At 40.6% G+C, this 144,179-nt stretch overlaps 2 protein-coding genes across 7 annotated transcripts in view; one reads left to right on the forward strand and one right to left on the reverse strand.

Moving 5' to 3' along the window:
* Positions 1-6,905: 6,905 nt before the first annotated feature.
* Positions 6,906-76,451, forward strand: AGPAT4 (1-acylglycerol-3-phosphate O-acyltransferase 4). 2 transcript variants are annotated; one of them, XM_072141305.1, is made up of 9 exons: positions 6,906-7,062; positions 44,965-45,202; positions 61,824-61,993; positions 65,436-65,597; positions 67,001-67,154; positions 73,443-73,545; positions 74,722-74,797; positions 75,669-75,867; positions 76,083-76,451. In XM_072141305.1, the coding sequence occupies exons 2-9, from the start codon at positions 45,025-45,027 to the stop codon at positions 76,172-76,174; spliced, it is 1,134 nt and encodes a 377-aa protein (XP_071997406.1). In that variant the 5' UTR covers positions 6,906-7,062; positions 44,965-45,024; the 3' UTR covers positions 76,175-76,451. The 2 variants fall into 2 exon arrangements, with proteins under 2 accessions (XP_071997406.1, XP_071997407.1); XM_072141306.1 differs by lacking the exon at positions 6,906-7,062 and adding an exon at positions 25,594-25,785.
* A 10,488-nt stretch (positions 76,452-86,939) lies between these two features.
* The window catches only part of MAP3K4 (mitogen-activated protein kinase kinase kinase 4), a 67,709-nt gene continuing 10,469 nt past the window's right edge, over positions 86,940-144,179 (reverse strand). For 2 of the 5 annotated variants that reach the window (XM_072141307.1, XM_072141309.1), the window contains 26 exons: positions 129,818-130,008; positions 127,557-128,938; positions 125,702-125,959; positions 124,645-124,791; positions 119,895-120,052; positions 118,694-118,810; positions 117,581-117,680; positions 117,189-117,272; positions 116,254-116,520; positions 115,927-116,076; positions 114,862-115,023; positions 113,306-113,439; positions 110,934-111,012; positions 109,054-109,132; positions 104,646-104,742; positions 98,299-98,415; positions 96,027-96,127; positions 95,812-95,892; positions 95,360-95,551; positions 94,556-94,626; positions 92,290-92,406; positions 90,959-91,118; positions 89,972-90,094; positions 88,832-88,938; positions 88,008-88,187; positions 86,940-87,499 (listed from right to left, as the gene is read on the reverse strand). In XM_072141307.1, the coding sequence (XP_071997408.1) occupies positions 87,479-87,499; positions 88,008-88,187; positions 88,832-88,938; positions 89,972-90,094; positions 90,959-91,118; positions 92,290-92,406; positions 94,556-94,626; positions 95,360-95,551; positions 95,812-95,892; positions 96,027-96,127; positions 98,299-98,415; positions 104,646-104,742; positions 109,054-109,132; positions 110,934-111,012; positions 113,306-113,439; positions 114,862-115,023; positions 115,927-116,076; positions 116,254-116,520; positions 117,189-117,272; positions 117,581-117,680; positions 118,694-118,810; positions 119,895-120,052; positions 124,645-124,791; positions 125,702-125,959; positions 127,557-128,938; positions 129,818-130,008 (4,675 nt within the window). In that variant the 3' untranslated portion in view covers positions 86,940-87,478. Of the gene's footprint in view, positions 87,500-88,007; positions 88,188-88,831; positions 88,939-89,971; positions 90,095-90,958; positions 91,119-92,289; positions 92,407-94,555; positions 94,627-95,359; positions 95,552-95,811; positions 95,893-96,026; positions 96,128-98,298; positions 98,416-104,645; positions 104,743-109,053; positions 109,133-110,933; positions 111,013-113,305; positions 113,440-114,861; positions 115,024-115,926; positions 116,077-116,253; positions 116,521-117,188; positions 117,273-117,580; positions 117,681-118,693; positions 118,811-119,894; positions 120,053-124,644; positions 124,792-125,701; positions 125,960-127,556; positions 128,939-129,817; positions 130,009-141,816; positions 141,909-144,179 lie in introns of all 5 variants that reach the window. The other 3 variants (XM_072141310.1, XM_072141308.1, XM_072141311.1) reach the window with 3 other exon arrangements.

Genomic DNA, 144,179 nt, shown 5'->3' on the forward strand with positions numbered 1-144,179 from the left:
GCTACGCTGATACAGTAGGCAACTTACGGACTACCTTTCTACAGTGGACCCGAGGACTTTCTGTCAACAGCCGTGAGGACCTGGAGGATCTCATGATAAAAGATCAGTTTCTGCACATTTGTCCTGTGGATGTACGACAGTTTGTTTGTGACAGGGAGCCTAAAACTGCGGATGAAGCTGCGCAGATTGCAGACTCCTACACCGCCAACCGGATGCCTGAAGCAAAGAGGGAAACTTCCCCCCAAAGGTCCTCCAGCTGGAAGGAGAAACAAGCCAGGACAACATCACAGCCTTCTGTCTCCAAAGTGGGTGAGAACATTACACTGAGGGAGTCTATAAATCAGGGGGATATGCGCAAATGTTTTATTTGTAACAAAGTGGGTCATCTGAGGTCTGCGTGCCCAGAGAGAGGGGCAACTGTCTACGCTACAGTACCAGTAGTCATGCTGCTTTCTGGTGATATGGACAAGTTACAGCACCATATGCAGACTGTGATAGTGGGTGATAGAGTCACCCAGGGATTAAGAGACTCAGGGGCAAGTTATTCATTGGTTCGCCCTGAGGTTATAAACCCTAAGGACATCATTCCAGAAAAGACTTTGCCTGTGAAGGGGATAACCGGATGCCATCCAGGAGTGCCCGTTGCCAAGGTTTTTATGGACTGGGGTTCTGGTAGAGGTATCAGACAAGTGGGAGTGTCACAAGAATTGCCTGTGGATGTATTGTTGGGAAATGATTTGGGAAAAATGACAACTGTGTATGTGCCTGATGTACAACAATCTTATGAGAAAATGGGCAGAAGCCCAAGAGGATTGATCTGGGAAGGAGGACAGGATAGCAAGAGCAAGGCTATGCTTGCTCCAGAACCAGAGGTGTCCCAGTATGAGGAAGCTACGGGGGAGGGGGTGGTGAATGGGCCCCCAGAGATAACCCTGCAGTCAGCAGATATGGTGAAGGGTGTGAGAGGCTGCCAAGATGGAGTCTCTGAATCTGCACCTCAAAGCCCTAAGGTCCTGAGTGTGGATCTGGTGGAGGCCATTACTCAAGGAGAGGTCCTAGAGCAGACAAGAGGTGTCAAGATGAGTAAGGCTCAGAGCATGAGCCACAAAGATGCCTCTACTCAGACTGGGGAGATGCAGTGTGTCTATGAGCAAAAGACAGCGTGTACACTAGAACCAGTGCTGAGAGAGGAGATTGGGGTCCACAGTGAGGTCGGGTTCCCAGTGATGAGTGTTGCCAGTGCAGTTTTGGGGAGCGATCAGAACGGGGAGCAGGGGCATATGGACTCTCAGGAGAGCGTTCAGTCAGTGGTCCAACCTAAGCCCTGTAGTATAAATGATAAAGAGAGGGACTCTAATAGCTGTACAGCGGGAAAACCAAAACACAATGTAACTGGGAGGTTCTGAAATCTGAACCAAACTGAGAAGTTATAAAACAATATGAAATCCAAGAATGGGTGTTCACATTTTGGGGGCTGCTTGACAAGCTGAGTGTGTTCCTCATTTCTCCCACCTCCAGGGATCAGGATTTACTTTAAGTTTGTAAGTTTCTGTTATTTTTCTCCCTTTTTATTTTATAACTGTTTTGCCGTGTTGTGTGTCATTTTATTTTGTACTTCTTTTGTTTTTAATATCTTTTTTATGCACTGATCAACTTTTTGTAATTAAAGCTTTTCACTTTAATTTTGGTCCCTGTATGCTCTGCGAACTCATAGCCTTGTGAAGTGTGGTTAGCTGTGTGACTGCTAAAGTGCTGAGTGTGCATGTCTAGTGGTGTGACAAGGTGACTGCCTGAGAAGCAAGAGTTGTCGTAGAGTGGGATACTTATTGGTCCCAGTATAAATGCAATAAGTGGTGGCAGCGGGTCTGGGGGGTGCTGGAGCTGTATGAGGTGTGATTTATGCTCAATTTGTGTCCTAAGTGAAAGGTGAGCGCAAGTTTGAGTAGGCTAAATTAACCCGTACAGTTGCACCCCACGTCATGTGACTCCGTGACAAAGGGGTATGGAGGGTCTCAGTTATGCAACTAAACAACTAAATTTATTTAGACTAAGGGGGGGGGATGATTAATTTATATAAATATATGAATTATCCATACAAAAATATGGTGGAAAGTTGTTCCAGGTTAAACCAAATCAAAAGACAAGGGGGCACAGAGAGCTTCAAGAAGGGTCTAGATGCCTTTTTACATCTAAATAACATTGACAGTTATGTTTTATAGAATTGTTTCCCTTAAATCCCTTCCTCATCCAATCCCTTCCTCATCCAATCCCTTCCTTTCCTTGTTTGAACTTGATGGACATGTGTCTTTTTTCAACTGTATAACCTATGTAACTATGTAACTCCTGGACAGTCTGTGGTGTATATGGCGTTGGCGGATGGAACAAGACTAAAATACATTGGTTTTGTTGGGGGGATCTGATGCATAGGAGTTTGGGGACTGAATTTAGATTTTTTAGTTCTGCCATCTCATTCTTGAGTCTATTATTTTCTTGTTGCAGCTCTGTTAGTGTGTTTTGGATTTCCAGCAGAGCTGATCTATGTTCAGATCTCAGTTTGTTTATTTCTCTGCTCATTTGGTCATTTGCGTTTATCTCTCCATTTCTTTGAAGATCCTCCTTGAATTGAATAAAGTCCCTTTCTAATTGAGAAAGACAATCTTCAGCGAGAGGTGTGAAAGATGTCTTCAAATTCATATCCCGGGTCGCAGGCGCAACTGTATACCTCCGTGTGCCCCTGGAGCCTGTCCGAGGGAGAACTCACCTCTCCTGGCTCCAGCTGCGGTCACTGTGGCTCCCGTGGTTCAGCGTGCAGGTCCGGCTCCCAAACAGGGTGCATGCGCGCCGGCTCCCAAACATTTAAAGGGCCAGCGTGCCGGTGATTGACGTTGGCTGCCGCCTCCCCAGATAAATTCCCAGTCCCTTCCTGTATCCCCTGTCAGATCTTTGAGCCTATACCATTGAGAAAGCTCCCCTGCGACATTCCTGAGTATTCCTGCATTCCTGTTCCCGTGCTCCCGTGTGTTCCAGTTCCCATCTGCCTGGACCTCCCGATGCTGACCCCTGATTGGACTTGACCTTGCATCTTTGCCAGCAGCCCTGACCCTGTACCTGAACCTGACCACAAGACTGTCTCCTGCAAAGGTACCTTGACCTCAGCTGGCACCGCGGGATAGTCGCACCTGTGGAACGACCTGGTGGTACCCCGCCGCAGCAAGACCATTCCGCTTTGGGGCTCTGGTGAAGATCAGGTGCCACTTAGATTCCAGTCCCAGGTGTTGGCTAGTACCACCTCCCGCGGTAGTCCAGAGGATCCCCTTATCCTGAATCCTGACACTGCTATTGTACACATTGATGGTGAGTGGGATGATGTCCTCATTGTCTGGGTCCAGAACTCTGATCTGCCGGCCCTTGTTGATGGCACCCTTGTTTATATTCTCATAGTGTTTGCATATAGCTGTGTGCCAGGCCAGGGGATGATCACTAAATAATAACAAGTTAGTCTTTCTTTTAATCTTTGTTTTAGAGGTGAAGTCAGCAAAGAGGGTTTCTGGATTTTCTCTGATTGTTGTATGTTTTATGGCTTTTTCGTGTCTCAATGCTCCCCTGTTCTTTGGAGTATGTGAACTCCAGCGAGTGTGACACCCTGCTGGCTGAGGCTCCAGCTGAGGTTCTCCTGCTGTCTGGTCTACTGAGAATATTCTTATGGACTTTTCCATTGTCTTGCTTTGTGTTGCAATTCATTTTTGGAGCTTTTCTATGTTCTATGGGTTTGGTTTCCTAGTTGTTTTCTAGTGGGTCTAGTGTTGTAGTGTTGGTGCCAGATCTTCTTACCTTTAGATGCTGAGATCTCTTCAGGTCTCTGGGTTCTGGTCTTTGTGCTGCTTTGTTTGGGCTGAGGTCTATCTTTTTTCTCTTTGCTCTTTAAATCTTCATTTTTTCCCCTTTTTCATGGAAACCTTTTGTGCCCTGTTGCTTCTGTATTCCATGGAGTCTAGATTTTCCAGGTTTTGTCTTTAAGTTTGCTCATTACAAGGTATAAATTGGTGAGGAGCTCATGTTCAATGCTGCTTACTCCTTGAAGGTCCTACATCTCCATTTTCTCTGTCTAGATAGCTAGATAGGATATGAATAGATAGATATGAGATATGAGAGATGGGGCACATTTATCATGGCTTGTATGCCTAAAAACTGCCTTTGGCTTGTATGCCTAAAAACTGCCTTTGCCGCTTATTTGGGAGGAGGCGATGCTAGGACATGCAGTTGGCTGGTGTGGGGTGTTCCTGCCTATGCACACCAGTTGAACTGGCACAGACCTGGTGTAGAAGTGCTCCCCCAGTGCAGCGCTGCAGCCAGACAGATTTAGCAGGAGGCTGGAGCGATGAGTGGGGGCACCACTTTGGCCAGTGTATGATAAACGTGACCCACAGACTTATTTATTTTTTACAATTATTTTTACAATTTTTTGAGGACTCCTTAGGGATTGAGTCCTGGGGATCTGATTGCTGAAACAATATACTGTATTGCAGAATGCTGGTAATATATGGATCTGTATTAGAATCTGTCTTTCATAGGATCTAATATATCACATTTATGTTGCAGTCTTGGTTCCAGTGCTGTATAATGTAGCCGTGTTGTTCTGGTTACCTATCTATGTAGTTATCTTGGATTTTGTGACATATCTTTGTTGTAATATTGGCTCTGTTCTCTGAACCTATGTAGTAACTTTGGTTCCAGTTCTATTTCTGTGTAGTAATCTTGGTTCTGGTAAAGTATCTATATTGTTTTCTTAGTTGCATTTCTGTTTCCTATAGTAATGTTGGTTGTGGTACTATCTATGTAGTAAAATAGTTTTTAGTACTATCTGTGTAGTAATCTTGGTTTTGGAACCATCTATGTAGTAAAATTGGTTTTGGTACTATCTGTCTAGTAATCTTGCGCCTGGATCTGTGTGGTAGTACTGTATTACTTCCAGTCATGCAGTAAACTTGATATATGCTACCACTAAGGGCCATGTAAAGGCTAAAAACATGTCAGCCATACTTCGCTTACATGTATGAAAAAGGTTTTCATATTTGAAGACTAAAGCTTGAAAACTTTTAACACAGTACTGGATGACCTTCATTTATTTTTTGGATTATGGATGCAGTAAACTTGGCTCTGGTAATGAATCTCAGTAGAAGTCTTGGTTGTGGTAACATGCGGTAGCTTCGTAGTAATTTTGGTCCTTATACTCTATCAATGTATTAATATTATTTCTGATACCAAATTGGATTTGCACTGTCCCATGTAATATGTTTATCACATAGTAGTTTTGTTATTACAGCTTTTTATGCCCTAAATGTCAAATTACTTAAAAAATCCAGAGGCTTTGGGAGGCCACAATCTCTTTACAGCCCATGGTCCTAAAATTACCATAGGTACACAAAGTATTCAGACCCTTTTAAAATGTTCACTCTTTGCTTTATTGCAACCAATTGGTAAGATCAACAAAGTTATTTTTTCAGCACATTAATGTACACTCTCCAAAAAAACAGAAATGTATATATTTTTGATAATTTATTAAACAAGAAAAACTAAAATATCACATGGCCATATATATTCCGACCCTTTGCTCAGTATTACGCAGATTACGCAGCGCTGCACAAAGCATGTCAAATTGGTCCCTGTCCTCATGGGGCTCACAATCTAAACAACCTAACAGTATGTTTTGGAGTGTGGGAGGAAACCGGAGTACCCGGAGGAAACCAACGCAAACACGGAGAGAACATACAAACATACATCTTTGCAGATGTTGACCTGTGTGGGATTCGACCCCAGATCCCAGTGTTTGAATTCAGCTACGTTTATTCTCTTGCTATAAGTTTCTGTGCCTTGCCGCCATCTTGCTTTTGACCCGTTTTGTCTGACGTCACTGTTATCTGTTGTTTGTCCACAGGGACATCATAGGGCTAGTTCGCCACCTCTTTCCCAACCTTACAGTTTGTGCCTAGTCTAGTCGTGGTTGCGCTGTTGCTGGACATTTTTGCATATTTTCACAACATTTTGCACAAATCATAGTAAGGCTACTATTTGGTGATTGGCATTGGTGATGACCCCTCCCTTCTCCATAGCGATGCATGGCGCATGGTGCTGTAACACGGGCAAAGATAGGAAATGTCCTATCTTTTCCCTGTGTACAGAGCGGTATGGTGCCGCACGTGTGCCCCACTGTATCGCTCCATGTGCCCATTGCCGGCCTACGGGGAAAATATGTTCTGGCGCAGGCTTGCAGACGTATATATGTGTCCCTCTATGGTGGTGTGAATATAGCCTAAAAGGTACAAAATAGTGTAATGAGTGGAATGGTTTTGAGACAAAAATTTGTGTGCTTTTTCCAAGAGACCATCTCTTTGAGAAGACCACTTTATTATTCCTTTGACAATTTTTTGGGGCTCCTGCATACCTTTACGTGCTAGTTTTCTTTAGAAGCGTGCTTGTCTTACAATGGTTTAACTACAGAATATGTGTGTGTAAGATTAGCTGAAATAAAAGGGACTATTACAATCAGTAACTACAATTACAATTTATGTTGACATATTATAAATATATAATATACAAGTTTGTGTTCAACAAATGTATTATGACCTGGAATGAGCTTACAAAAAGCAAACAAAATGGCTTTTGCCTCCAGTGCATAAAAAATACTATGAGCTGCAAAGTCATAATACATTTCCTGTATGAACAATCACTCGGATAAGTAGCATAATAATATAGCAGATAAAGGAGAAACCAGATTGAGATTATGGGATAATACTTGAGCCTTCTCATATACTCGTAGAAAGTCATAGGATAAATAGTCAGGAATTGTAGCTTTAAAAGGAAGTGACATGAGGTGGAAAGACACGTCAGATGAGCACCATTCTTGCTTTTTTTTGTTAATACCACCCCATGGGCGGGCTCTGGCTTTCTTCCCTGGCTCGGCTTATATGAAAGAGACCATTGGAAAGTAGTTCTAGTAAGTGGGGTCATTTCGTGGCCCTTGTTCTCCCTTCAGTGCCCATGACCTGCTCTGGAATACACGAGGTACGTGCTCCATTGTGTTGATCCCCTCTGGATGTATCACTGCAGCTCACCTTCATGAAATTCCCATCTGTTGACTGATCAGTTGTTGTACTAGGGCTGCTTCCTGAGCTGGAGACACAGCAATCACACATCCCCCTGTCAGACATTGTGTGCTGTGAGGAGGCAGGGGTGAAGAAACACAAGAGGGGGCATTACTTGTGTGCACGCCCTTCCCTCGCCTTCTCCTCCGGATACTTTGAATGAATAGTAGGGAAGTTACTCGCAGACATGGAGCTTGGGTGTGTAGCTCAGACAGGCAAACCCTTGTCCAGGCTGCATGTGAGGGGAGGTGTGAGGGGGAAGCGCCGTGCATCTCAGCTCATTTCTCCAACAAGTTGCTTCATGTGTTTAGCAGCCCTTGTCCTAATGCTCTCCGGATAACCAGGAGCAGCAGCATCCTCTCTTCCCCATCATCTCCATGGTAACCAGGGTACATGTCATGGGAAGCTAGCCCTAGAATTACATGTAACAGGGAGGGACAACATGGTGGAGAGCGGTTTAAAAGGACACAGCATTCTGTTGCTTTTATGTACCTGTGTTATTCTGTAGGGACGTCTAATAGTTGCTATATTTACAATGCGTGCAGTGAGCCACATAATACATGGCAGGGAACCATTTGTCTGCTTTGTGGAAGAGGACTAAATTAGCATAGGGGTAATACTAAGATATGCTTGATGGTGAGCTGTATAACAGTTATTTGTGATGACAGGGATTTAAAACCTTCTACATAGGGAATTAGTAATGTGTTCCGCACCCTGATTGTTGACACTCTCAGTCTCCCTCTAGTGGTAGTCAGCCTCGTAGCTGAGATGGCAGAACCTTATACTACCTCGCCTCTCTATGGTTGGTTTGATATTGATCTTGTAATGCAGCTACTACACTGGCTGGTGCACTTATGAGCTTGTATGAGACTCTGACTAATTGACCAATATCCAAAAAAGTGAAGCAGCTCTCCCAAAAAGAGGTGTTTTTTATTGCACCAATGTTCACATTGTTCTCAGCCTGTATATGAACACTGTTTATGTACTTTTTGAATAATTTGCTATGTAGATATAACTCATCTGCTAAGGTGACCCCCATTTTTGTACCATTGTTGTGTTATGGCAATCTGCGCATAAACTGCACTTGGATGATGAATCTGGCATACTCCCCTACAGTTTGATCAATGGCTATCTCACTTCCTGACTTTTGAGGGCGCTAAGTTTTGGGCTGATTTGTGTCTTAATTTCCTTGGGCAGCTTCTTATTAATAATAATAATTTTTTTTATATAACGCCATCAAATTCTGCAGCACTTTACAGGTTTTGGGGAACATATAGAAATAAAATAAGACATTACAGAGTAATAATGTAGTCATATGAAACAATCGGAATGAGTGCCCTGCTTACGAGAGTTTACAGTCTATGAGAATGAGGGGGTGACAAAAGAGGAATAAGAGCTTGTATAATGGTCCAGACATTCTTTATTCCCTTAAAGGGGATGTCCGAGACTTATTAAAAAAATAAAACGTGGCTGGGAGGGGGCTGCTTAATAAAAATAAAGATGTACATACCTTCTGGCGCCCTCACGGTGTTCTGCACTGCTGTCGCTCCGGTCCGCATGCCATGTAAACAAACGCTGGCCAGCCACGCCCACCCGTCCCTATTCACAGGATTGTACATGCGGGATGGATGGCTGTCGGGTCCGGCCAGAAGCTGAGTACAGCACTCCCGCGTCCATGTTTGATTACATGGCGCGTGGATCAGAGCAACAGCAGCGCAGGACACCCGGAGGGCGGCGGAAGTTAAGTACATCTTTATTTTTTTAAGCACCCCCCTCGGCCAATCCCTTTAAGGATGCAGTGCTTTTTCAGAAATTTTTTGCTCTCCACCTTTAAAAATCTATAACTTCTTCATTTTTCCATATACAGAGCTGTGTGTGGGCTGATTTTCTGTGTAACAAATTTTACCTCTCAGTGACTATATTTATTATTCTATTTTATTCAATCGGCATAGAGATGATACTTTTGGATGAGAAGGATTTCAAAATTGTATTGCCCACAGCCTTCCTTTCATGTATGCAGTCGAAAGTGACTTTAAAGCACACTTTGATTCATTGTCCATTAAAGTTTCTATCTCCAAACTTGAGGTTCTGTTGGGGAACCCTGCTGTTCCTAAACCACTGACGCAGTCCTATGATCTAATCCTGTTTATTTTACACCTGTCCATTTCTGCCAGATGGGGGTCTCACCCTCAGACACTTTCTTTCATTGCATGGCTGGAGTTGGGACCTTTCTTCACCGTGTATGGTCATGCCCTAAGGTGCGACACCTTGGGTCCACTGTACTTGAATTTTTGGGGACTCACTTTAACTTCTGTAGGATTTTGATTCCACTGATATGTCAATGACATTATACCAGGTTATCATTACAAGGCCTTATACAGATTTTCACTTTTTTGTGCTCTAAAATTATCATCATGACTTGGAAGGATGTGAAGGTTCACACCTTATCTAGGTGGCTACATCTGATCAATATATATGTCCCCCTGTTTCATATCTTATACTTGCATCGCAAGTGCCCTTGATTTGGTCTCGCTGCGGCGACAGCTCATTAGGTATGTTGAAAGGGAGTTGGGGGTTGTGGTATTTGGAAGTGTGGTTTGGAATGTGTGTGTTTATGAATGGTAATGTGTACATACCCTCCTGAATGACATGACTGTATTATTCTTTTCCATATCTATGTCCCTTCAGTGACTTTAAGCTTGCCATTGTTACTTGTTGAGTCAGTATAGTTTTCTACTGCTTGCAGCTTTATGTATACAAATTGTTCTTTATTTTTCATTGTAATGTCTTTTTCTCCACTATACTATTTGAGTGCACTTACTTGGTGGCTTCATAACTCCTGAGCTAAGATTGGTGCAGGTGATATTGACTTCTTAATTAATTCTACAGTTCTGTTTGCCTGTGAAGTGTATGATAACAGAACTAATTATATAGAGTTTCACTTAGTCACCTCTTCTTCTTTTTTTTGCATTAAACAGACAACTCATTCACACTTTGTATCTCAAATATGCACATTGTAAGCATTTTAAAGGCAAGAATGTTAGGGTAAGTTATGAGACACTAAAGATAGCCTTGGAACCGATTTAGAAATGATTTGCGAGAGCTTGTGCTGCTAAACAGTGGTATAGACAAAAAGGTCATTTAAAAGAGACAGCAATAGGTCGTAGAACATACCACTTCCCTCCCTGCTCTTCCTTCTAGCTGTAAGCTGTCACCCTCCCCCAGCAGAGCTAGCCAGATACTTGGGGTCTTAGAGAGGTGATCATTCAGTTGTAGAGAAAAGATTCAGACAACTAAAGGCTAAAGGCAGACAAAGAAAAGGCAGTGCTGGCATGCCAGAAAACAACATCCAGGGCAGTTACTTCAGTGTGCAAAATTATTTTACATAAGGATCCACTTTAAATACAGGGTCCATATCTTGATTATCCATTAGTAATGTTATTTTTTTAACAAAAGCCAGAATGGTTTATTACCAGTTGCCCAAACCGAAAATGGATGGACAGGGAATAGGAAGTACAAAGAACCTTTTATTTCTTTCTTTACTACTAAAATTGCCTGGCTTTGTCTCAGGAAACTTAAGTGGTATTTTATGCCCCACACAGGAGCAGGTTCATCATACAGTGCCTCATGTAAATGGCACAATAACTGCAGCATACAGTCATGAACATAAGTTTTGAGAATGACACAAATATTATATTTTCACATGATCCGTTGCCCTCTTGTTTTTGTGTGTGTTTGTCAGATGTTTTTATCACATACAGAAATACAAGTGCAATCATATTATGAGTAACAAAAGTTTTTATTGACAGTTAGAAGGAGTTAATGCAGCAAGTCAATATTTGCAGTGCTGACCCTTCTTCTTCAGGACCTCTGCAATTCTCCCTGGCAGCTCTCAATCAACTTCTGGACCAAATCCTGACTGATAGCAGTCCATTCTTGCACAATCAATTCTTGCATTTTGTCGTAATTTGTTGGTTTTTGTTTGTCCACCAGTCTCTTGATGATTGACCACAAGTTCTCAATGGGATTAAGATCTGGGGAGTTTCCAGGCAATGGACACAAAGGGGCTGATTTATCAAGCAGTCTGAAAGTCAGAATATTTCCAGTTGCCCATGGCAACCAATCACAGCTCAGCTTTCATTTCACCAGTGTTCATGAATATTTTATGAAGCTGTGATTGGTTGCCATGGGCAACTGGAAATATTCTGACTTTCAGACTGCTTGATAAATCTGCCCCAATATCTCTATGTTTTGTTCCCAGAGCCATTTAGTTATCACCTTTGCTTTATGGCAAGGTGCTCCATCATGCTGGAAAAGGCATTGTTGATCACCAAACTGCTCTTGGATGGTTGGGAGAAGTTGCTCTCGGATGACATGCTGGTACCATTCTTTATTCATGAATGTGCTTTTAGGCAAGACTGTGAGAGAGCCGATTCCCTTGGCTGAGAAGCAACACCACACATGAATGGTTGCAGGATGCTTTACAGTTGGCATGAGACAAGACTGGTGGTATCGCTCACCTTGTCTTCTCCAAACAAGCTGTTTTCCAGATGTTCCAAACAATCGGAAAGGGGATTCATCAGCGAAAATGAGTTTACCCCCGTCCTCAGCAGTCCACTCACTGTACCTTTTGCAGAATATCAGTCTGTCCAGTGTCCAATGGTGTAATTCTTACTTAATCATGACAGATAAATCTCCCAACCTGTCCTCATCAACACCCACACCTGTGTTACTGGAGCTATCACTGAAACAATGTTAGCTGCTCCTTCTAAGGCAGGCCTGCAATGAAGTTGAAGTGTGTTTTGGGGGAAAAAGTTCAAATATGCAAATATTGACTTTGCAATTAATTGCTGTTAAGCTGATCACTCTTTATAACATTCTGGAGTATATGCAAATTGCCATTATAAAACCTGATGCAGTAGACTTTGTAAAGATTAACATTTGTATCATTCTCAGGATTTATGGCCATGACTGTATGAACAAGCATCACAGATTATTTAAAGAAAATCTAGCATCAAAATGAAGCATGGTACTCATGGTTTCTTCTAGCAATTAAATTCCCTCCAAAAACACTCCCTACTGAACGGCCTCAGAAGCAATTTCCTACAGTAGAGTGCAGATTGCAAAGCCCTTGGTCTCTTTGAGGTCTGTTACATGTTAGTATCCCAAGGAAATGCTTGTTGATATTACAGTGTGTCCCCACTCATAAACTGTGTCACTTCTAACACTATTAAAATAAGTTTATTGAAGTGTGTGACTTACCTAAGCAGCTAAACTGACACTTACCTATCATAAACAATCAAGGGACAATGGAAATTTAGGATTTTTAAGGATTTTAGAGATTTTTAAGTTATTGGAACAGTTTTGAAATAATGGAACAGCACATGACTTCTAAGTTTTGCCAAAACTGAGGACTCGTAAGTTTTTTTGTGTTCTTGGTTTTTCCAATGGAGTAAAATTCAACAGTTTTAAATAATGAACAGACAGTACAAGCTAAAAGGAAGCACAATGCATTTTTAGGGAAGTTAGATAAGAAAATGAGCTTGACCAGGAAGGACTATCCTTAACAGGAAGAGTTAACCTTCAGCCAAAGCAGTATTCTACATCATCCTTATTTTCTCCTAAATGTAGTGACGGAAGGATGGGCAGAGTTCAGTGTTTACACTGCAAGTAAATTATATCTTCATATGTCAATTTGGAAAAAAGAAGAGGTCATCTCATTCAAGCTGTTGGTCATAAAAATAATTTGCACAGATGTTTTTGGGGGGTGTCAGTGTCTTTCACAGTATAAAAATATCTTTCTTTCAATAGCCATTTTTGAAAATATCCTGGAACCCCTGACAGAAACTTAAAGAGTAATTAAACTTTTAACAAAATTGCGTAACTCAATTGCTGCAGACAAAAATAGTAAACCGCTTACTTTAGCAGCTGCCTGAACGCTACTATAGTAAAAAATATGTATATGTTTTTATTACCTGTAGTTTTTATTTGTAAAGCCTTGGGATTTCTAAAGTTTTTTGATTACTTTTAATATTTTTGTGTGTTTAAAGAATGTCAATTTGGGTATTGTTTTTACTTTGTTTCAAAGGTACAGAATGCCAGTGACTGCAAAGGGAGCCCCCTCCCTCTAAAGTCTCTTAGGCCCCTTCCATACTTGCGAGTGTGGTGCGCTGAACTTGCATCACACTCACAGCGAGTGGTGCCTGGATCACCGGAACAGAACTCAGCATGTCAGTTCAGTTTCGGTTTGCAGCGTTTGGGCCGGGTGATCCAGGGACCGTAGTGTGAAAAGGGCCTTAAACACCACAGTCCATGTCCCTGTGGTGTCTATGACCCAATGTCCTGAAATATTCTTCTGAAACACCAGCGCAGAAAGGCAGCGCAAAAGAAGCAGTAACTGCAACAGCCATCATAGAAACCTGAAACAGCAGTCATTAAAGTGAGAAAAGTAGCAGATAATGTTTCTAATGACAAAACGCTATAGAGCCACTTGACAGTCTAATCTCCTAAGAGAGCTGAATCAGTAGTTGCAATATTCTCTAGGTATGGGAGGAGTTAATCATTAGTTAGATCACAAAGGTGCAATTCTATGCTAGCCAGGGCCTGGCTTAGAAATGTCCAGCAATGCAGCCACAGTGCCACAGGGGTCTTGTTTTTTATTACCTATTTTTCAAACTATAAGGTGCACCAGATTATAAGGCGCGCCATCAATAAATGCCTGCTAAAATGTATAGGTTCATAAATAAGGCGGACCGGATCATAAGGCGCACCTGATTATAAGGATGAATGACCAACAGGTGGCAGACCTGTGAACAGTTCAAGGCAGCTGTTGTCTGTAAGTATGGTTCATATATAAGGCGCACTGGACTAAAAGGCGCACCTTTGATTTCTGAGAAAAATCAAAGGATTTTTTGTGCGCCTTATAGTCCAAAAAATACGGTATATAAAGCAAGCACATGGATTTCTGAAATTCACATTCAGATGCAGTGGGGATTTATCAAAAAGCTGGTGCATCATGCACCAGCGCTTGATGTCTCACCCCTCCAGCGTCTTGATATATCCGGTGCAGACTCAGGCTGCCGCATATAGCTAGTTTGACAGCCCACTACATACCCCTCCACATCCACTAGGCATGGAGGTGTCATAAGGGGGGAATTATTTGCAATTCCTGGCCAGGAAATGCAACTTTACCAAGGCCAGATGACAGCCCCTATAGATGTCTCCTGGTCACGATACACATTCAGTGTCCAGTGCAAACGTCATATTCTGTGCACTACACTCACCTGTCACTGGCAGCGGCCTGGATAAAGTAGCTGAGCTGCGGGGGAGCAAATAGATAATACATTTTCTTTGAAACTGTTAAATCTTGATATAATATCAGATGGGGGTAGTCCAACACTCCCAGCCCCATAAATAAGCTTCTCATATCGTCCATATTTGAAGGGGTTGACCACTTTTTTGTGTCTGTACCTCCTGTGAAAGCTGCAGCCTTTCCTTTTTGCCGTCCTCCCTCTGCTCAATTACTTAAAGGGGTATTCCCATTTTGACAAATTAATGTTATTGTTTGTATGATGAAAAATTATACAATTCTCCTATATACTTTCTGTATCAATTCATCATAGTTTTCTATATCTCTGCTTGCTGTAATTCTATAGAAAGCTTCATTGTTTATTTCCAGTGGACAGAAATCTGACCATGGTCACACAGCTGCACGGCTCGTTATATCACAGAGAGTAATCAAAGCTTTGTGTCACAACGAGCCGTCCTGTGTCAATGAAGATTTCTATTGCAGGGCAGCAAGCAGAGATCTAGAAATCTGTGAGGAATTGATACAGAAAATATATTGGAAAATTGTATACATTTTTATTATTCAAACAATAACATTTATTTGCTGAAACTATAATACTCCTTTAATGAACATTGAGGGATTATCTACAAGATAGTAACGGCACAGGGCCCCTCATGTAAAACAGAGGCCAACCCCTTTGACTCAGTTGATGGACCCATTTGGCAAGCTCTGTGCAGCGCTGCATAATCTGTGTGTGTTATATAAATAAAGGAATCATTATTATTATTATTATTATTATGGATCTGTAAGTACATTGCCATTTTGATTTTAGTAGTCAAAACAAGTCACTATAGCTCAACTGCCAATAATAATAATAATAATAATAATAAACAATTCCTTTATTTATCTAGTGCGCACAGATTACGCAGTGCTGCACACAGCTTGCCAAATCATTCCCTGTCCCCACGGGGCTCACAATCTAATCAACCTTCCAGTATGTTTTTTAGTGTGGGATGAAAGCAGAGGACCCGGAGGAAACTCACGCAAACACAAAGAGAACATACAAAATTTTTGCAGATGTTGACCTTGGGACTTGTACCCAGGTCCCCAGTGCTGCAAGGCTGTAATGCTAACCACTAAGCTACCATGTTCCAAACTGCCATTCTGTTAATGTAAACTAACCAACACATCCTCAGCACTAAACAAACAGGATCTACTATATAAATAGCATTTTACGAAAATGTGTGTTAATATATAATAAAGCTGGATTCACACACGCAGCCATTTTGTAGCTTAAGGCTCAGTCCCATTTTTTGGATTCTGACCTGCGTCTCTTTATATGGTTATAACTTTTGAACACTGTTACTTATCAAAGCGATTCTGAGATTGTTTTTTCCCCACATGTTGTACTTCATTTTAGTGGTAAATTTTGGCTGATAAGTTTTGCGTTTATTTACAAAAAAAAGAAAAAAATGATGAATTTTTAGAAAAATTTGCCATTTTCGTAATTCGAAATCACCGCGTTTTCAGGCAGATCGATTTACCACCTAAATAGCTTGCCGAATAACATTTCCCATGTGTCTACTTTACTTTTTCATAATTTTTGAAATGTCTGGATAATTTATTTTGACGTTACGCGGCTTACAAATTGAATAGCGATTTTCCGTATTTTCAGAATTGACTATTTTGGGGATAAATACTGTTTGAAATTAAATTTTACATATTTAGCATTAAACCCACCCTATATAACCAACCCATTTTCAAATCTGCACCCCTCAAGCTATCAGAAACAGCATTTACGAAGATTGTTAACCCCTTGAGATATTCATAGTAATTGAATCAAAATGGCGGTGAAATTTAGAATGGTCAAATTTTGTCGGTTATACGTTCATTTAGCCCTAAAATTTACACATTTCCAAAAGATAAAAAGAGAGAAACCCACCATAAAATTTGTCCTACAATTTCTACTGAGTACAGAGACTCCCCACATGTGACCGTTACTTGTTTTATGGGGGCACAGCAAGGCGCAGAAATGAAAGAAAGAGAGCCCTGCAGCTGCCAGGATTTTATTTTTCTCGTTGCCCCCTTTTAAAGGCTATAAAATTTTCGCTTTTCCGTTATTTGGGCCATGTGATGGCATTTTTTTTTTGCGGGATGAGATGCTTTTTCCAGTAGAAAAGCATCAATTCTGTATTGGATTTTTTACTTTTTTTTTTTTCGTGTTCACCGTATAGCCTAATAATCATGTTATCTTTATTCTATGGGTCGATACGATTACGGGGATACCAGACATCAATATTTTTTCTTATGTTTTACTAAATTTGCCAAATAAAACCCTGATGTGGGGAAAAATCTATCATTTTTGCATCGCCATCTTCCAAGTGGCATAACATTGTTACATTTTTGGCTACAGAGCTGGTAGTACAGAGACTCCCCACATGTGACCGTTACTTGTTTTATGGGGGCACAGCAAGGCGCAGAAATGAAAGAAAGAGAGCCCTGCAGCTGCCAGGATTTTATTTTTCTCGTTGCCCCCTTTTAAAGGCTATAAAATTTTCGCTTTTCCGTTATTTGGGCCATGTGATGGCATTTTTTTTTTGCGGGATGAGATGCTTTTTCCAGTAGAAAAGCATCAATTCTGTATTGGATTTTTTACTTTTTTTTTTTTTCGTGTTCACCGTATAGCCTAATAATCATGTTATCTTTATTCTATGGGTCGATACGATTACGGGGATACCAGACATCAATATTTTTTCTTATGTTTTACTAAATTTGCCAAATAAAACCCTGATGTGGGGAAAAATCTATCATTTTTGCATCGCCATCTTCCAAGTGGCATAACATTGTTACATTTTTGGCTACAGAGCTGGTTGATGGCTTGTTTTTTGCGGGACATATTGTACTTTGCAACAGTATCATTCTGGAGTACATAGGTTTTGTTGATCATTTTTTATTGCATTTTTAGTGGGATATAATAGGTAAAAATCATAATTTTTAGCAGATTTTTTAAAGTTTTTTTTTACGGCGTTCATCATATGGGTTCAATAGTTATTTAGTTTTATTCTATGGATTGTTACGGACGCGGTGATACTAAAAATGTGGGGTTTGTGTTATGATTTAGACTTTTTTGAGGGTTATATGTCTCTTTATATGTTTTGGGGCTTATGGGCATTTTTAGCGATTTATAAAGTTATTTTTTATTGAAAAACATTTTTTTTTAAAAATTTTTTACTTGATCCACCATGGGATATGAACTAGCATTGCTAGTCGCATTGACCGCGGCATTTAACGGGTTAAACACCCGCGATCGGAGCCCACTCCGACCGCGGGTGTTAGCCGGGGACATCAGCGGTAGATTACCGCTGAAATCCCGCGACCCCCGATGCCGGTTCGGCTGCTGTGAAGAGCTGAACCGGCATCGTCTCTGCGCAGTAGCTGTACTGCGCTGAGCGCTATTCGCGGGACTCAGCGCAGTACAGCTATGGCGCAGAGCGCTAAGGGGTTAATATCAATATATATAATATTATATATATTATAATATCTTATTATAGGAGTAGACAAAACAGTGATAAATTTCCATTATGCATAACAAAAGCATGCCAGATTGTACCTATCTGTGCATGAAAGTCAACAGTAACTGATCTGTTTGTAACACTATTAAATTTCTTTTTTCTTCTCCTATAACAATAATAAGTTAGTCTCAGAGTGCAGGTTGAAAGGCGGAACCTGCATTCTATTCAGAAACTTGTACTCTGTGCCACTCCTCTGCCACAGTGAAGTGACGGTTAAAAACTGTGTCAGAAACCAAACTTTATTTCTCATAGCACTGTTACAGTTGTTACAGTGTAAAGGGCTACTGTTTGGCTGGCAGACAAAAACTTGTATTTATGCATTATGCAAGGACTCCCGTCCAGTGCACGGTGCTCAGTCTGTAGGATTTAACCAGGATGGATCTGTTGTCGGTTTGTTTACAGGGAGAGTAGCCAGATATCGTCACATGTGTAAAATAGCTGTATTTTAAGCCTATTTCATTAAATGTATATAATCTAAATTATATAACAAAAATGTAAAGGGGATATAAAAACTGATACAATTTAGTGAACACTTTCAGATACCTGCAAGTTATTGGTGCTAATTTCCTTAATTATCTGACACACCCTTTAAAACTGGCAGCCTACCTTTTTCACTAACTTTGCAAAAAGTGAATGAAACCCTTCGAGAGCAGGTTGTCCAGATGAAGGCAAAGGGGTTACCCTATCAGCCATAGCAAGAGAATTCGGTAGTGCAAAGTGTATGAATTCTAGAATCTTTACAGCATCACAAACTCACTCAAGTCCCTCAAGAAGGCTGGTCGCCATTGAAAGATAAATCATAGTATCATAGTATATAAGGCTGGAAGGAGACGCTAGTCCATCAAGTCCAACCTTTAAGAATTAAATAAATGTTTTATCCCCATAACCCGTGATATTTTTTCTCTCCAGAAAGTCATCCAGGCCTCTCTTGAACATGTACATAGAGTCCGCCATAACAACCTCCCGCGGCAGAGAGTTCCACAGTCTCACTGCTCTTACAGTAAAGAACCTTTGTCTATGATGATGGTAAAATCGCCTCTCCTCTAGGCGTAGAGGATGCCCTCTTGTCCTGGTCACAGGCCTAGGTATAAAAAGATCTTTGGAGAGATCCTTGTACTGTCCGTTCAGGTATTTGTACATTGTAATGAGGTCTCCCCTCAGTCGTCTTTTTTCTAAACTGAATAATCCAAATTTTTTAATCTGTCAGTGTATTCTAGTTCCCCCATTCCCCTAATAATCCTGGTTGCTCTCCTCTGCACCCGTTCCAGCTCTACTATATCCTTTTTATACACTGGTGCCCAAAACTGTACACAATATTCCATGTGTGGTCTGACCAGGGATTTGTATAAGGGCAAAACTATGTCTTTATCATGAGAATCTATTCCTCTCTTGATACATCCCATTATTTTATTTGCTTTAGCAGCAGCTGCCTGGCTCTGGTCACTAAAATTAAGTTTACCATCCACCAATACCCCCAAGTCCTTTTCAGCTTCAGTTTTACTAAGTAATTGACCGTTTAGAACATAATTATACTTTTTGTTTCCATGGCCCAAGTGCATAACTTTACATTTATCTACATTAAACCTCATCAACCATTTCTCTGCCCATCCCTCAAGCTTCCACAAATCCCTCTGTAATGCTAAACTATCGACCTCAGTATTTATTACTTTACACAGCTTAGTATCATCTGCAAATATTGAAACTTGACTGTGTAAACCCACTACAAGGTCATTAATAAAAATATTAAAAAGAAGTGGCCCCAATACTGACCCCTGTGGCACTCCACTGGTAACATCAACCCAATCTGAGAATGTGCCATTAATGACCACCCTCTGTTTTCTATCACTAAGCCAATTACTTACCCAAATACACAGATTTTCTCCTATTCCCAGCAGTCTCATTTTATATACCAACCTTTTATGTGGCACGGTGTCAAATGCAAGAGAGGATAGGATAATGTGGATAATATCCATGGGTAATTGTTTCAACAGTACAGCTGGAGTTCAGCACTGAGCAGGGTAAGGATCTGTCTTGTCATACAGTGTCATGACGTCAGCAGAAATTGATCTAATAAACCACTTACAGTATGTTGTCAAGCAGCTGAACACCTTCCAGATTGTGTTTCTTTCATGACCCAGTGTGGTGACATTATCCAGAAAATGTACTTTGAAATGAGATGTATACTGGTGTCAGTACCTGTCCACCAACTGCACAACCACAACCAGGCGCTAGCTGACAGACTGGGTAAGTGGTGGCGAACTCACCCTACGATGTCCCTGCAGCTAAGGCCCTGCCTACAGGGGCAAACCTGCTATCAGGAACCTAACTGACAGTCCTTGAATGACCATACAAGATGAAAGGGAAAACTTACTTTGCCTGGCAGTTGCTGGATGATGGAGTGAACAGGTAACAGGAATACTGAGAAATCTAACACAAGTCTGAGACAGGGAAAGCGGGACAACACCGGGAGAGATGCAAGACTGAGGGACAAATAACAGATACAGCAAGCGGAGTCAGACGGAACCGGGTCAAAACCAAGATGGCAGCAAAGGTACAGAATCAGATAGCAAAAGAATGGCTAGTAGGCAAAGCAGAGGGTAAAATACAGAATAGTAAACAAAGATCGTAAAAGCACAGGATACACAAATTAGACTGAATAACCAGCACCCAATGAAGGGGCTGGGCCTTTAGCGCTGACTGGCTCAGCCATACGCAGCTGCAGTCCAAACGAGTTCAAAGACACACCCAGCTTACCCAAAGAAAGGGAGCTGTCAGAAAGGGATCTGTCAATCACAAGCAGCTCTGGGTGTGGTTTTCTGGGACAGAAGCCCGTAACCTGATCAGAACAATTTGCAAGTTCTGACACTGGTTGTATAAAATCAAGGAGATTTTAACACTGAAGTCAAGCTTTCTCTTCCTCAGAAATCCTCCTTCACTAATAATAATAATTGATGGCCCCATCAAGAGACATCACTAACCAGATCTCCTGAAGTCAGAAGCATGCAGGTGCTCCCCACCTTGGCTTCAGTGTTAAACTCTCCTCCTCCGCGACTTTGCACAACCAATTTACAGCTAACTTCAAAGTTGATTTTCTGGATGATGCCACCACACTGGGCCATGAAAGAGACAATAACTAGAAGGTGTTACACTACTTGACCATAGTGGTTTTGGTGTACAAGGTCAATTGCTGATGACAGGTTCCCTTTAAGAACATTTGGACTAAAAGCCCACTCTGCAGTGACCAAACCTCTCATTCTCAAAAACAATCAAAAAGCTACTCACCTTTGCTGAGGAGCATGTTGTGTGAAAGGAAGTTTAATTTACTTGGATATGATGGGAAACATTGGGGCACATTTACTAAGGGCTTTGCGACAGTTTTCTGTGCATGTTTTTTGTGCATGTTCTTTCTTGTGGAAACTGCTTGCACGAGAATTTTAGAAGTGTCTGCATCACAAATGTGTCGCACGCCACCCTTTTGTGGCGCAGCTGCACTAGGCACCATGCAATGCAAATTAGGGGGGCGTTCTGGTGCTCAGTTGGACCACGCGCCAGATTTAACATGCAAAGTCTGTTGCACGCCCTATGTTAAAGGTGCACCACAAAAGAGTTGGTGAACTCTGTTGGGTCAGTGCCAGATTCATGATTTCTGGCGCACATTCTTAATGATCACTTTTAGTGTAGTTTCCTACATTCTTAGTAAATGTGCCCCATTATGTTCATTAAGAAACTGGGGAAAGAATGAACCCAAAGTGTGTAAAGAAGTAATTGAAAGATAGTGAAAGAGACATGGTTTGGAGACTTTTTTCTGCAGCAGGAGTTTGACATCTCATACAACTACAGGGCAGACTGAATGTAAGTGTTTATCAGAACCTTCTCAGTGGCTTCACATGCTGTTACAATGAACAGAGCAGCTGCCCCTACTGCACTTCCTGCTGCAGCTAACTTACAGAGGCAGAGAACAAGGGGTTGAGTGAGACATTGTAACAGCCTGTGAATCTGTAGCACTGAGGAGCTCTGGTCCCCTGGAGGCATTCAGGCTCATTAGCATACTTCTAAAAGTTGATTTTACAAGACAGGTGGCCAAAGATAACAAACATAAGACCCATAAGTAAGTGCCCCTGGTTTATCATGCTTGATTTTGATTTTCTTTAAATGTGACAATTAAACATTTTAAATTCAAATAACAAAACCACTCCAGTGCTCCCTGGCATAGGAAATACATAGGAATCAGTTGCCCAAAATTTTCTGAAAATTCAGCATTCAGCAAATTCCACTATTAACCATTGCTGGAGCTGCGCCAAGCCCTGCAGCCCTTCTGATGACCCTACCTCCTCTCAGTAAACTACCTTTGACAGTACACCCTCTCTCGCCATCTATGTCTACCTGAAAGGATAAATGCTTTGTGGCCTGTGTGTCATGCACGTGACCTACTCTGAGTATTAAGGATCAGACATCTGGTTGACACACTGACCAGTAAAACCAATAGACTATGAGCCCATAGAAATACATAGGGATGTTCACTAGGCATTGAAACAATGGCTAGCACAAGTCCAAAAGTAGGTGCGGCAACAAACTGGCGATAAGCACACAAACATAGGGATGTCACTGGTAGCAGTGTCTGGGAATGTTGCCTCACATGCTCCTGCTCTAATGTATGGATAACCTTTCGACATCTAGAACTATGCACTCAGAATTCCTGGCGCACAGTATGTGATGGTTTTATAAAATCTGCAAATATAGTGGAAACCTGAAACTTTAAAAGAAAACAATGCTGACATTGTGTGATTGAGTTAAAAAAAAAACGTTATTTACACTCGGAGAAAACATAGATATTTGTGTGACTTTCTGATATTTAGAGGTTAAAGCTTAGTGGCAGGTTTTTCACTGATCCTTATGAACTATAGTTTGAGTGACACTTACCTGCACCCACTGGTTAAGGTGTCACCCTGTTTTTTGAGAGATATTAAGCATCTATTTCAGAAAATGGAGAAGTTTGAGTGGAGGGAGGGATAAAGCTGGGGAATATGCAATGTAGCAGTGTACCAAAAGCTCTGGGCATAGATATGTTTAAGGTTTTAAGTCATTTACAGTTATACAGTACTTACCGTTCAGCTATGAAAGAATACATTATTACTCTTGAAAGTTGTTTGCCATCCAGTCATTTTGTCACATTTGATGGCTGTTTCTATTTGTAGGTGTAGGGGGCCCCCCTATAGGAGCATAGTTTTCCCTCTCACTTGCTGTGTGTATTTTCCCCTTCAAAGCCATTCAGAGATCGCAAAGATGGGCATATTTACTGATGATCTGTTGTGGGTTTGGAGGGGAACTCGGGAGGCGTTCTCAGCAATGATGTCATATTATATTCAGAGCAACACAAATTCATGGTCCATCTTGGGGGTACCTCCCCTCTCCATAGAAATACATAGCGTACATGCCGTAACACGGGGAAAGATATGACACCGTGGGGCACCGTATCGCTCCGTGTGGCTATTGCCGTCTATGGGGGACGTATATATTTTGCTGGATTGGTGGTTGAACAGCCAATCCAGCTAATTGACGCCCCTTGCAATTAGCCAAGCTAATTTCTAGGTTGCAGAATGAATTAAAAAAAGTGAAGCTGTGGTGTACTATGCTGACTTCACTTTCTGCGTTGCACAGGCGCTGAAGGGAAGGAGCGATGAGGTAAGTATAGTTTTCTTTCTTTGTTTTTTGTTTTTTTTTTTCTGATCTCATCTTCACACTCTGCTCTGTACATGTATGGCGCAGAGGGGCTGAAGCTGTATGAAGAGGGCACACATGGGAGCCCTCTTCATACAGAGGTGGGGTTTGCTGCATATTGCAGCAAATGCCCACTGCTAATACACATGATAAGGGCTAGGACCTATCTTGGGTATTAACCCTACCACAGGCAGCATTTAAAAGAAAAAAAAAATAAAAGTTGAACAAATAAAAAAAAGGAAAAATTCAAATCACCCCCCTTTCCCTAGAAATGATATGAAACATAATAAACAGTAAAAATCATAAACATATTAGGTATCGCCGCAACCCAAAATGCCCGATCTATCAAAATATAAAAATGGAAAAAAAGAGTCCAAAACTCTGAAACACACATTTAACAGCAGCACACTTTTTGCAGCACCGTACCACTCTGTACCCCGGGAAAAGATAGGACATGTCCTATCTTTTACCGTATTACGGCGTCGTACACCATATGTTCCTATGGAGAGGGGCGGGGACGAGCAGCGCTCACCTCCTCCTCTCCCCGTTCACCTGTTGTGCTCGGCGGCCAATGGCAGTGTGCACGTAGCGCTTTGTCTGCGCTTGCAAACGCAAACAAAACCCCGCCCAATGGAAACGCCTGCCGCCCAATGGAAACGCCCAATGGAAACGCCTGCGATCGGGAACACGCCCACGGTGTTTTGCATTAATTTAATGCAAAACACCGGCGGCTCGCTTCCTCAGAAACGCCGATGCAATCGGGCCGGGGCTTTGTCTGCGTTTGCAAGCGCAGACAAAGCGCTACGTGTGGCCCCAGCCTAACTCAGCAAAATTCTACAACTTTTCACCCAAAACTCTGCAGACATTAACACTTTATGTACCACATTTATTCAGCAGTTTAAGGCTGGTGCCACACACACCGCTTTGTCTGCGTTTGAAAACGCAAACGCAGACAAAGCCGCGCCCTACGGGGCGAGCCGCGGCCCGATCACATCAGCGGTTCTATGGAAACGCCATAGAAACGCCAATGCAATCGAGCCCACCTGGTGGGCGCAGCTTTGTCGGCGTTTTCAAACGCAGACAAAGCGGTGCGTGTGGCATCAGCCTTAGGCTGGGTTTACATCTGGTTTTTTGCATACTGCTAACAGACACATTTTTTTCCGAAGGAAAAACATATCCTTAGGTGTTCTACAGTGCATCCATTCACGTCTAGGGACATGACAAATGTACGTTTTTTTTATCTTGTACATCCATCTTCTTTTTTAGTAGAAAAAATGGGCTGCTGCGTTTTGCATGTACACTTTTTAACATTGTTGTCTATGGATGACATATGCATAAAGTGTTACAGTGTATGCATCAATTTCTCACAACCATTTTCATGCCCAAATCTGTATCTTAAAATTCTCCATCTTGGCAAGGACACATGGGAATGGTTTGAGAAGGTGTAGGAAGCGGAAGTGGAAAAAATATATATATATACGTTTTTAAAGTGTAAAAATGGATGCGAACATGTGCGACGGATACAACCTATACATAAAAAAAGTAGACATTTGACAAAGAATGCAGTATATGTCTGGTGGATGCAAAAAGTTTGATGTGAACACAGCCCAAGGCATTCTGGTGAATTATGAAGTATGCCTTATGTGTGAGAGAAGCCATGAGGTTCTCCACAGCTAGTGTCAGGACTATTACTAAGGCTCTTGCTTATGTTTTCCCTCAGGCTCCATGTTGATTCACAGACTGCACAGTGCAGGCAGCCAAAAGGGAGGGGAGCACCAGGCACACGACTGAGGTGCAGGAGTAGTGACTCATCGCCTCCCCACGCGCTAAATTTAAAAGTTCCCTGGCAGCTGCGGCGCACAGGAGGCATGCCGGGAACTCTGCAGGCTACACACACGAGGCAGCGCCTCCAGGACTGCACTTGTGAAGAGGCAGAGCCATGGGGTGGGGAGAGGCTCGTATTCCTTTGTTAATAACACCCTATGGGCGGGCTGTGATTTTCATTCCTGGCTCATGTGTGGAAAGTAGTTGTAGTGTCAGACAGTGCAGCTCTGGAATACACGAGGTACGTGCTCCATTGTGTTGATCCCCTCTGGATGTATCACTGCAGCTCACCTTCATGAAATTCCCATCTGTTGACTGATCAGTTGTTGTACTAGGGCTGCTTCCTGAGCTGGAGGCACAGCAATCACACATCCCCCTGTCAGACATTGAATGCTGTGAGGAGGCAGGGGTGAAGAAACACAAGAGGGGGCATTACTTGTGTGCACGCCCTTCCCTCGGCTTCTCCTCCGGATACTTTGAATGAATAGTAGGGAAGTTACTCGCAGACATGGAGCTTGGGTGTGTAGCTCAGACAGGCAAACCCTTGTCCAGGCTGCATGTGAGGGGGAAGCGCCGTGCATCTCAGCTCATTTCTCCAACAAGTTGCTTCATGTGTTTAGCAGCCCTTGTCCTAATGCTCTCTGGATAACCAGGAGCAGCAGCATCCTCTCTTCCCCTTCATCTCCATGGTAACCAGGGAACATGTCATGGGAAGCTAGCCCTAGAATTACATGTAACGGGGAGGCTCAGGAGGACATGGCACACATGTGTCGTATAATACATACATGAGGGAGGGACAACATGGAGCACAGAGGCTCAGGAGGACATGGCATACGTGTGTCATATAATACATACATGAGGGAGGGACAACATGGAGTACAGGGGCTCAGGAGGACATGGCATACGTGTGTCATATAATACATACATGAGGGAGGGACAACATGGAGTACAGGGGCTCTGGAGGACATGGCATACGTGTGTCATATACATACATACAGGAGGGAGGACATGGCATACGTGTGTCATATACATGCATACATACATGAGGGAGGGACAACATGGAGCACAGAGGCTCAGGAGCACATGGCATACGTGTGTCATATAATACATACATGAGGCAGGGACAACATGGATTACAGAGGCTCTGGAGGACATGGCATACACATGTCATATATATACATGAGGGAGGGACAACATGGAGTACAGAGGCTCAGGAGGACATGGCATACACGTGTCATATACATGAGGGAGGGACAACATGGAGTACAGAGGCTCAGGAGGACATGGCATACACGTGTCATATATATACATGAGGGAGGGACAACATGGAGCACAGAGGCTCAGGAGGACATGGCATACATGTGTCATATACATACATGAGGGTGGGACAACATGGAGTATAAAGGCTCAGGAGGACATGGCATACGTGTGTCATATACATACAGGAGGGAGGGACAACATGGAGTAGAGGCTCAGGAGGACATGGCATACACGTGTCATATATATACATGAGGGAGGAACAACATGGTGTACAGAGGCTCAGGAGGACATGGCATACACGTGTCATATACATGAGGGAGGAACAACATGGTGTACAGAGGCTCAGGAGGACATGGCATACACGTGTCATATACATGAGGGAGGGACAACATGGAGTACAGAGGCTCAGGAGGACATGGCATACGTGTGTCATATAATACATACATGAGGGAGGGACAACATGGAGCACAGAGGCTCAGGAGGACATGGCATACGTGTGTCATATAATACATATATGAGGCAGAGACAGCATGGATTACAGAGGCTCTGGAGGACATGGCATACACGTGTCATATATATACATGAGGGAGGGACAACATGGAGTACAGAGGCTCAGGAGGACATGGCATACACGTGTCATATACAGGAGGGAGAGACAACATGGAGTACAGAGGCTCAGGAGGACATGGCATACACGTGTCATATACATGAGGGAGGGACAACATGGAGCACAGAGGCTCAGGAGGACATGGCATACGTGTGTCATATACATACATACATACATGAGGGGGGGACAACATGGAGCACAGAGGCTCAGGAGGACATGGCATACGTGTATCATATAATACATACATGAGGGAGGGACAACATGGAGTACAGAGGCTCAGGAGGACATGGCACACATGTGTCATATACATACATACATGAGGGAGGGACAACATGGAGTACAGAGGCTCAGGAGGACATGGCATACGTGTGTCATATAATACATACATGAGGGAGGGACAACATGGAGTACAGAGGCTCAGGAGGACATGGCATACATGTGTCATATAATACATACATGAGGGAGGGACAACATGGAGTACAGAGGCTCAGGAGGACATGGCATACATGTCATATAATACATACATGAGGGAGGGACAACATGGAGTACAGAGGCTCAGGAGGATATGGCATACGTGTGTCATATACATACATACATGAGGGAGGGACAACATGGAGCACAGAGGCTCAGGAGGACATGACATATGTGTGTCATATAATACATACATGAGGAAGGGACAACATGGAGCACAGAAGCTCAGGAGGACATGACATACGTGTGTCATATAATACATACATGAGGGAGGGACAACATGGAGTACAGAGGCTCAGGAGGACATGGCATACACATGTCATATATATACATGAGGAAGGGACAACATCAAGTATAGAGGCTCAGGAGAACATGGCATACGTGTGTCATATACATACATACATACATGAGGGAGGGACAACATGGAGTACAGAGGCTCAGGAGGATATGGCATACGTGTGTCATATAATACATACATGAGGCAGGGACAACATGGATTACAGAGGCTCAGGAGGACATGGCATATGTGTGTCATATAATACATACATGAGGGAGGGACAACATGGAGCACAGAAGCTCAGGAGGACATGACATAAGTGTGTCATATAATACATACATGAGGGAGGGACAACATGGAGTACAGAGGCTCAGGAGGACATGGCATACATGTGTCATATAATACATACATGAGGAAGGGACAACATGGAGTACAGAGGCTCAGGAGGACATGGCATACGTGTGTCATATACATACATACATGAGAGAGAGGCAACATGGAGCATAGAGGCTCATGAGGACATGGCATACGTTTGTCATATACATACATACATGAGGGAGGGAAAAAATGGAGCACAGAGGCTCAGGAGGACATGGCATACACGTGTCATATATATACATGAGGGAGGGACAACATGGTGTACAGAGGCTCAGGAGGACATGGCATACACGTGTCATATACATGAGGGAGGGACAACATGGAGTACATGCAAAAAACGGAGAAAAAATACAAACTCTTTGCTTGGTGGAATTTGAACCCAGGACCCCAGCACTGCAAGGCAGAAGTGCTACTCACTAAGCCACCATGCCGCCCTACTATGCAGTGCCCTGCATCCATCTCTAAGGCACCCTAAGAACTGCAGAGGTGCTTCAGTTATCAACAGAAAAGGAGTCATATTGCATCATATTTCTGTAAGATATAAGGACTCCTATACAGTGTTTACTGTCCTGTGGGATCAGAGTAACATATGGGTCCATTCCACCAGGGGAGCTGTGAGCTTACATGAATCCACAGTGTGGCTCCTCGTTGTTTAAATGCAGAAAATCAATGGTGGTCAGGATTTCACTTAAACATTGTAAATCTGATTTACACAGTTTCCTAACTTCAATAGAATTTTATTAAAATATATGAAAGACATTGATACTATGATTGTCTGTACTCTGTATGTAACAGGTATATTTTATAATTGTAACTCCAGACAAATTTATTTTTTTTTTGTCCATGTGACAATTGGTTTATCAAAATTTTTTTGGCCTGAAAGTTGGGGGCTCTTAAGTTGGACTACCTGTTCTTCTGTCTAGGGGATGTTTTTATAAGTTTTCTGGCATTTTAACAAAATCTTAACTTTATAAAACAGCCAGAGGCACTCAGGCTGACAGCAACTGAGTGCCTCTTGGCTTCCCTGTCTTTTAATTTATGCACACACACCCCCCCCCCTCTCCCACTGAAAGCTTCCTCCTGCTTGCCAGAGAACTAGGAGAGAGCATAAGCCCCGTTCTCCCCATACCCTGGCTCTGACGTCACCGGCTCCTCCTGCTCCAAGCTGGATCCTGATTCGCCGGCCCCAGGCGGGAGGAGACTTGCAGCGGGAGCGTGCATAAATTAAAAGCTGAGGAAGACGAGGGGCGCTCACGCACTGTAAACCTGAGCGCCTACAGCTGGATTACAAAGGTAATATTTCCACTTCGTCCCCCATGACGGCCCACCTGGAGGATGCCCCTTGACCTCTGTAGGGACAGGAAGAAGAGAGGTTAAATTCACCTCCCCGCATCCTCCCGCCAGTGTTCTTCCTGTCCCTACCGAGGCAGGTCAAAGAGAGGTGCCCTCTCTTCTCCAGGTTGGGGGGGGGGGGACGAAGCGTTACTTACGGGTGATGCCGTCCACGGCGAAATCCCGGCGGCCCCGGCTCTCGGTCGATCCAGGGGTCCTCCTCGAGCCGTCCAGGGGTCCGTTTGACTGGCCGCCGCGCTGCAATACTGATTACACGCGCGCGCGGCCGAAGAAAACTACATTTCCCAGCAGCCCATAGTCTGGTGACTACTTCCGTCCGCGACCGGAAGTGACGCAGAAAACCCGCAAAGCATCACTGGGAGCCGTGGGACGCAGACCACAGCCACTTCTAAGGGGGATGGGCTCCCCATTAAGGTATTTAAAGCAAGTAGATCACTATGATCTGAGGTCTAGTTGTTTCTGTGACGACCAGTATCTGCGTCTAAATCTTCTGCTGTCTACTATGACTGATGAAGTTAACCCAATCTTCCTGCACCCTCCAGTATCCGTAAGTGGGGCTAATTGTAGGGGATATTGCCACTGTGTATGCAATGTTAGTGGGTTACTAGTCTCCTATATTTGCCTTTTAGGAAAAAGACCTGGGGTCTAAGGGGAAAGGCAAGGAGGAGAAGGGGGATAAGGCTAGCAGGCCTGAAAGACCCGAGAAATCGGATAAAACCAGGACCAGGAAATGTAACATGTGTAACCATTCTATGCCAGATTCGTATAAAAAGCCAATCTGTAAAGTGTGTATTGATAACTTCATGCGAGAGGAGAAAACATCCTTCCTAGACGAGCTTAAAGGGTTCATAGAAGAGAAAGTGGTCTCATCTATTGCCGTAGCTACATCTAGGGCTCCCCCATGTAAAAAGCCCAGATTAGAACCCGGGTCATCACCATCTGAGGCAGGAAGTGATTCGGAGACTCCTTCTTGTTCTATAATAGAGACGGAAGACTCCTTAAACCCTCAGGATTTTGTAAAATCTGCTGAATCCAGACATCTTTTCCCAATAGACGAATTGGATAATTTACTGAAGGCCATCAGGCAGACCTTAGAAATTGAGGATGTGGTCGTACCCCAATCTAAAGAGGACGAGCTGTTTGGTGGGTTAAAAGCAAAGCGCCAGAGGGTGTTTCCCTTAAATGACACTCTCAAAGAATTAGTGTCTGAAGACTGGAAGGAACCGGAAAAAAGGATCCTTATATCAAAAAACTTTAGGAAGAGATTAGTCTTTGAGCCTGAAGACTCTAAATTATGGGATTCCTGTCCTAAAGTGGACGTGCAGGTTACTAAAATAGTAAGGAAGACAGACCTGCGTTTGAGGACGCAGCGCAGCTTAGAGACCCCATGGACAGAAAATCTGATTCTCTGCTGAAAAAAGCTTGGGAGACATCCATGTGGGGCTTAAAATCAAATTTAACAGCCACTTCAGTTGCGAGGAATCTTCTGTATTGGCTGAACGAGCTTGAATCTCGTATTAAAGAAGGAACTCCCAGAACTACAATCTTAGAAAATTTCCCTCTACTAAAATCAGCAACGGCTTTCTTAGCAGACGCGGCAGCTGAAGGTGTACGGTTCTCTTCAAAAGAAGGAGCTCTGACAAATGCTTCAATAAGGGCGCTGTGGCTGAAGCAGTGGAATGGGGATATCCGTTCAAAAACAAAGTTATGTGGTCTTCCCTTTTCAGGAGAATTTGTCTTTGGCCCAGAACTTGATACCATCTTGGAAAGGGCATCAGATAAGAGAAAGGGTTTCCCGGAGAATAAACCAATACCCAGGAAGCAGCCCTTTTGGGATTTTAAAGGCCAAAGGGAGGAATACAAAGATAAGGGGAAAAAGGGTCGCTGGAGCTACCCGAAAGGGGGAAAAGGTAAAGGGTTTCTTTTCTCAACATCATCCGATCCCAACAGAAACAAGAAGCAGTGACGCCATAGTAGGAGGAAGATTATTGAAGTTCAGAGAGGAATGGTTAAAAATTACCTCAAATCCTTGGGTTCTAGACATCCTTCTTCAGGGATACAAGATAGACTTCAAGAAACTTCCTCCTACAAATTACCTACCACCCTCTCCCCATACATCAGAAATGTCCCATTATCTTATCTGGCAAGAAATATCCTCCTTATTGTCTTCCGGAGTTATTACCCAGGTTCCTCAGGAACAAGAAAAACAAGGGTTTTATTCTTCTCTTTTTCTTGTAAAGAAGCCGAACGGATCGAACAGGCTGATAATCAACCTAAAGCGACTCAACGACTTCATCGTCTACAACAAGTTCAGAATGGAGTCGGTAAGGTCTGCCACCCACATTATTCACCAAAATGCTTTAATGTGCACTATAGACATAAAAGACGCATATTATCACGTCCCCATTCACCCGTCTTCACAAAAGTTCCTAAGGTTCTCTGTTCTTTCTCCGGGGGGTTCCACGTTACATTTTCAGTTTTGTGCACTCCCTTTTGGCATATCCTCAGCCCCCAGAACCTTCACCAAGGTGATGATAGAGGTGGTGGCGTTCCTAAGACAGCAGGACATACTGATTGTACCATATCTAGACGACCTGCTGGTTATTGGACGAGACAAACAGAACCTAATTTCCTCAAGGGATGTTACAATAGGAATTTTAGAAAGACTGGGCTGGATCGTAAATTACCAAAAATCAGATTTATCACCAGCCACAGTAAAGAAATTCCTGGGAGTGAATTTAAACTCATGTCTGCAAATGTCATTCCTTCCACAGGAGAAGGGGACTCGCATCAGGGAGGAGTTAAGAAGATTCCGAAGAAGGTCTCTTATCTTCATCAGGGGTGCTATGAAGGTCCTAGGACTATTAACAGCCTGCATCTCCTCAGTGGCCTGGTGCCAAGCCCATACTCGAGCTCTCCAGAAATGGGTCCTAAAGTCCTGGAACAGGAGTTCGGAAGGACTGGACAAAAAAGTATCGATCCCCTCTTCAGTCAAGGAAGATCTCAAGTGGTGGCTGATAGACACAAATCTAGACAGGGGAATCTTCTGGAGGAACAGTCCGTATATCACCATACAGACAGATGCAAGCAAGAGCGGTTGGGGAGCAGTGCTTCCTCAAAAGTTGACGCAGGGTTACTGGACAGAGGAGATCTCCAGAAGGTCGTCCAACTACCGAGAACTGAGGGCGGTTTGGGAGGTACTCAGCTCAAACACTGCTCAACTAGCGGGGCACCACCTGTTGATACTGTCCGACAATACCACGACAGTATCCTACCTGAAGAGGCAAGGGGGAACCAGATCCCCATTACTGATGTCCTTAACACGACAAATATTTTTGTGGGCAGAGGACCATGTCCTATCAATCTCGGCTACCCATCTAAAGGGAACAGAGAACACAACGGCGGATTTCCTCAGCCGAAGGAAAATACTTCCCAACGAGTGGTGCATAAAAGAAGAGATATTCCAGTACCTGTCTTCTCTTTGGGGGAAACCTCAAATAGATTTATTTGCAACAAGAAGAAACACCAAGTGTCAACACTTTTTTTCCTTGGAAAAAGGAGAGACAAGAAATCGTCTGGATGCATTCTCCCACTCTTGGAACACCACTCTCGCCTACGCCTTCCCCCCTATTCCCCTGATCGCCAGAGTATTAGAGAAAATTTATCTAGTGAAGACGCAGACCATATTTGTGTGCCCAAATTGGCCCAAAAAGAGCTGGTACCCGATTCTGAAGCGGATGACCACTCAGGATCCAGTCATGCTACCAGTATCAGAAGATCTCCTGGTACAGGGTCCAATATCTCATCCAAATCCGGGAAGACTCCAGTTATCAGCGTGGATCCTGAATCGGACTATATGAAGTCCCAAGGACTCTCCTCTGCTGTTATAAACACCCTGAAGGCAAGTAGAAAACCTGTCACTTTTTCCATTTACCACAAGATTTGGGAAAAAATTTTCTTCTTTTTGTGCAGATAAACCACCATGTCAATCTAACCCCAATATCTTGCAGGTTCTTGACTTCCTTCAAAAGGGTTTGGAGTTGGGACTTTCCACAAGTACTCTAAAGGTCCAAGTATCAGCCCTAAGTGCTTTCTTCGATCAACCCCTCATCGAGCACAGGTGGGTGAAAAGATTCATTCTAGCAGCCTCTAGATTAAAACCCCAGGTCCTTAAAAGGACTTCTTCATGGGATCTTTCTTTGGTCTTAAATGCTTTAATTAAGGAGCCATTTGAACCAATTTCTTCTGCTAGTGTAAAAAACCTCACACTAAAAACGGTATTCCTGGTAGCAATCACCTCAGCAAGGAGACTAGGTGAACTTCAGGCAATTTCTATTAAGGAACCCTATATGAGGGTTCTTGATGATAGAATTATTCTTATGCTGGACCCAAATTTCATCCCAAAGGTGGTCTCGGAGTTCCACAGAAGTCAGGAGATCATATTACCTTCTTTCTGCAAGAATCCGTCCTCAGAGAGAGAACGCGAATGGCACACTCTAGATGGGAAAAATAAAGGGAGGAAGGCGTCCAAGGCAACCATCGCTAAATGGCTAAGGATGGCGATATCTTCTTGTTATGACATCCAAGAGATTCCAGTACCATCAGGAATAAGAGCACATTCCACAAGAGCTGTATCCACCTCCTGGGCAGAGAAAAGAGGGGCCTCCCTAGAACAAATCTGCAAAGCAGCAACTTGGACTTCCTCCTCTACCTTCTCTAAACACTATAGACTTGACTTGCCCTCCTCAAAGGATCTGTCCTTCGGGAGAAAGGTGCTTCAAGCAGTGATCCCTCCCTAAAAGACTACTCATATTGTAAGTCTCCAGGTGGGCCGTCATGGGGGACGAAGTGGAAAGAATGAATTAGTTACTCACCGGTAATTCCATTTCCATTAGTCCACCATGGCGGCCTATAGTTTCCCTCCCTTGTTTGTTCAAGATTATGTGGTATTCACAATGATAAAACTGTATGTGATCGAAATATATAAATAAATCATTGTTGCATCTTCCTCAGCGTGGTTATTTTGAAGTCACTGGCGGGAGGATGCGGGGAGGGGAATTTAACCTCTCTTCTTCCTGTCCCTACAGAGGTCAAGGGGCATCCTCCAGGTGGGCCGTCATGGTTGACTAATGGAAATGGAATTACCGGTGAGTAACTAATTCATTCTTTTGTTGTTAAAGATGCCAGGAAACTTGTGTAAAACAGTCCTCCTATCCCCTAGATGGAATCTGGTGGTAGATGTCCTTTAAATGTCACAGGCAGCCACAGCTAACACCTGTTATAAGCATCTTTCATGGGCCGTGAATCGGTGAATACTGCAGCTGCATATTAAAGGGGTTTTCCCATGAAGCAGAGCAGTCATGCACGGCCGTCTGCTCCATTAATCTGACAGAGAGACAAGGAATCCGACGGACCCCTCATTTTCATGATCTGTGGGGGTCTCATCGCTGAGACCCCCACTGATCAGCAATTTAGGCCCTATCCCATGGATAGGGCCTAACTTTTGTTCGTGAGAAAACCCCTATAAAGAGATTTTCTGATAGTAGCAAAATGTGTTTATACTAGGAGCTTAATGGGGGTCTGCAAAAGGTTGATCCTGGAAAAAATTGAAATATTAGTCTTAAGGGAATCAACCTAGTAACCACAGAGAAAATTGCATTTTAATATTCTCTCCAAACTGAGTAATGAAAACTTGAAGATAGACTTGGTTATTGTGTGGTTTTAATAGCGCTTTCAAGGACACCTCAGGGACTTTATTCTGCTGAAGCTTCTGAAAAATCAGATTTTTCACCTTGACTTACATACTGGATGCATGTTTGGGAAAAATCTATAAGATCGTAAAGTCTTGAGAGAAGTAGATATGTATTTGAATCTAGTTATAACAGGTTTATAAACAGACATAGGGATTGGTTTGGTCCCAAGGCGTAAAACTTAATCACGTGGTATTTGTAATCTTTATTGCTGGAGACAACGTTACCATCTTGTATAAAAAATGTATCCAAAATGTAGCACTTTGTTGATGTATTCATTACTTCTCAAAATGCAGTTGCCTAGGATGACATAGGTTGAGTATTGGACCAAGTGTTGATTTGGGATATCAAGTTCTTTTCAAATTAAAACCTCATACAACTTGTATTGCAGCACTGTTTTTATGAGGATTTATTATTTAGTATTTAGCAGTAGATTCTTTAATTTCTTCAGTTATTTATCCTCCTGTCCAAAACTTGGCATAAACAATAATGGCAAGATTCTTTTAATGCTCCTGTTTCTCCGCTTTAATAACCAGATCTTCTTTGATGGGTTCCCTTAGCTTTTGTTCATGGTTTTAATAAATTATGTTGGCTTGAATTCATGAGTTGAGACTTTGCATGTGAGCTGAAAGTAAGGCACACCAAAAGAGAAAAAAAACCCTTGTCTATCAAATGGCAAGCTGTGTATTATATGATATTGTAACGTTTATTCTGTTTACCAATGTGTAAACTACTTTCAGGAGAGAAAGTAAATGTGTTTATTATTATTATTGGTTTGTAGTGTGACTTTGTAGTGCAGTTCAGTATGCACCACATGTGGATGAAGGTTTTAAAGCCTCCCGATATCTATTGTGCATGGGGCAGTCCGGAATCCCTTCCTACATATGGTACTACAATCAAGCTTCTTGGGGAATGGAGGATGTGTCCCTTCTGCTGCTTTCAATCTCTGGTTTTAGGACCGTTAAATGTCCTGAAATGGTTCTTGTGTACATGTGTCTTGAGAACAGGAACAGATGCATTTCATAGGTCCTTATGAAAATAAAATTTGGCGGGTGCTTTGGGTGGCCATGAACCTCATAGTAAGTCTGAGCCCTGGGCTATGGCCTAAATTGCCCGTATTCTAATCCACTAGTTGTATGGTGCTGTAAATTTCTGTTAATTCTTCAGTGTGTGAAATAAAGTAATGTGAACCCACAGATATTTGTGACCAACTGTCTAATGTCCATCTCTGTCCCTCTACCAATCTAATGGTAGAAAGCAGGAGGGATCAGAACATAATAGTAGATGTTTATACCTGTGCTCTGGCTTTCATTTTGTTTTTACGGCTATCACCTTGATGTTCAAAAGACACAATGGGGAAGGTTTATTATGCCTTCTCAGCCAGAACAGTGGTGAAGGCATATAAATCTCCCAATCAGAAAACTGTCGGAGGCTGTAGTTGAAATCTATACAGTTCTGAGCTGGTGGAGATTGTGTCCCAATCTACTAAGGGGCTGGAGTCTTTTAGCAGATCCAGGCAGCAAAGCGCTTGTGTCAAAAACGATTGTCTTAATAAATCCCCCACATTGGGTCAAAGATATCCTTATCGCCATACATCTGTGTACAAAGCTGTGTTGCCTGGTTTGTCATACAAATAGTCACTCCCTTGATGAGATCGTGGGGACGATAAGCTCCTCATATATGATGGTGTGCATGTGCTGCTGCCATTTTGTTCTATGGCTGGGTTTGAACATGGCACCTAAAAGGTTAACACTAGCAATTGGTCCAGCACCTGTTGCGGGTGTTAGAGGATGGAGAAGGATCCTCTGTGCTTTAGCCCCCTCCATACAGGCGAAAAAGCAAAATACAGGTTAGAAAGGCTCAAATCCAGTTTTTTTTTTTTTTTTAACAGCCCACTCCCCACACACACAAAAAATTATGGTGAGGACTTTGTCTGCCAGATTTATGATCTTTTACACCAGAAAACTGATGGCTGGTAGGAGAGCTGCCTAGAGTACCCATCTAATTTATTACAGGCACACATGCTGCGATGACCATACGTTAAGCAATGGGAATGTATTATTCTTCTCAGGAATCATCTGCTTTCAAATGTTAAAACGGCTGGATCCCTATAAATTATTCAGGACTTGAGCTACACTATGTACCTCTGTAGAAGGATCTGGGTAAATCGGTGTTGTTTTAATATAGGAATAATTCTGCCAGATTTTGAAACTGGATTCTACAAGTTGCTAAAAATATGAGGACACCTCAGTTCTACTGGTTGGGTGGGAATCCACTTCTAAAGTTAAGGGTTTTTTCGCATTAACCGCACAACATCACCCTATACCCTATAAACATCAAGGAAGGGGGCGTATACCCCTGTGTGAATGGAGAGATGCATCACTACTCCTCCATTTTATCTTTATGGCAGTGACCAAGCTTACCTAGTTTAAAAGTGAATGAAGTGGCCATTGTTATGTGCCTACAGCGGATCCGGGAGTGGCAAAAGACATATGAAATTAGCTGGTTTTACTGTCACGATTTGTCTCTCCATTGAACTCATGTCTGAGAAAACTGATTAACTTTTTTTTTTTAAATAATCTCTGTACTTGATATGTTTTTTTTTTTTTAATTGACCCATGGTTTCAAGGGTCTACGGCCATTTGTTTGAAGTCAGTGTAACCTTTATTCTAATATGTTATCCAGAACTACACCAAGACTAGACAATGATTGTTGTGTCTGAGAAATTTATTAGGGAAACGTCTTTATTCATCACACAGGTTTACCTTGAATACATGACCTTCCATTCTATGTTTATGTTCTTATAATCTGCCACAAAGTATTAGAGGTCATACTCAATTTCTCTACATTTGAAATTGCTGTTAATATAGCTTTTAAGAAGAGCATATGATCTATCAGATACACAAGAACAACTTGCCATAACAGCCACTCATTTATTAGATGGCATGGGCAAAAAGGCATCTTATAGTCTTCACAGACTGGGTGTTTTTTTTTTTGTTTGTTTTTTTCGTTTCTGTGGAAAAAAAATAGTTTGGCTTCAAATTGAAACCTTTAGAGTCTATTTTCTTGTGTATTTTTGTATCACTTTGTAGTTTCTTCCTTATGTTCAGCAGTCATGGAATCACATAGGAGCAGTAGTTACTAGTTACTGTAGTGACCAGTCCAGATTTCTCCAGTCAACAATACCATATTTGGAGAAGTGGACTGCAAGCTGACATCTTTAAGGGGTATTCCCACAAAGACAAGATTTAAATGTAATAAGAATAACAAAATAACACATTCTCTAATTCAATGTTATAAATAAAAAAATACAAAATTTCACAGAAATAATTCCAACCTGTCTCTATCAGTCCTGGTGCCCCTGGACCCGACCCTGGAGTCAACAGACATATTGCTCTCATGTCTGACACTGCACTGAGTTGCTCTCTGCCTCTAGCCCCCACCCTTGCATTCCAGGACGGACACACACACTGACTTCCTGCCGGCAAACAACATCAGCATTGTGAGGAGAGTAAAGCTACAGGCAGATAAGATCTTTATCCAGGGTTGGCGGAGGGAGGCATAAAGCAGATCTGACAGTATGTAATGGCTGTGATAGCAGAGGGGAGAATGGCATGTGTAATATGCATCTTATGGCTCTCTCCCTCCTAGGGGATTGAAATTTTAGAAATTTTCTTTCATGGGCAAACCCCTTTAAAGGACATCTACCACTTCATTTAACCTCTACAAAGCACAACTAGTGCTTTCTTGAGGTTAAAATGCATTACGTCGTTATTTGTAATTGCAGTTTTTTTTAACACACTTATGTTTATGTAAATCAGGCTGAAAGGCTTAGTTTGCACACACCCTATAGTACAGTTGTAGCCCACCTGCTGCTTTCTCCCATCCTCCTGCTGTCAGCCGGCTCTTGAAGCAGACAGCAGGATGGGGCAGGGTATGAGAAGGGAGTGTGAGGGTTAGAATTACTGCAGGGAAGGGGGCTCCAGTAATGCACATGAAAACTTCAGAAACATTAAGGTCCTTTTAACAAAGAATCACGCAGCTATTATCTTTGATATAAGTACACTGGCATTATGCTTTTTCACCTCTACTAAGCACTGGTGGTGTTTATGTAGAGTCTGTGAAGTGGCAATTTCCTTTTAGACAGCCAAGGATAAAGTATAATAGAAAAGTGAGAAAATGTTCTTATACCAAGGGTAAGGGTGTTGAAACTGTAATCTAAAGGATATGTCTAAATAACCTAAAACTGCTATAACTACACAAGGTCCACCCAATGTAAATGTACATCAGGTGGTGACATCATAGTGGGGGCTATAATAGCAAGGAGCCTATGCCAGGCTTGCCATTAAATCATATATACCAATACCTGTAAAACAAACATATAGTACAAAACAGAAGTATTGAATTCGAGTATGAGAAATTGGTAAAATGGATGTCCAGGTTCCCTAGGGTTCTTAAAGGAAAGCTACCGTGAGGAATCTAAGAATCTATCATCAGAAGTAGATCTGATTGCAGATTCCACCTTCCTGCCTCTGCCCTAATCTGTAATTTAATAATCCTGGAACCTAACCTAATTTGTTAAAAGCTCTATTTTAGAAATATGTACTGTAGTAATGTTTTTATAGCTATTGCTATATACAGCAATAACTATTTACAGGTCCCCAGCAATACCTATATACAGCCCCCCCCCCCCCCCCCCCTAGCATTATCTATATACATTTCCCGGCAAAATAATAAAATTTTACTTAACTTCCCTGCTGCGCAGAACAACTTCTTTCTCTTTCGAGAGGTCAGACATCTGGGGCAGGTGTCGCAGTTTGTGATGTCACTGTGCCGTCTGCACATGACAATGACATCCTGCGGCTCCTATGTCAATGGTAGAGTAGGGAAAGTTGTTCGCTTACTCTGCCATAAACGCAAATCTACCGTCCGGTAATCTACCGCGAACTGGTTCAGCATACATCTAGTGGGCGATATAGGCGGCCATGTGACTGCCTTAATCGCTCAAACTGTAAATCACCATTGGTGGAGGGCCCACGTAGTAGCAAAGTGGTGGGGGCCCTGGGAGCCCTCCCCATAATCCTGCTCATACCTTTAATAAAGATGCAGGATTAATATCATGAACATCTTACGTGGAGGAGCACTTTTTTATAAAGATCTTGCTTGCTTCCATTTCTTTCCCTTGATGTATGTACTACCTGTTTTATAGTCTCTGTTGGAATCCAGGTGGAATAGAGTTTTGTACAATTATCTAAAATTGCAAAACATCAGCACTTTAATATTCATATCACCTTTTGTTCTCAGCAGGAAACTAGAATGTTAGCGTTTCTATTCTGGAAGTAAAAGGCTACAATTTCATTACTGACTTGGCTTTTTTTGTCACCAAAATCATACTAACCTTTACAGATGATGAGATATTAGACATTTATAACCAATGGCAGCATGGAAACTAATGGCTCATTTACTTTGAGCTAATATAAATGTAAGCAAGAGTTTAATAATGCCTGAAAAGTAAACTGTTTTACAGATTTATTTTCTTTGAAGCCTCTGCTAACTTTGTCTTAAAAAATAAAATAAAAAATCCACACTTGCATTTGTTTTCATCCTAAGTGACATATAGTGGCTCTGCATCTTGTCTGTAGATTCCTGTAATGGTCTCTACCTGTCACAGATTCTGCCAGAATGTTCAGCACCCCATAGCTGTAGTAGTGTAACTGTATAACAGATGCTCTGTGTCTGCCGTCTAAATAATGCCCCCCTAGACAAGGCAATTGTGTTTCTCAGCTGCTGGACCCTCACAAATTATAACTTCTGTATGCACCACATTAGGGGAGAAATTATGAATAGCGGGCAATGGTAAGAGCACAAATAGTGGGGCCAGTATGCAATGTAGGCACCAAAAATACAGAGAATTATACAGGGGATGGTACAGGAAGAGGGGGATTCTACAATGTGGGTTCCACAAATGGCAACTATACTAAGTGAGGGATTGGGATAGTAATGGATTAAGCAATGTGCCTAAGGACATAATAATTTTCCAGTTCCACTTCTGTGCCAGTGCATGCAGGCATTGGGTAGGTTGAGCCTTAGTGTCAGAACTTGGAAAACAAGAAAGTCCTTTTCTTTTAAAATTTCAAGAAAGTTTTTACTTAGAATTTTTTTTCTGACCACTCTCGGCACTTTGTTGCTTTTTTACAGTTTTCTCTTGCAGAATGCAAGTTTCATAGGTGTTCTGCATTATAGGTTCCAAATGTGAGTGTACAAACACCCATGTAACTGACAGCTTGGTGGTCTCTCCAAAATGTAGGAACTTTTATCATTTTGTACAAGAGAAGTTGGGTAATACAGATCTCTGGTGTTACTTTCTTTTCTGTATCTATTGGCTAAAGCTATATGACTATGTTTAAAAAAAAAATGTTTTAAATTGAGTCTTCATTTCTAGCACAGGTACTTATTGAACTGCCCTTGAATCCCAACAAACCTATAAATCGGTCTGCAATTTGTTTTGCCGTCGTTTGATAGATGGCAGAACGCGATGATAACACAGACTTCCCTCAGGAACGCCCTCTGTCATCAAACACGTAACACAAACCTCGTAACACAATGACTTCCTGACATGCTTGTCCAACTGTTTTTGTACTATAACACACATACATATATAAAGGTATGACTAAAATGTAAAAGCCATTTTTATTTTTACATAAAGTGAGTAGTTAAGATGATGATTACGGTCAGTAATAATTAGTGTTTTTGTTTCATAACCTGCTACAGGCAGATAAGGAGGCTAAACCCCTTACAGACCCGGGTAATATTTCATTTGCTAATTCCGTTCTGTAAAAACTCATTACAAAATGTAAAATATTCTCCTTCACCATCACTAGACAAACTGCTAATCCCATAAAGAAAGTATACTACAATCCCTTACTGTTTCAGTGGTCCCTCTGGTCCTTTTTCCTTAGTCATGTGATTGCTCCCTCCTATCACTAGCTTTGCATGTCAGTTGACTGTAGTTGTCCTGTGGTTGTATGTGACATCTTTGCACAAGATGACCATCGGGAACCCCCACACTATAGATTGCATCGATCCACTAGACAACCCCTTAGAGCAGTGATGGCAAACCTTTTAGACACCGAGTGCCCAAACTACAACCAAAACCTGCCTATTTTTCGCAAAGTGCCAATGCGACAATTTAAGCAGTAGCATATTACTCCCTGCTCTTTTACAAGTTTAAATTGTATAGGCCCCTCAGGAGACCAATACAGAAGAAAGAAGGAGAAGTAGTTTGGATTATCATTGTAGCGTCCTTCTAGGGTCCTGGGCTGCCTGGGGCTGCAAGAGGCCTTGAGTCCTGTTTGGCAAACCCTGGGGTGTTGGCAAGAGTGCCCATATAGAGGGCTCTGAGTGCCACCTCTGGCACCCGGGCCATAGGTTCGCCACCACTGCCTCAGAGGGTCTTTTTATACATGGATCTGTTGCCGAAATTGTGCATCAAATTTTAGCAAGACCTGATCAGGAAGAGAAAATATAGTTGTTACTAATGAATATGAAGGGGACTTTTACGCATTTATTTTGGGGGGCAGTGCGACCTCTGATCTGGGAGTTTACATTTATGCCAAGTTCACATCTGCTGTGGAGGTTTTCATCTGTTCCATTATGGGAGCAGAACAAAGGAAAAACAATTACTGATGCTAACATAAGTTTAGTATCAATCTTTGTGCACTATGTACAAAGCAAAACCATTCCTATGTTTTCATTATGAGAAAAAAAAGCCAATAGATATCTGGAAACCTGTCACCAGCCCCCATGCTTGTAAACCACAAAAAGTAATTTTCAAAATTGCTGGCCATGTCTTTATAAGTTTCCAATGCTTTGTGCAGCCCGAAAAATGCACTTATATCTCAGTTCGGCATCTAGTCAGGGGGTGGAGCAATGGTCCCAGCAGTCAAGTGGACATTCTACGTCATGGCAGCCTCGTCCACTAACAACGCCTCCTAAGCTCAATGTACCCGTTGTCGACTCCCCCATTTGGCCAGTGTCTTATCCAAAGTCCCACACATGTGCAGTGTGCCGATCGCCGAGTACAGGAGACAGTTTGCAGTTACAAAAATGTTTTCTAAAATCAACTTTAAAATGATGCTGCCTGAATCTGAGTAAGTGTACCGGATTTATCCATGCCGATTTTTGACAACAGATTTCCTTAAAAGACACCACTACCTGTTGGAGCAGCTCACAAGGATCCATCCCAGCCTTTATCTAGTTAATTCATACATTAATCATTCTAAAATCATATTTTCTTTATTTTGCAAATGAGCTCGGGCACATGAAAAAAGTGATGTCACCCCCTGTTACCCCTCTCGTCCTCCTTGCTCATGTCTGTGTGTAATGTATAGTAAAGCATTGCTAGTGCTTGTGCTTTATCTGCTGTCTATGAGAGACATAGACATCAGCTACACAACTATCTGACATACACTGTTCTCCTATACAGGCGGCCCCCTACTTAAGAACACTCGACTTACATACGACCCATAGTTACAAACGGACCTCTGGATATTGGTAATTTATTGTACTTTAGTCCTAGGTGTCTGTAATTAAGCTTTAGTGTTAATATTGATTCTTATGACAACCCGACATTTTTAAAATCCAATTGTCACAGAGACCAAAAAAGTTCTGGCTGGGATTACAATGATAAAATATACAGTTCCGACTTACATACAAACTCAATTTAAGGACAAACCTACAGACCCTATCTTGTATGTAACCCGGGGACTGCCTGTATATGTGTGAGAGACAGACATCCGCTACACTAGTACCTGACATGCTGTGTTCTCCTATACATGTGTAGCTGATGTCTGTGTCTCACGTGTATGGGAGAAGAGGGCATGTCAGGCACTTGAGTAGCTGATGTCTCCCACAAGTACCAGACATGCTGTGTTCTCCTATACACGTGTGAGAGACAGGCATCAGCTACACAAGTAACTGACATGCTCTGTTACACACATGGCTGCATCCTGGAGCTGTGGGGGGTGGTGGCTGTACCTCCCACTCATGAATAAGCTGGACAGCTGAATATAAAAATGGCTCATTGGATCTCTCTCAGGTCATTTACATACAGCTTTAGTACCTGATTGTTTAAGTTTACAGGCATGTAGAGGGATAATGTAGAGATGGGGGCAATGCTTTCTACTGGCATTTATGAAATATACATGTAGTTTTGGGGTTAATTTGCCTGATACTTTCTTTAAATTACAATATAAATCAATCAATGGTATTTTGTCAAATTTCTGTGTTTTAAAGCTGATGTTTTATCATTTTATTGTTAAATAGGTATTTTCCTGACAACCTGAATGGTTTTTAGAAGCTTTTGCCTTTTGCTTCGGGTGAAGAATGGACATCATTGGATTTCTGAAATCTCAGTTCCTTTGTCATCTTTTTATCAGCTACGTGTTTATCGGAACTGGACTTATCATTAACTTAATTCAACTTTTTACTCTTCCACTTTGGCCTCTTAACAAGCAACTATACCGCAAAATCAACTGCAGACTGGCATACTGCGTATCAAGCCGTAAGATGCTTTCTCTTTTTTGACTTCTTTTAGATATTCAAAAGTAAATGTATAAGTTGCAAGTAAAAAATAAGGGATGTTATTTTGTAATGTATAAAAAAGACAAAAATAGGATGCGTATTGAGGAAATAAATACTTTTATTCAACTAAGAAAAAGGTTTGAAACATCCACCTCTGTAAAAGAAAACCATGTAAGGGCGTCTAGTACATCAGAAACATGTCGGCTTTTCAATTGATGTGTTCTGTATTTACAAATGGATTAATAAAGGAGCAAGCTGTTCTTATGGAGCTGGATGTTTCAACCCTCTTTCTTTGATGTCAATATTGGGTTCTGCTGGAGGGCTTTACATCCGTTGTATGTGTCCATTAGCTAAAATGGATTTGGTGAAAAATCACAAGGTAAATGCTGCCACAAAAATAAAATCATAGGGGAACATTTTACTGAGGTCCTTGGTTGCACGTGTATTTTAGAAGTGTCTGCACCAGATATGTGTCATGCGCAACTTTTTTGGGTCATGGCTGCACTATACCCAACACAAACTTCTCCACCTAAAGGGGCATTCTGGTGCACAGTCAGACCATGCGCCACAAAGTCAGGCATAATTGTGTTGCATGCTCCATGTTAAAGGTGCACCAAAAAAGGGGTACACTGTCAGGGAATTTCAGGGGGCACCAGACTCATGAAAAATGTGTGCCACAATTTCTGAATCTGGGGCACCCTACAAACTGTACATAGTACAGACTGCACTGTTTTTGACAAATGCGTGCCATTGCGTGTTTTTGGTCCCTTTCTGACTTTTTGGCCCCCCTTGAGTGAAAGTTTGTATATACCCTAAAATACTATCAATAAAAAATGCACAAATTCCACATGAAAGCAAGCCATAAAACAACTTCCCCAAACAAATAGCTCTGTTACTTTTAGCACCCAATGTAGTAATCATGCACTCTACTGTAAGCTGGGTGATCCCAGGATTTTCACTCCAGCTGGATACCAGCCACCAGATAGCAGAGAGGGGGAGCACAGGGCCGGGAGGGGATCGCTTTTTACCCCTCCAAACGCAGCTCCGCCGCAAAACTGCCAAAATATAGGACATGTCCTGTATATTGCACGTGTCTGCCAGACTCTGTCGTGATGCAGTAATACTGTATGTTCACCACGTTCTGACCACTTAGAAGTCTATGGGGGGCCGGGATCTGGCTGCAAATTATGCAACACAGGCCCTCAAACGGCCGTCTGAATGAGCCCTTAGGATTACTCCAGTTTTTATTGGTTTACTCATTTATTGTCCTCCCAGAACATTGGGATGTAATAATAGATCATTCAGAAACAGATAACGTCCCTCTTTTACTTGCAACATGAAATGCCTGTCCTCTTTGAGAAGGGGCTTTTCAGAAATTACTGTGGGAGGATAAATTGTGGACATGACCCTTTTAAATGCTCCTATAAGGGGTATTCTCATCTTGGCATTAACATTCATTTTGATTTATCTACTGTGTCCTTACCCAAAGAAACAAACGGTTTTTGTGTATGAAATGTCCAGGAGTTACTACATGTCCCGCTGCCGTCCTGTGGTAATGGACTCTGAGTCCATGTCTGGCCACCACTGCTAGAGTGTGGGGTGGTCGTATCCGAGGAAGCTATGTGGTTTCTAAGGGACAACATTGCTAAGTTTATGAGAAATTATCTTAACACAGGAACATTTTTTTTTAAAAATAACATCCAATTGAAGAAATGTTTACATGTGACAAATGAATTAAGTTAAAGGGGGTTGTCCGAGTTTTGAAAAAAAACTATAGGTGGCCGGGAGCGGGCTGCTTAAAACAATAAAGATGTACTTACCTTCCGGTGCCCTCCGGTATCCAGCACTGCTGTCGCTCCGGTCCGGGTGCCATGTAAACAAACATGCCTGCCGGAGCAGTGCTGGGTTCAGCTTCCAGCCGGACCCGACAACCTTCCGGGCCGCATTCACAATGCTGTGAATAGGGACGGATAGGCGTATCCGGCCACGGCCGGCCAGAAGCTGAATGCTGCGCTGCTGCGACAGCAGTGCTGGATACCAGAGGGCACTGGAAGGTAAGTACATCTTTATTGTTTTTTTTCAGAACTCTCGGACAACCCCTTTAAATGTGAATACCCCTTTAAACCTTAATAAAAACCTGACATTGTGTTAGTCTCTCTAATTACTTCCCTATGTAATATGCTAGCCATTAAAAAGCTAAAGAAATGAAATGACAAGTTGGTCAGAAATAAAAGAATAGTAATAAATGAGCCATGCACATGAAATTACCCCCATTAAAGGGAACCTACCACCACGATTCTACCTATAAAGGTAGATCGGGTGGTAGGTGGATGAATGGGACGTGAGGATAGCCATTTTTTGGGCTAATCCTCACGTCCCGGCTATCTTTTAGAAAACTTTAATCCTGGGATATGTAAATTTTTTTTAAACGGCTACTGGGGCGTGGAGTAGCCGGACATGAGGCTACAAGTCGCAGCTACTCCACACCCCAGTAGCCTCTTTTCTCCGACTACCATTTAATCTTCGGCGCGCAGCTATGTCCGAGTCCCCTGGCACCTTTTACAGGTAGAATCGTGGTAGTAGGTTCCCTTTAATTGTCTGCCATTGGTGGTGAGTGTTACCTTTATGTCACTTGTTTAATTGTAGAGCAGATAATGTTCCTTCCAACTGGTCTCAGAGGGCAGGAGAGCACAATAGACATCACTTTAACTCCTTCACTGGCCGATCTCTTCATGTGAGAATTCAGTGCAAGTCCTAGGGAGGAGCTTTTCAGTATAAATTTGTAAGATTTATGATCATGCTATATCTAGAATTGTCACCACAAAGGCCCAAAATTTACTTTGTCTCAAGGACAGGCACTTTCGTCACCAGTCAAGTGACCTCTCTGATCATATATGAACTAAAAAGGATTTAATATATTAGTAGAAAATAAGCTTTCTTCTTACTTCTGGTCCTGCTCCTAAGGCGGCATCAAATAATTTTTCCAATATTGGTACATCATATGCCTACCGTATTTATGTGCAGGTACCAGATGTAGGACCAAGAACATAGCTGGGGACACCAACCCTATGGCCATATGGCATCCCCACTGAAGCCAGAAGAAACAAGAATGTTTGTAATTGGCCAATCTAAAGCATGTGATGATTCACATGCTTGTGATATCACTGCAGGTCCTTTGTATCAAACTAAGTACTTTTAAATGATGCAGAACAGCTTGTTTGTAATTGGCCAGCCTGAAGTATGTGATGAGCCACATTCTTGTGACATCACTACAGGCCCTACAGTCCTGCTCAACAAGCCTCCTGTTGTCTCTACCTGTACTATACGGTTTCCCATGACTACCAGAAAACATGGCAAATGGAGATTAGCCTGGGTGGCAAGGTAAAACCTCTGCTAGCAGCTAAACACCTGCAGATAGCTAATTATAATAAGTTAGAGAATTGCCAAGTGCAAAGTTGGGCAAAAGTTGTTATACTTAATTTTACAGTTGTACTTTAAATAGTTCACTAAATTTTATGGGCTTTCTAAAGTAGGTATAGTTTTCTCCAAAATGGCTGACACAGGATACTACCACTCCCATGAGCCCTCTGTTCTCAGTAACGGCTTCTCCCTCTCATGCTCTGCTCCCAGTGATGAAGAGCTGTCTTGCTATTACCATAGTAAAGATGTGGGTGTAACTGCTATCACTGCAGATTACCTTAGACCCACTGAGATGGCAACTCATCACAACACTGGCCCTACTGGATGTGTCGCATGCTTTACTGGTGTACCATGCACCAGTGTATGGTATATCGACAATCGGTATGACCTTCCATGAGCTGATTGCCTTCCTTCCATAAACAGGTAGACTTTCTCCCAAGATCCTCTGCCCAATGCACAGTGTTACATATAAGGCACTCCTTGAATCATTCCAACCTAGTCCCATGTAAGTGCATCTCTCCTGTCTCCCAGCCTTATACCATTCAGCTCCATATAAATAAATCCTGCATGTCTTCAAGCTTTAAGCTGCAGTGCCATGTAACATCTCTCCAGCCCCTAATATGTAGCCCAATATAAATACACCCCTCTTATCCCTCCAGCCCCAATAAATGACATCACTGTTGCATATCAGTCCTGTCCTGTCTCACACCTTCATTTCTCTCCTCCATGAACTGACCCCTCAGCACCTAAGGCTTCTCTGCTCTAGTGATGTCATTCGTGAACGAGTCGGCTCTAGTTCGTGAGCGATGGGAGCCAGCTCACCTAAGTGGCCAAATATCCCAAAACTCTTTCTGAGTGGTGTATATAAAAAGACAGGCTGCACAGAGTTTTAAACACAATTGCACACAATTTATGTGCCAAAATCTGCCCTTGTTTAGATGTGTAATTTAATGCAGATTTAGTTATCACTTTCACACATTACATACATTTTAAATGAAATGTGCATTGAAATCCAGATAAATAATTATCGGTCACTCTGCATGTCAATCTCCATATGTAAAATAAAATATTTTGAACAGCATAAAAAGTGACGTTTAATTTTGTATAAGATTATAACATATTGCATTTCATGTCGCCTTCCATCAAGGGTTGGATATGTGAAAAAAGCTGTAATGACATAGGCGTGTTCTTCCTTTCTACAGTACAAACATTTTAGACCATAGAGAAAGATGACACGAGGCTTGTTTTTGTGCAGTGTAGATTTAGAGCATCAGTCAGTTGCATAATATGAAGCACACAGGATGCAGGTGTTCTATTTGTTAGACAGTAATATGACATACATAGAAGTGTGTCAATAAAAGTAAATGTATATTGTTGGCCTTGCAGTTTTTTTTCTTTTCAGGAAAATCTTATTTTGAGTAGAAAAAAAATCCCAGAATTCCATGTTAACGATTTTCAGATCATTCTTAATGCTGCGCTCTTCAGGTGTTCTTGTGAATGTAAGGTGGATGGCGCCATGCTCCCTATTATTTGTACTGACAATCTAAATAGCAGCTGCATGGTAGCTGAACATGTGACCTCAATAAGAGAAATCGTTTTAAAAAGAAGAAAGAAAGCGGATGTGTAAACAAAACAAATCAGTTTATTATTTCATCAAGGAAAACATAAAAACATTTAAAAACCCCAATGAAAGGGATGAGAACAAATTGGTCTCTCCTCAATGAGGTAGTCCAAGTGTACAACAACAATAAATAAATAACAAGGCTGCAAGCTCTACATATATGCACAAAGCCACAGGGTAAACAATCGTGTCCAAATATTAATCTAGGAATAGTAAAGTGCAATGTGCCATAGCAACGTAAATCAATAAGTCAATTAAACTCTGTAGTGTATAATAAATAAATAAATAAATGAACAGTGCCTCTACAGAAACAATTGATACATTGTAAATATTCAAAAAGGATAGAATTTTAGGGACACGACACCAATAGATTAAATTAAACACAGATGAAACACATGAATAAAGTGCTAAGTGCAAAGCAGTAGCAGCCTGGTATGTAAACAATAGGTTCAAATAGATGGGATAGAATTGTGCATCATATTACCTAATGCAAGCATAGAGAGGAGAGACCACGAATGCCCTACGCGTATTGCCCGTCTATATTTCTTTGTCTATAATATGGGCGGCGAAAGGAAGTCAAGTTAAATCTAATAAACCAGTGGACTGCTAAAAGCACCACTGTGAGCACCACTGCAATAGCCACCTTGCTTCAGCATCACAGAGGCAGGCGGTATAGCAATCCTAAAGCGAAGATCCAGGTGAAGGGCCTGCTGACCATATCTTTTGTTCTCGGGAGGGGAACGCGACAGGGTTACTCCAGTCTCCATTTCTCTTCACGCTGGCAATTGAGCCGTTGACTTGTTTAATTTAATTAGACTCTATCCTGGGGTTAGGTAGGTAGTGTAGAGGAGCAGGTGGCGTTATACGCTGATGTTCATGTTCTTAAGGGATGTCCATAATTCTATGCACCATGTCAAGGACCTCCTCACACAATTTGGCCGGCCTTCTGATTTTTTCTTTCTTTCTTAAATTGGATCAAATTCCTTCTCGTGGACCCACTCCCAGTCAGTTCAGGAAGTGACCACCTTTTAAGTACCAGGGAGTATGGGTATCCGCTTGGGTAGGAGATTACATATCCTTCTACCTGCTTCCATCATTAAAAAGTGCCTCCTCTAAAGTTGATGCTTGGTGCAAACAAAGTTATTGGAACGACTAACCTTACTAAAATGGAAGTCATACCACAGTTTCTGTATATTTTAAATAATTCTTTATTTATATAGCGCACACAGGTTACGCAGCGCTGCACAAGCATGTCAAATTGGTCCCTGTCCCCATGGGGCTCACAATCTAAACAACCTAACAGTATGTTTTTGAAGTGTGGGAGGAAACCGGAGTACCCGGAGGAAACCCACGCAAACACAGAGAGTACATACAAACTCTTTGCAGATGTTGACCTGGGTGGGATTCGAACCCAGGGCCCCAGTGCTGCAAGGCAGATGTGCTACTCACTCAGCCACCGTGCCGCCCTACTATTTTACACAATTCTCCATTTTGGGTGCCGATGCATGTTGTTTAAACCTACACTCACCGGCCACTTTATTAGGTACACCATGCTAGTAACGGTTTGGACCCCCTTTTGCCTTCAGAACTGCCTCAATTCTTCGTGGCATAGCACAAGGTGCTGGAAGCATTCCTCAGAGATTTTGGTCCATATTGACATGATGGCATCACACAGTTGCCGCAGATTTGTCGGCTGCACATCCATGATGCGAATCTCTCGTTCCACCACATCCCAAAGATGCTCTATTGGATTGAGATCTGGTGACTGTGGAGGCCATTTGAGTACAGTGAACTCATTGTCATGTTCAAGAAACCAGTCTGAGATGATTCCAGCTTTATGACATTGCGCATTATCCTGCTGAAAGTAGCCATCAGATGTTGGGTACATTGTGGTCATAAAGGGATGGACATGGTCAGCAACAATACTCAATTGGTACCAAGGGGCCCAAAGAGTGCCAAGAAAATATTCCCCACACCATGACTCCACCACCACCAGCCTGAACCGTTGATACAAGGCAGGATGGATCCATGCTTTCATGTTGTTGACGCCAAATTCTGACCCTACCATCCGAATGTCGCAGCAGAAATCGAGACTCATCAGACCAGGCAAGGTTTTTCCAATCTTCTACTGTCCAATTTCGATGAGCTTGTGCAAATTGTAGCCTCAGTTTCCTGTTCTTAGCTGAAAGGAGTGGCACCCGGTGTGGTCTTCTGCTACTGTAGCCAATCTGCCTCAAAGTTCGACGTACTGTGCGTTCAGAGATGCTCTTCTGCCTACCTTGCTTTTTACGGGTGGTAATTTGAGTCACTGTTGCCTTTCTATCAGCTCGAACCAGTCTGCCCATTCTCCTCTGACCTCTGGCATCAACAAGGCATTTCCGCCCACAGAACTGCCGCTCACTGGATGTTTTTTCTTTTTCGGACCATTCTCTGTAAACCCTAGAGATGGTTGTGCGTGAAAATCCCAGTAGATCAGCAGTTTCTGAAATACTCAGACCAGCCCTTCTGGCACCAACAACCATGCCACGTTCAAAGGCACTCAAATCACCTTTCTTCCCCATACTGATGCTCGGTTTGAACTGCAGAAATTAAGTGTTAACGAGCAGTTGGACAGGTGTACCTAATAAAGTGGCCGGTGAGTGTATTCAGCGGTTATTAATCTTCTTAATATGGCAGAAGAAGGGGGCGAGGATAAGATTGGTAATTTTGCAAAGGGATAAAGATCAAGGTGGTTAAGCAGTTCCAACCCCTTGACTGTACTTTCTTGCAGCCCAATTGCAACATGTTAACTGCTGCAGTCAGACACAGTCCATACTCTTCTGAAAAATTGATGTCCTACTATGAAGGGTGGAGAGGGGGCAAACCCCCGCTATACTTGATGGAAATAGGAGCCCGAGGTAAATCCCCGATCGTATACCTACAATGTCTCTTCTGCTGTAGGTTTGGAGTAAGTACTCTGGGAGGTGGGAGGTGGCTGGTATTCACACCATAACACAGCTCTATCATAATAACCTGCAAAACTTCTAGACCACTACTGAGTTTGAGTAGGGAAACAGATCTATTCACTCTTACTCTTCATTGGCTGGTAGCCTCTGGGGACACTAAAGGCTTTATCTCATTGGTTTATAAAAGGCTATTAAGTCTTATCATGCACAATTCCCAACTACATGTTAAAGCTAAATGGGAGGAGGAGGTTGGCCCATTAACTGGCGAGCAGCAGTCGGCCCTCCTGGAAGGGACTGCCACGTTGTTGCTGTATGCGGCTCACAGGTTGTCTGATTCGGAGAGTATACAGAACACCGCGCTGGTTACATGAAGTGGCATTTAGGGGCATTTACTGCATATGATGTTGAAATGTCAGAAATTGGGTTCTTATTGAAAAGAAGTTTTGCTCTGGGACTGCATAGGTAGGATGCTATACCAAACCCGAAATCTAATTGCTCAACATTGGCTGTGCCCCTGTGAACCAACAGAGGAAAAATATATCTCTAGAATGAACATCATTAGAAGACTAAAGAAAGGGGTACGTTATTAAAAAGAGGTGGGGTCCGTGAGTAGATGACACTCTTCACTCTCTTTTTTTTGTTAAGCTGGAAGCTCCTTCTTGTCTGTCAGTTGGACACGTAAAAAGTACAGTGAGAAGGTCTTTTGGGAGGACGTATTTATACAATGTGTTGTGCCAATATACTTGCCGCTGATGCTCAGGAGGGGTTTTTGTTGATTTGTAAGGGATGGATGGGGGGTCATGCTGGGTGGAATGTTTATATTTATTGAACATTTTCCAGTTAACAAATAATTTCATTAAAAAAAAATAGAAAACCTGGAGTTTATTCAGCCACCGGGCCTTAACAAGTAACTGTAAATCTACTTTACTAAAATTTTGTTCTCTAATAAAACAAAACTATATATTTTTGTCCATGCAGTTGCATAACATAAAAGCTAATCAGTCCGGTAGCAGAAATTTGTCAGCTGATATCTATCTCGTATAGAGCTATATGTTTAGTCCAGAGCATTCATACTATAGAACCAGTCAAATGTTATAGAACATATTAATAATTAAGAGAACTTGTATAATACCGGGAGTCCCGTGATGTCATCATGTCTGCACAAAATTTTTTTGTTCAACAGTTGTCTACTAATCAGATTATCCCATTTCACTGCCTCAGCGTTCTAATGTATAGTTTCTATCATTTCAGCTGATCATAGAGCAGTACCATGTTTGTGTACCAGATTAGCCCCGCTAGTCGGGCTTCTATAAAGTGTTTCTCTGCACCTCTTAGATGAGTCTGTGTGTCATATTTGAGTTGGACCAGATGCCCCAATTCCGATTAAAATTTTTTTTTTTTTTGGCAATTCCTGTGCTTATACATTAACTCTTCATATGGGAGCCTCTGATTAATCTGCTTCTTGAGGCTTCCTTCAAGAATATGCGTTGGTAATAGGACCAGTCTTCCTCCAACATTATCCCTGATAGATATAGCTCTGGTACTGTGAAAGAAGTCTGGTAAGGAAATACGTGATACGTTCCCAGAATTGTGTTATTGGAGCACACTCCCAGGTCATGTGTATAATGCCGGCTACCCAGGGGCTGCATTTAGGACATTCAGTGGAGTGTACTCTACCCATTTTCTGCATACGTACCGGAGTGAGGTATGCTTGATGGAAAATATACAATTCTGTCATATGGTTATTCATGGAGGGGGAAGCTGCAATGTGAGAAGACATAAGGTCTGGGTTTATTTCCTCTGAGAGTGATGGAATCAGTTGCTTCCATTTGTCAAGCAACCGCAATGGAGCACGCTCCACTCTTTGTGCAATCAGATGTGCCTACAGAGTTGAGATTAAGCACTGCGGCCCTTGAGTTTAGTAGATATTGGCGGTGAGTTGGGGGGAAATTGGACATCTAGAGCATGTTTAAGTTGAACTTATCTATAGAACCATCTGTGCTGTAGCTTAAATTTTGTTTGTAAATATGTAAACCAGGCCAGACCTCCCTCCTGCCTGTTTCCATCCCTCTATTCCTTTCAGGGCCTCTAAAAATTGTTTTACCACGCACAGCGGGAAGGAGCCTTTGACAATGTTTCCAACAATACCTGCATCATACTTCTGGCTTCTTCCTATTTTGTGATGCATTCTGGTATATCTATGAGCCCTATATGTTAAATCATCTCTGCTCCTGAAGTAGACGGGATAGTGACATTGGCTAAGGGCACTGAGGCCAGAGCTCTGAGGGCATTTCGTGCACAAACCGTACAGCCAATGAGAACACAGAATCAGTGTTGCTGCTTGTATGGATCTAGTGCAGAGGAAGACAGCACAGAGCATTGGAGCTCTGCATCATAGTAAGAAATTTATCATACAGTAATCTACTATACCACAAAAAAAGATATATTAAAACATTATACACTACTACCAACTACACTATAAAACACCTACATAGGAATAAAAAGATGAACACATGGTAACATCACAGTATTTGTACGTACACCCCTCACTGAGAAGACCCCTAAAAGATGGTTTGTTTGTGTTTTTCTCTTTTAATTCAATCACTTTTTTTTTTTTTTTTTGCTATGATACTCTACAGAAGAAGCCCCCTCTGTGCTCAGAGGTTTTACTTACAGGGTGTTCAGGATCTAATAGCCATTCATTAGAATTGTTGTGTAGCCTGAGCTCTGTCTTTATTTGTGCATTCATACTTCCACACATACACAGTTCTGCTGCATTCCAACTTTCAAATACAAACCGCTCTAAATATCATTCCTGGGGAAGTATGAAAAGACTGCCATCCAGACTACAGCATGTGACATGCTTGTGACATCACTCAAGGAGCATGCACATCTTCTAGTGACCCTCTCAACAAGATCCACCCACCCTCTAATCCTCTCCAGCTTCTAATGACAATGAAACTACTTCTGCTCACTGCTACAGCATTAGATACAATTCTGTATTGGGCTTGCAGCATAGGACGGGTGGGCATGCCTTACTCTGTAAACAGGGGCATGGCATTAACGAGTGGGACAACGGGAGTTAGAGGGTAAAGATAACTTTTTTGTTTTTACAGCCCTCCCATGCCAGTTATATCAATGTAGAGATTATCATCTAATTATGGATAGACTGAGAAAGAGGCTGTCTCTGCAATGTTTTATCAGTTTGTGGACACAAAGGTATGTTTTGTACTTGCCTCTGGTGGGCCCTAGCTTAAATCCAGTATTGGTGCCTGGAGGCTATTGAGATCTTTTTTTGTAAGGGTGGGCCCAAGCATCCTTGAGATCTTTTTAGTAAGGGTGGGCCCAAGCATCCCAATCTGACAAAACTCACAGTAAAGACCCCTACACCACACTGTGCTGGGTTTGGGAGACCGTTTTGGTACCTGACAGACTCCCTTTAACTACCTGATGTTTGTTGGGGTGACTTTAGAGTTTGTACTGGTATTATTTTCTTTATTTTGTCTATAACTTGCACAATTTACTTTGCTGTCATGTTTACTTATCACAATGATGGCTTTTAGCCCGTTCAACAACCCCAGTAAATTACCTTTTGCCATTTGAACGTAATGCTGGGAGAGATGATCTGACTTGGTAAACAAAGCCTCTATAATGGACATGTTCCCTTTTAGAGCTGTTGAAAGAATTGTTCCCTGGGACCACCATCATTGTAAAATCAATAATGATGCTGCAATAAAAAAGGTGGATTTGGTAGCCTCTGGGCTCGTACAATAGGCACATTTTCAGCCTTGTAATTATTAATCCAACACAGAGAACACGTTTTGAAGACCTTTTGAATCTTATCACAGAGCAGCTCCTTGGGAATCTGTACAATGCTTCTCTTCTCAATTATCGGCTGATACTCGCAGTGTGATGTGGTGAACTATACTGTCCATCACATTGTAAAACCATTCAGTAAAGTGGTACAGCCAGCAACAATTATCAGTGACTGTAGTGGGTTTGATTTATACAAATGCCATCCACATGCTTCACATTACACCTGCAGTGTAAGAGGATTTATTCTGCAGGAATGGATTCCAACCCTTGCCCTTTCTACCAGCACTGTGCTACATTTGCATATGTCCTGGGTCAAAGGGTTGGTAACTTGCGAGCTGTTATACTAACACACACACCTCTTGCTGTATTAAAGGAAACCTACCATCAGGAATCTACAATCATAAGTAGATCTGATGGTAGATTCTTCCTTCCTGCCTCAGACATAATCTATACCTGTGCATAGAAATATGTAAATCCTGCAGAGACTACTTGGGCATGTACAGTCATAGCTATAAGTTTTGAGAATGACACAAATATTATATTTTCACATGATCTGTTGCCCTCTGGTTTTTGTGTGTGTTTGTCAGATGTTTTTATCACATATAGAAATACAAGTGCAATCATATTATGAGTAACAGAAGCTTTTATTGACAGTTAGAAGGAGTTAATGCAGCAAGTCAATGTTTGCAGTGTTGATCCTTCTTCTTCAGGACCTCTGCAATTCTCCCTGGCACCTCTCAATCAACTTCTGGACCAAATCCTGACTGATAGCCGTACGTTCTCTTTATTGACACATGAATGAAACAGAACATCATAAAACAAGAAACATTAGTTAAGGTACGTTGACAATAACAACGTACATCCTTATGTAGTCATTCGCCATTCGTGCAGAATTCTGCATAAAAGAGACGACCTTAAAACCACCCTTCCCAAGTGGGTTCAAGTGAGCAATACATTTATAGTAAAAGTAGCAACTAGGGTTAGGCAGCACGGTGCTCAGCAGTCTTACCCCTGTCAATGGAGAAATCCCTCCTGTCAGCAATGTGCAGAGGGGTACAGGAAGGGTGTCCGTTATTCAGTTACCATTATATTGCATCAACTTATAAGAATCATAGTGAACTCATTGAAAAGGGATGAGAGACTCTGAGACATTAAAAAGGGTATCTGGGGGAGAGCACCAGGAACCCCACACTCTCCGAAACTTATCCAGGCAGCCACAGTGTTTTGTAAACTATATTTTTGTATTATTAAAGTCAAGTTAACCAATTTTTCCACTGAGAGACATTAGTAGAGTGATCAGACATCCAGCGTATAGTAATGACCTTACGGGCCAAAAAACGTACTTTCTTCAGAAAATTAGTTTCATAATGGGACCAGTCATCCTCCCGGGTAATTCCCAATAGGTAAAGGGCCAACTGGGTAGGAACCAGTTTATTCAGGATATTGGACAGCAGAGAAACTACTTCTCTCCAGAATCCGGCTATGTAATCGCAAGCCCATATTAGGTGGATGTAATCTCCTCGGTCTGTCTGACATCTCTGGCATCTAGAGTCAGGCAATTTTATGCATATGGGACACTGTGACAGTAGTTATATAACATTGGTGGATGATAAACAACTGAATTAACTTATTATTGGCTGCCGGTGATATGGAGGTGTGAGCCTCCTGCCCCCCCCCCCCCCCCCAGTCTTCATCAGATAGGAGTGGGGGAGTGGATCAATAGCGAGACGCCCTGGGATTACGAAGTATGGCACAAGCCCTTAAGCCATTATATCTTGTTTGAAACAAGCCGTGGGTACGAGGCTTATAGCTCCTAACATGGTTAAAGGATATAGAGCATAGCAGTAATAACCATGTTGCCGCATGTTCTCCTACTTCCCTGCCACTCAACCATCAACAAAAAACATTCCCAACAAGAAAAAAAACCCAGCTTGGTTAAGCCATATTCTAAAAGTGGCTAAGGTTGCTTGTAGGGATGAAATGGAGATTCCAGAGCTCTCCTTGTGTCCTGGCGTCTCTAATTGGCCTGTAATAACCACACTTTGATGTATGGTTTAAATCTATTTTATTTTAGTATATAATAAAATGGTGTATAAAAATAATAAAAATCTTATGGCTTCGCGCCTTGAGGTACTTCACCTTTACCTCTTTCTCAAGCTAATTCCAAAAATAGTAGCCATCTATGGAATTAGCTTGAGAAAGAGGAATCTCCATTTCTTCCCTAAAGCAATCTGCAACCGATCGGAACCCATAGAGAGATCCGAGGAGAGGAGCAGACCTGGCCCGACTAAACCCTCCACTGATATGTCTTCAGAGTAGTTATACACTAAGCATAACTACCCCAGGTGACCTTGTACGCTTATAAAAAAATACCCACATAAATCACACAGTATAACCCTATGAGCGGTTTCCCTTTCCTTTTAAGATGATTGTGGGGGAAAGACCCAAAAAACAACGTTTGCTGTGGGTCAATTTGCAAACGAGCCTGCAGATACATTTGGCTGCTTGCACAATTAGAGGAAAATCTGTCCCTCTGGAGAAATGCAACAGGATGACTTTTTAAGGATTTGCATATCTCGCCCAACCCGTAATGTCCCGGATCAGCAAAGTGCCAAGTTCGTAGTAGAGAAAAATGGAGATTGCTGGGTATTAACGCCTGGGTGAGCAGTGGTTATGAGCCAGCCACTCATCCGCCTCTGCAGGAGTAGAAAAGAAGATCGAAGGCTTGCCATCTATTACTCACAGCCTAGCTGGATAAGCCATGGTGAAAACAATATTTATTTCTCAGCTTCCGCTTGACCTGCACAAAGGACGCTCTCTGACACTGCAATTCACTAGAGAAGTCTGGAAATCTCATCTTTGCTGCCCGTCTGGCATACTGCAAAGTATTGTCCAAATCCTTACAGCAGTCGGGCTCAGGAGGGCCTTGGTGGGACGCCGGACGGGGTTCCACTGCATATGCCGAGAAGTATGAGGCATCTGAAAGGAGCTCCCTCGGTGTGGGATGACTTCTGGGATGGGAAGGGAGCCCCCGCTGGGGACCATGCCTAGGCAGGCCAGGGATTCAGTCCGCGGGTAGGCCTCAGGCTGGGCCACCTTTTGCTCCAGCGGGCAGTGGTGGTTAGCGGCAGCTGTAGGCCCTGTGGTGATGGATGCGGCCTGGGAGTCCGTGGGGGGCCATTCACCGGGGAAGTGCCCGGGGCAAACTATATTCACAGGTCCGGGCCCCCTGAGGTTGGTGGTGGTCTTTGGGATGTCAGACCCCCTTTATGTACAGGATGGCTGGGGATCCAGCGGAGCTCATACAGGTTGCGTCTGGCTCGTTCGGCAGTTGGCCATTCCCCCCCCCCCCCCCATTTCTTCTTTCATTTATCCTTTCAGGGGATGTGGGAGAGCTTACAGATCCAATCAATTTTTCCCACCTGTCTTGCTCAGACCACCGGCTCCTTCATTACCCCAGCCTTAAAGGGGATGGCCACTTAAATATAAAAATTGAACATTGGTGGGGGCAGAATTATCAACATTTTTGTAACTTGCCTTTTATTATGAATTCTTGAGCATTGTTCTGTTCTTGATTGGCAAGGCTGTCAGTCTCTTCTCAGTCTTCTTTCTTCCTCTCCTTGCTGCGGGCCCACAGACAGGAGGAATGTGTGACGTTCCTCCTGTCCAGTGTACACTCCTGCGACGCAGCCTGCGAGCATTCACAGTGGAAGCTCAGTGAGCAGAGGCACAGTTCTGAAGCACAGCGCATGTGCAGAGCTACGTCACTAAGATGGCGCCCGGCCGATTCCCACCTACTTCGGTGCCACACAGAAAGCTGGAGGACATGACTGGGACAAGAGGAGGAGACGTGTAAGTAAAATCACCTGCCACTGGCCATTGAGGGGGCGGGTGTATGTCCATATTTCTTTTATTTTTTACGCCAAGTTGGCCAACCCTTTTAAATCGCTACTCCTCTAGCTTGACACCCCATGCATGTGCAGTACGCCTGTTAGTTTGGTGCCGGCCAAGTTCCATGGGTAAGTATGCTAGTAATGTGTATGGCACCAATGGCCACCAATATGGCTCCGACATGCACTGGCCTTGGCACACCGCACATGCTCTGGAGGGTCAAGCAGGAGTGTAGTGATGTACAGCTGGGGGAAGTGCAGAAGGGGCAGCAGCACATGAAACTCAGAAGTGCTAAGATGACTTTACAGTCCCTATAATGTTTGCCAAATATTGTTACAGTTCAGTGGTGTACAACAAAATAAGAAACAATAACCTTTTAAGGCTTACTAAAGCTACTGAACATCTTATCTTATTTACCAGCATAAAGTCATATGTCATTACAATTCCATAGAGAAATATTCTCCAGGGTCAGATGTGGGCGGGATACTTAGAAGTCAACCCTAAGGATCCGAGCCTCTGCAGAGTAGACATCTGATTAGGTAGTACAAGGTGTATTCTGCTTGTAACTAACCTGGGAGAGAGAAAACATACTGAAAAATAAAACCTTGTGGAATGATTATACATGAATAGAGAAGGCAGCTTAATGTACTAAAAAGATACAGCTGGAATACTTGATAATACTTATACAATAATGTTTTGGAATGCTTTGGGAAATTATTTTGTATTTTAACAATACAATCCTGCTTTTCTCTTGCTTTAGAAGTCATATAACTTTATATACTTAACCATGTTTCCTTTGGTATATGATAATCAAGTTTTCATAGTCTAAAATAACAGTATAATAGTCTTCACACACCCACCATCTAGTTATATATAGTCACTAATACATTGTTTTTCATTTATTGCAGAATTGGTAATGTTGCTGGAGTGGTGGTCTGGCACTGACTGCACACTTTATACAGATCTTACAAACTACAGCAAGTACGGAAAAGAGAACGCTATAGTAATTCTCAACCATAACTTTGAAATTGACTTTCTCTGTGGTTGGAACTTTTGTGAGAGATTTGGTCTCCTCGGTGTAAGTATATATATATTTTTTTATTATGCCTTTAAGTGGTCCTGAAAGTGCAGCTATTTTGTACACTTTACATAAGCTATTCTCTTTTGTCACTGCTGTCACTTCTGTAAGACCATAAGAAAGGGAACATGAATATATTTCTAGTGGCTCTACAATTTAAGTGATACAAATATTGAAAGAGTTTGCCTTTCAGGCCTTGCATAAAGCATTGCTAGAGATTTCCAATGTCTGCACATCTTACATTACATAAAGGTAAAAGCCATTTTGTGGTTTTTAACCGTGCATATGCTGCTTTTAGTCTGCTGGTGGAATATAATTAAAGGAATACGTTCAGATTCATAATGGCTAAGTTTTGATGTCTTGAGGAGCGCAGAGGGATATGGGGCAGCTTACATGTTCTCTTTTTGAAGTGTGAAGTTTTGCTGTTCTTTGTATCTCCCTCTGCTAAGTGGATTCTTTAGTTGCATTATCTTTTGAGCCTCTGGTGTTGACGTTGCCAAGTGTAAGTATTCATATTGCAGTATTCTGCATGCAGTACATGCTAGTTCTGTAACTGTGCATGTACATTTGTCCCTAACAGTGAATCATTGGTAACTTTAAATTCAGGCAGTGCATGTGTCTCAGAAGCTTTATTTATTTCCTAAATAATATTTAAGCAATCTAGTTAAGGTGGATCAGTCATCCTGTATGTGGGCAGGTCCTCTCTTCTATTAATAAAAACAGCTCAAATATTCGCTAATAGAAGGGTTCAAAGAATACACTGGACCCACATTTAACATGTCCATTGTATCCATGACCAAAGCCTTCCTGCTTGTGCCTGAATGCAGAAACACAGTCGCCTGTTGATCACTAGGAGGCTGGAAGAACCCATGAATGTATCACTTTGCTGCAAATTTAAAAACACATCCACCTGTCCATCATTTTTCTTCTTGCTTTTAACTTTTTAATATATAGTTTTAAACTTGCTTGGAAGCATGTCTAGATATGATCAGATTGAACCACTCACAAGGCTGAAATAGACTACAATACTATATACCACAATCCCCTTTGGTTTAGACTGGTATAGAATCTAGTTTTATGTAAGTGCTTCATGCTCTTGTCAGCAGAAATATGGTGAGTCCAGAAAATCTGAATGATCAAAGATTACAGCCAATGCAAGAACAGTTATTATTGGGAGCTCCTTATTTATACATGTGCAACAGGAACCTAATGATTTTTAGTTACTGTGACAAGAGTCTCTAATGAATTGGTGAGGGTCCAACGACCAGCGCTCCGCTAATTCGTTTTTCTCATTAGCCAATTAAGAATCAAACACAAAGCCGCTGAGGATACTTTCACCTTATTCCGTTTTATAAAACGGATGCAGATTATTTAGGGACAGTGATACCATTTGTACTTTTATACTTGCTTTACATAGAAGTGCAGTCCATACCACCAGGGCTCTTCCCTGACACTCAACCGGTTCTTCTGTTTGCTGTCACTTATTTTGCATATAGTATTTGTTCAATATATTTTATAGCTAATGCAACATAACAAATTAATTGCTCTGCCAAGTGCACCAACAAATTCTGCAGTGCTTTACAAGTCAGGTTCCTATAACAGATACAATTTGTATATCCATAATCCTTTCTCATTGCTTACTTAAGACAGGTTTGCTACATGCTACAGTTTACCTTGGAATAGCTACTTAAGCCATATTGATAGGATAAATGCACTAATACACACTGTTCATATAAAACGTACATTTAGTGACTTAAATATAATATACTTCAAACCAAATACTGAAGCCACACAGGTGCTGGCAACACAAATGTGGCCAATCTTTTAACAATACACCTGTGAATGCATCTTGATATACACCTTAAAATACATCACCTAGCTCTCTTATATTACTTGATGCAATCTAAATACCAGGATTTTAACATGTGTATATACACTAATAAAATATTGTAAAATCAATAAAATACAATCCAGCATAATACAATACAAAAACCAGGCAGGGATAATGGTGGCAGGTGTATATATACTTTTTTTTTTAAAGCATGAGCCCTCGCTCACAGGATTTAAACACATATATAGTTTTGTATTATGGACCACTTCATTGCCACATGTTCTGCCTATTCATGTATATTATAGCCCTCCAAAGTCCTAGAAAATAACTGGATGTCACTGGACTCCATCTGTCCCATATATTGTTATTCAGACAAATCACACCTATATTTGTTGGACGTAAAGGGGTACCTTCACCATTTTGGATATCTTTGGATTGAATCCAGAGCTTTACAAATGCAACACCCCTGCCACCCCTGGTGTTGCGAAACTTAAGCCCTCTCCATTCCCTATAGAGGTCTTCTAGAGATGCAGAGGTGTCTGTGGCATGCTGCCCTGAAACATCAGGCCTGTGAGAGAACACCAAACCCAAGCAGACATCCACTACCTGGAGTCTGTAACTACCTGAAGCAGCCAACTATTTCCTCCAGACTCCAGCCATCTCCATTCAGCTGAAGTTTTCTGCTGTTGTGGCTGTTGCCCAGTTTACAAGTTTGTGAGTTATATGCTTTACCAACGTTGACTGTACTAGACTGTCTACTATCAAGGGCACCCCCTCACCAACGCCAGGGATCCCCATTTCTACATTGGGGCTGCCCCTGGAAGAAACCTACATTGTCAGCCTCTCCCTCTATTTTCTTGCACACACTATCTGCTGGAGACTTGCCAGGCTGTGGACAATGCCTCCGCTCCTGACACCAAGGACCCCAACACTGCACTAGGCCCCACTAGACCCTTCTCTCCATTCAAATCTGCCTTAGCCTCTCCGCTGTCAAATGGGTGGACTGCCGCTACTCTCGTCTCCTAATTGGCATAGTGTCAGGGTATTTTTAGTATCCAATATGCTAATAATCTATATGGTCAGATGTGTGTTCCTGGGCTGGAGTAGACAGCCTTATAGTAGAGAGCCCAAAGTACTGACATTGATTTCTGGGGATGGAGAGAATAAACCATCTACATGTATCAGCAGAGCAGCACCTTTTAACGATGCTAAAAGTTGATAGAGCTAGTGAAAAGTCCTCTTTAAGATGCGGATAAATCAACAGGGACAACAAAAGTTTTATCTGGAAAGAACAGAACTGAAATCTTCAGGCTGGATAGTCCATTACCAAGCTAAGTAACAATGAGTGAACATAAGGGGTAAATGAAAATGTGTCATTGCGTTTACATTGGTCCTGTATGTTGTCGCTGAGGTAGGAGAGATGGCGATAACGATATAATGTGACTTTATTATAAGGGTTTCATGAATCCGTTTTATGATAACATTTTATTTGGGAAATATTGTAATATCAAGAAAATTCAGCATGTTTTTGAAACTGTAATTTGCACATCATGCAGTAAATGGAAATCCTTATGATGCCTTGTGACTTGTTTTTCATTTTGCTGTTTTCAGAGCTCAAAAGTTCTGGCAAAGAAGGAGCTGTCTTATGTACCTGTGATCGGCTGGATGTGGTACTTCCTGGAAATCGTGTTTTGTAAAAGAAAATGGGAAGAAGATCGAAAAACTGTTGTACAAGGCTTACAAAATCTAAGAGACTATCCAGAACATTTTTGGGTATATGACATCCAAAAACAAGTTTAGCAGCAGTACTGTTAAGATTTCCATTCATGCACTTTTTCCCTTTGCCACACTAGATGTAGGCATATGTCCACTTGCATTTAGCCGCAGATCCTCTGAATATAGTTATGGCTCAGTAGATGGACAAGTCTTGTTTTCATTGCATGGTCTTGGCCAAATTCATCTTTATCTTATCAAATATAGCTATTTAAAGGGAACCTGTCTACCACATCTTTTCCACCAAACCAAAGGTCCTACAGTACTTAATTTACTGTAGTGAGTTGCTCTGAATGATGGTATTGAAATGAATTATAAAATGCCCCCCCCCCCCTTCCATTGTAATCCTGTGAATTGAGTCGGTTGTTCCTTAGCGGAGTCAGGCTGCAACACCCCCTTCCTCCTTTGTTCTCTGACAAACACCCCTCCTGCACATGTCATTCACACCCCTTTCTGTGCTGTAGCAGCAGGTGTGTTTGTAGGAGGCGTGCAGAGGGTGTGCTTACAAGAGGTCAGATGAGGAAGCGGGTGCTACAATACAGGCCAAATTGTGCTGCAGGTTTTCAGCAATTTTTTTTGTTGAGAACCTCTCTGCTAGTGCTGATCATTACAGCAGGTTTTTTGACAGAAAGTTTGGGCCAGTAATCTGCTTCTTCCACCCAATGATCTGGCCGAAGGGTACATAAAAGTCTGCTTACAAAAAGAAATGTGTGTGTGCTTACCGTATATACTTAAGTATAAGCCGGCCCGAATGTAAGCGGAGGCCCCTAATTTTGCCACAAAAGGTTAGGAAAACCTATAGTCTCGAGTATAAGCCTATGGTGGGAAATGCATTGGTCACAGCCAGTATATAGCTAGCCGACCCCCAGTATGTAACCAGCCCCCCAGTATGTGGCCATAACAAGTTTCCCCAATTCCTGGAAAAAAAGTCAAGTCACCTGTCCGACGCCCCCCGCAGGTATTCTCCTCTTTGGTCTGGCAGTGGCAGGTCTGTGTGATGCTCCTGTGCACTAGCTGTCACGTCAGCCGCTGCTGACATTAGAGCATGCTCCGGTTTGGCACACACGATATGATGATGGCGGCTGGTGTCATAGTCTGCGCAGCCAATGTGCACTTACCTGCTGCTGCCAGACTGAAGAAGAGAAGACCTGCGGGGGGTGCCAGAAAGGTGAGGTTTGACTTTTTTTTTCTTTTTTATTGTGACTCGAGTATAGGCCAAGTTTGAGGTTTTCACCACATTTTTTTCATGCTGAAAAACTCAGCTTACACCAAGTATATACGGTATGTTGAATATCATAAGCTATGTTTTCTGCAAACTATGTCTAATAAAACAAACTTTGTCTGTCTACCTTAAAATATAGTTAAAAACTAAAGACATTGATTTCCATTTCTTTTGTTTTCAGTTTCTAATACACTGTGAGGGCACAAGATTTACAGAGAAAAAGCATGAAATCAGTATGCAAGTTGCTGAAGCCAAAGGACTTCCCAAGCTGAAATATCACCTACTGCCCAGAACGAAAGGATTCGCAGTCACTGTGCAAAGTTTGAGAAATGTAGGTAAGGAAAGCAACTTGAAGATTATTTGCTGTTACTGTAGGATGAGAGTGGATACGAGGAGAATCTGCAATACACTTCAACTTTTTTTCAATCAGGATAATAAATATATTGTTAAGTGGGAAATGAACAAAAGCACCCTCCTCTGATAAAATATAGATACAGATACATTACTGTTTTGGGTGCCCATGGACATTGGGTTTAAGCAGCAGCCCAAAAAGAGCACATTATTATTTCATAAAGACTGTTAGCGTTAGGGACTTTTAATCCCCCCCCCTCCCGCTGCCTCCCAAAAAAGGGGAAAAATGTAACCTTAATGGGCTAGAAGTTTGAACTACATTACTTGTACCACAAAAATACTTGAAAAATTTGGGGCTGCTGTACATCAATTTATTGTCTTAAGCGAGTCTGATTACCACACGGTTTGAAATGTACTTGGCTATTATAAGTGACACTGAAGATAAAAAGATTGTTATATATGACTTTGTTCTTCTTAATGTAATGTTACAGAATATAATGGTGCTATATTTTTGTTCACTCTTACTATAAATCTCTACAGGCATTGGGGCAGAGTTATCAAAAGTTTCGTAATTTTAAAACCGTGCAGAGTAGGAGACAATCTTGGGGTACATTTACACAGCTGTATGCCTGCCCTGCCGCAGCCGGACAGTCATACCGCCGTGGGCTGGAGAGGGGGAAGTGACCACTCCATGGAGAACAGCAGCGCACAGCTGCATACACGGGGAAAGATGGAGCATGCTCTATCTTTTCCCTGTGCACAGCGCAAAACTGTGCCACACGTGTGGAACCGGGCTGCCATTGCCGTCTGCGGGGCAGATTAATAGATCTGCCCCAATATTTATCGGAGCTTTAAAGCTCAGTGTGGTAAGTACAGCACCATCATCCAGACCACCATGACCTCACCCATTATGAGAACGCAGGTACAGTTCCCTTGTTAAATGAAGTAATCGGTCAAACGCACACTGTGCTGCTACATTGACTCATGGGTCTATTAGACATTTTCAGCTAACCCATAGAAAGTGAATGGCATGGTAGTGCACATTCCTGGACCTTGCTTTCATTCAGGTGGGAGACTTGTAATTAGTGGGGCAATTGCTTAGCAGATAATCCTTTATGCTGTAGTTAAGGGTGAATAGGGTACAAAGTATATAATTTGTATAAATGTATAATATAGGTGAATATATGAAACCTTTTAATATAGGTTAACAAAGGGTACTGCTTCCATGTCCACTTACTTTTTAGGTGTCAAAGAAGTTCTATACAGAAGGCAGGAGGAGCAGTGAGTCACAGGAACAAATTCTCCTCCCAGCAGCAGAAAATGCACTATAAACTCAGACAAAGGCTGCGGATATAAGATAAAGACTAAGATAAAGTCACATAATGACAAGAAACTCTGTTACCTTTCATGTACACGCCCGGATCTCTGATTCCTGTATAGTTTGCTGAAAGGTTATATATGCTTTAAAAGTCAGACACTTTAAGGAAATTGCCTCTGCTCTGCTATCAGTACACACAAGTAGAAAGGTCAATACAGCAAGGCAAGTGGCACAATTTTACAGATCTATAGCATATTCTCCATATACTGCAATACAGTAGAATTGCATTATATAGTAGGAACAATCAGACTAGGTCAGTGATGGCAAACCTTTTAGAGACCGAGTGCCCAAACTACAACAAAGACCTGCTTATTTATCGCAGAGTGCCAACACAGAAATTTAATTTGTGATTTATAGTCCCTTCTCTGTCACAGTTTTCATTGATACCAGCACCTGAGGACACCAATAAAGCAGAAAATAGTCCCAGGTAGAGCTGTCACTTTAAAATAGCTCTGTGCACAGCAAGTCCTGGGCTGTCTGGGACTGCAGGAAGATACCTGGAGTCCTCTCTGGTGATGGCATGAGTGCCCACAGAAAGGGCTCTGAGTGCCACCTCTGGCACCAGTGCCATAGGTTAGCCATCACTGCCCTAGGCCTAGGTGATCTTAAAAATAGTAAAAAGAATTTTAAAAAGTAAAAATTCAAATAACCTCCCTTTCCCAAGAACTAATATAAAAATAAACAAATAAAATCATAAACTTGGGTATAACCATGTTCCAAGAGTCCCCATCTATCACACACAAAAACGGATATTCTCTGTGTTGAAACTTGTAAAGAGGAATAGCGCCCAAATGTCCAAAACAATACATTTTTTATGCCATTTTGCAACACATGGAAAATGGGTCATACAGTGCTCAAAATGGTAGCAATGAAAATGTCAACTTGTCTTGCGCACTCGGCTCAGTACACTGAAGCATGAAAAAGTTATTAGCATCAGTGGATGGCAAAAAGATTTGTGCAGGTTTTAATTTTATTAAAATGCATTAAAGCACAATAAAGTTGTATAAATTTGGGATGCACTTAATTGTAGCAACCCAAAGAATAAAGGAGACTTGGAGCTCACCGTGAAAGCCATAAAAACCGAGCCCAAAATAATATTGCCGTTTTCTCCATTATCACCGCCTTTGGGATATTTTTTTCTGGCTTTCCAGTACACCGCATGGAATAATAAATCTTATCACTTCAAAATACAATTTGTTACTACCCCTATTGGTGCTCAACAACAATGCACCACCACCTCCCCATGTGGCAGTGTGAAGCACACAATTGTGTGAACCCAGCCTTGGTGTGGAACTCAATCTTTATAACTTTATAATTCTGTGCACTGGGAATTGCGCCTATTTCAAAGCTTGTGCATCTGTTTTCAGACGCTCAAGCCCTGCTAAATCTGCCCTTATATTTTTAAAATCAGGATAGCACAGGCTATTAGAACCTAACTTCTCTCTAACTTGCTTAAATTCTCTCTAATGTAGTTACCAGCCCATATGACATTCTTCTTTTAGATGGATAATTACATGGGTATGTGTGCATGTGTATAATATATATAATAATATTATTATGATTCTTCAATTTTAAGATGACTCTACAGCCTGGTATTGACTTGAAATATAGTTTTTCTCTTATTTTCAGATGAGAGCTAACTTGACAAAGGTAGAGATGACCAAAACATCGTAATTTTTTTTATTTGTCTTATATCTTCTTATGATTTTACGGTGAAGGCTTTTCCCTGTGAAATTTCAATACAGGGGTATTCCCACAAAGACAAGATTCTTAAATGTACTCAAGATAACAAAATAACTCTATTATCTCTAATTCTCTAATTCACTGTTATTTAACAAAAATAAATCATTTCACAGATATAATTCCAACCTGTCTCTAGCAGTCCTGGTGTACACAATTTTGGTTGCCCCTGGACCCAACCCTGTATCTTCTGACTTGTTCTCCTGTCTGACGCTGCACTGAGCTTCTCTCTTCCTCCAGCTCCCACCCTTGCATTCCAGGAGGAGCTCACACAGACACAGATATTACCTGCTAATGTGTGAGGAGTGTAAAGCTACAGACAGATGCGATCTTTATCCAGGGCAGAGAGAGGTAGGAAGTTAGGTGTATAGTAGAGCAGACAGTATGTAATGGCTGTGATAGAGGGGAGAATGTCATGTGTAATATGCATCTCATGGACCTCATCATCTCTGATCGGTTTATGTGTCAGATACTAGTAGAATGTTCAGAAGCCAGATGAAAGTCTCTAAACTTGTATCCTGATAATGTAACCACATTGTCAGCTCACAAAACTAGAGAGATCATGAAGTGTCTGCCTAGAGAGCCCCTGCTCACACCCTGGTATTTTACACTGACACTGAGCAATAGGAGCTAAAACAGCAATAACACTGAGTAAAATTGTAAGGGGTTAAAAATGATCTTGTGTAAACATCACTAGGGGATTAAAATTTGAGCATTTTCTTTCATGGGCAAACCCCTTTAATGGTTTTGATGAATACATTTTATCAGAATCTCAGCTGCAGTCACATGTAGAAGATAACCAACACTCTGGAGGTTTGGCCTCTAATCTAATACACTGAATTACCAGGTCAACATAATCGTTTAGATAATGAAAATAATTGAATAAAGGAATGGTTGATGATGAAATCCCGAACAATCCTATTAAAAGACGAGATGGAGCCTGTTAGGATTATCCCAGCAGGACTGTTATCTGCAGTATAAAGTAGGCAAACAGCCTAATCCCCAGCTCACCAAGGGGTGAGAATGTGTGGCTGGATCATGCACTTGTCATTTTACAGTATCTTGCTCCTAGCTATCACCATAATGATCTTTTATTTTCTTTCTCTTTACCCGACAGAATACATAGTGTACAGTGGAACTGATCCGTGGGGATGTTCTGCTTACCTCTGTCCTTCCATACATTACTTTCATTCTCTTTGTAAATCGAGGTTGTAGCAGTGGCCTCAAATGATTCGAGGCAGATTTTACATGGTTTCTGAACATACTTGTCCATAGAGTGTGTGTTGCAGTTTAGCCCATTCGCATTTTTTTCCCCCTTAAATTCCTAATGAGCTTAATTGTTATTATTGGTCCTTCCATTATGTTTGGTTGAAAAATCAATGCAACAGTTTTGCTATTATACAGGACAAGAGAAAACATTTGGATTATGTTATTGTGCACAGTTGTAATATCCTGTATTATCGGGAGTTTTTTTTACCTATTCGAAGAAATTTATTAAGACCATCACTTGTGCATCAGTGTTAATATTCCACCTGCTGGCGCACTGCATGGCAGATTTACTAAGAGGTGCCGGCCTCTCGCTAAATCTGAGAAGGAGTACCAGAAAGCAATCTCTGCCAGGTCAGACCTGGATTAGATTATATCCCTAGTCTGCAGTATATACAGTGGGCCAGGGCATCCAAGCCTCCACTTGCCCCATCACTCCCAATTTTTGAAAAAGTGGCGTGCTGGGGGGGGGGGGGGATTTTCCAAAATGGCAGAAAGATGGATTTTTATTTGCCATGTCCACCAAGAAAACTGGCATAAGACATAGTAAATGTGCCCCAATGTCATATTGTACCTTTTGTGGTATCGGAATGTGGAAATTAAACAAAACTGCTAGTGTTAACTCACAGAGCGTGTAGCCAAAGATATCAGACATCAGACAATATAAGACACAATTACACCGCTATATGCACCAGAATTCTTCTAAAATACGCAGAGATGTTTTTAAATGCACCAAGAAAAAATTGATTTGCAGTGAGACAGAATGTTATGACATTTCTGTATCATTCTTAGGCCGGCTGCACACAACCATGCTCGATCTGTGGACATGAAACCCTGTGCTGGCCAGACCCCTTGGACAAGCAAAGTACAGTGGACAGGGGTCCTTGCATCCTAGACAAAGATGCAAGGAAACCCCATGCAGCAGTTAAATGTTTTAGTGTTTAAATTTTTATGTCCATAAAATAAATTTGCGTGCATGATGTAAAAAACATTTTCCAAAAAAAAAACATGTTTGTTTGGCTTGCTGTGCTCCATATGCCATCTAGTGGACATTATTGTAAACTTACATCGGCATCTAATTCATTTTCACGTGTTTACTGTTATCATTTTTCTTTTTGTCAAGTTAATGTCTTTTTAAAGGGTATCACATATTTTTATTTAATAATATAAAAAAACACAGCCAAAAGACCTGGACCAACTCCAGTTCTACTGATCATGGTTCTGCGGTATTGCTTCAGAAAAACCTGGGCGGTCATGTTCTTGGAGCAGTACTACCGATTTCTTAAACCACAAGCTGGTGACTCAAATTTATTAATAAAAAGTGTTTTATATTGGCTCAGATGGAAAGAATAGCTGGCAAAGTTTCTACCTGGTGTTATGAATAAATTGTGAATCTTTGAGTATTTAGAACTTACTTTATCTTTTAACAGAGTTGTGTCTAAGCTTGTTTTTTTTTTTTACTTTTTCTGTATTATTTTGACTATTTTACAATATCAATGACTTTTTAATGACTTTTTCATTTTTTTTTTTGGAGGTGGTAACGAAATAAAATTTTCGTTCCCTTTGTCTAACAACTTGGATGCGGCTTTCAGTATTGACTTCCATATCCAAGGGATAAAACAGCTGGGATTTTGTATTCTCCATTTCATGGCAGCAGTGTCAGCTCTGCTAGGTGAAGGGTGTTCATATGGCATATGTATGTATAAGAGATTAGGTTCCGATAAACCAAACAGTTAAGCAACACTATCCTCTGGTTAGTAACTGTAGAGACTTTCCCATAATTGTTTTTGAGTATTTATTGATGGAGTATTCAATAATGTCTGAAAATAAGACAACATTGTGAGCCTGCAAGTATCATGCTGATTATTTCTCTCCTTGTCTCCCGCAGTGTCTGCAGTGTATGACTCTACTCTCAACTTTAGGAATAATGAGAATCCCACCTTACTTGGGGTGCTAAATGGCAAAAAATACCATGCAGATCTTTATGTAAGGTAAGAGTTAAGAGAACCTTTATGTAATGTATTCTCATTATTTATACAGCACAAACAATTTTCACATTACTGGACAATACAGTAAAAAATAGAAGCCACTGGTACAAAAAAGTGAATTGGCTAATGGGAAAAAAAGTCCACCCTTGTCTTTTTGCACCATGCATTCTCTGGATCTTCACATTTACAGTGATACTAAATATATATATATACAGGTAGTCCCCGGGTTACATAAAAGATAAGAACAGAACTAAAGAACCTAAGGTGAATTTGTATGCAAGTCGGAACTGTATTGTTTATAATTGTAGCTCCAGGCAAATTTTTTTTTTGTCCCGGTGACAATTTTCAAAACCATTTGCTGTAATGGGACCAAGGATTATCAATTAAATTTCACTACAGACACCTTACAGCTGACAATTACAGCCTAGGACTAAAATAAAGCATCCAGAGGGTTTCATCAGAGGTCAAATTGGGCAGATAGCTCCGTCTGTAACTAGGGGTTGGGTGTCCTTAAGTAGGGGACTGCCTGTGTATGTATATGTGTGTGTGTGTTGTAATATATTATATTATGTTGTATTTAACTTTCATTGCTTTTAAAAAGAAAAAAAAACCCTGTTGCTGCAGCTTTCAACCTTTTTTGTTTTGTATGAAGGGAGCTATGTGTGGGACATGTCATTTACCAACCTGGCTGTTAAGAGAAGGTGCACACCGGAGCATAGGAAATTAGAAAGGCTGAATACAGATTTAAATCCCTCTTTTTTTAATCTGTGTGCAAGAGACTATTGATGATCAATGCACAAGACGGTATTTGAAGTGTGACCGTGACATACGCAAGCGGCCGCACTTCAAATTTTATAGCAGATCCTATTCTTGCCCATACTGCAGCCTGTCTGTTCCATACCCATGTGACCCACATTGCGTCCACACAGACTTGTGCATAAGGCCTTAAACCTAATAAGTGCAATATCATTAAACACTGTGGATTGAAAAAGACATCAAGGTAAAATACTACCTCCAGTCTCTGCACCACTATCTGGCTGTGTAGCACTTCAAACGCTGCAGTTACCTTTGGCTGCACAGAGTCTCCTCAGATGTTGATTTTTAGATTTCTCTCTGTTAACTGTCTCCTCCTTCTTCATGGTGATCTGCAGAATCTACCTGCATCTGCTTTTTCTCCAGGCGGATTCCATTAGAAGAAATCCCGGAAGATGACCAGGAATGCGCCCAGTGGCTGCACAAGCTCTACCAGGAAAAAGTGAGCATACTCTTTTTTTTTTTTTTTTTTTCCTTAAGGGACTGATTTCAAAGATGCTTTATTTAATGGACACATACCGTAATCCCAAATTCTGCTGACAAAATCATAGTTACATAGGTTATATGGTTAAAAGAATACACATGTCCATCAAAAGACACATGTCCCCAGGTTATGTATGGTTATGTGGCGGCGACAACTCCGGATGAATGTGCTGGTGCATTATCTTGGTGAAACAGCACCTTCTTTTTCGCCAAATGCGGCCGTGTCTCCTTCAATACAGTATTGTAGTAGTACTGTATTATTGTCCAGTGATCGTTTTTCCTTTTTCTAAAAAATCCATGAGGATAACGCTGTTCGCATCCCAAAAATCATCGCCATGACCTTTCCAGACGATGGGACCAGGTTCACCTTCTTAGGAGCAGATTCACCGGGAGGAAACCATTGTTTTGATTGTTGCTTAGTTTCTGGTGTGTAATGATGAATCCAGGTTTCATCAACGGTGACAACTCGATGCAAAATCTCCTTCGGATCTCGCTTAAAGGAAACTTACCACTTAAAAGTAGTTCTAAGAAACAGATACATGGCACCAGCTCAGGGTGAGCATATTTTCATTAGAACAATAAACCCCATATCGCCGATTTATAAGTTATATAATGATTTGTCTCGGCGTACAGCAGTAGGGCACGGCGCACTGTGTGGCGGATTCTGAAGTGCCAGAGAGCCGGTGACTTCACTGTGCTCTCCGGCACACTTGCGCCTGTACAACTTCACACGGCCTGTTTCCCCTTGCGAAGTTGCGCAGGAGCGAGTGTGCCGGAGGACTCTATTTATGTGAATAAGGGATCTATCACTTGTTATTTCTTCTTTCTAGGATTCCTTTCAAGAAGAGTACTACAAGACTGGAACTTATCCTGGCACGGCTATTGTACCTGCACGCAGACCATGGACTCTTCTCAACTGGCTGTTTTGGGCCTCTCTATTATCCTATCCTCTATGCAAAGGGCTCGCTAACATGATCAGTAGCGGATCATACCTCACATTGACTGTGTTTGCACTGCTTATGGTTATAGGTAAGTCACATAAATTTAGAAGACACACAAATGTTCACTGCTTGAATATAGATCAACCCTGGTTTATGTATATTTTAAATCTCAAATCAACTACTCGACCTGAACCTCCAGATCCAACCCCGAACTTAATTAGAATTATTTATATTGTCATAATATATTGAGGTGATTTTGTCAAAAGATTAATTAATCCTGATTTGAGTATTTACTGATTTCAGTTTCGGTCGGAGTGCGTCGCATGATTGGAGTGACTGAAATAGACAGAGGCTCCACTTATGGCAACAATGAAAACAAGAAGAAGCAGCCTTGACAGTATTTGCTCTTCCTTCTACTACAAAAGGAAACTTTTTAACACTTACCCAAGGCCTTTTGGATTGGGAGGCCCCACATGGTTTATGGGTGCTTCGAACTTTTATGTCTGTGAAAATCCAAATCATTTGTGTTGTCGGACAAGACAAAAGAAATTCTACCAATGTATTTTATTTTTAAACTGTGACAGCTCCATTCTGTGGGAACACTGGAAAATCATCATCCTTGCGTGGCGATAGCCTAGCTCAAATAAAGAAATAAATCCTTCTTGAACCCTAGTTACTGGTCTTTAACTTTGTTGTATTTGTTTTTTTTCACATTATTATATTAACCTTTCATCTCTCAGAAACTCATGGACCCATATTACACCCTCCTATTGTGCCCAAAAAAATTATAAGCAGGAGCACAACCATAATTCATAGCCATTATCAAAGCAGCTTCAGATCCACACTTACTTAATAGATGCCCTATCCTAAGAAAGGACCTTTACATTTCTTAAATGTTTTATTTATAATTTCAGTAATTGTATCAAAAGAAACGTCCATACAAAAATACTAATGAAAATGTAAAAAATAGAAAAGTAAAAGTTTAAATAACCCCCCTTTCCCATGTTATCCAACATGTTGGATATTGCCATGTCCTAACATGCCCGTTCTATCAAAATTTTTAAAAGATTGTTCCCAGCCGTGAACACCATTATGGTGCCAAAATGGTGCCCAAATGGTTTTACACCAATTTGGGACCTATTTGAGATTCAAACGCCAGAACGTACTGCAAAAAATTTCACCTTGCATAGGTCTGTACACCGAAGTGTGAAAAAGTTATTGACCTCAGAATTTAGTCAAATATTTTTTTGTGCAAAAAAATTTTACGTTTTTTTTTAATTTACTAAAAGCTAATACAACCTATATCTTTGGTATCCCAGTGATTGTACTGACCCAATATCAAAAAGGAAAGTGTCATTTGGAGCACAGAAAGAAAGCTGTAAAAACAGAGCCCATCCAAAAACGCTGCATATGTTTGTTTTTTTTTTGTCAATTTCACTACTCTATTACAGCATCCCCAAGTTTGACACACTGGGATCAACTAGAAAACAAGCTTATTATTAGCAGCATGGAGCCTCTTGTCCCCACACTTCCTGCTGTGAAGGTAAACCTAGCTGATAGACCAAATCCTGTCATTTCTACTTGTCTTATTTTCCTGAAAAGTACTGTAATAGAAAAAAATGAACTAAGATGGCGGCCAGATCTTAGACCGCACCTAAAACTTTGAGGCTAAGGAATATGAACGTGACGTGAACGCGAGACAGCAGGAAAACTCCAATCAAGAAGATGTCTGATATTGTTATGCTTTGTGTGCTTTTTTTCTGCTTTTCTATATAGACTGATAGAACGAATAAAACTTGCGCAGTGCTGATTTTTGTCCAGGGCAATAGCATAAGGGCAAGCATCAGCAGTTGTCTGAGTCATTTTCTTGCGATCATGCACAAATGCATTTAACTGGTTTGAAACACAACAATTGACACACTATAAAGAAGATATATTAAATCCTCCCCTAACACTGCTAATTATAAGTTTGTTTTCTAGGTGATCCCAGCGTGTCAACCTTGGCAATGGACAGTGCCGGGATGAAGAGAAGGAGGAGTATTTGTAGTTTTTTTTTTTTTTTTTTTATGTGGTAGATTTCCTTTATATGGCACCACAAAAAAATTGAATTTTTTCCTGCAGATAACAAGCCTATATATATACTCACCGGCCACTTTATTAGGTACACCTGTCCAACTGCTCGTTAACACTTAATTTCTAATCAGCCAATCACATGGCGGCAACTCAGTGCATTTAGGCATGTAGACATAGTCAAGACAATCTCCTGCAGTTCAAACCGAGCATCAGTATGGGGAAGAAAGGTGATTTGAGTGCCTTTGAATGTGGCATAGTTGTTGGTGCCAGAAGGGCTGGTCTGAGTATTTCAGAAACTGCTGATCTACTGGGATTTTCACGCACAACCATCTCTAGGGTTTACAGAGAATGGTCCGAAAAAGAAAAAACATCCAGTGAGCGGCAGTTCTGTGGGCGGAAATGCCTTGTTGTTGCCAGAGGTCAGAGGAGAATGGGCAGACTGGTTCGAGCTGATAGAAAGGCAACAGTGACTCAAATCTCCACCCGTTACAACCAAGGTAGGCAGAAGAGCATCTCTGAACGCACAGTACGTCAAACTTTGAGGCAGATGGGCTACAGCAGCAGAAGACCACACCGGGTGCCACTCCTTTCAGCTAAGAACAGGAAACTGAGGCTACAATTTGCACAAGCTCATCGAAATTGGACAGTAGAAGATTGGAAAAACGTTGCCTGGTGGTGATGAGTCTCAATTTCTGCTGCGACATTCGGATGATAGGGTCAGAATTTGGCATCAACAACATTAAAGGATGGATCCATCCTGCCTTGTATCAACGGTTCAAGCTGGTGGTGGTGTTGTCATGGTGTGGGGAATATTTTCTTGGCACTCTTTGGGCCCCTTGGTACCAATTGAGCATCGTTGCAACGCCACAGCCTACCTGAGTATTGTTGCTGACCATGTCCATCCCTTTATGACCACAATGTACCCAACATCTGATGGCTACTTTCAGCAGGATAATGCGCAATGTCATAAAGCTGGAATCATCTCAGGTTTCTTGAACATGACAATGAGGTCACTGTACTCAAATGGCCTCCACAGTCACCAGATCTCAATCCAATAGAGCATCTTTGGGATGTGGTGGAACGGGAGATTCGCATCATGGATGTGCAGCCGACAAATCTGCGGCAACTGTGTGATGCCATCATGTCAATATGGACCAAAATCTCTGAGGAATTCTTCCAGCACCTTTTTGCATCTATGCCACGAAGAATTGAGGCAGTTCTGAAGGCAAAACGGGGTCCAACCCGTTACTAGCATGGTGTACCTAATAAAGTGGCCGGTGAGTGTGGCTATAACTTTGAAACTCTAACATATCCAAGTGATTTTTGAATAGTTTTCTTCTTACTTCATGTTAGTTGAACAATTTCGGTGATGTGTTATTCATTTATTTATGAAAAAAAACAGACATTTGGCAAAAATTCTAAATTTTCAATGTTTTCAACACCTAGTCATAACAGTAAAATCACTGGATAACTACCATTCACCGAATGTCTGCTTTATGTTGACAGGGTTTTTTGATGTGTCCTCATTTTTGTAGGATGTAATGAAGCTTAGAACTTTAGGTACAATTTTTCACATTTTAATAAAAACGCAAAATCATACCTGGTCAGCTCTCGGGTCACTTTAAACACCTAAATAATTATCAAACCCCATAAAATACCCCGATATAGAAAATAAACCCCTCAATGTATGTAAAACAACTTTAAAAGGGTTTTCCCACAAACAAAAGTTAGGTCCTAATGGAAAAGATGGCCGCGAATGACTGTTCTGCTTCACTAATCTCTATGGAGCAGACGGGAATTCCCAAGCGCTGTGCTCACCGATCTCAGTCAGCTCCATAGAGATTAATGGAGCAGAACGGTCATGCACATCTGGCTTCTCCATTACTCTTGTGGAGCGACGATGAGGGGTCCGACGGAGGTCTCATCACCGTGGATAGGGCCTAACTTTTGTTCATAGGAAAACCCTTTAAGTTTGTTAGCCCTTTATTTGTTAATAAAATCGGGTACATATTTGACATTTTAATTTTTTAGGCTAAATGAAGGTATATTTCACACATTCATTCCATTTTATCTACTGAGAATGTATACAGTGGTAAAATACCAAAAAGCTCCAAAAAGTTTGATACCCAATCTCTTCAAAGTATCACAATCCCCCATATGTGGTGGTGACCTGCTGTATGGGCACACGCCAGGGCATTGAGTGGGGAGCTGCGCCATTCAGAGCAGATTATTCATTGTCCCTTTTTATTGGCTATACAATCTTTAATTTTTTAGCAATTTGGACATAAAAGGGCTTATTTTCTGTGAGATTATATGCACTTTATGAATACTTCATTTTAGTGGGTCTTTAGCTTATTGATGAGATTAACTCTTGAAGGGAATCTATGAAGGGAAAAAACATCGTCAATTCTGACTTCCTTTTTTTTTTTTAAATTGTTTTGTGGTCGTTCACTGTACCATAAAAATGATATATTATCTTTATTGTATAGGTCACTACTATTACTGTGTTTCCTCATTTTGAAACTTAAATCCCGCGCTTAGTCAGTCGGATGCCCCCCCCCCCCCCCACATTTTCCGAATCAAGGCTTCACACAACAGGAATATGAAAAAAATCATAAAATATGTCATAAAATAAATGCACCTCAGGAAGAATAAATTCATACACACCAGGTAATAGATCCTAATGTAAATTATAATACAATAAATATAGTCAAATGTAATATGGCCAATACCACTCTGAAAGATACAGATGGAAAACATATAAATGAATGCCTAAATGGCGATGATGCATAAAGTGTGGATGCCACAAAGGATAGTGTGGCCCAAATAACACTAAGATACAGGCAGTCCCCGGGTTACATACAAGATAGGGACTGTAGGTTTGTTCTTAAGTTGAATTTGTATGCAAGTCGAAACTGTATATTTTATCATTGTAGTTCCCGACAATTTTTTTTTTTGCCCCAGTGACAATTGGAGTTTCAAATTTTTTTGCTGTAATAGGACCAAGAATTATCAATAAAGCTTCATTGCAGACAATTTTAAGCTGATTATTGCAATCTGGGACTATTTTAAAGCATCCAGAGAGCTTCACCAGAGGTCACAGTGGGCAGAGGGGTCCGTCTGTAACTATGGGTTGTCTGTAAGTCGGGTGTCCTTAAGTAGGGGACAGCCTGTATAGAGCAAACAGTAATGAAACACAAGCGCCGAAAACAGCAAAAAAGTAAACACATGGGGGGACATTTACATAAAGTGTCGGTGTCTGCGTTGGCTTTGTTACCGACCTGCTCTCGGAAAGAAGATACACATTTAATAATGTGGAGCTGTGTACATACATTTCTGGTGCCGAGACCATTTTCTGTCCCAGGGACCAAAATCTGTACCGAGGCAGCAAACATCCTAATGTCAGTGCAATAGCACGGTTTTGTGTCCCTGCTAGACCAAATTTCTTTTGGTCTACTTTCCGCAGGTTTACAGCGCCCAAAAATGGCTGCGACACATATTAAGCACCTTTTCAGAGAAGAGTCGGAGCAGGCGGAAAAAGTAATTTTTTCTGGCGCTGCCAGTCAATGAATGGGTCTGAGAGCAGAACATGTGGTGAGAGTGCCAGAAAACTGGCGGAAACACCATAGTAAATTTCATCCAGTGTGTAGGGGCTGAGAGGACAAACTATTACCTGGCGTGTACCCCCGACATGCATTTCAACAACAGCAGGTCCCTTTGTCAAGGGATACTTTGTCCAGTATATAGTCTGGCAGCCCCCAGCCCATAAGAAAAAAAACAAACACTGTACTCACCTTTCTGATGCCTCCCGCAGGTCCTCTTCTTTTTTCAACGACGTTACGGCTCCGTGTCCCTGCATGGTGTGTGCCATTTTTCTGGGGGTTTTTTTGCCGTTCACCGTGTGAGTCCATAGTGTATTGATTTGTTACGGATGCGGCAATATCAAATATGTGTTTTGTTTTTTTTAAATGTTGTGGTTTTTTTTTTTTAATTTTGTGGGTTTATTGTACTTTATAAGATGTGTATAGTGAATGTTAGTGTTTAGGGGACTTTTATTTTATTTAATTGATTATTTTGCTTGAAAATACTTAAGTGTTTTAAACTTTGTAATTTTTTTTTCCTTACAGGTTAGCTTGAACAAGCAATGCTTTGATAGTGTTAGACTTCCTTTAAAAAAATAACTGATAAGTGTACCATTTGCAGATAAATTTCTGTGACTTGTTCGATCATACACTCCTAACCTACTAGCCATTTTGTACATGCCTTTTTAAAGTTGGTGTTATCAGAACCCGCTATCTTAGCTTTTCTCCTTGGCACATTATATCGTAGTACATATTTAGATGCAATTTATGCTGGTTTAATTAAAACTTGTTTGGACATCTGAATCCTGTTATGTTTGTAACAGTAGCACAAAGGAAGGTCCGAAGACATTTGATGTCATTTTTGGATGCATAGTAAACATGCACACATATGTATGTACCGTACTTATACATAACAAGTTGCAGTTCTTCCTGACATCCGCTAGGTGTAGTTGATACACAACATTGAACAAAGTGCAATGATTTTATAGCTGTATGTAGCCTGATATTTATAAAGCACAACATAGTCTGCAGTTCTAGTCAGAGAAATCATGTACAGGCAGTCCCTCGGTTACGTACAAGATTGGTTGTGTAGGTTTGTTCTTAAGTTGAATTTGTATGCAAGTCGAAACTGTATATTTTATAATTGTAACCCCAGACAGAATTTTTTTTGGTCTCTGTGACAATTGGATGTTGGATTGTCATAAGAATTAGGATTAACAATAAAGCTTCATTACAGACACCTCTGGTAACTGTTACAGCTAATTATTGTAACCTAAGGCTAAAGTACAGTAAATGACCAACATCCAGAGGGCCGTTTGTAACTAGGGGTCGCCTGTATATACTTCAGGCGCTTTCCAACACAATCACAGCAGAGTGAATCCAATGTTTATTGAAATTCAGTTCACATCACAGATAGAAGTGATAGAAGCGCTCCAAATAACACCTCTGCTTTAATCTTTGGTTCGGTACTATCACGGTGATAGTTTTACATTTGAATACATTTTCAAAATTAAACAAATGTGGACGAAAAATAAAAAAATCTTCTGACGCTAATAACTTTTTCGTAGTATGGTGTATGGAGCTGTGTGAGGTGTCATTTATGCATTTTCAATGTTACCGTTTTGAGGCATTTTGATCACTTTTTATTACATTTTTTATGTGATGTCAAATGATGTAAAAGTTTTGTTTCGGACATATATAGCCCATTCTTGGTGATACGAGACTCGTATACCTCAAATCTGGGAATACACTGACTACTTTCCCTACTATTACCAGTAACACAGAAAATCAATACGCCGAGATAAGCTGCACGATTTTTAACTGGAATAGAAACAATAATCCCATCTAATTCATGAATACAACTTTAAATATGAATAAATTAAAGCACTGTTTAATAAAAAAACAGATGACTAATGGGTTCTAGTGAGGTCTCTGAAGACCTTTTGTGTTGATAATAGTTTTGGACATTTGGTCGCTATTTTCCGGGATTCACCGTTTTTATATTTTGATAGAGCAGGAATTTTGAGACACGGTGATACCTAACGTGTTCGTGATTTTTACTGTTGATTACGTTTTATATCAGTTCTATCAGTTATTATTTTTGAAATTTTTTTTTTTTTACTATTTTTTTTTAATTTTTTTATTTTTAGACCCTCTAGGGCAGTGATTTTCAACCTGCTAACAGCCATGACAACCAGGTGTGGACAGTGGTTGTCCGCACCCGGCAGTGGTTGGGAGGATGGGGCGCGTGCTAGCAGTGAGGGCTCTGTGTGCCCTCTTTGGCACGTGTGCCATAGGTTCGCCACTGCTGCTCTAGGGTATATTATCGTTGGAAGGTCTGATCGTTCCTGCCATATACTGCAATACTACTGTATTACAATATATGGAAATTCTACACAATTGCACTAATTACGTTACTGTTTACATGTGTTAACGGCATGTTAACACATTCATTAACAAGGCACATATTGTTAACATGCATTAACATGTGTTAACAATGCGTTTTGTAAATGCCAATGTTGATAGTAATGTAATTAGGGAAAAGCACCTCTCCTCAGCTGTTGTAATGCGTGTCAAGACGCAATCAAAACGCAATGGATGAACACGACCTCACAGACTGAGCCTGAAGCCCCCAGGCTCATTTGCATAATTTTAAAAGCCCTTTTTTTTAAAAGCTCTTTTGTAAAGAAAAAAGGCATAAGGCACTATAAAAAGAGCGGATCCTGCCAGAGAAGCCACACACCAGCATGTCTGTGTGCTTGGTTTAAATAATAATAATTCCTCATGGGGCTCACAATCTAATCAACCTACCAGTATGTTTTGGAGTGTTGGAGGAAATCGGAGGACCCGGAGGAAACCCATACAAACACATAGAGAACATACAAACTTTTTGTAGATGTTAACCTGAAAGGCACTTGAAACCAGGACCCCAGCGGTGTAACCACTGAGCCACGGTGCTGCCCCTAAAATTTTCAAGGTGTACAAAACAAAGGGATTTTAGTTGTGCAGGGCTTAGAGTTGCTGACTAGAGGCATGTCCATGTGCAGTTGCCATGATGGATCTTTGTTCCACGCTTGCAATGATTATGACCGTTTCTTCATTGATCCTGAAAATCAAGCACTGTGTCCTTGGCAGTTGCTGAACTATGTAGACCCTATACTGCATTTACTTTCCTGTTTCTTGCAAGAATGTCTTTTGGTTTTTACTTTTAGACTTCTTGCAGTAATTCTGTATCATTTACTAGTAGTTTTATTATTTTATTTATTCACATACCTATCGATCTACCCTTACACATATACAATGCAAAGGTTTAATTCTACACTGAAACCACTCAATGTATATCATGCTGCCAATTCTCCACCAATATTAAAACGAAGTTTCCTCTGTGTTTTCATTTGTGTGGGTGGGATTTGTATAAAATTTAGGCAATTCAGCTGCAGCCACCTCAAAGTATTTATGGCCCATGTGTCCCTGTGGATAATCTAGTGGAACATAAGAATTCATAGCTGCAGGATATTTAGAAATCTGAACACAGAAAAACGTTGGCATTTTGCTCCCGCAAATACATCATTGTGGCTTAGTACATCCTGTAAAATACAAAGGAGATGGTATTTTTAACCTTTCTTCCTACAGATTTCACAACATTTCTTTCAGGGCTTATTAAGTTTTTTTTAAGCAGATATTTTTTTCCAGATTAAATTTACATTTATATTACAACTTTGGTCTTATTGCAACACGCAAAACCAAGGTTTCATGGTATTACCTTAGCTTTACACTATTGGGGGCATTTATCAAACTTTTTGTTTTTTTTCCCCCCTCTTTTTCTATGCCATTTTAGCATTTTTGCAACTTTTGCTGCAGTTTTACAAATTTTGACATGTTAAGTTATTTTCAGTGTTGCGTTTTATGGCTTTGACTGAGCGCCCCAAATGACAGGTCTACTTAATTCTTTGGGTCAGTGCGATCACAGGGATAACAAATTTATATAGGTTTTATAATGCTTTGATACATTTACAAAAATTAAAGCCTCCTGTGCAAAAACTAAATTCTTTATTTTGCTTTCTTTTGGTGCTAACAACTTTTTTCATGCTTTGGTATAGGAGCTGTGTGTGTTGTCATTTTGGTGCAACTTTTGATGATGTTTTCAATGCTACCATTTTTAGCACCGAATGACATTTTGATCACTTTTTATAGAATTTTTTAGATTTTTAAATTTTTATTTGTACTAATGCACATTGTAATTGCCTAAAACATGATAGCCTCGGAACTTTGTGTGACCCAAGGCTGTCATGGCAACGGATCGCCACTCCCCGATGATGTCAACGGGAGCGACGATCCAAGCCAAGATGGCGGCGCTGCATAGATGCAGTACATGCAACTGTGCCAGTTTTTTGTCAAAAGTTTCAAAAAGTTTTATAAAAAGTCGAAAACAGCAATTTGATGACTGGGATATTGGAGTTTTTATACAGTAAAGTTTGTGTTGTATGCAAAAGACTGGCAGTCTACTGGGCCATACTTCAAGCTCCTGTCACACAGTTATAACATAAAGGAATACAAAGCAAATACTCTTTCTTTAACTCCTCTTCACTTACATGGAAGTTACAGAAACAGTTTATCACACAGAGTTTGGTGGTTTCTGTAAACCAGTAGCATAACTAGGAGAGGCAGGTTTCTCAATTAAAAATATCCATATTGCACTCATATACACACACATTTATATACATAAAAATATAGTTCTTCACTCATAACAAACAATTTATACACATACACTCACATATTACATATACACACATCCAGTGCCGTATACAGACGAACACTGTATATATACACACCATAGACATAAAGCAAATACACATCACAGATGCAGCATACAAACATCACATATATGTTATAAACATATTATGTTGTACAATGTGAAGCATAATATGTATATTATGGTGCCCATCCTTCATTCTTTAGTATCAGATCGGATGATCTGTTGCTGTAAACACCTGTTAGGATTTGCGTGTCAGCAGGGATTGAGTCTGGAGGTGTAGTGGTGATTACATACAAGAGAATTCATTTCTGGTACCCGAATAAGTCATACCTTATTTCTCACTTTAGTTTTATCGACAGGATATACCATTCATTTCTATTAGCTAGAGACTAAAAGTGTGACCATCATTTCTTCTTTCTATTTTTTCTGTTCTGTTTGTTTTTGCTGTGAGAAGTGATAGCTTACTGCAGCCAGTGAGAAAGAAGTAAGCATTAGCAATGAGAATTATTTTCAAAGGGGGAAGGGGTTAATCCTCCCTTCTCAGAGCTGTTCAACCAAACACAAGGAGATTTAGATACTTACCTCCATATTGTAAAATATGACCCTCAAAAAATTTTCTAAATGTTTTGATATAGTTGTGATCTTTTCATCTTGATGCAGAGGTTCAGGTAACCTATATCCCATTACAACACTATTTATTTCCTTCGTTCCCCTCATTAAATGATTTCAGATAACCAGAACAAAATACCATTAGATGTCCTAAAATAAACCATTTATTAAGAAAATGTTCTTCCAACCTTTTTTTTCTTGCATAACAAATCTGAAGCTGGCCATAAAATGACAGGTTCACAGTGCACTCGACATACAGGGGGAGAAGAAACATTTACAAGGTCCAGAATGCATGGTAATACTACAACGTGCGTCAGAGCTTGATACGCTGAAAACAGTACTAGGTTTATTACAGTTCTCATTCATATGAGAAATAAGCTGGAGAACAATTTAAAACACAATGGTCCATGTACAGTAGTAATGGCACTTCACCGAAACATGCAGCTTTTATAAAAACAAAAAACACGTGCAGGACATTGTCACATGAAGAAAATGTGCCAAATAACATGTACAAGAGCAGCAGCAGGAGAGGTGACGGCCGTCACCGGTGCAGTCTTAGGTCACGGTATTACATGACGTTGCACTGTGTGCCTCAGCTTAGTCTTTATGTAAATATTACATACAGTAGTGATTAAGAGATGACTCGCTGAAATCTATTAGGCCCCATCTTCTGGATAGCTTCATTCTTCATCTGTGCAAACCTGTCATCACAAGCAGAGACTGATGGTTACTTTATGACTTCAATCTCAAGTGTTATCAGCTCATACTTCTTATTCACATGATATTATATATATATATATATATATATATATATATACACGTTCACCCGTTAACTCAAGGACAGAGCCCATTTTTCGTTTTTGTTTCCATTTTTTACTCCTTACTTTCAAAATTCCATAACTTTTATATTTCCATGTGCAGAGCCTCATAAGTGCTGGTTGTATGCATAACAATTTATACGTGCTAGTGGTGGTATTTAATACCGTGAACTGCGAAGAGCCCTCTTCATACACTCAGTGCCGCACCTTGACGTTGGGTCAAAATTATACTAAAGGAAATAAAAGCACCAGAGAGTCTACAGGTTGGAGTAAAAGGGTTAAACCTGTAGGCGTGGTTCTATACTGTATCATGTGGAATATCTAAATGAGATTTCAATGTGATAGGTACATTAAGAAAAAGTAAAATTACCCTAGGTCCCATGGTACAAACCTTGACAAAGGGATGGTCCAGGAGCTGGCTAGCCGTCCATCTCTTCTTTGGATCGCTTTCCATACAGTGAGAAAGGAAATCTTTGCCTTCTGGGCTCAAACGATCTGGAATGGGAGGCTTGTGTCCCATCCCCACTTTGTACATTATTTGGAAATTATGCTCATATTCATGCCAAGGCCTCTGTTCCATAGAAAAAACAAAAACGTTATGACTGCAAGTTTTTTTCCAACTACAGACAGTCCCCAGCTTAAGAACACTCGACATACAGATGACTCCTAGTTACATACAGACATCTCTGCCTACAGTGACCTCTCTGCAGCTCAAGTTCAGCAAATTACCAGCATCCAAAGGGTGTCTTCAAGGAGGCTTTTTTGTTTTTCCTTGTTTCCTGGTCAACCCAAAATTTTTTAAATCCAAATGTCTCAGGGACCAAAAAATAATTTTGCTGGTGTTACACTTCCAACTTAAATACAACCGGCATACAATTTCAACTTCAGTACAACCTCTCTTTTCTGAAACCGGACACTGTCTGTACATCTATTTCACAGAAAAGACTGCAGTATACATTGTAACTCGCTGCAGGGATTGAGTAGCAGTAGCTTGGTGATTTTAGTGCAAGTGATGCCTCTCATTGTTCTTCTAGATGTGTAATGTAAACATTTATTAGCATGTAACTAGGTTTAATGAGGAAGCCACACAAAAATATCAGGAACACCCAACTGACTAGATCAACTAAAAGTATTCTTTTAATGCTATATTAATCTTTTACGCTATACAGTTCTTATAATAAACCGGATTATTTCAGTAATTTGTGAAGTTCTTACCTTGCCAGTGACCATTTCAATAAGGACACAGCCCAGACTCCAGATGTCAGCTGCTCGCCCGTGCCCTTCTCCTTTAGCTCTTGTGATGACCTCTGGTGCCATGTATGCTATTTTAACAAGTGGGTTTTTTTTCATTAATGGTTCAAGACAATTTTTTTGCATTTCTTTTATCACTTCTTGTTAATGATAAGGGATAATTATGTTTATATTTCAATAGGGTATAGAGATACCTATTGGCCCACAGTTATTAACATGTTTGAGTCAGTTTTCTGTCTGACACTGCACTGAAAAGAAAGTGCAAACCACTTGCACATGTATTTATAAAGTGTCTGCACCAGTTTTGTGTTGCAGCTGCACTGTGTCCGACAAGACAGAAAAAATGTGTGTGTTTGTACGAGATTTATTACTGACAGGCGACACACTTCTGCAGCATCAACAAAGTGCACCAGTTTTGGAGTGTTCAGAGTGTACTAGATTCATCAGAGGCAAACTGCATATAGAACAAACTGCACTAAGTTTTGATAAATGTGGGACAACGTGTTTAGAATTTGTTCATATGTGTGTCCAAAGGAACAGAGGGTGATTTGATCTTTTCAATTTTCTTTTACTTTTTACTCTTTTCTTCAGGCCTCCTAAGGTGTTTGAATGATCATACAATACACTTTGATCCTACTACATTGCAGTATATTGTGAAAAGCTCCAAGCTGCCATGGCAGCTGATCGCTGCCCAAAAACGTCCACATTTTAGGTGCCGGAGTCGGGATAAACCCCAGCAATGCTACATTCAGCATCAAGACTGAACAAGTCAAGTATCTGCTTTATTATACAGTAGAAACATAGTGGGGAATTTATCATACTGCCATAGATTTTAGAAAGTATGTGGAAACGTGGCAGGAATGACCGACTTTACTGGTGGCTGCTCCCCACCACAACTACATGACGTGGCCTCAAAAATAGTGTGCAATAAACTGTGAATATTTCAGAAACTGGAATAGAAGCACTGATAAATGCCCCCCATAACCTATACGGAGAAGAACGATCCTCAATAAAACTGTGATGTATTAACATGTCTAGTGTAGTTAAGTGGTTATAGTGCTGATGGCTTTCAAAACCAAAAAAAAAAAAAGAGAGTCTTTTTACCTGCTGTCCCCAGTGTGCTGTTTACTTCCCCAGGCATGGTCTGAGCATTATTCTTCAGCTTCACGGAGCATCCAAAATCTCCCAATTTTATTAAGCCGGCAGAAGTTAGGAAAATATTTGCTCCTGTAGGTCACATACCGTATAATATTAAAGTTTGGTGCATGAGAGACAAATGGTGCATTATCACTCACTAGTTCAGGAACACAATTTGATGATGTAAATATCTACAAAAAGTCTGTTTCGGCTACAAACTCAAATTGTGGTATTGCATTTAAAAAAAATAGTTTATGTCCTTTTTTTGTGAGGATTCTTTTCCTAACATGAAAAAAGAAACCATGGTTTAGATTCTGTAACACAAAGTAATTGGGGCACTGCTTATTACAGTAATCTGTCAACAACATGAGTGACACCAAAATTTATACTCGTGTATCAATGCTTTTAGACAGTTTTATACACTTGTGACGGTTAACACAAAAGAGGTATAATCAATCTAAATGGAGCTAATTTGCGCCCAAATCTGGCATATTGTTCTGTAAACTAAGTTAACTAGTTGGAGTTGCAAAGTTAAAATAGACACGCTTAACCTAAGATAGATTTATTATTTTGCAATTTTGACAAATCTGATACTGTCAAACCACTTGATACATCTGCCCAAATATATACTCTATGTAAAGAGCATCAATATGAAGATTTTATAGGAAAACTTATGTCTGGATCATACTTGGTAAAGTAGCTCCAGTGGTAAATGCCTTATGGATCTCTCGTTAGTGTAGAATTAAACTTTTAAAAATATGCAAATTAAGAAAGAGTACTCCTGAACTGACTGAACGTCCACCACCTCCGCACTTCCTCAGCCTGCCTACATTATAGGCCGGCTGCTTCCAGATCTCGCGCCTGCGTAGTAGCTACAGATTCTACATCAATAAAGATTAACTATATTACTATTATTATGAGGCAGAAGAAATGTTTCATTTGCATTTCCATTACCTTTAATGTCCCGATGAACAATGCCATGTTCATGAAGCACATTTATTGCAATTGTGATCTGTTTGGTGTAAAGCCGTATGACATGCTCCTGGAGACCAAGCCTAGAGACCTCTTCCAATGTACCTTCATCACAATATTCCATGAAAATGTACATTTCTTCCTGGATTGAGAGTAAATATACACAATGTTGTTTGTAAGAACACGAACATTACAATAAGTAGTCAGTACAATAAAACTACAGTACAGCAAAGAAGGTCAACAAAAATCCTATCACATAAAGTAAATTGAAACATAATCCAAGTCATTACTAGGCCTAGATGCAAAACACTTCCACTTCCTCAGTAGACAGAACAGGACAGGCAATAAAGAGGACCTGTCAGCTATAAAAAAAAGGCACTAGGAGCTGCTTACTGAAGTAAGCAGCTCCTAGTGCTAGCCTATTTTTAGCAGTGATAAAATGCTAGCTTTATCCGAACCCTCTGATAAACCTAGCAGACACTGCTGCGAAAAATAGGAACGCCGGACTGTGCTCAAAGCGGTCCGACGTATTCATGAGGGGGCTGGCCCATGGACTGGGAAGCGCGGTCTGTGGAAGAAGCAGCGCCTTGGACCTCCCCCTTCTGAAAACGCTGAACCACTGTGAGCTGGGTCCGGCGTTCCTATTGAACTTTGCAGCGTCTGCTAGGTTTATCAGAGGGTTCCCATAAAGTTAGCAGTTTATCACTGCTAAAAATAGGCTAGCACTAGGAGCTGCTTACTTTAGTGCCATTTTTATAGGAGACAGGTCCTCTTTAAAATGACTTGTGTAAGGCTTATTTAGAATTTATTGGTATTCTGTAGAAAAATAATGTACATTTAACACTTTACCTCTGCAACCATCTTTTTAAATTTATGTTTATAAAGCGACATGTGGGCTTGCTAATGGCAGAGAAAAAATATACTTCGCAATCCATAATTTAATATTGTTTGCAATGAACTGGGAAGAAGTAAAAAGCTACTAATGTAATGAAATTGAAAAACACACCATTTTCATACAGGTTTTACAAATAACACTTCCTCCTTTATTCTTTAGGCCAGCATAATCAGGAAGATAGCAAATTTATATAGTTTTGTTATAGTGTGTACATGTGCCTGTGCTGCAGGTGTTAGAGCCAGGTGTCTGCTCTTGTATACAGCAGACAACCACCCTAAATGGAGAGGAATCCGCTAATGTACAGTACTTTTTAGCATTTCCATATGGTGCTGGTTATATTATAACAAACACTTACATCTAGATGCAAATTTACCTACTTCATACAGCGGGAGACTATTTATAGACCCTATATACTTACTCTGTGAAGTTCCACACCAAAGTAGCGTACAAGGTTAGGGTGTTTGATCCCTTCAAATATTTTAAGTTCATCTGCAGTTTCTTTAATTGTTTTATGATCATTTGGCTGAAAGCGAATCTATAAAAAAATAAAATATGATTATTAAGATTAAAATGAAGATATGCAAATGTTAAAGGGAATGTTTGAACGAGAGCTTTAAATTTAAGGGATACTAAGCACCTGAATTGAACATGGTGATAGGGGCCAGTAAACAAATTTGATTGAATGCACAAAAAAATTAAGTGACCATACACCAGCTAAAACTTAATCTAAAATACACACTTTTATAATGTAACTTTGCTCCTGTGTTTCCTTCAGTCCCACCTGATGCCTCAGCTACACTTTTAAAGTTAAAGGGGTTTGTCCAGGAATAGGTATCATTTAAATATATGGCTGGGGGGGGGAAGGTCTTTAAAAATAAAAAAAGAACTTGCTTCTCTCCAAAATCCTGGTAACTGCCAGCTGCTGTGTGTATACAGCAGAGCTCCTGCTACTGCACTCAAGCAGACGCTTGTGATCGCTGGCCTATATATGCAAAAAGAAGGCGGCAGTGATGGTAAGCACCACGGTACAACAAAAGGGGGGAGAGAAGTAAGCACAAGTTCTTTTTGTATTTTTTTTAGACAGCCCCCCAGATATATATATACACACACAAACCTATATTAGAGGAAATCGATCATCAAAATCCATCATGATAAACCTTGGACAAATACTCATAGATCCAGGCACTATGATTGTGGTAACCTTATATTTTTTATCCATGGCCTCCTCCTCTCTAAAATTAACTATTACAATTATGCAAATGAGCCTGAAGGCCTCACCAGAAGACATTACCAGAGCCCCTATGTGCTGCAGCTTCACAGGCTCCCTACGCCTACTCCCTCACCACTTCCTCTCTCTGCCTGCTGTAGTCTCTCACAATGGAAGGGGGGAACGTGCTCTTACACAGTGTAACTGACTGTGAAGCTATAGCACATAGAAGCTCTGGTAACCCCTCCCCCTAAGAGCCCTTCAATAGAATAATTTTTAAAGTGAAGGGGGCCATTTATAACAAATATAGGAAAATTACGACAGTAGAAATGTCAATGTCATTTCTATTCCTTATTAATGACATTACATAGTACCCAGGTATCAAATGGCTCAATGGTTTCTGACAACATTGCAAGAATATTCTATATTCAGTTATAAATAGAACCAACAGCCTCTGAATCTTCCCTGTTGCTTTTGACAATTTTTTTTGAGTTGAATCTGAAAGGGCAAATCATGTAATGTAATATTTCTACTATTTTGGTCATTAGTGAAAGGCAATTTTGTTCTGCTGCCAAGCTTCACAAAGCTGAGGCCTGTCCCTCTAGTCCAAGCAGAGGATGTTCCAGAGCCTTCACATTGTTGCTAGTTAGTATCTTGGGAATTGGCTTTCACTGCCGTCAGGATTGCCTCATTCTTGTGAATGTAGGTCAGGAGAAATTGTTTTGTATCCAGGCAACAATAACTCAATGAAGAATAACATCTGCAGAAGATTTAATTTACGTGACCATATCAGGTTCTAGGAGGACGGATGTGTTAAATTATTTCTATGCAATTGCATTTCTATCATACACCACCGATTTAGAAGACTTGTACATTATTACACTGTTGGCTCTAGGGACAAGTAACATCCAAGTGTAAGCCTCCGATGTTAAAGTGTGTATACTGTTACTAGACTTGTCATTGGGCATGCTGAGTGGCACATAATGGAAGTAGTAACTATTTAATAACTGGAAAGTACTGAACACTGCAAGTATATACTGGAATACAACATATGAATGATGCTCTATGGGCGTGCAGTAGCGCCCTACGTGTATATATTGTCCCAGAGGACCCCTTTAAGTAATGCAGAGCAATGCATATTGGTGGTTGCACAAACAAAATAAATCTAAAAGTTAGGTTGCAAACACTTCTCTCTTAATGCTAACTCTATGCAAAATTCTTTACATTTAATAGAAACTTCTTAAAATCAGTTAAAAAATTATTGCAGTCAAATTTGTTTTTCCCCCATTACAAAGATAATGGCACATAACAAAAGTGGGCACAATTTTCTAGATCTCATAGGTAACCAATCTCCGACAATAGAGAAAGCTATGCAGATAAAAAGGGAACAAAATTACAGCAAACTGGTTTTCAATATATAAGAACTGCTTTAGGTTTCTATATATGGAATAATACTTTAAATTCACCAAAAACTTACTTCTTTCATAGCCATGAGTTCTCCTGTATCAACACTAATACATGTGTAGACTTTCCCATACTGACCTTCACCTATACATTAAAAAATACAGGATTGTTAGTACAGTAAACTAGAAACAAGGCTAAAATTAATTTTCACAAAGGCAAGATTATTAAATATGCTCAGGACAACAAAATAACACATTCTCTAATTCACTGTTATTAACAACAAAGGAACAGCATTTTGCAGATATTCCTGGATACAACCGTAAATTTTCTGACTATGGTCAGATTCCTCTCATGAATAACTTCAGTTGTTTGCACGATGCAGTGCTGTTTGGCTTTTGTCCCCCCCCCCACCCCACCCCCTGCATTACAAGACTAGCTCAGACACAGGCACCTACTGTACTAGGTCCAAACAGATAAAGTCTGTATAGCTGAGCATCATTGTGTTTTATATCCAGATCATGGACTTCATCAACTCTCTCTTTTTCTGTGTGTCAGATAATACTGCAATGTTCAGAAGATAAATTAGAGTGTAGATAAACCCTGTGCCCGATAATCTAAGCACATTGTCCGCACACAGCATCTCATAGCACAGAGGAATCATGAAGTGTCTGTTGGAGAGTCCCCACCCACACTCTGGAATCTTACACTGAGTGATGGGAGCTAAAACAGCAATAAAACTTGAAAAATTGTAAAGTAAAGAGTTTAAAAATGATCTTTATTGTGTAAACATCACTATGGGATTAAAATGTGAGAACTTTCATGGGCAAACCCCTTTAAGGGTAAAATTCTAGCATCCCACCAATATCTCCTGACTTACCAATTTTGTTCCCCCTCTGCCATTTGAATGTCACTTTTCTGAGCCCAACATGCATAAAGTTATCATAGGACTTAGGAGTATCACAGACTTGTCCTATTATGTTTTTCTTTCTCATTTCTCGATATAATTGCTCCTCAAATATCATGACTGACTTCTGAATGGTATCCATTGGTCGGTGCCTGGCTGCAATGTCTGTGCAAACAAAAATAAAATAAATACATGATTCTGTCTACGAATTATCATCATCTCATTTTGTTGTAAAACTAATTAGTAACATATATGGTAAAATCGCTAATTCCCTCAAATCCCTAGCATTAAAACCTGTTAATCCCCAAAAAGTTACTTATTTGTACCTATAGTTGTACATTCCCTTGATAATATGGTGACACGTTGCTGTACTTGTTGTCTGCTTCACATGCAGTAGGGAGTATTACAACAGACTGATAACTTACCTCGTGTCTGGCTTATTAGATTTTGAAGTTCCCAACTTCGTCTTGTAGAACCTACTTGGTCTGCCTTCGGGTAAACAGGCTCTAAAAACATTAAGAAATGCTATCATTTTAACTACCTAATATTTATATAAATGATATTATATAGAAGGTGCAATGGGGGGGAGCAGATATTCACAAAGAAAATAGAAAGAAACAAGTATTGAAGTGAAGACTACCTTCTCTCTCCTCTGTTGGACTTGAATGTCGACTAAGGGATCTAAACTGCAGCTCAGATCCTATGAAAGCTAGTCGGTCATTCTCAGGGACACTCGAACCCCTGCAAGTAAGAACATAAAATCATTAGAGACCCAAGTCAAAGGCATCGTAGCATTTTCTTTCCATTGTTTTGGCAATAGTTTGTATTGTTCTACATGGGCAGTACTGGAGGATTTTTTTCTTTTGGGGTACTTAGAATAGGGTGCTTTCAATCAAAAATGATGCTTAAAAAAAGTCACAAAAAGTAAAAAATAAATAAAATGCACAATTTTCATCGGCCTTCTGACACGCATACCAATTAACTATGAAACTCACTGTGGTAATCATTTTATATTTGTTATCTATGGCTTCCTTCCTTCTAAAATTAACAATTAGCAATTATGCTAATGAGTGAGGCTACTGGCGCAGTTCCCATAGCGCCTCCGTGCTGCAGGCTGTTACATTTTGAGGGAGCACTTCCGTCCTTCCATTGTGTACTCACTGCCACTAATATTACTGAGAGTGCAGGGGTGAGGGTGAGGCTTAGATCTGTTGCTGCACAGTGTAACAACAGCTCGTGAAGCCCGAACACAGAGGGCTTCTGTAACAAGCCCATAACCTTTACGGATAATTAGCATAATTGTAAACGTTTATTTTAGAAGGAAGGAAGCGATGGATAACAATCTAAGAATATTACCACAGTCACTGTGCCTGGAATTATAAGTGTCCCTGGTTTATCATGCATACACATACATATATACAGTATATGTATGTATATATTATACAATATTACGTAATAAGTGGGTAAGATCACTCTAATATTTTAAAGAGAGACATACGTTGCTTTAGATCTGTTTTGGGATACTATACATCCCAATGGACACCCCAATTAGATTTACTAATAGTATTATAATAAAGTACTAAATATATCACAGCTTCTGATGATGGGTGACTAAGCAGTCATATTATTAGAATGTTTCCTTTAACTTGAAGAGTGTGAAAGAACCTTGAAGGATACTTTGGTGCAGTGCTGTAATGTGGACCATACATTCCTCTCAGAAATAATGCTCCATAAAATTGTATAAAAGAATGGATGTTCATTCTGCCCCAAATATTTTCTTTAATATAAAGTGTGAATAATCCTTACCAGTCCATAAGAGAAGTCATTTTCTATTGACATGGGCGCTATGAGCAATGTGATATAATACCACGATACAAAACACATAGCAGTAACCTCACATTAGGAACGTGTGAAAATTAAAAACCAAAGTATAATAAGGTTAGCAATATGCTACGCGGGTTTCCACAGATCTCAAGCACTGTGACACAAAGCAGTAAATCTAGATTTACACCACAGAAAAGCATGCACACAACATGGCACAGTTCAACAAATGCTTCCTCAAAGAAATGAATAGATTACGATAAGACTAAATTTAAAATATGGCAACTTAAAAAAAGCATTTGGTCAAGGCAGTGAAATAAATGGCAGCATATGGTTTGCCCATGCATCCGCCATTACCAATTCACTTTTGGTTATATACATTTTTTTTTTTTTAAAGCAGTGCCGTGAAGTAAAAACACTTGCAACAATAAAAGCATAGAGAAATTATTTTGATCCAACCTCTTTTCAAAGGACCATAATTGAAAGCACTGGACCTCGGGAGCCATGTAAAATGAATCGATTAGTAATATAAAACAATCATAAATAACCTAGTGGCCACTGAAATGTATTGATATAGTAATCCAGGGATACAGGAACAGACCCCCATTTATCAATATGCCCAGTTCCCTCTGCCCTATTACATGCTGCCAGTAGAATACACTTTATTTTTATGGGGGATGTTTCAAAGTTGCCGTCTCTTCCCCTTCTCTCTTTCACACCAACAACCTGTTATCAGTGGGAGAAAATGGAGCTTAGAAGACCCTTGCGGCCTATGATGCATGATTTGTGTGGGTAATACATACCTGCTCTGACCACAGAGGTCTCTACTGCACTGAGGAGTAGATTATGAAGGACAATAAGAGAAATACATCACTACAGGACTACAACACAAACTGGTAGTTTAACCAAAAAACAGCTGCTCTACCAACCTGCAGCACATTGTCACTATTTAGAAAATTCTAGGATATTTTAAGGCCATGTTAGGTTTGTTAAGAATTATGCGATCATACAGCTTTAAATGGCTCTAATTGCATGAGAAAGCAGGTAAGATACATTCGTGTGCACCCAGAAGCCTGATGGGGTGGCACTACCTGGTATCATTTGCAATGCTGAAGGACTTTTGCAGAACTGATTCATTACAAAGAGCAGTGGGGCGACCGACAGCGATGTTGGATGGACTCTTCACATCACATGAGAAAATACGACTGCTGCGACAAGAAGAGAGACAAAGAACAGCTCTAGTAGGTCAGGAAGAAACAAGAGATCAGAAGCCATCAGAATTTCACAATGCCACTATGTGATTCAGAGAAAAGAATGATTGACTATGTGGAGATAATTGTTCTGCCAGCTCATGGAAACTCCAAGTCATATAAACTACACTTGCTTTAGCTACATTAAATTTACTTTCAAGCACCCCCCCCCCCAAAAAAAAATAAAATCCACCATTAAAGGGGTTGTCTGGAGGTTGTTTTTGTAAGAAAGCAGCCATGTTTTTCAGTGTCACATCTGACCATGAATGGTGTGTGGTATTGCAACCCACCTCCGTTCATTTCTATACACATGTAATACCAACAAAAACATTGGTCATGTGGTTCTGTTGTTGGAAGAAAGGAGCCATTTTTTCATCCTCTGGACAACATTTGATCATTGATGATCAGATGGTTGATCTTTAAAATTTTAAAAACAAGTTCAGCTGAATTGATATACCATCCCTAGATAATGAAGAATTCAATTTACATACATAAACTGTGGGTCCGTTATACAGAAATGACAGGTCTCAAGAGTTTCATAACTTTGGCTTCATCCAAGTGTTGAATTTGTTACAGATAGGGATGCAGATTCTGTCCTGAACTCAGAATCAAATCAGATGACATACATGCTTCTTCCATACACAATACTTCTAAATCAGCATGAAGTTTTTCTGTAGCATTCATGGGTCACCACCTCAAAAAAAAAAAGCTTCAAAACTGCACTACTCTGTAGATTCTGCATGCTCCTCCTGCCAGGCTAGTCGCTAGATAGTCCTGCATGTACGAGGGCAATTCAATAAGCACCCGTGTTTGACGACAGAGGGCATTCCTGAGGGAAGTTGGTGTTATCATCGTGGGCTGCCATCTATCAAACGACGGCAAAACAAATTGCAGACTGATTGATAGGTTAGTTTGGATTTGGCAGCCATTTGAATAAGACGCGTTTCGTGATTTTCACCAAGATGGAAAAAGAGCAGTATCATTCGTTAATTCGCTTTTTATTTTTGGATGGGAAAAAATGTGAAGAGATAAAAGCAAAGTTGGATGCTGTTTATGGGGACACTTCGCCATCTATGACCACAGTTAGATATTGGTTCAATGAATTTAAACATGGGCGAACATCCGTTTTTGAGGAGCGACCAGGACGCCCGGCAGACGTGGTTACTGTGGAAATCATTCAAAAAGTCCACAACATGATACTCGCTGATCGAAGAAACTAAAGTGCGCAAAGTGTGTCGACCAGAACTGCAATTAATATTTTACTTGATAAGTTGGCGATGAAAAAATTGTCAGCCCAATTGGTGCCGCGATTGCTAACGGTGGACAACAAGCGGATGCGGGAGTTAACTTCGAAGCAGCTTTTAGAGCAATTTAAGTGAGATCCAAAGGAGTTTTTGTGTCGAGTTGTCACCGTTGATGAAACCTGGATTCATCATTACACACTAGAAACTAAGCATCAATCAAAACAATGGATTTCTCCCGGTGAATCTGCTCCAAAGAAGGCGAAGACGATCCCATTGTCCGGAAAGGTCTGGCGACTATTTTTTGGGATACGAACGGCGTTATCCTGATGGATTTTTTAGAAAAGGGAAGAACGATCACTGGACAATACTACAGTAAGTTATTGGACCGCTTCAACAAAAAATTGAACGAGACACGGCTGCATTTGGTGAAAAAGGAGGTGCTGTTTCAACACGATAACGCACCAGCACATTCATCCGGAGTTGTCGTCACCAAACTGCATGAATCGCGTTATGAATTGCCACACCCCTGTATTCACCCGATCTGGCTCCCTGCAATTTTTTCTTGTTCCCCAACATGAAGAAATGGCTCGCAGGCAAACATTTTTAGGTCAAATGAGGAAGTCATCACCGAGAATGAGGCGAGTTCGACAAATCCTATTTTTTTGGAGGGGTTGAAAAAATGTCAGGAACGTTGAGAGAAGTGTATCTTTCTAAAAGGGGACTATGTTGGAAATTTTTTTTTTTTTTTTTAAATGGTGTCTTCATTTCTATCACTTATTGAACCGCCCTTGTGCACTCTATGCAGTGGTCATTGGATTTACTTTATTCGCTGCTATACTAATTTATGAGCGCTACAAAGCATTGTGGGGCATGATGGCAGCTTAAAACTAACTCTGCTTTAGGACAAAGACAGGAAGAGGTTAGACTCCATCCACTTCTCTACTGCCCAAAATTATTTCAGACAAGTAGTGCAAATATGGGCATCGCTCTGTTTTGTTTAGAAAGGGGGAATCGCATATCATTTTGAAATTGCACATGAAAAACATGTCAGATCTGTCGTGTAATTTAGGCACATGTAAGATAAACATCCAGGTTTTAAGTAACAGTACTCATAGCACCAAATTTAAGATAATCAAGTTTGAAGCAAATGCATACAAGAGTAGAATAGCCGAATAGCCGGGAAAATTTAATTCACAACAGAAACAGTCACATTTTGGTAAGAATTAAGTATAGAATCAAGTTATCGTATATATACTCAAGTATAAACTGAGTTTTTCAGCACAAATTTTTGTGCCAGAAAAACCTCCACTTGGCTTATACTCAAGTGAGCAGGGCATGTAGCCTGTAGGTCCATAAAAGGAAAGATGATCAATAGCATGTGTGACGGACACACATACAATGGATTACCACAGCACTGCAAACTGTATGAGGCGGTGGTGGCACCACCTGATGACAACATACAGTGTGTGCGGGCAGAGCGCATGGACATTGCTCTACCTGCACTTCCAGGAAGCTGCAGAGAAGAGAAAACTAGAGCACAGAAGGGTGTACAGAGTTAATATTACATTTTTTTCAATATAACAATGGGGCCCCTCCACAAAATTTAAAAAAAAAAAAAAGATTACAAATTCAGTAAAAGACATTTTATTAATGAGTGGGTGGTGCTGTGGACATTTAATTGACAGCTGTAAATTATTGACATGGGAGTTAAATAAATTCTATCACTGAACCGTGATGTTCGTGGAGTAAAATATAAAAACAGGACATGTTTCAGAACAGAATAAACATCTGTGGAGTTGACAGCTACACATCATCTACTGTATGGTATATGCAGCTTTTGGATCTCCTAATAGCTGTTTATTTCAGTGTTTTGAAGAGGACATCCTATTTCTTTTCTGCTGTGCTCCATCAATTTGATGTAGTTTTGTTTTTGTAACCAGCCTAGGACACAGGACAAGTATAGCCTGGTCACTGTGGCAGTTGCTCTGAATGCAGTAAGCAGTAATCAGAGCAGTGACACTATCCACTGGCAGTAAACATAGAAACTTTCTATAGTAAAACAGAAAGAAGAAATCTAGAAAATCACAAGGAGTATGGAGTTTATTTAAAACGGAAAGCATTAAAAAAAATTCGAGAAAATATGGGGTCGATGGCTAGACCAACCAGGCCTTCAGTCAGGAGCATTATTATCCATAAGACAGGGACTACCGTATCTGCTAGCCAAAAAACTAATATTGGGCAAGTACTGAATGTCTACTAATAAGAGTTCTAGATCTAGGTTGAGTTAATATTGGCTGTTGTTGAATATAGGAAGGACACCGGATTGGGGGGGTGGGAAGGGTTAGTTAGCTGGCTGCGACCAGCTGGGGGGGGGATATGTTATGTAATGTATGTCTTGCCAGCTGTTTTACTGGCCTATTGGTATATGTCATTACGTGCCTATAAATGTTTGTTATGTGTAAACGTACTGTTTGTGGAAAAAACACAAAATCATCAATAAAAATGTTTTGATGTAAAAAAAAAAGAAAATCACAAGGGATTGATACAGAAAGTGATCTTTTGTTCTGCAAGTGTTGCTACCATCAAACTCAAGAATGATAAAACAGGAGCACTTACTCAAAGGCACATGCAGGCACTGTGACTGTGGTAATCTCCTAATATTTATTATCCATGGACTCATTCCTTCTAAAAAAATTTAGAAGGAAGAAGGCCATGGATGACAAATATGAGAAAATTACCACAGTCATGATGCCTGGATCAATGAGTAAGTGCCCCTCGTTTATCATGTTGGATTTTGGAAGATTTCCTTTAACTGCTGGCTTCAGTCTCCCATGTACGCTGCTAGCAGCCAATGGGAAACTAGGAAGGAGAAGATTGAGATTCAGGGGTGATTTCCTGTACGCCTTTTCAGATCACAATAGTGTACTATCTAATTAGGAAGTGAAAATGTAGCATGATGCAGCCAAGTGGTTAACACTTTGCCAGCAACATTTTACAATATAAAATAATAAAATAAATCTTTAAGAATATAACCAAATAGGTTCAATACTTGTGCTGCTTAACATCTTACAACATTATAGTGAAAGGAGTTCAGTCATCACTGCACAAAACTGGCCTAACAGGGAAGAGTACCGCAGCTAGAAAGATTGCACCTCAGTAAACAATCTATCGCATCATCAAGGAATTCAAGGAGAGAGGTTCCATTGTTCCCAAAACGGCTCCAGGGCGCCCAAGAAGGACCAGCAAGCGCCAGGACTGTCTCTTAAAAGTGTTTCAGCATCGGGATCAGGCTACCAGCAGTGCAGCGCTTGCTCAGGATTGGCAGCAGGCAGGTGTGAGTGCATCTGCACGCACTGTGAGGCGGAGACTCTTGTAACAAGGCCTGGTGTCAAGGAGGGCAGCAAAGAAGCCACTTCTCTCCAGAAAAAACATCAGGTACAGACTGATATTATGCAAAAGGTACAGGGAGTGGACTATTGAGGACTGGGGTAAAGTCATTTTTCTGATTGTTTGGAACATCTGGAAAACAGCTTGTTCGGAGTTGACAAGGTGAGCGATACCACCAGTCTTGTCTCATGGCAACTATAAAGCATCCTGCAACCATTCATGTATGGGGTTGCTTCTCAGCCAAGGGAATCGGCTCTCTCACAGTCTTGCCAAAAAACACATCCATGAATAAAGAATGGGACCAGAATGTCATCTGAGAGCAACTTCTCCCAACCGTCCAAGAGCAGTTTGGTGATCAACAATGCCTATTCCAGCATGATGGAGCACCTTGCCATAAAGCAAAGGTGATAACTAAATGGCTCAGGGAACAAAACTGAGATTTTGGGTCCATGGCCTGGAAACTCCCCAGATCTTAATCCCATTGAGAACTTGTGGTCAATCATCAAGAGACAAGTGGACAAACAAAAAACAACAAATTGTGACAAAATGCAAGAATTGATTGTACAAGAATGGACTGCTATCAGTCAGGATTTGATCCAGAAGGTGATTGAGAGGTGCCAGGGAGAATTGCAGAGGTTCTGAAGAAGAAGGGGCAACACTGCAAATATTGACTTGCTGCATTAACTCATTCTAATTGTCAATAAAAGCTTTTGTTACTCATAATATGATTGCACTTGTATTTCTATATGTGATAAAAACATCTGACAAACACACATAAAAACCAGAGGGAAACGGATCATGTGAAAATATAATATTTGTGTCATTCTCAAAACTTTTGTTCATGACTGTGCATAAAATGTAACATTCTAGTTTCCTGCAGCCACCACAAGAGGGAGCTTACATGCCAAAAGCAAAGTTTTTTTTTCTAAATCAAGGATCCCAAGCAGCAAGCATGTGTGTGATCTCTTACATGTCTGTACAGGAGATCTAAAAATCTACAACTAGAAAACAAAACTCTGAACATCACATACATCTAAATCAGTAAAATAATTTGCACAGAAACAAGTTAAAACAAGGTGTAGATTAATTATAGGATGACCATACATTGCTTATTTCATTTTACTTATTGTGCATGGTTGGATAGAGTAGGTTGATTCTTTTGGACAGCGTTAAAATGACAAAATGATCATCTCTGAACTTTAACCTTAAATAGACTTCAATTTATGGATTGCACATATGACTGTTGGCATAACTATTCTCCAAGTACTGACAAGCCTGCATCTGATAACAATAGAGAGACATTTCACATACAATTTTTCACAAATACCTGTCTTTGGTCAGTGTCTAACAGATACATTACTGAAATCCCAGCTTAACTTGATTCAAGAAGTGATTAATAAATATAGCTCATTCTAGCTCACCTATATTCAAAATACTCAGTATTAGTCCAGGAAATTAGCCAAATATTGGTTTAGGATATGATATATACTAGTATTAACAAAAATCCACAAGGGTATTGGATCCTGTAGATGGATTATTAAATAAATGGTCAAATACCTGAAGCTTTCAGGTGCCGGCGTGTTCAGATGGGGGTTTGGTGGGTCACTGTGACATCTGGGCACTTTTACAGGTCTTGGACTATTGCGATGTGAAACTGATAAAACAAAAATTATAAATTGAAATCAGGTTAATAAAATAGAAGGCATATACAATTAACAAACTGGCCCATAGTGGCCCATATGTTCATTCAGAACTACAGTGGTCACTCAAAATACATTTACATGCATTGTTTCTGGTCATTATATGACTTTATGACTCTGGTGCTTAAAACAGAGGTTTAAAAATTTGCAAAAGGGGCACATACATTGGAAATTGAAGAAAAGATCTTGCATCACAGTGGACTGACTAGCAAGACTTAATTCTAAAATATTTTTATTTTAGAAACAAACAAGATGACTGGTTTTCTGATAACTGCACAAAATCTGCAGTCTCCTGCACTTAAGGCAATCCTGTCACCAGAAATGTCATTTTTAGCTGGTGTCCGGGTCCAATAGCCTATGCTATGCTGAATTTAAAAATGCCCCAGTCTGTATTCTGAACCATTTCAGTACTTTATAATTGTTTATTTCACCTGGCTCTCTGTGGCGAGTCCCAACCAGTGTGTGCCTGTGTCTGGTCAATGAATTCTTCCTCTCCTCCACACCATCTCCCTCCCTCCCCTGCCTGCTCAATGCACATGGCAGGAAGTGGGGAGGGGTAACGGAGCTGGATGAGTTTGGAGAAAAGGAGACTGAAGTTGCCCTTTCCCTGGGGACTCACCAAATAATGCTGGCAAGGAGGCAGGTAACACTGAAAGTGTAAAGTACTGAAATAATTCATAATTATAAAGGTATTTTTAAATGCAGCATAGAATAGGCTATTGGAACCTGTCACCACCTGGCGACAAGTTCCCTTTAAGTACCAGGCGTCAATGGCACTCAAGGGTACTGAAAGGTACTCCTGTAAAATTTGAAAGTGGATCCCAGCACCGTAGATAAAACTTCTTAATTTATTTAGTATATGTTAGCATGCTATAATTAAGAGATTAAAATGATCTTTTCCCCAAAATGCATCAGCTACTAGAGATGGCAACACTAACTAAATAAACTAAGAATTTTTATCTAAGATGCTAGGATCCGCATTCAATTTTACTTGGGTTTCTCCAGCTGTAGTCCAGGCAACATTGGTTTAGTTCCATTGTGTTGGAGTTACTCGGAGCTCTACAGGTCTGCCTTGCTTTGGAGCGTTTTACTGAATGGTACTGAAGGGGTTTTCTTACCACAAATGGCTTACAGGTGTGGCCCCACCTTTGGGACCAGCACAAGGCTTGTGGATTCATATGCTAACTTGCATAGAGAGGTGGCAGCACAAATATTTTATGCAATATACATTCTGCAGTTTTGGGTATTTAGGCAGAAATTAACACATTCACAGACACTAATTACATGGAGACAGAGAATGGGACCTATTTAACAGTAGTTCCTAGAAGTCGTATCTATAACATTTCTGAATGTCCTGTGTATATATCATAAGCGACAAAGACTATGTACACATCTTCACTGAAGGCTCCTTTGCAGAGGAGACAACAGTAATATGGAATAAAGATGTGACCCTAGCCTTCAATTAGAAAACACCTTCAATTATTGCTAATACAATCACTGACCCCAATAGATCTTCCGTAAATGGTGTTAGACTATAGCAGTGATGGCGAACCTTTTAGAGACCAAGTGCCCAAACTACAACCAAGTCCACTTATTTATCACAAAGTGACAACGCAGAAATTTAATTTGTGATTTATACTCCCTGTTCTGACACAGCACAACAATTAAGCAGAAGCTAAAAGAAATTTGGAGGATCATTGTAGCTTCCCTCCAGGGTCCCATAAACAGGAAGAATTGTCAGGGCCGGAGCAGGCGCTACATAATGGTAATCCAGATCTGTTCACACCTTCCAACTCCTCCAGTAGTCCCAGGTAGCTCTGTGCACAGCAAGTCCTGAGCTGTTTGAGACTGTAGGAAGATTCCTGGAGTCCTCTCTGGTGATGACCTGGGTGCCCACAGAAAGGGCTCTGAGTGCCACCTCTGGCACCCGTGCCATAGGTTCGCCACCACTGGACTATAGTATTAACGCTATTAAAGTTAAATAACAGGTTGCATGTTTTAATGAGGTTCCAAAGTATATTTATAGCAAATATAAAGCTGTGTAAGTATATTTTACTATTCAATACAATGGGATGTAAGATGCCGTTCTCGTCAATGAAACCTTGTGATATTGCCATGGAAACACATGAATAGTAAAACAATCTTCCATTCCATTCTTGCAGCTGCAAGGCATAGATATTAATACATTTTTATATAGCGGTTAACAAGGGCGATGATCTGCACATTTATAATCTTTAAGGACATAGATTTGCCCGTTGCAATTATTTTCTTAGAAAATGGACCAGCTAAAATCAGTGTCTTTTGTTGCAATTCTATCCTAGTTGACATAAAAAGCACCTGTTTGCAGTGCTATTTTTCCCTCTCAAAACATAAGATATTGCAACAGAATCCAATAGAACTGCATTATGAATCTATGTCAGACACCAGAAGTTTTTGTAAGAACTTGCTCTTTGGTATGGTTTCTGTCACAATAGAGAAGTGCTATGGAAAATACTCTCAGGATGAGAAGACAATTTATGCGGTCTAAAAAATGACCATAGCCACATTATATTTAAGCCATTTAATATGCAAGGTTTTCCAAATCTTCCTCACATCCAAATGTTGACAGAAGAATCAGCTAGTTTTACTCCCAAATTAATTTTTTATTGTAACCTAGGCTTCTGTCTATAGAGAAGAAAACCATCATTTATTGATAATGCCTGCATTTAACAAAGAGTTGGGAGGCCCCATACAAATAAATTGTCTGAGATTGGCAAATCTGGATGACGATGGGAGAACACAATAATAATGCACAAGTGAAAAAATGGTAAAATGAAAATGATTGGATACGCTGCCACAGTAAGCTCCTATAAGAGCTCCCACTGCGGAGTAGCTAGAAAGCTGATACTCCTCTAGCTTTGCCCTTAGTATTTAACAGATGATGCAGACGGGTGTTCTACCTCCTCCAAAAAATTTCAGTATAGCTTATACTATGGAAATGTCATTAACAGTTTCTGGTTGGAAAACTCCTTCTAAAATGCCTGTGATATTAATATAATAATTTATATAAAAATTCCAAAGTGCTTTACATATTATGATAGGCATATAAAAAGACATTAACAGTGGCTAATGCAGCACAACATTAGGAGTCAATCACTACGGGGCTCCCATGGTGCTCCCATCAGCTTTACAAGTCGTAGCGCCTTCGCTGAAAGCAATCCATTACGATACATCTCATTAAGAGAAATCTGTTGCCAGCACTTTCACCATTAAACCCACAGTGGGGGCCATTTACTAAGGGCCCGATTCACGGTTTCCCAACGTGTTACCCAAATATTTCCCCGATTTCCTCCGAATTGCCCCGGGATTTTGGTGCCCGCGATCGGATTGTGGCGCATCGGCGCTGGCATGCACGCAATGGAAATCGGGGGGCGTGGCCAAACGAAAACCCGACGGATTCGGAAAAACCGCCACATTTTTAAAAAAAATCTGTTGCGGAGCTTGCACTTACCTTCACTCAGCCCGGCTTGGTGAACTCCAGCGCGTTCCGATGCTTTTCAGCGCCCCCTGGTGGACGGCGGAGGAACTACCTTAATGAATCCCGGCCGGACCCGAATCCAGCGCAGAGAACGCGCCGCTGGATCGCGAATGGACCCGGTAAGTAAATCTGCCCCAGTATCCAAATAGCCAATTAACCCAATCAAGTGCCCTGTGTTGGGCTCCTTAGCATCTTGAACACTATGCTTATGGAATCATTTTAAAGATGAGAATCTCAGCTTTCAAACATGAACTAGGACTGCAATTCTCTAGCCCCAGCACAGGGGATACAGGCAATTAAAGACAGTTAGGACTGCAAGTTACTGGTAGTATCCCCAGTTCTATAGCACACAAGATCCTCATGTTTAGAATAACACCAGATGCCCTGGTTAGAGCTGAACTGAAACTCCCGCTCCATCCTCTTTAAATGATTATTTTACCCCTGTTTAGGCAACAAAGGACTCTTTTGCATTGGAACTGAAGGTTGAGTTTTTTTTTTTAAAGGTAAAGAGCGATTTTTAACATAAAAGATAGTGAGAGTTAAAAGGATATGTCACACCCAACCTAAGGTTGTGGTAGTATGGTGGTGAAAAGACCACTAGAGCATTCCCGTCAAAGAAAGTGCTTACATTTTCATAGCGTCCAGATAAAATTTTATTCATCAACTGTGAAAGAGGTGCATTGATAAATGGTACTTACAGTAAAACATCTAAACGAACATAAAGCTGGAAAAACAAAAATAATCTTACCAAGGTACAAGCCAGTGACAGGACTATGTGGTTTTCCAATTACGTGGCCAATGCATTCATTCATTAATGCCTGCAAACTCTAAAGAACAAAGCAGAAAAGCTAGTCATAACAGCATATTGAAATATAATAAATAACTCGTTAGAACGGAAATGTAGGACATGTCAGGAAGGGGGATATGGATTTGCTTATGTACCACCAACTATTGGGAAATGTGAACCTTGATCAGACTTATTTTGGTTGTCATGTCATTCGGGCATACCTCCCGTGAGCCTTTTCATCTGTTGTCTGGTCTGGAAATAGTTAGGGCTACACTATGTGCATTAAGTCACAGGAGTATCATCTCTTTTAGTCCAAACAAAACTGGAGCAAAGGAAATAGGGCTGCACAGGTGAAGTGGAGCACTGCGGGCTGTCAAGTATCCCTTTATCCCTCTATCATTTTCTACCTCTTGGCTACCAGTGGGTTTTAACCCAGGAAACCCCTTTAAAAAGGATCTGGTCTTTGCATCGGACGGTACTGAGGCCAAGTAGTATAGCGGCTATTTAATTTACCCTAAATACTAATAAGGCTTTCTACAGTCAGGTGGGTGATCCTGGACAGTAGTACTTCCCATCTGATAGTAGAGAGACAAAAATAACTACTGTACAATGATTTCTTGGGAACGCCTTTATCACAGCAAGCCTATTTAAAAATACAGTACGGCTTGTGAAAGTAATGAATGGTCCCCTTTAATAAAATCTCATTCAGCTAGGCCTTTTCTATGTTTTACCCAAATTACCCTACAACACCAAAACTGCCGTATTCAAAGAGAAAAAAATATATATAAAAGAAGGGCAAGTGGAATTTCCAGATGGATTTTAAATAGCAGAAAAAGATAATATTTTACAATTGATAAAGGAAACTTTTAAAAAAGTATTTTCTTACTTGTAAATACACTGCTTCATTTTCATTCAGATTTTTCTATTTACCGTATTTTTCAGACTATAAGATGCACTTCAGATTTGGTCTTCCAAAAAAGGAAAATATATTTTATACCACTTAAAATATCCCTGTTGGTCTCACAAAAGCACAGAACACACAATTCTACATCCATACATTTACACACATACATTCATTCACACACGAACAGAAATAGAAACACACTGGCCACTGCTATACACACACATACACACATTGACTGGGCACTGGTATGCACAGAAACACACACACACACACACAACTCTGCTATACACACACACACAAAGAACACACTGGGTACTGCTGTATACAGAAAAACACACACTGGGCACTACTACACATAGAAACACACACAGTTGTGCTATAAACTCTCAAAAGCAACACAATGGGCACTGCTATACACATAAACACACACACAGCTCTGCTCTACACATACATGGAACACATTGGGCACTACTATGTACATAAACACACACACGGATCTGCTATACACACTCTGGACACTACTATAGACAGACAGACAGACACACACAAGGAACACACTGGGCACTACTATTCACAGAAACATACCCCCACACACAAAAGGAACACACTGAGCATTGCTTTACACGAAAACACACACACAAACACACACAGCTCTGCTATACACATACATGGAATACACTGGCAGCGCTCGATCCTCCTGACCTTCAGACTATAAGACGCAGGCACTTTTTAGGAAGATCTTATGGTCCAAAAAATACGGTAATTTTTTTTAGAAACTACATTTGGTAGAAAAAATAAAAAGGTGACCATACATGTAAAAAAAAGTTGTTGCTCCAAAAGAATTGTTCTACAGCGAATAAAATGAAGACCAAACAGAACTTCCTTTGTTACACCATAAAAAAAAATTCCTAAACCAAGAAAATATATATATATATACCAGAAAGTCATCATCAGGAAGAGCTGAAATAAATGCTGGTTCAATAGCTTGGAGATAATCAAACCCTTGGGTCGCCCACCTATAAAAGAAAAAATCTTCATGAATTAGTTACTTTCTTCAAGTCACATTTATGTAAAGCATATTGAAGAGTTTAATACATCTCGTATAAATAGTACAGTGTGAGAACATGAAGAAAACACCATTTCTGACCATTCTAAGACTTATATTCAGCAGTTCCCCCTTCCCAGGCTTCTTCTCGGCAGAAGAGCCATACCAACTAACACTACCATAAAACCATACCATAAAACACTAGTTTTAATTGCAACTTTTAACCTCTATAATAAAAAAAAAAGAATGTAACAAGGGCAGTACACGAGTTTTTTTTTTTTTTTAAATAAAAACACCGCTTTCATTGAAGACGAAAAAAGATCTTACAGGTCATTTAGACATCTTAGTCAAGGACATGATCAACAACTTGTTAGTTCACATTGTGCTGCCTATACAGGCAGTCCCCGGATTACATACAAGATAGGGTCTGGAGGTTTGTTCTTAAGTTGAATTTGTATGTAAGTCGAAACTGTATATTTTATAATGGAAGTTCTAGACAATTTTTTTTCTTTTGCCCCAGTGACAATTGGAGTTTCAAAATTTTTGGTGTAATTGGACCAAGAATTATCAATAAAGCTTCATCTTATCTTATCTCATCTTCATCTTACAGCTGATCATTGCAGTCTGGGACTATAGTAAAGCATCCAGAGAGCTTCACCAGAGGTCACATGGGGCAGAGGGGTCCGTCTGTAACTATGGGTTGTCTGTAAGTCGGGTGTCCTTAAGTAGGGGACCGCCTGTATAGGTTTTGGGGCATATTCAATCAATAAAAACCTTTATCCAAAATTGACTCTCTTTGAAACCCGTCACTATGCACAGCTCCTTTTCTACTTCAATAAAGATGGTCCTGATTGAAATGTCCATCAGATCCTCAGTAATAACCTACAACTACTGATTAGAACTATACTAACAGCACCCCCAGGTACGGTATGAAATATACTATTTGGTCTTCCCTCTTATGTTAAAACTCCAGTATTATAGAAAGTGCCAGCAAATTATATACAAATCAACTGCAAAGAGTAACTTCTGGCCCTGTAGAAGTCACGCAGTGAGACTATATTGGGCACCTAGCACCATATTTCAAAGTGCATCAGACTTATGGATCTGTGAGCTACAGAATTGGAATTGGATTTTTATCTGCAGCTTGCATACACAAACTATGGGGGATATTTAACATTGGGCAAGATTTTGCACAGTTGTCTATGTGTTAAACTGGCAGGTTTCCAACAGTCGGATTTATAGTCCGGTGTATGTGCAGTGTTAAATGCCTTCAGCTGTGTGTGCTCTATGTGAATAGACTGCACCAGTCGCACGTATGTTTAACATCTGCTCGATTTCTGCCTTTTAGCAATGTTTTTGCACAGGAAATTCTCAGATACCTCAAACATGAAATTAAGCAAAAACTTCCCCCAGTAGTAATGATCCCACATACACCATTTATGTGGTGTAGTTTTGCGTTATTTTAAAAATTTTCAGTTGATGTGGTATTGCACACTCTATGGTGTATTTTTTCTGCCATTGCGTCTTGCTAAAAAAAAAAAAAAAAAAAAAAAAAAAAACGATGTTTGCGCAAAAATTTGCAACAATTATACGCCAAGAAGCTGCATAGGACTAATGATAAATCTCTCTATGGTTCTTTAGAGCCCAAGATAGCGACATCTAAAGCGACGCTCCCCGAATTACTATTTGAATGGCTTTAGAGGAGATTTGTAAAGGAAAAGGGATGATTTTTCCTCAAAATTACATTTTTCCTTTTCATTTAAAAACACTTTATATTTAGGACCATTTGCTATAGGTACATGGGTGTGTTAATAAATAAAGTATAGAGAGGAATTTGCTTGGTGTACAGTTTTTCTCTCATTGGGGGATTTAATAAAGTGTAGGCAAGTAGACCATTCCAGAACCAGACACCACAGGCGTGTTCTGCCCCAGATAAATCACGCTGGAAGATTTATGAGGAGTAGCTTATGACTGTTGAGTCTACATTATACCAGCTATTTGTTGGTCTAGTTTATGACTGAATTTTCTGGAGCCTAGCCTATGTTTTACGAGGCCATGCACCTATTAAGAAAAGAAACCTGCCTAAAAATGGTCCAAAACCCTCAATAAATGTGGCACACAGCATCTCAGGTGGAAATTACTCCAGAATTCAGGTGGAGATAAATATCCTCCATTGTTTCTGTTAATGATATGAGCCCTGTGTACAGTGGTACAACACATGTGTCCCTTCCCCTGCTGTTTATCAAATTCCAAACATATATTACCTTGGTCTGGTGCCTCGTCCACTTTCACATTTTGTGAGTACATAGTTCATCCACTTTCTGGCAAAGCTGATATATTTGTCACCAATTATCTGTCTGAATTTCCCAGACATCAGACGAACAACTTCTTTGTGGTACTTGAAAGAAAAGATATTTTTGAAGATACGAATGACTTGATGGAAAAAAAATATATTATAATCACAAAATGACTTAGTATTGAGAATCACAATGCCCAAAAAATTAAGCTAAATAAATTTAATCATCAGTGCCATATAAATATTTTTACATTGAGTCAAAATTTAAGGATAATTTTTTAACGTCATTGAGACACTAACATCGAAACATTTGGGAGTCTATTCCTTAGCATTTGTTATGTTACAAGGCTTCTTAAAACATTTCCCAACAGACATTTAAGTATCCAAATATTTTTTTCTTCATAGCGTTAACATGCTGTCTCTTAAAACGGAAGCTGCTTAAAGCCTTCTTCCTGTTACTAAAGGTATACAAACCCCTTTAAGGAAAACTAAACAAAAATGCTATTTAGAGGGGCAGAATTTCAGCTTACAGATTTCTGACATTATATATTGTCCTTTAACACCTGATCCTAGAGGAGCCACACCCCAATCACTACATGTCCACCTCCTGCGGCAGAGAGTTCCATAGTCTCACTGCTCTTACAGTAAAAAGCCTTTGTCTATGGTGATGGTAAAATCGCCTCTCCTCTAGGCGCAGAGGATGCCCCCTTGTCCTGGTCACAGGCCTAGGTATAAAAAGATCTTTGGAGAGATCCTTGTACTGCCCGTTCAGGTATTTGTACATTGTAATGAGGTCTCCCCTCAGTCGTCTTTTTTCTAAACTGAATAATCCCAAATTTTGTAATCTGTCATTGTATTCTAATCCCCCCATTCCCCTAATAATCTTGGTTGCTCTCCTCTGCACCCGTTCCAGTTCTACTATGTCCTTTTTATACACCAGTGCCCAAAACTGTACACAATATTCCATGTGTGGTCTGACCGGGGATTTGCATAAGGGCTTTGTATATACTTAAGCAGCAGCTGCCTGGCTTTGGTCACCGCCAAGGCTTTTTCAGCTCCAGCTTTACCAAGTAATTCAGTGTAGGAAAAAAGTACAAAAAAATGTGTAAAACATCACATATTTGATGTACTGGCAGTAGGTATGTAATACTTTTATTGGCACTGAAGAATTAGAATATAAGCAGCATATCTAATACAACCCCACCACATATGGTAAAATGTAAGGTTTACAGAACTTTTGTTCTGCTAAATACATAAAAATATTATCGTACAGACATAGGAATAAAGGAATATAAATAAAACGCATCATAGGGTCTGTGATGCAATCAGTATATTATAAGAATTTGTAAAACTCCTCTTACAGAGCAGCAAGAGGTCTGATCAGGCACGCATCTTTTATCGATTGGTGAGTAGGAGGTAGTCCTTAAGAAAAAAGCTTCTAGCCAATATGGACGCATTAAAGAAATAGATTACCTATATACATGCACAATCAAACTGCATTTTAGTGCAATTTGCAGGACTTACCTCAAAACCAAAGTTGTAACCTTGAATCATGGCTTCTCGATAATATTGCTGCAAAGTAGAAGATTCCGATTCATCTACCTCTGCTTCAAATTCAGAAGTGTACAACTGATCCACACGATCTATGGCGCTGTTGATCTTACTGCAGAGGTCTAAAGCGTCGCTCTATTGCAGAAAAACAAAATAAATGTTTGGAATCCACGGAGATGGCCAGAATCAACATGCATCTTTCTAATAATGTAAGAATGGTTAGTTTTAAAGGGAACCTGTCACCAGGGACATCATTTTCACTAAAGACAGGTTGCAGAAGGGCAAATCTGCCTTTTTGCCTTTTCTAAGCCTTTGCATTACAATATAATGTGTTATAACTTACTCTTGTACCCTGACAAAATCCTGGGGTAGTCACAGGGGCTGGGCTTTGGTTTGGATGCATTTCAAAAAACAACATGTGGCTTGTCTGTGTTACTCGCTCCTCAGAGCTTGGCCCCCACCTTTGTGCTCCTGTACTGCTCCACCTCCTGCTCCTTCTCAGAGGTCACAGCCTGGTCAGCCTGACATCAGTGGGGGAGGGACAAGCTGTACATGAGCACAAAGATGGAGGCAGCCTGCAGCTCAGACAAGTCACATGTTGTTTTTTGGAATGCATCCAAACCAAAGTCCGGCCCTTTGACTACCCCAGGATTTTATCAGGATGCAAGAGTAAGTTATAACACAGAATTATATTGTAATGCAAATGCTTAGAAAAGGCAGAGAGGCATTTTTGCAGTGCAGGTGTCATGGGCTTTTACAATCTGTCTTTAGTGAAAATGATGACAGGTTCCCTTTAAATGTAGGCAACTTGATTATGGAGTAAGAGGAATGATACCACCCTCTTGCACTTCTGAAGTACCACAGAGGAGGTGAACACACAGATGAGTAGGGTACCAAAATAAGTTAATATATCTTTTTTTTATCTTTATGCAAATGAGCTCATCTGTGCACCAAGCGTGGAGCTACGACTGCTAGCGCATTCGTCTTCTTTGTATGCCACCTGCTGCTACAGAATGAATGAATGTCATTATAAAATACCTTAAGTTGATGCAAAGCTTCTGCGATGACCGGATGACTGGATGTCTGCTCAAGTTTCAGAGACAAGATGTCCTCGGCAGCGTGTTGAAAATTTTTTCTATTGCGCAACAAATGTGCAGACTGCATTACTACAAGTAGTAGATTGTCAACCTAATGGGTAAATCAAATATTACATTATATTAACTATTATATTAACTACCATGTCTATATCGGAGAGAAAGAAAATAAAGAAAGTGAAAGAGATAATTGACCAGTGTTTTAGAAGACAAGTACCACTATAGTCTGAATAATTTAGGTGAAATATTTGTGCACGTAGCGGACATTTACCTCCATACATCTCAGAGTGTCAGCTGTTTCCACAGGGGGCACGATTTTCAAAGTCTGCCCCTCCCAACTTCCCCAAACATCTCCGATTTGCTGGTCCACCTCAGAATGTTTGGTCATAAGCAAAAAAGCATCATAGGCCGCATCTTCGTAGTCTTTAGAACAGTCCACACCAGCCACAGCATTCAGCAATTGCAAAATAACTGTCCTTCCTTTAGAAAAATTATCTGGCACAAACACATGCAGATTTTCTAGGGTGGGAACTAACACCTATAAGATGATGAGAAAGATAAATCCACTGTTAGTCTACAACACATATAGTCTACCCCCAATCCACAATTAAAGAGTCCTTTAAGATGGGCAGATTCTCTTAAAGTCAATGGAAGTCGAAGCCATGTGAACCTCGCTGTTGGTCTGACATTTGTTACCTATTCTGTAGAGAGGAAAGAAACGTCCTTTATGGGACATTCCATTTAACTTGTCATTATTCTTTATTCCTTCTTCCTTTTCGGTTTGCATGCAACAATTTATAAAATAAAGCCTCCAATTTTTCAAGAAAACACAATCCCATTTTACACCTGTGTTTGCGTGATGCAACCAGCTGAAAACAAATTTAGGCAAAGTAAAGCTCACTTTTGGGGTGCAGCCACATGTGTAATTTGCATTGCGTGTGGCTGCACCCAGAGCATACCATAAAAAGTTTGCGTGTAACTACTTTCATGCTAACACCCTTGTAACTATCTACCAATTTCAGCATAAACCAATACACATACATTCACTGCCCCATGTTCCACTCCATAACGGTTCCTCCTCTGGTGGGATTTTTAAGAATAAAGAGGCATTGGAATAGTTTCCGATTAATACTTTTTTTTTAACATCTCCAAATCGTACTGGGGAAAATCATCCAAAGTTAAGTGATATTTTATTACAACACTTACCTTTGAAAAATTCTTGCTTTTTAAGTAAGTTAAGAAATCTTGCACAGATGAAGAAAAAGTAAACTCTGCCGCAATCTCCAAATCCTGAACAAACAAAAGCAATTTAAAAATCATTTCTAGGGAAAATCGAGATACAATGATTGAAAATAAGATGATTGATATTAAAAGATAAGAATCCTTCATGTTGCTTCAGGCTTGTGGTTCTGTGAGCTAGAGATATTTCTTTAACTACCTGTAATTCTGGTCACAGAACCACAAGCCTGATTTCAGTTAATAATTTGGAAATATGATTTCTCTTCTGCCCAGCAAGATATTTGCAGGTTCCTCAGCATATTCTTCTCAGAGAACATTAAAAGTGATCATGATTAACATATTTCAAGCAACTCGGGTACCTTTCTCAACATTTTAGCAAAACCAAGAGCTTTGGATGCTCTTTCTCTGGCTTCATGAAATAATTCTTTCAGGGTACGACTGGTTTCAATAACTGATCTCCTGTGGAAGACACAAAAAAGGGAACATTTTTTAGTGTTCCTACTTCAATTCTCTGGTGTAAAAACTGCACTGTGTCTCCCTTGCCTCTTTCTGAAAAGTGAAGAATGTGTAGGGTTTAGCAAAAGGACCAGTAACTGTTACATGTCTCACTAATGTGTTAATAAAGCAGGCATCACACATTGACTGACATATTAAAATCACTATTTCTCTCATTCCTTTTGCCCAAGTTTGCCCCCACCCCTTTCTATATTTCAACCTTGTGAATTGCATTGGGTCCTGCGCAAAGGAGTTTTCGTGGAGGAGGTCTGATGCTCTTCAGTCACTCAGAGAGGCAATTTGTGTCCAGTTTTATTAAATTTTGTATTCGATGTATCCGATTTATGTTCTTCCTCAAGAAAAACATGGCTGATAAAAAAAGTCTCCTGGTTGCATGACATGCATCAAAATTGCTTAAGAAAGCATGAAAGAGAAACCTATAAAATAAACACTAAACTAAGCTTAGCCCTTTCCTTTATTTTCTCATTTAGTTTGAGATTACTTCTTAGCAGCAGTGTAAATCTAACTTCCATGACTCTATACAGTAGGCTACAGTTACTTATAAATATTATTGCCACAAAGATATCTGTAAATAGATTTGTACGTCTTACATTCAGATGTACAAATCACTTGCAAAATGACAGCAGCATACAGCCAGACTTATTATTTATAAAGAAAAATAAGAGTTTTACTATAATGGTAGACCACAATACATTTACAAAAGCTCTTGTGGGATGCATTCTCAGTCTTGGTATAGGGCTTCACAATCCCTGTGTAAACCCATGTTATCTATGTGGTTAACATGTGCCAAGTTTTCCAGTCAATAAATACCCCTTCCTAAGCAATCTAGCATTGGGTTTAAGAGACAGAACATTATCGAATGCGAAAAGAAATATGCATAATTCAAAAAACAACATCTTTTATTACGCAAGCAAAAAGTACAGACTAGACAATTGTTTCCACCGTGCCACACTTACCTTATTTCATCAGAAACACAAGTATCATCAGTGCTGGCCCAGAATTCATCACAGCTGTTCTGTAAGCCGGAGTCCAGGAACTTCCCTGTGGACTTCAGCAGCATTCCTGCTATGTCACTAAAACAACAAGATTCCAGATTAGGATCATCCACCTGCTATAATACCTGCAATATTTTTCTCACATACATTGTCTGGAGTAGAAGCAGGGAAGCACACGGAGTGCAAGCAGAACAGATTGACAAATTGTGTCATTCTACAGTATTACACTAAACTGTCTCCCAGCTTCTAAGCAGATCTCTGCTTTGCCACAGACTACAAATATGTCACATGTGGAATGTCCTCCACTTCTTGCTAACCAAAAGAACATTCGCCAGCCTGTTAAAGAGAAGGAACATGAATGAATAGTGTGGTACCCTCATCTACCTATATAAATGGGGGTGTTACCTTTCATTATAATGCTGCCTGTGATGTCAAGAAGATGAAAACGGTCATGCGATCTCTGAAGATATGCCAGACTATAATTTGGCTCATCATATAATGATTTTTTTTTTTTTTTACTGATTTAATAGCACTCAAACTAACTAACACAGTTACAATAAAAAAAGGTTTTCTTTTTTTTTTTAAATAAAAAAAGATAAAATATTGATTTAAATATTTAAATTTTTATTCTTCTATGGTGTTAACGGTATCCTAGAAATTCTGTTATATATAGGCAGCCCCCGGGTTACATGCAAGATAGGTTCCTTGGGTTTGTACTTAAGTTGAATTTGTATGTTAGTTGGAACTGTATATTTTATAATTGTAGATCCAGACAACATTTTTATGTTCTAAATTTTTTGCTGTAATGGGACCAAGGATTATCAATAAAAATTCATTACAGACACCTTGCAGGTGACCATTGCAGCCTGGGACTAAAGAAAATTATCCAGAGAGCTTCAAAGGTCACCGTGGGGGAAGAGGTCCTTCTGTAACTAGGGGTCGTCTGTAAGTTGAGCGTTTTAAGTAGGGGACCACCTGTATTAGACCAGGCACTTTAGGTCATGTGAATAGCCAATATATTTATGTTATATGTATTATTGGAAAAGAGGTGCGATTTGAATATATATAGATATTTTTTTTTTTTTTTAAATGATAATTTAAAAAGGTGAATGACATGCAGCTACTCGAGCCAAGAAGCCATAAACCATAGTGACACTCCTACCAGAATAGCTTTCCAGCCTGAGCTTCTCCTCCTCGTATGTAGGGAGTAATCTCTTTGGTGAAATTCCATTCTTCTTCAAGAAGGTTTTTCAGGCTATGCGATGCCTGAGGTAACTGCTGCAACATCTGTATCCAGCTCCTCATGTAATCAAAGTACACCTAGGATTGTAGTAAAATAGTACAAACAATTCTCAAAGTGTTTTACAGATAGCATAGTCGCAGGGCTGGCTTTACAAGAAAAAGGGGCACATGTATCTTAGTTTTTTGGCTGCCACTTTTTCAGGTTTCCTGGAGATGGCCTACCTAATCATTACAATGTATGTTAAGTTTTCCCCTTTGTGATACATGTGATGAGTTGCCTATTTTGTCTCACTTTTGCAACTTTTTGTGATGTGCAACTTTTGAGTCCTAAATAGTAGTTCCCAAAGGTAAGTCTGGGTCTAGCATGCTCTATTTTGGGACTTATTAGGTGCAAGAATGGGACAATTTCAGAGCCCAAAAGCCTCAAGCTGAACAAAAATTTGAGCTACAAAGATAAATCCAGCGGACTGCATTAAATCCTTGAGGCAGCTAACTTTGGTACGCTGCTTGATTCTGCACCTAAAGTCTTACAAAAAAAAAAAAAAAAAAAAAAAAAGAAAGCAATAGGAGTGATACATGCCCCCAAAGCCTACCACCGGGATGAAGGATTGTGCTGGTGTGTCCCTCATCTGGCAGGATCAGCTCTTATTTTTAGTTTCTTATGCATTTTTTTTTTTTTTACAAAAAAAGAGGGCTTTAAAAATTATGCAGAATGGAAAGCTTTGAAACCGTAGCCCCTAAGGTATATTTGCATAATTTTTAAAGCCTTTTTTTTCTTCTGTAAAAACAAAAGGTACATGAACCTATAAGAAGAGCGGATCCTGCCAGAGGGGACACACACCTGCATGTAAGTGTGCTTGGTTTACAAACATTGATCCTGCTGATAGATTTCCTTTAAACCCATTTTTGTTTATGGGTTTCTGTTTTTCACTCCTCACCAAAAGCCATTGATATTTTATTTTTGTTTGTTATCAGTGGGACAAAGTTGCACATCCAAGTGTAAGTATTTAATAATATTTTGGAAGGAATTTAATATTCCATGCACTGTGCTAGGAAGTTATAAAAAAATGCAAATACAATACCAATGCAATCCCATTGACATAAAGTGCAGTTGCACCATTTTTTTAGGGGTTATGTATTTACAACTTTCACCATAATGTCTAAATCCTCCTTTTTATTCTTTGAGAAGGTCATCATGGAGATACTAAATTTATATAGCTTTTATTAAATGTTTCTATTAAAAAAAATCTTAATATTGCCATACATTTTGATTACTACTATTTTATGTTTGGAGAAATGGCAAAAGAGTGGCCATTCAGATATTTGGACATGTGCTCACCACAGGAAAAAAATTGTTTTGGGGGATGCAGCGATACCGAACATTATTATTGTGTTTATTTTTATTTGCAATCTATGGAAAGGGGATGAGTTAAACATTTCTGTTTTGAAATTTTTTTCTACACTTTTTATCTTATTTCAATTACAATTTTTTAAAACCCCTAGGGGTCTGTTTAATTATTCCATATACGGCAATAAAACAGTATTTTTATCTTATACGTATAAGACCCATTTTGTGGTGTTTATTAAAAAAAAAAAAACAAAACAAAGAAAAAACAATACAGCAGCAATAAGCATTTACATGTTTCAGTGTGTGCATCTGTAGCCTTGTTTACTTATGCAACTTTAATTAGAAAAATGCATGCATTTTCTAAAAGACAAATGTAGTTTTTCAGATGCGGTTTTCAACTATATTTATAATACACCAGAAAAAAATAAAAAATGACAGTTGTCACCTATAGCAACCGATATATATAGATAATTAAAATGGTTTTCCCATAAAGAACATACATTTATTACCTATTCTGTGAACAGGGTATCATTGTGGGGGTTCCGACTGCTTGGACTTTTGGCAGAACAAGGGCACAGAAGCCTGCTTTAGCTGCCCTTTGATGCCAACTTTCAGCACTCATGCGCACTCACAATGCAATGCGAGGCACAGAACTCATCCTGAGGTCCATAGGCACAGTGTAAGCCGTTGCCTGAAGTTGACATCACAGGGAAATTAAAGGGTACTTTTGGTGCTCCTTTCTGTAGGTTGTGGAGCTTACTGACAGTCAAGACCCCGTGATCATACATTTTACTCTGATCCTGTGGAAAGAGGATAAAAGTTCTTTATGGGAAAAACCCTTTAAGGTAGACACACATTTCTTTTGGATCTGGATGCAATGGATACTTCAGTCAGTCATTTATTCTGTTTAGTAGAAGTAAACATGTCTAAAACCACATAAATGTAAGCCTGGCCTGTAATAGCTTTATTTCCCACACACTGAGGCCAACTTGCATCTGCTGAGCATTGCACATTCTTTGCCTGAGGTCATAAGTAGTCTTCTTCATAAATTAAAACTTAGGACAAACTGTAGGTTATTCAAGGACCTTGTCCACGAAAAATACTGGACAGGAGCCATGGCTGTTTTAACACACACCACTTCATTGATAGATCGGATGGATTACATTATATTGGTAAAAACAATATAAATTTTTTAAAAATTACATTCGGAGAGTGTAAATTTCCCATTAAATTCTTCTCACAAGAAAAGTTACAACAATGCGACCTTTGGCTGTAGTGTCAAAATTTGTGTCGTGACCAAAATCAATGTGCATCCCCAGCACTGTTTCGGAGGACAGGATACACTTGACTTAACGTCATATTAAAAAGAGGGCTGAATGAGTGGAATTCTAGCGCTTCACAAGACCCATCGCTTTTCAGACAAAGTACTAAAACAATGGTTCTTAACCAGGGTTCTATCAAACCCTAGGGGTTCGATGAGTCCGTTTCAGGAGTTCGGCGGAGCCTCCGCCACAGAGGTCAGGACACAAACATATTTGATTAATCATAAAAAAGGGTTTGGTTAAAAACCACTGGTGTAAAATAATTGATGCTTTATATGACATGTACAGTTTTTCTTTTTGACCTATGCTCCAGAATTATGTCACTTTGGATTTTGATACAGAAAATGTGTCTCCCATTAAAAAACGCAACATGACTGGACCAAGATCTATGAATGGGAACTCCAAAGAGGTGAGCAGGAGCCTGGATGGAGGAGCAGCTGTGGATATTGTGTTCTTGGACTTTGCAAAGGCATTTGACATTGTCCCTCATAGACGCCTGATGGGTAAAATTAGGGCTATTGGTTTGGCAGAAATCATTTGCAATTGGATTGAAAACTGCCTGAAGGATCGTATCCAGAGAGTTGTGGTCAATGATTCCTACTCGGAATGGTCACCAGTTATGAGTGGTGTACCTCAGGGCTCTGTGCTTGGCCCACTACTATTTAATATATTTATTAATGATATAGAGGTAGGAATTCATAGCACTGTGTCTATTTTTGCAGATGACACCAACCTGTGTAGTGTAATACAGTCTATGGAGGATGTTCATAGGCTGCAGGGTGACTTGGACAAACTGAATGTTTGGTCATCCACTTGGCAAATGAGGTTTAATGTGGATAAATGTAATGTTATGCACCTGGGGGCCAATAATCCAAAGGCAGAATATGTCCTTGGGGGAGTAAATCTGGGAGAGTCCCTTGTTGAGAAGGACCTGGGGGTACTAGTAGATCATAAATTGAATAACAACATGCAATGTCAATCAGCTGCCTCTAAAGCTAGTAGGATCATGTCATGTATCAAAAGTGGAATGGACTCTCGTGATAGGGATGTAATATTACCACTATACAAGGCACTGGTTCGGCCACACCTGGAATATGCTGTCCAGTTCTGGGCACCCGTCCATAAAAAGGATGCCCTGGAGCTGGAGAGGGTTCAACGTAAAGCCACAAAACTGATATGGAGGGTCTTAGTTATGAGGAAAGATTAAAACAACTAGATTTATTTAGTCTGGAAAAGAGACGACTACGAGGGGACATGATTAATTTATATAAATATATGAATGGTCCATACAAAAAATATGGTGGTAAGTTGTTCCAGGTAAAATAAAATCAAAAGACGAGGGGGCACTGTCTCCGTTTGGAGAAATCAAGGTTTAATCACCAGAGGCGACAGGGCTTTTTTTACTATGAGAACTGTCAATCTGTGGAATAGCCTGCCTCAGGCGCTGGTCACAGCAGGGACAGCGGAGAACTTCAAGAAGGGTCTAGATGCCTTTTTACACCTAAATAACATTGATTGTTATGCTATATAGGATTGTTTCCCCTAAATCCCTTCCTCATCCAATCCCTACCCTTCCTTGGTTGAACTTGATGGACAAGTGTCTTTTTTCAACCGTATTAACTATGAAACTATGAAATAGGCTTAAACATTTGGATAAACAATGCACAGAAAAATCCTGTGGACTTTTTCCTCTTCGTTTGAACATATCAACACCTATAATGTAGACAAAATGTCTATTAGATAGGATTTATATGAAGTGTCTGAGCACAAAACTGTTCTAGTTGCTCATGGCAACCAATCAGCTTTCATTTTCCGGCAGCAGTTTTTCAATTAAAGCTGAGCTCTGATTGGTTGCCATGAGCAATTAGAACTCTAAGACACTTGTGATAAATCTCCCTCAGTGTGTATATGTATATTATATTCTCACCTTTCTTTCTCAAACAATAACTGAAAGTGTAGCCAGGCCATTGATCTAATGACCTAAGTGAAGAGATGCTTACCATTAACATTTTGTGCAGGTCTTCCTCAAAAGCATCAATATTACAGTCTGGCTTGTGAAAATCATCGAGTACTTCTCGTAGCATGAACTGATAGTACTGCTTCATGAGCAGACCGCCTTTCAGCACTTCTTTGCACTCTCTCACTAACTGCAAAGGAAATAGATGACTGCATTACTTTCTGTTGTTGCACAAGTTACATGGGTGAAGTCTATCTAACCAACACCAAAAAAAACATATAGGGGCACAATTACCAACAATGTGCAGTTTGCCTGTGTAGTGCAGGGTGTGCCAGATTAAGGATTTCTGGCACACATTCTTCATGAATCTTGTGCTCCCTGCACTGCTACGACATAAGGCACCACTTTTTCTTTTGGGGCGTGCAACACAATTCTGTAGGACTTTGCATGTTAAATTTGTCCCAAGGTCCGACTGTGCACCAGAACGCCCCTTATTTGTGTTGCATGATGCCTAGTGTGCCTGTGGCGCAAACACTTCTTAAATACCTGTGTAAGCAGTTTACACTAAAAAGAACATGCAAAGTACGACAGAAACCGGAGCAAATGTGCCCCATAGTGCACAACTACAAGGGGAGCCACATCATATTTTCCACATCCAGAATTAAAAACAAAACAAAGGGAATATCGGTCACTCTCAAAATATAACAACAAGCATAGAAGGAGGGCAGAGGACAAATCTCTTCAATCGCTTTAAGGAATATTTTTCAGACAAAGAGTAAGGTATTCAGACTGCTGCTGCACATCCACATAACTTTTTTATAATTAGAAAAAAAAAAAGCAAAGGTGACCATATAGCTCCAAATTCATTCGTTTGAATTTTACTTTCATTTGTAATAAATTGGATAATTTACTTCTTGTAAATGATTAAACCTATTTGCATCTTTTGGTGCAAATAGAGGACAAAGAGACACAAACTGAGGGTTTGATATTTTTTCTATGGCAAAAAGGCATTGATAAAATGCCCCAAAATTGCTTTATTAAATGAATTTCAACAATGCTCAAATACAAAGAAACTATTATTTCTTGTATTCAATACCAACCTGTTTAATGCTGAGAAGTGACGGTTCCCCAGCTGGTCTTTGCTCTAATCTCAATTTGAGACATTCATGAATTACATTTAAAAGTACACGACAAAGGACTAGGAAGGCTGGCTCAAATGATGGCAAGTCCATGGCACTCAGCTCTTCTATGGAAATAGGGTCGCTAGATGGTTCCCAGTTGTGGGTGGAATTAGAAGACTGCTTCAACAGGTCCGGTAAATAATCAGAACATAACATGAGGTCTGGGAATTCTGAAGACTGTTCTCATAAAAACACAAAACACAACATCAATGTAAAGACTGTTTAGGTCAGATATGATGTGTAACTATCGAGTCATTAAGCCACATTATTTAAACATCCAGATTTTGACAAACAGCAGTGAAAAGAAAGACTCCAGCACAACAGGCAGAAAATGTACCAGGGCATAATTTAGGAAAACCTCAAAGATTTGTGTTTATGACATTACAGAAGTGTTTATCTGCTACAAAAAGTACAGTCTGTAACATTCTAGTGGAACACAATATTGCTCCTATTACCCATACTTTACTTCTGAGAGCAATTTCTGAAACAGTTCCCTGAAAGTAAATACTGATAAAAGTTACATATTAAGATAAAGCAAAAACAAATCTACTGATTTGTATCTGTTCTATCTATCATCTACGCGTGGCAACAGATGTTAAAGGGAACCCATCACATTTGGCAGAGCAGACTGTACAAGGCAGTTTTATAGTTTTTTGGAAGGAGAAGTGCAGCTAGCTATTCATTCATTTATTTGTTAATATTGTGGCTCATTTTATGCTGAGAAATTAAAAAGGGGAGGTGTCCCACTCAGTGATCAGTGATGGTTATCTTAGTATAGCTATCAATGGCTATCAATCACTAAGCAGAACCACCCTGGCATGTCGCAGCATAAAAGGAACAAATATGTAAGTTACAGAAAAAAGAATCTTCTCCCAGAAAACTTTATATTAGTTTGCTCAGCTCTTCTTGCTCTATAACATCAGAGTTTGCATTTTTAAACCTAACATTGGAACAGATACTCAAATGGTAATAGCTAGATTTTAGCAGTCCTATCTTCCAATATTAGAAATCAAGAGTTGTAAAATAAATATTTTGCTTCATTATGAAACCTGCAATGAGGCACAATATTTTTTATATATTATCAACAAAGATGGAAACACTTGAGGGAAGACTCTACACACATACGGAAGAATAGAAACCATCAACAACACCCACAAACAATTTAATTTCACTTTTCTGATTTGGGAACACAGTTGGGGATGTTCTCAAAGTGAGAGTAAACAGGGATATGAATATGAATGGAATTGTTGCCAAATTGTGAACAAACAGAAAAATAACATTTTTAAACTTAAAAAATTAAATAAGACGGAGGGGTGGGGGGGGATATCCACTCATCTAGGGGAACGACTGGGGATCGGATGGAGGTATACCAGACCCCATCTGACGCCTTTTTCTCATGATCTGTGGGGGTTTCATCACTGAGATAGAAGCCTAATTTGTTTCATGGGAAAACCCCTTTAAAGGCTGAAAATGTATGCTGCAGCATTTGAAGTATGAAATAGGGTTTTATTACACTGGACAGGATATTAAGAGGATGCAAAGGATTGGGTAAAAAAAAGTTTGATTTTCTACCAAATCTGTTTCACTGTTATCCACTCTCAAGTTGCCAATGTTTATACATTTCTAGGAAGAATGTCAACAGAATAATGAAAAATAAGACAGATCATTGAAAATTGTTATGGAAGCCGACAGCAATAGCCTTTTTATTAGCAGAACCCATATTTCTTGTAACCCATCATCATAAAACATTTCATAAAAGCCCATATACACTAACCTCCAGCTGATGATCAGTCTTTATCAAAGCCGTCCGTGCCCTCTGAAGTGATCCATGCATTAATTTATGAAGCCTTAAAATCAGCTTGCGCAGTCCCATTTGCTTTAATGCCTTGTCCACAAATGGTCTGTATATTGAAGTCAAACAATCCCTACTACATCCACCCTCATGACTGCACTCGGAAGTCACCCAGCACGAGTCATCCTCTGACACGTACTTGTCCAGTTTATGAAAGTGGCTATCCTCTTTTTTAAAATGAACCTTTGACTTGTTGTTTGCATTACTATCAGAGCCCCGCCTGGCATCCAGCATATTATCAATCCCATCATTTTCAACTTCACTTTCCTCTGTACAAGTTCCTGAGCTGTCCGTGCTCATAACCCCTTCCTCTTCCATATCATCGCCCTCTTCTTCTGGCCCGTTTGATGGACGGGGTGAAGATATCTCAAACACTGGCCAGCCAATGTCCGAAAGATTTTTTATACCCAAAACAGTCCCCATAATCCTGAGCTTGTGATTCAGGTCCTTGGTTATATTAAGCCATAAACAGAGTGCCTGCACTCGTGCTTGAAAGTCTTTTGCAGCATATTTCTCATAGTCTCTCTGAAGAGCTTGTAAAGATGGGTAAAGTGCCTCAATATACTCTAGGAGTTCCATTATCTGTTTCACTTGCTCAAAGGAGACTCTTTGTTTCTGGATGTGGTCATGATAGCTTAAGTGACCGCCTGGAACAGCTTCATGAGAATCCGCACACGTCCCAGAGAAAGCCCCATTGAGATCTTCCCCATTGCTGACAGAGGGTAGTCTCCCATAGTTGACTTTAAAAGTTAGTATTTCATTGATGATTTCTGGTATGGCCTGTCGGGCTGTGTACAGATACAAGTCTTGGTCATTAATACTGCGGCCAGCATGCCAGGCTTGTAGCTCTAGCCAAAAGAGTTCATTCGATCTATTAAACCATGTCGAAGAGGTGTTTTCCTGGCCCCTCTGTTCCCTTTCCTTTTTTTTTGAGACTGAAGTAAGCTTAAGCAGAAGACGGAGAGTCTCAAAAAATTTTAAGCGGTCTGCCGGACAGTCTGTTCTTGAGGTCTGTCGTGTTGTCCTGGAAATAGGAACAGGCACAGACACTGGTAGCTTGGCATTGCTGCAGCCAAGGCTGAGGTAAGGCTTATTAAGATCAACATCTGCTATGGATTTTTTTGGCAAGGATCCACAGCCTGGATCCAGCATAAAGGAACATTGCACATTTTTTTTGTGATCTCTTTCCGTTGTCCGGAGCGTTGCTCTGTTCTTTTTTTCTTGGCGATAGCTGTGATCCTCTACATTATCAGAACTTTTACTTATTTCTTTTGAAGGTGTCTGGTTTGGTGTGCTCATCTTTTCTGAAATGTAGACAGGGGAAAGTTACATCTTTCCTAAAGTAATGCTTCAAGTCCTCATATAATAAAGCATTTACACATTGTAGTTTTAAAAATCCAAAAGTATACCGCTATACCAAGCACATAAATGGGAATAAGAGTTCATTGACAGTGCACATCTGTTATCTGCCATAGCTATACAGTATTCCAGGTTTCAGGTTGGTAATGGCCTAGGATACATACGCTTGAATCCTATCGAATTGTTATAGCGTAACAGCCTTAGAACAGTCTTAGAACTGTGTGTCGTATGAATCAATTGACAAGTGAACACTACTATATCCATTGTCATCTGAGTTTGTCTGTAAATACTCTGTCACTGTGCAGTGGTAGAAGAAACCCATTAACCAGTTCTCAACTTAACTATCCATTTACAGGAGGAATAATAGAAGATCATACAGAAAGGTGTTTCAGAATCATTATTTCACACAGTTCTTATAAAGCAGACATGTCTAAAGCACCAAGAAGTTCTTTTAGCTGATCCTAGAGTTAGGGCTCTGCCCACAAAAGTGAAAAACAGCCAATATGCAGTCAGATTGTTCCTAGACCCACAATGGCCAATCGTATGTCAATGTCTTTGGCTGCATGTTCTTCTTTAGTGCTGTATATTAAGCCAACTATTACCTGAAAACTAATTCTGCGTTTCCTATAAACACCAAGATCAAAACAGTAATATTTTAACCATAGTATACTTGTATATTTAGAATAAATTTTAAGTGTCCCAAGTCTTAAAATATTACATACAACCTTGGCAGTGAAAGTTAAATGCAAGTGAAACCTTTTTTTTTTTAATTAAATTTCCATTAAAAGAATTGTAGCTTAACTCGCTGTTCCTCAATGACTGACCTTTACATAAAGTCCGATTGACAGGCCTCCCGGTGGAGTTCCGCTGATGTTTGGTTGACATACGTTTCATCTGTCGGGGAGTGCTGGGAGGAGAGGTACCATAGAAGGTTTCAGCATTTGATTCATCCGAAAACTCATCAGCTTCACAACCCAAATTGTCTCCAGCAGCATTTTCTGTTTTGCGCATGTGCCTGAAACACAGAGGGCAACTTTAATACAATGACTCATAAAACAGAAAGACGTATGTTCATAAGATGATGGCAGACAATGTTGTAGAATATCATCTTTCGTAAGGTTGAAAAAGTGAATTTTAACTATTGTTGGACATTTTTCAAATGTCAAAGCAATGTCAAGTGTTTTATAAATGAAAAATGCATCTTTTTCAGCTTAGAAATTTCAATAACAACATCTCCCAGCTCCCAGACTACAGTACATTGTCTGACGTAAGTGCCATAAACAGACATCACAATTAGTCAACCCTATGAAAATGTTTACAGGTAAAGAGCAATTGATCTGTTTACTGTCAGCAGCTACACCAAGCAATGGTAAAAACAGGCAAAAAAAAAAACATGTCAGCAAACATCAAATCATCAGTCCAGTCTGAACACAGTCGGTCGGATGTGTCACCGTGAACTCTGTCTCCTCTAAAAGTTAAGCTCTTTGGCTTGACATAACATGTGAATGTGTGTAGGTAACATTCTAATCATTTTCTTAGAAAACAGCAAAACATAATTTTGAGTGTTTTCCAAATAAACAATTTTTTTCAGGACATAAAACTAACCTCCCATTCCGTATAAATTTACTTGGAAAACAGCACACGGCCACATAAGGACAGATTTCTCAACCCTCAAAATTCATCAAATGCCACATTTGAAATCGATTTCTACACTACAAGTACAAGAAATGGGGACATGCTCCCAAAAATATGCAAAATTATGGAGCAATATTCACTCAAACTAAGCCATCTAAAAATGAGATGAAAATTTATATTAAAACTGCCCAAGATTGATCAATCAGCATCAGACCAAAAAGTTTTTAGCTCATCCATATCCCATCCATTCCCGAGATTTGAGGTGTTAAAGCGGAGTGGGGTTTCCAGTGAGTAGCTACCATTAGACCGCAGGCGCATGTTCAATGTGAATAGTGTAGCCGAGCTCAGTGAGCCTCACTTCACTGTGTATGCTCTTAAAGGAAACCTACCACTTGTAGTGGCAGGTTTCCGATGGCAATACCGGGCACCAGCTCAGGGTGAGCTGGTGCCGGAGGTTATTTTAGTTAGTGTTTTAAACCGCGGTATCGCGGTTTAAAACACTTTTTAAACGCTATAGCCGGCGCAGGCAGGTACGCGCTCGGCGCTTACCGTGCGCGCGGCTACATAGGAAGTGAATGAGAGCCGCGTGCACGGTAAGCGCCAAGCGCGTACCTGCCTGCGCCGGCTATAGCGTTTAAAAAGTGTTTTAAACCGCGATTTAAAACACTAACTAAAATAAGCTCCGGCACCAGCTCACCCTGAGCTGGTGCTCGGTATTGCCATCGGAAACCTGCCACTACAAGTGGTAGGTTTCCTTTAAAGGACACCTGTCATCAGGTCTCTGTCACAATTTCTGTCACCTCTATCTGTTGGAGCAGCTCACTAGGATCCCATCCCAGCCTTTATGTAGTTATTTCATACATTAATCATTGTAAAATCATCTATTCTTTATTATGTAAATGAGGCTGGTCACATGGTCAGAGGCAGTGATGTCACCCCTGTTACCCCTCTCCTCAACCTGCTCAAGTCTATGTGTAATGTATAGTAAAGTATTGCTAGTGTGTGTGCTGCATCTGCTGACATGCTGCATCCTCCTAGTACACATGTGTGAGACACAGACATCAGCTACACAAGTACCTGACATGTTCTGCTATAACATGGCTGCCTGGAGCTGTTGTATCTCTCCTATAAACACACAGGCTGCAGGGGCTGTGACCACCAGCAACAGGAAGCACATCATTATACAGCCTCACATCATTATACAGGCTGTCAGTCATGCACTGGGGGTGTGGCTGTACCTCCCACTCATGAATAAGCTGGACAGCTTGCATATGCTAATGACTCATTGGACATTTCACAGGTCATTTGCATACAGCTTTAGGACCTCATTGCTTAGATTTACAGGCATGTAGAGGGACAATGAAGGGATAGAGGCAATGCTTTCTAATGGCAGTTTATGAAAATATATTTAGATTAGGGGGGTTATTTTGCCTGACGGGTTCTCTTTAAAGGTAACTTGTTACCAGGGACCTCATTTTCACTAAAGACAAGTCCATTACAGTTGCATTGCAAATATGCCTTTCTGTTTTCTCCAAGCATTTGCATTACAATATAAGTGTGTGTTATAACTTATGACATCCTAACTGACTCCTCTGTGTACTCCTAGGGGTTGGGCTTTGGTTTGGATGCATTTTAAAAATAGTCTGTGCCGCAGACTCCTCAACTCCTGGCCCACACCTTTTTGCTCCTGTACAGCTCCTCCTTCCTGCTCCTTCACAGGGCTCACAGGTTGGAGAGGGAGGAGCTTGCAAACATACATGCATCCCCCATACAGTCCTGTGAATGTAGCCTTAATGTGTATTCAAATATTTTCCAGTGGTGCCAATGCAAAATCTTTACAAAACAAAACAAACTAATCATGCATTAGAACAAATGCTGGACTCTGAGGCTAATCTTTAACAGAATAGACAACCGGTCAATGGTCCAAAAACCAACCCTGTAGCACAAAACAGATGAACACTTTTGTTTTACTTCCTTCCAAAGTACAATGCTCTCTCCCTGGAACCATCTGTCATGTATGAAGGGTGAATAGCTATTCATCTTTTCATCCCTGTACAAAAAAATAGGGACTAGTGCATAAAGTCACAGGTATAACCAGAGGAGTTGAAGGGTGCTTTACTTGCTTTTAGCCTTCCCAGTCCTAAAATATCCCTCAGTTTTATTGCAGAAAAAACAGACAATAAAGATGGCTTATATAACCACTGCCACATAACCATGCAATAGAGGTGAACTGGCCCTAAATAACAAAAACTTCCAAGCTAATGATCCCCTCTCATTCATTGTAGCTTTATGATCTCACCAGTACACACTTTTTTTTGCATGCAGTTGTCATTATTTCTTGCAAAATAAAACATTGAGTTCCCTCTATTCACAATAATTACCACTTCCAGCAGAAGAGGGTGGAGTTCGGATATACTTAAGCCGAGCTTGATACAATAATAATACATTTATTTCCTATTTTGTTATTGACCCATTTTAACTAAAATCCATTCATGTAAACATTATTATGTTTTCATTTGAAGATGACATTTGGAACACGGCAATGAGATTCAATATTTGGCAACTACTTCAAAAGGCACAACCCACTACAACCTTTAAAGTGGCCCAAGAAATGCCAGCAGTATGCAGCTGCCTGGATGGGTGTGCCAGCCACAGTGGTATATCCCTGCAACTAGAAATATAAATGGTGCATGTGCTAAATTTCTGCTTATGTGCAGCTGTAACCTTTACAGATTAAGGCTACCTGAACACAGAGAATATTATGCACTGTTTTTCTGTGTGGATTTTGTGTTCAGAAATTCTGCTGTATATTACAGTAGCATTAAAGCAAAGTACAGGATTGGTTTTTTGACAGTTGTGCAATGCAGAAAATCAATGAATCAATGGCTATGGCTTTGCATTTTTCATGTGCATTTTAAGAAACTTGTGGATTTACATGCAGTTTTTCCAGCATGACACCCGCTACGTGTGCAGATAGCCTAAGGCAGTGATGGCGAACCTTTTAGAGACCGAGTGCCCAAACTTCAACAAAGTCCCGCTTATTTATCGCAAAGTGCCAACACAGAAATTTAATTTGTGATTTATACTCCCTTCTCTGTCCAAGTTTTCATTGATACCAGCACCTGAGGCACCAATATAGCAGAAAATAGTCCCAGGTAGAGCTGTCACTTTAAAATACCTCTTTGCACAGCAAGTCCTGGGCTGTCTGGGACTGCAGGAAGATACCTGGAGTCATCTCTGGTGATGGCCTGAGTGCCCACAGAAAGGGCTCCGAGTGCCACCTCTGGCACGAGTGCCATAGGTTAGCCATCACTGGCCTAAGGGATATACATTGCCAAAACAACTACATACTTGAGTGGCAGCTGCATTTCTATCAGTATTCAAAGGTGCCGCTACTACACAATAGTCAATTTCTAACATCAGCGTTTTCCATTTTCATATAGGACAATGAATCTTTAGGTTAAAAACACAGTTTTGAATATTTCATACTTGAGTAATTCAGTGTTGAGGCATCAGCCCATTCCACAGATGTGCAGAGTAATAAATGAACCAGCACTGGTTTCTGTACAGAAGATTCATTGTGTAGAAACCTTCCTACAACAATGAGTCATCCATGTCTCCACCCCAAGCAGAGAGTGTTAACAGTAAGCCTAGCAGAGAGATACTGATCTAATACAAGAGAACTAGGGGAAGAAATTGACAAAAATATTCCAAATAAAACAGCATACAAAAAATTGGGATCTGCCATAGTGTTCACAAAACTGTGCGTGATAAATTTTCTGAATGGATACAAACCTGACTGTTAGGGCTTATTCAGACAGCGTGTTCGCTGCAGAAATGTGGTGCCTCGTGTTCAGTCTCTATCCACTGATATCACTGAGGGACTCTGGAAACACCCCCCTAGAGCCCCTCAGGCTCATACGCATACCGTATATTCCGGCGTATAAAGACGACCTGGTGTATAAGACGACCCCCCTACTTTCCTGTTTAAGATATATTCGCCGTATAAGACTACCCTTTTTCCAACGCATACAAAACACCGGTAAAAATTTTTCAAAAAACAGATTTGAATTTAACATGGTCCTTTTTTTAATTTAAATTCTTATGACATGCAGGTATATAGCAGGAAAACTGTCGCTCATAAACATAAGGCATACAACAACAACATTACCATCGTCCATTTTACTGTAAATGTTACCATACTGTACCTTAAATTTTTATTTTATTAAATATTCCATGCCATGTACTCCGAAGCGGGAAAAAAATTCCAAATGCAATGAAAAAAAGCATTTGCGCCATTTTCTTGTGGGCTTGGATATTACGTCTTTCACTGAGCGCCCCAAATGATTTTATTTTACTCTTTGAGTCGGTACGATTACGGGGATACCAAATTTGTATAGGTTTTATAATGTTTTCATACATTTACAAAAATGAAAACCTCCTGTACAAAAATTATTTTTTTGATTTTGCCAACTTCTGGCGCTAATAACTTTTTTATACTTTGGTGTACGGAGCTGTGGGTGGTATCATTTTTTGCGAAATTTGATAATATTTTCAATGATATCATTTTTAGGACTGTACGACCTTTTGATCACTTTTTATAGATTTTTTTATATTTTTCAAAATGGCAAAAAAGTGCCATTTTCGATACCTGATGTGTTTATGATTTTTACTGTTTATTTATATTTATGTCAGTTCTAGGGAAAGGGGGGTGATTTGAAATTTTAGGTTTTTTTATTATAATTTTTTTTTTTTTAACTTTTTTTTTATTTTTATTTATACTATTTTTCAGACTCCCTAGGGTGCTTTAACCCTAGGTTGTCTGATCGATCCTACCATAAACTGCCATACTACAATATGGCAGTATATGGGGATTTTACTCATTCATTACAATGTGCTATCAGCATATTGTAATGAAGGGGTTAAAACGAAATAGCCTCGGGTCTATGCAGCAAAGACTTACCGGCTATGGAGAGGGCTCAGCCCGTGAGCCCTCTCCATGCAGCGCGACCCGACCGCCGCATTGAGTACACGGCGGGCGGTCGCGATTACCGGCGTATAAGACGACCCCAGAGAAGACAGAAGATTTTTCTGTCTTCAAAAGTCGTCTTATACGCCGGAGTGTACGGTAATTGTAAAAGTTTAGAAGGAAATAACCAATGTATAACATATGAAGAAGATTACCATAGTTACAGTGACTGGATCTATATGTAAGTGTCCCTGGTTTATCATGCTAGATTTTGAAGGTAGTTTTTCCTCAAGTTCAAGTTTTTTGTTATACAGAATAAATACTATAATCCCCTTCCCGCCAATGCCCTCTTTTCGATTTTGCGATTCCATTTCTTTGCTCCCCATATCTTTTTCATTTTTCCATGTACAGAGCTTTATTTTTTAAAGATTTAAATCTTTTGTACATAAAAAAATATTTTCTATTTTTGCCTAATTCAGAGGCCAACAGCTTTTTCACACTTTGGTATGCGGACCATACCACATTTTTGCAGTGTGTACTGGCATATTAATTTAGATCAATTTGGGACCTATATGACTGTTTGATCACTATTTATTCAAATATTCATCAATGGAAAAATGGGGAAAAGTGGCAAATCGAAAATTTGGGTGCTATTTTCCGTTTTGGTGTTCAACGGCCGGGAATAATCTTTTTTATACCTTGATAGAACGGGCATTTTGGGGCGCAGCAACACCTACATTTACTGTTTGTTTATTTTTATATGTGATCTAGTGAAATGGGTGAGATTTAAACTTTTAATTCTCTTACATTTTTAATTTAAAAGAAATTTTTTTAACCATTATTTCAGACCCTCCAGGGCACTTTTAACCTGCAGGTTCTGATTGCTAATATTATATACTGCAATACTACTGTATTGCAGTATTTAGCAATCTTACTGCTGATCTCTAATAGCCTGCTATCTGCTGGCTATTAGAGATCATTACACATGGCAAATCTACAAGTCTCAATGGAGAGGGGGAGGAGGGGGGGGGGGGGGGGGAGTGCGCAGGGGGAACTTGCCAGCACCCATGGAATGGCGAGTTAGGTGCCAGACTTGTTTTTTGCGGGACATGTAGTAACTTGCGCCAGTATCATTCTAAAGCAGATATGTTTTTTAAATCCCTTTTTATTGCATTGTTTTGGGGGATGCAATAGGTACAAATCAGATTTTTTTGGTGTTTTTTTTCCAGTGTTCATCTTGCGGTTTCAATAATGATTTATTTTTATTCTACGGGTGATATGTTTTCAACCTTTTTTCACATTAACACATAAAATGAAATCTAAAAGGACACCTAGTCCTGTCACCACTACCTGTTAGAGCAGCTCACAAGGATTCCATCCCAGCCTTTATCTAGTCAATTCATACATTAATCATTGTAAAATCATATATTCTTTATTATGTAAATGAGGCTGGGCACATTGTCAGAGGCAGTGATGTCACCCCTGTTGCCCCTCCCCCTGCCCATGTCTCTGTGTAATGTATAATAAAGCATTGCTAGTGTCTGTGCTTTACCTGCTGACATGCTCTGTCCTAATACACGTGTGAGACACAGACATCAGCTACACAAGTATCTGACATGTTCTGCTATAACATGGCTGCCTGGAGCTGTTGTATCTCTCCTATGCACACACAGGCTCCAGGGGGTGTGACCGCCAGCACCAGGAAGCACATGGAGGAGCCATTACACCATTATACAGACTGTCAGTCAAGCACTGGGGGTTGTGGCTGTGCCACCAACTCATGAATAAGCTGGACAGCTTCAATATGATAATGACTCATTGGATATCTCACAGGTCATTTGCATACAGCTTTAGGACCTCATTGCTTAAGTTTACAGGTATGTAGATGGACAATGAAGAGACAGGGGCAATGCTTTCTAATGGCAGTTTATGAAAATATATTTAGTTTAGGGGGTTAATTTGCCTGACGGGTTCTCTTTAATGGGTAGTTTTTATTCATTTATTATTTTTTTATTGAATAACATTTTTTTTTAACGTTTCTATTTCATCCACCATGGGACATGAACAAGCAATAGTCTGATTGCTTGATCATGATAATACCCTGCAATACCCTGTCAGCATTTAAACACCCACGATCGATGCTCTCTCCGACCGTGGTGTGACACTGGGGTGTCCGCTGTTAGTTACAGGGGACACCCAGTGTCTGCGTCTGATATATCTGATGTAAAGGACATCTACCATCATATCGACTTTCCTGCTCCTTTCAGACTTCTGTGCATGCAACTCTTGTTATTATAATCTTGGATGGCCACATTTTAAAGCAATACAAGTTTTTAAAATATGCAAATTACCCAAAGGCGCACATGTCTCGCAACACCTGAGCGCTTCATGGTATCGCTGGCTTTTAATTTATTCCTCTCTTCAAGCATCATGGGCGAGGCCACAAGGATCTTTGGTAGTGCAGGGCAGATTAAAAAGACGATCTCCAGCTAATTAGCATATTTTAAAAACATGTATTTCTACAAAACGTGGTTGTTTAAGATTATAATAAGAGTTGTATGCACAGGAGGCTGGAAGGAGCAGGTCAGTAATAGGAGTCTACCATCGGTCAATCTAATGGTAGTTGTCCTTTAAAATGCATCGTGTGAACACACCCTTAGGCCCCATGCAAACGACTGTATTGGGGGGCCGTGATCTAGCAGCTCAAATCGGGGGGGGGGGGGGGGGCATCAATTTTTTGGCGCAATCACAGTAAAAAGCCACATTTTTTCTGCAAATAACCTCCAGTCCAGGCGTAGACAAAGGGCTGCTTAAAAATGTGAGACTTTTGTGCGAGATTAATCCTTAAAAAAAAAAAAGAAAAAAATTCCCAAAAACTAGACACACGTTTCCAGACTTAAAATGGGTATTCCCACAAAGACACATTTCTTAAATAAACCCATAAACAAAATAACACATTCTATAATTCACTGTTATTAACAAAAATACAACATTCCACAGATATAAGTCAAACCTGTCTCTATCAGTCCTGGTGTATAAAATTTCGGTTGCCACAGGATCCGACCGTAAATCTTCAGATTTTTATGGTTGTGCACGGCAAATTCTGCTCATGAATTGCACTGGGTGTAATATGCAGCTCATGGATCTCATCATCTTTCATCTCTGATCTGTCTCATCTGTGCCAGATACTAGACATTGTGTTCAGAAGCTAATTGAAGGCGTAGATAAACCTGTACCCTGATAATCTAACCACATTGCCAGCACACAGCATCTCACAGCACTAGAGGGATCATGAAGTGTCTGCTTAGAAAGTCCCTGTCCACACTGGAATTTGACACTGACTATCACCGAGTTGTAGGAGCCAAAACAACAATTGAGTAAACAGCATAACACCAAGTAAAATTGTAAAGTAAGGAGTTAACAACTATCTTTACTGTGTAAATATAACTAGGGGATTCAAATTTGAGAACTATCTTTTATGTGCAAACCTCTAAGATAAATGTCCCCTATGCATTTTTTTTTATTACTCCAAGATTACCCTTAAATAGTGCCAGACTCACTAAATTACACCAGTGTCCCTTTTTATGTGCTCTGGGTGTCTCTCTAAGCAATTTTTATATCCTAATGAGCAAGTGACATTTTAACAGAACATAATTAGGATTTCGTGTCAGTGAAGAAAAATGCATGTACATCACTCGCCAAAGTCTCTGTCCCAACAGGTTTAACACATGGTGCTACTGACAGTTGTAAAGGTAATTTCCTTCAGACCAAACTAAGGTCAAATGATCTACCCCAAACAAGAACTTGCAATGACTGCAAAACCCAGACGTGTTAAAAGAATACCACAGTATAAACATGCTCTGACAAGACATCATGCAGTAAAATTAGGAAGCAAGCAAGCAACCAACTGGCCGAAAAACACTTAAGAGTATCACACACGTACAGTATATATATCTAAAATTGGGACTTAATTAACCGTTAAAACAATGCTGCATGATAGAACACAGTAACATAACTTCATGAACAGTTAAATACATAGAGGGACATTTATCTTTACTCTACAAATTAGCAACTCACATTTTTGGGTTTGTTTGATTTATCTAAAAGGGTGGTGTCAGAGTCGGTGGTGGGGAACCACTGCGGGCGATGACTTAGGCTGGTGCCACACGTGGCGCTTTTGTCTGCGTTTGTGAACGCAAACGCAGACAAAGTCGCGCCCACCGGGGCGGGCCTCGGCCCGATCGCATCGGCGTTTCTATGGAAACGCCTGCGATCGGGAACGAGACGCCGGTGTTTCGCGTTAAATTAACACGAAACACCGGCGGCTCGTTCCCGATCGCAGGCGTTTCCATAGAAACGCCGATGCGATCGGGCCGAGGCCCTCCCCGGTGGGCGCGACTTTGTCTGCGTTTGCGTTCGCAAACGCAGACAAAAGCGCCACGTGTGGCGCCAGCCTTAAGCCTACAGCTGGGAAAGGAGTCTAAGAGGCACCCGGTATTCACCAGAGCCTACTGAAAAGCGGGTTGGACTTGCTGCAGTGTGGTACCACCAGGTTGCTCCACAGGCGCGACTTTGCCCACGGTGGTGGCCAAGGCGAGATACAGAATCGGTAGGCAGAATCAGAGCCCTTGTCAGGCAGGAGGCACAGGATCAGAGTCGGGTCGTAGCAGAAGCTCAAGACAGGCGGAAAGGAACGTAGTAGAAGGTCACAACGGATAATACTCAGAAATCACTACTGGAATGCTTTCTTAATGGCAAAGATCTGGCAGGGGGCACAGGAAGAGTCAGGCTATTTATTAGGACAGTGGCTGGCCAGCAGCACTCAGTGGCGTGCTGGCCCTTTAAAATTTACAGAGCAAGCGCGCACGTGCGCGCCAGAGCACGGGGGTCGTCGCCAGAGCGAGGAGAGTTGAGTGAGCCTGCAGCCGGGTTGCTTGGGCCGAGACATGGGTCGCAGGAGCACCTGTGACAGGTGGGAAATATGGCATCCAAGTCTGTTGGGTTATTTTGTGATATTGCTGGGTGGATGAAAAAGTTTAGAGAAAGGAAAACAATGTGATAAATCCATTCCTTCATAGTTAGAAATGTGAGCTAGAGATAAAGGGGGTAATTTATCTTAGTCTGATGCGCCTTTTGTGGATGTATTTTAGTGACTTTTTGAGCGCTTTGGGTTGTTTGCGCAATTGTTTCCGCCTTATTCCAGAAGTGTGCTGGAGCTCGCTGTGTAGCAGTGATCCTGGTTTGCACCTAATCGGTCTTTGTATTTCTCCTGCTTTCAGATGTTTGCGCCATATTTAACACCGATTTGTGCCCATATGGGCGCAAGTAATTGTGCAATGACACGCCAGTCCAGACCATGCTTGGTATGATTTGCACAACAAAATTGCGCCTTTTTCTACAAATTTACGCCTAATAAGGAGCAAAAAAAAAAATGTATTTGACAAAGACAAATCAGGTGTAAAATGTCAGAGTGTGAGAAGGGTCTCTCTACACAGACGCTTCATGATTCCTCTGTGCCATGAGATACTGTGTGCTGACAATTTGCTTATTTTATCAGGGTTTATCTACACTTTAATTTAGCATCTGGACATTCTACTAGCATCTGACACGTATAAAAGAGAAATAACACAAATAAGATGCTTGCCAGCAGGAAGTGCCTGAGCTGATCGTGTAATACAGGAGGGAGGGGCAGAAGGCAGAGAGCACTGCAGCATGGAGACAAGGGAAGCTATTTATGAGAAGAATCTGACCATAGAAGATTTATGGTCATATTCAGGCACAACCAAAATTGTATACACCAGGACAGATAGAGACGGGTTGGAATTATATCTGTAAAAAGCCCTTTTTAGAGCTAATCCTCATGTCCCTGCTCTAACATGTACAACTCCGGCTTCTCGGACAAGGGGGCGCAGCTACGAGGAGCTGCACACTGAAGATGGCAGGGTAGGAGGAACAAAGAGGCTACTGGGGTGTGGAGTAGCTGGACATGAGGCTATACGTCGCGGCTACTCCACGCCCCAGTACCCTCTTTGTTCCTCCTACCCTGACATATTAGGGCAATAAAAGGGCTATCCTCATGTCCAATGCATGCAACTACCACCCAATCTACCTTTATAGGTAGATTCGTGGTGGTAGGTTCCCTTTAATAATCTTGTCTTAGTGGGAATACCCCTTTAAGGGTGCTTTTAGTTAAAAGTTAAACCACATGTTGCTACTTACCGAATGCAAGCGTTTTAGTCAAAACTGATTGGCGTCCATGGAGGACTTTCTCCTGATGCACTTGCAAGTTTCAATATTTCTGAAGTATTTAGCTACAATAATTAATGAAACCATTACTAACAGATATCAACAGGCATTGGTTGTTGTCATGTACACATACAGAGGATAATACTCGGATCAATTATCGTCTGATATCTCAGCCAACATCCACATGTAACTCATGCATATTTCTAATCGAGAAAATGTACAACAAATAGACATGCAAATGAACACTGTATTTTAGTAAGGATTTTAAGAGTAAATTAGACACAGAACACACTTTAAGTTATTTACTGAAAGCAGGTGAGTTTTAATAGTTTGTACGGTAAAATAAGAAATAAAACTTTGCCAGATCAGGAGTGGTGATGTCTTGTTTGCTTTGAAGTTACCAGGGCAGCCCATCACTGGTTAGAAGTGACAGCACACAAAGTACAACACTGACTGGCCCCGAGTGCAACATACTGGAAAAAGGGAGTACATCTTTAACATAGTGCCCATTACAGGAAACCTACCATGAGGGATCTACCATCAGATCTACTTCTGGTGGTATAGTCCTCCTGCCTGCCTCTGCCCTAATCTGCAGTTTAGGCACAAGTGCCAGAGGCGCATGGAGGAGCGGAAGCTGGAGCCACTGTGCATACATAGTAGATCCATAGAAGTCAGCAGTGGAGGATCTGACGTTTCTTTGCAGGCTTGAGGACGAAAAAAAGCGCTCTGAGGAGGCATAAGGAAGTGGAACTGCTGAGGCTACTGGGGTGTGGAGTAGCCTGGGAAGGTGTAGCTCCATAAAACACATTGGCGGCACACCTACTGCTTGTGCGCAGGCATAAGGATGGAAAGAAGTGCGCTGAGGACGTGCAAGTACACGGCACTGCTAAGGCTACCGGGGTGTGGAGTAGCCTTAACGGGTTCCATGATTATTAACCCATTTACGACTGCCATACAGCTATATACGTCCTATTTGCACATGCCCCGTGCAAAAAGGATGTTTAAAGGAAACCTACCACTTGAAGTGGCAGGTTTCAGATGGAAATACCGAGCACCAGCTCAGGGTGAGCTGGTGCCGGAGCTCATTTTTGTTAGTGTTTTAAACCGCGGTATCGCGGTTTTTGAACACTTTTTAAACTTTATAGCCGGCGCAGGCAGGTACGCGCTCGGCGCTTACCATGCGCGCGACCGTGCGCGCGGCTACATAGGAAGTGAAGGAGAGCCGCGCGCATGGTAAGCGCCGAGCGCGTACCTCCCTGCGCCGGCAGTGGTAGGTTTCCTTTAACGTCATGACAGAGGCCTACTTCAAATGGCTATATCTCCTGAACACAATTCTTGTGTCAAATTGGTAAACAGTAGTATCTCCGCTTTAGATACATCAAACTAGAATCAGAGACATCTAAATTGCAGTAAAAAAAATAAAATAAAAATAAGTGATTTTTATATACAGCTTTCTATTTCAAATATTTCCAACTGAAACTTTGTGTGGATATATCAGATTATGTGAAGCATCCATACACAATTAATACATATATCATTTAATAAATATATCGATTCTCATGTTTAATATGACAAAAAATTGTGCTTCTAGGAGCCAAGGTTCAGGAGATATAGCCATTTGAAATGTGCCCCCCTCCAGCCTGACAGCTGTAGTCAGAAAGTTTAAGGAGCTGCAGAAAAGACTGAAAGGGGTATTCTCATTTCGTCATATTACTGATATTTTTTGCATGATATTTTTCCAATATACTTTCTTCATCAATTCCTAATGGTTTTCTAGATATAATATTTAAAGGGGTTGTCCGAGTTCTTGAAAAAAACTAAAAGTGGCCGGGAGAGGGCTGCTTAAAAAAAATAAAGTCCTACTTGCCTTCCGGTGCCCTCCAGTATCCAGCGCTGCTGTCACTCCGGTCCGGGCGCCATGTAAACAAACATGGCCGCCGGAGCAGCACAGGACTCAGTTTCCGGCCGGCTGTGGCAGGGTACGCCTATCCGTCCCTATACACAGCATTGTGTATGGGGTCCGGAAGGTTGTCTGGTCCAGTCCAGCGCTGCTCCGGCGGCCATGTTTGTTTACATGGCGCCCGGACCGGAGTGACAGCAGCGCTGGATACTGGAGGGCACCAGAAGGTAAGTAGGACTTTATTTTTTTTAAGCAGCCCTCTCCCGGCCACTTTCAGTTTTTTTCAAGAACTCGGACAACCCCTTTAATTCTAAAGCAAGCTTCTATGTTTACTACCAGTGGACAAAAATCTGACCATATTCACACAGGTGCACAGCACATTAGTATCAGGGAGTAATCAGAGCTGTGTGATATGATTAGCCACGCACATGTGTAA

The sequence above is a fragment of the Engystomops pustulosus genome, chromosome 3 (assembly GCF_040894005.1).
Source record: "Engystomops pustulosus chromosome 3, aEngPut4.maternal, whole genome shotgun sequence".
In the NCBI taxonomy this organism is placed as follows: domain Eukaryota; kingdom Metazoa; phylum Chordata; class Amphibia; order Anura; family Leptodactylidae; genus Engystomops; species Engystomops pustulosus.

Bases quoted from the DNA above. Each gene is read 5' to 3' on its own strand.
- AGPAT4 (XM_072141305.1), top strand. From the start codon at position 45,025: ATGGACATCATTGGATTTCTGAAATCTCAGTTCCTTTGTCATCTTTTT. The intron at 45,203-61,823 runs GTAAGATGCTTT...CATTTATTGCAG, and splicing joins GGCATACTGCGTATCAAGCC to AATTGGTAATGTTGCTGGAG. The intron at 65,598-67,000 runs GTATATGACATC...TTTTGTTTTCAG, and splicing joins ACTATCCAGAACATTTTTGG to TTTCTAATACACTGTGAGGG.